Source organism: Oncorhynchus gorbuscha, linkage group LG02, assembly GCF_021184085.1.
Source record: "Oncorhynchus gorbuscha isolate QuinsamMale2020 ecotype Even-year linkage group LG02, OgorEven_v1.0, whole genome shotgun sequence".
NCBI classification, from domain to species: Eukaryota; Metazoa; Chordata; class Actinopteri; order Salmoniformes; family Salmonidae; genus Oncorhynchus; species Oncorhynchus gorbuscha.
The window spans coordinates 18,862,824-19,007,002 of record NC_060174.1 but is presented as its reverse complement, the minus strand read 5'-3'; the positions used below and the strand labels follow the sequence as shown (position 1 = coordinate 19,007,002).

General features: G+C 43.4%; 2 protein-coding genes, 1 long non-coding RNA gene and 1 pseudogene across 9 annotated transcripts; 2 read left to right on the top strand and 2 right to left on the bottom strand.

Annotated features, from left to right (window-relative positions):
• Positions 1-21,151: 21,151 nt before the first annotated feature.
• LOC123991580 (protein FAM43A-like) lies at positions 21,152-23,127 on the bottom strand. Its single transcript, XM_046293211.1, has one exon. It carries the CDS (start codon positions 22,911-22,913, stop codon positions 21,873-21,875), a length of 1,041 nt encoding a protein of 346 aa, XP_046149167.1. The 5' UTR covers positions 22,914-23,127; the 3' UTR covers positions 21,152-21,872.
• Positions 23,128-31,141: 8,014 nt separating this feature from the next.
• Positions 31,142-42,661, top strand: LOC123989609 (annotated as a pseudogene).
• LOC123991573 lies at positions 31,648-34,344 on the bottom strand. Its single transcript, XR_006830820.1, has 3 exons — positions 34,046-34,344; positions 33,692-33,864; positions 31,648-31,818 (listed from the first exon to the last, which is right to left on the bottom strand). It is a non-coding gene; the product is annotated as an uncharacterized LOC123991573 (long non-coding RNA).
• A 42,958-nt stretch (positions 42,662-85,619) lies between the features above and the next one.
• Positions 85,620-137,311, top strand: LOC123998526 (polyamine-transporting ATPase 13A3-like). Of its 7 annotated transcripts, none has more exons than XM_046303516.1 (32): positions 86,217-86,292; positions 86,380-86,435; positions 118,272-118,356; positions 118,841-119,014; positions 119,619-119,798; positions 119,978-120,048; positions 120,254-120,337; positions 120,910-120,979; positions 121,721-121,855; positions 122,484-122,556; positions 122,869-123,000; positions 123,148-123,324; positions 123,473-123,630; positions 123,827-124,015; positions 124,161-124,373; positions 124,648-124,767; positions 125,038-125,055; positions 125,156-125,309; positions 128,299-128,544; positions 129,374-129,546; positions 129,985-130,107; positions 130,201-130,280; positions 130,398-130,440; positions 130,552-130,661; positions 130,837-130,933; positions 131,077-131,149; positions 131,294-131,471; positions 131,776-131,960; positions 132,142-132,230; positions 132,384-132,464; positions 135,346-135,439; positions 136,287-137,311. In XM_046303516.1, exons 3-32 carry the CDS (start codon positions 118,306-118,308, stop codon positions 136,496-136,498), a joined length of 3,783 nt encoding a protein of 1,260 aa, XP_046159472.1. In that variant the 5' UTR covers positions 86,217-86,292; positions 86,380-86,435; positions 118,272-118,305; the 3' UTR covers positions 136,499-137,311. The 7 variants fall into 7 exon arrangements, with proteins under 7 accessions (XP_046159481.1, XP_046159472.1, XP_046159464.1 ...); XM_046303508.1 differs by adding an exon at positions 109,956-110,088 and having other exon boundaries at positions 86,221-86,435; XM_046303525.1 differs by lacking the exons at positions 86,217-86,292; positions 86,380-86,435 and adding an exon at positions 85,620-85,717.
• The last annotated feature ends 6,868 nt before the right edge of the window (positions 137,312-144,179 follow it).

Sequence of the window (144,179 nt, the reverse complement as noted above, 5' to 3'; positions counted from 1 at the left end):
TAAGCAAACCACATGGCTAGATGGATATCTAAGGGCACACTCCAAGACTTTACAAATGAAGCATTTGTGTTTTGTGAGTCTGCCAGAAAAAGGCAGTAGCGATGACCACATGTTATCTTGATAAGTGTGTGAATTAGACCATTTTCCTGTCCTGCAAAGCATTCAAAATGTAACAAGTAGTTTTGGGTGCCAAGGAAAATGTATGGGAGTAAAAAATCTATATTTTATTTAGGAATGTAGCTGAGTAAAAGTATGTTTTCTAAAATACAGTCTAAATAGTAAAGTATAAGTAAAGTATAGATACTTTTTATTTTATTTTATTTATTTCACCTTTATTTAACCAGGTAGGCAAGTTGAGAACAAGTTCTCATTTACAATTGCGACCTGGCCAAGATAAAGCAAAGCAGTTCGACAGATACAACGACACAGAGTTACACATGGAGTAAAACAAACATACAGTCAATAATACTTTTACTTTGTTACTTTATGCCACTGCTACGCAGAAGCACTAACACAGTAGACAAAACATGTTGGTTAACAGTACAGTGAGGCAAAACTGTCAATATGATATAAATACTGGAAATTCTCTGCAATGTGAAATACATTCCAGTTCCTAGTATACATGCATGCTTGTGTGTGTGCTCGTGCATGCGTGTGTGTTTGTTTACTTGCACAGATCAGATTACATTTACATTTACATTTAAGTCATTTAGCAGACGCTCTTATCCAGAGCGACTGTTTGCATTGTGATGGCTGGGGGTCAAGGCTCACCAGTGAATTGAAACAAAGGAAATAGGAAGGAAATGATGGCAGGTTGCACTCTACAACTGCCACTCTCTCTTTGTCATCACCATTTATGGAAAATTACACACACTGTTTCTATTTAATTCTCTATTTTTCTCTCTTACCTTTCTCCTCTCCCTCTTTTGTTTTGCTGTTTTGGTCCCCAAATTGAGAGCTGTCAGTGGTCACTAGCTGGCACAGCCACAAAGTCATCAAATCTGATTTTAAACCTAACCGTAAACAAAAAAAACATGGATTTTACTATATAGACAATTTTGAATTTGCAGCTGGCCCATCTAGCGGAAATCGTTCAATTCTGCCTCCAGGGCAAGATTCATGACAATCAACCTGCTTCCAAAACAGTGACCTCAGCCTCATGCTGAGTACCTTAGGGACTAGTATGAGAGAAAGGGAGTGAGTACCTTAGGGACCAGTGTGAGAGAGAGGGAGAGATGAGAGGAACCCAAATATTGCAGGCTGATAACAGCTGGGGCCGGAAACCACTGGTTAACACAAAAAAACTCAATTGGAATACCACACAGAGGTCAAAGGTCATAGCAACAATAACAATAGTTCTGTTGACCCGTATGTTTGGGGTCAACTCTCTCAAGACTTGCATTCATTCATCCATCCATTTATGCATTACATGAAAGAGAAGGGAAAACAAACTATTCTTATCAGAACAGTGGATCGGTTTTCTCTCACAATTTTTCCTCCTTTTGATTCCGATTGTGAATTAATACTAGAATCCTTAGTTGCAACATAGATTTTTTGACTTATAAATTAATTATATATACCCATTGATTTTTGAAGAATATAACTTATTATAAGCCTCATGAGCTTAGTTCAACTTTCGTACCCAATGTAAATGTAAAGAAACAATGTACAGCCTCAAAACCTGGTTAAAATAATAATTTGATATAATGGATGGTCATTCCTTGAATCCATAGCTCTGTCTATGAATTTGAGAGTGGTTACATTTCTCCAGGCCCATCTCTCAGCTTTTTACCAAAACAGAGGAGGCGGGGTGGCCGCTTTGTTATTGTTTCAACTAAGGATTCTAGCTTTAAGTGGTGTCAATTCAAACCGATTCAATTCCTCGGCGAATGCTAACAAAAAAACTACGTTTGGCAAATATCTGTCATTATTATTGCCATAACTCTCCTTGAGAATAAAGAAAGCTGCGGGAAGTAGTTTGGGGGTGGGGGTGCTGCGATTTTTAGACGTCTATATTGGTCCGCTAATACAGGACTAGTAAAGACCCAGCGCTTTGATTTGATTTATTACAATCTCCATTAGCCGACACCAATGGTGACAGCTAGTCTTACTGGGGTCCGACACATAATGAAAAAGACATTACAGACAATAGACTTCACAATTTACAAACATTTCAAAACATTAACATGGAGTATGTGTGTGCATCTATCAGTTACACATACATGTCAGTACATACACACACCAAGTAGGTCACATGTGAGAGAGGTGTTGTGCGTTGAGGTGTTATGTTATTTGTTTTGTGAAACCAGGTTTGCCGGTCACTTGCATTATATAAGATGGAAGGGAGCCAAGAAAGACTGACATACATAGTCTTAATATTAGCCCCCTGATTACAATGAAGAGCAAGACCTGCCACTCTGTTCTGGGCCAGCTGCAGCTTAACTAGGTCTTTCATTGCAGCACTTAACCATATGACTGGACAATAATCAAGATAAGATAACACTAAAGGCTGCAGGACTTGCTTTGTGGAGTGTGGTGTCAAAAAAGCAGATCCTCTAAAGCTCTGCCAAGTTGGATTGGGAGTGTCGTTTCACAGCTATTTTCAGGTCTCTTCGTTGATGATCGGGTTCAAGTGGCTGGGCCACTCAAGGACATTCAGAGACTTGTTCCAAAGCCACTCCTGTGTTGTCTTGGCTGTGTGCTTAGGGTCGTTGTCCGTTTGGAAGGTGAACCTTCACCCCAGTGTGAGGTCTTAAGCATTCTGGAGCAGGTTTTCATCAATGATCTCTCTGTACTTTGCTCTGTTCATCTTTCCCTCGATCCTGACTAGTCTTCAGTCCCTGCCACTGAATAAACATTCCCACAGCATGATGCTGCCACCACCATGCTGCACCGTAGGGATGGCACCATGTTTCCTCCAGATGTGACACTTGGCATTCAGGCCAAAGAGGACAAATCTTGGTTTCATCAGACAAGAGAATCATGTTTCTCATGGTCTGAGAGTCCTTTATGTTCCTTTTGGCAAACTTCAAGTGGGCTGTCATGTGCCTTTTACTAAGGAGTGCTGCAGAGATGGGTGTCCATCTGGAAGGAGTTCCACAGAGGAACTCTGGACCTCTGTCAGAGTGACCTTTGGGTTTTTGGTCACCTCCATGACCATTGGGTTCTTGGTCACCTCCATGACCAAGGCCCTTCTCCACCGATTGCTCAGTTTGGCCAGAAGGCCAGCTCTAGGAAGAGTCTTGGTGGTTCCAAATGTCTTATATTTAAGAATGACTACTATATTTAAGAATGGCCACCGTGTTCTTGGGGACCTTCAATGCTGCAGAAATGTTTTGGTACCCTTCCCCAGATCTGTGCGTTGACACAATCCTGTCTCGGAGCTCTTCGACCTCATGGCTTGGTTTTTGCTCTGACATGCTCTGTCAACTGTGGGACCTTATATAGACTCAAGGATGATCAATGGCAACAGGATGCACCTGAGCTCAGTTTCAAGTCTCAGTTTCGAATACTTATATAAATAAGGTATTTCTGTTGTTTTTTATACCTTTGCAAACATAAAAAAACTGTTTTCACTTTGTCATTATGGGGTATTATGTGTAGATTGATGAATAAAAACAATAATTTAATCAATTTTAGAATAAGGCTGTAACATAACAAAATGTGGAAAAACGGAAGGGGTCTGAATACTTTCTGAATGTCTTCCAGTCTCTTGAAATACTTTGCAAATGCAACTTATTTCTATGTGAAAACTGTAATGGTCTGTTTGTTCATTTTCTGTAGACACTCTTATCCAGAGCAACTTACAGTAGTGAGTGCATACATTGTCATACTGTTCCCCCGTGGGAATCGAACCCACAACCAAGAATTTAAAGTGTCATGCTCTACCAACTGAGCAACATCATCATCACAAACCACTTGATGTCTCAATGTACTCAATTACAGTATTGGTCATTGTTTTTCTTCATGGTGATGGAAAGTCTACAGGTACAAACCTAGAAGACCAGCATATGTACAATGCAGTAATGTACATTTACATTAAGTGGTTTGTAAGGATGGTAAATTAATATTTAAATATTTAATTTGATGTGGATGTTTTGTGTCTTTGCCCATAATTTTCACCATTTAATGTAAATGTTTGAGGACAGGGTTTTGTTCTTTCTTTTTAATTGTTTATATATATTTTTTGCTTTTTCAGGGGTTGCTGCAGCCCCTCAGCACGCACACCTACTTCCCGCGGCTATGGGAAGTTTTTGTTGTTGTTGATGTGTGTGTGTGTGTGTGTGTGTGTGTGTGTGTGTGTGTGTGTGTGTGTGTGTGTGTGTGTGTGTGTGTGTGTGTGTGTGTGTGTGTGTGTGTGTGTGTGTGTGTGTGTGTGTGTGTGTGTGTGTGTGTGTGTGTGTGTGTGTGTGTGTGCGCATTAATGTAGTGTTAAAGAAAATTGTTGGGTTAACTGAGAGCGCGTAAATCGCAAAGAGCTGCGTAAACTATGTTTACATGTGTTTACCCTCCACTACACCACTGTGTACGGCTATGAGTATGTGTGTCTGCAAGCACCTGCATTCCATATCCTCCACTCTCAGTGTATCACTGCAGCCCTGCAGCAAAGTAGACAGAAGACGGCAGGACATAACCATGTGTCAATACTGCACTGTGGCCTGACTGTACACCATGCAAGATGCATAACTTATTTTTTGTGTGAGCAATTGTTCGTCCTAGAATATATTGTGTAGGGAGGTTCTTGAGACATCACATTAATTAAGAGTCGAGACAGCATGAAGTGGTAAGAGATTACAGTAAATAGTACACCATTAGATAGTATTGGTAGTGTACTATGGTCTTGTTGTGTCCAGAGGATATTGGCCTCAGTCCTAAGAGTCTCTAAGAGGCTTTGAGTGGGTACCGACCAGGCGACCATCTGTCTCAATGTTCTGGACAGGGTCCTTCTGTGTATCTGGGAGATTAGCCCCCGTTCTACTCTGTTCCAGTAAATGCTCATCCCTATATTTGCTGATGCACAATCAAGCAAGACGCGTGATCACTCTCATGGCACTTCTTGTTATTCATGGTGGCTGTTTACATAACTGCTTAGAGTATATCTGTTGTGGAAATCATCCAATTGCACACAATAAAATAACATTAAAAAAATTGTATTTCACCATTATTTATATAGGTAAATCAATTAAGATTAAATTTTTATTTACAATGACGACCTGTCAAAACATCCACTAACTGCTGTGTCATCATCTCCCATAATGCCCTAGGGTAGTAAGGAACCAGCTGAACCAGTTAGCCTAACCAGTGACCAGTCTGCATGTAGCCTTATGATTAACTGGTGTTTCTAAGATTCATGGGTTCAAGTTTTACACACTACTTTAGTTCATAAGGCTATACTATACTTCTCCAACCTTGAGATTGATACATGTCATTGTAAACACAACAGACGTATAGAAGAGGCCTAGAAGACATCAGGTTTGCAGCTGTCTGCTTTTCAGGCAGAGGCTGCAGGCCACAGGATAAACATTGCTGGGATGTCTGTGGACCAAAGGCCTTTTTTTTTACATTCTTGTCTCAGACAATGCATGGAATGGTTCCTTAGGTCTGCCAGCAGCACACAGTCTATCTAGTACTGTGTTATGGTCTCTTATGGCTGTTCAGTGGAATTCAATCAAAACTGCCCTGCATGAAATTACATAGCACTTTTTGCAATTCCTAAAAAATATTTTGAAGTAATGTAAGGTAATTTGTGTGGTGTTTCCTGAGAAAACTCATTATGGTATGAATTTTCTGATGATATATTTAATCCACCTAGACAGTGAGATTCCTGTGAAGGACTGATATGGGGAAGCAGGTGAAAAACAAAATCATTCTCTGATTTGAAGGGGTTATTGTATCCAATCATTCCCATTGAGGAATTGTGAGAACCATGTGAGAACCCATTGTGAGAAACACGTACGTCACTGAAATAGCACAGATCGATGACACCACCCAGACATTGCTCACCAGCCAGCACGGTAGAACATAACCATGTGTCAATACTGCACTGTGGCCTGACTGTACACCATGTCCTCTTGGCTGATCTAAATACAGTGTAGTCACACTGACCTATCAAAAATATGACCTGTCTATTATAAGTTATTGCCCATGGAACAATCAGCTCTAGTTCCATATTATCTCATCAATAATGATAGTTCCTAGAATCCCATAGTTACATAACAGAATCCCATAGTTAGAAAACTGAATCCCATAGTTACAAAACAGAATCCCATAATTACAAAACAGAATCCCATAGTTGCAAAACAGAATCCCATAGCTACGAACACTTGGGGCCAGTTTCCCAAACCCAGATTAAGCCTAGTCCTGGACTAAAATGCACTTTCGATGGAAATTCTCCATTGAGAATGATTTGATTTGATCCTTGCACTTCCGCGGAACCTGCCCATACTGACAGGTATACCCAGAATGCACAGTCCATAAAGATATGGTGGCATGTTTTCATCATCACACAGAAACTGATGAGTGATGGACCAAAGTGTAGAGGCTGGCACCAAACAAGATTCCCATATCTTTCACAACAGTCGTGAGTTTATGATTTCCACTAATGTTAAATAAGAGGGCAGTGTACTGTTTTGTTACATCATGCAGCCAGCCAAAAGATAGACCTCTAAATAGAAACAAAGAAATCTACACTGAGTGTACAAAAACATTAGGAACACATGCTCTTTCCATTACATAGACTGGCCAGGTGAATCCAGTTGAAAGCTATGATCCTTGCACATCCTCATCTGCACATCTATCACCCCAGTGTTAATTGCTAAACTGTAATGACTTCGCCACTATGGCCTATTTATTGCCTTACCTCCTTACTTCATTTGCACACACTGTATACAGATTTTCTATTGTGTTATTGACTGTACGTTTGTTAATCCCATGTGTAACTCTGTGTTGTGGTTTTTGTCGCACTACTTTGCTTTATTTTGGCCAGGTCGCAGTTGTAAATGAGAACTTGTTCTCAACTGGCCTACCTGGATAAAGGTCAAATATTTTTTCAATGTTTAAATCCTTTATTGATGTCAATTGTTAAATCCACTTCAATCAGTGTAGATGAAGGGGAGGAGACAGGTTGAAAATATTTTTAAGCCTTAAAACAATTGAGACATGGATTGTGTATGTGTGCCATTCAGAGGATGAATGAGCAAGACAAAAGATTTAAGTGCCTTTGAACAGGCATGATAGTAGGTGCCAGGCGCAACAGTTTGAGTGTGTCAAGAACTGCAACGCTGCTGGGTATTTTCATGCTCAACAGTTTCCCAGTGGTCCACCACCCAACGGACTTCATGCCAACTTGACATAACTGTGGGAAGCATTGGAGTCAACATGGGCTAGCATCCCTGTGGAACGCTTACGACACCTTGTAGAGTCCATGGCCTGACGAATTGAGTCTGTTCTGAGGGCAAAGGGGGGTTGCAACTCAATATTAAGAAGGTGCTAATGTTTTGTACACTCAGTGTAGATTTGGCTCAGTAGCATACCTCCCAGTCAATCTCCCTCAGTGGTTAGTGTATTCTTTACACATTAACACTATATTCCTGTGTCAGCTTGAGACACCAGTCGCCACTAGTCCTCCAACCTGGTCTCAGAGCATTTCGTATTATTCTGTACGTAAAGCTAGACACTCCGTTTAGAATACCGTTTCATATGGTATCTATTAATATTCTGGATGCCCATCACCCATTTTGTATGATATGTTAAGAAATTTCAAATATATTATATGGTACGAATTTTCAAAACGTACAATATGTTATAAATATAACGCAAATGTCTAACAACCTAAAGGTTGCGAGATCGAATCTCATCACGGACAACTTTAGCATTTTAGCTAATTAGCAACTTTTGAAATATATACTACTTTTTATCCACTTTGCAACTACTTAGCATGTTAGCTAACCCTTCCCCTAACCTTAACCTTTTTAGCCTACTCCTAAAGTTAAACCTAACCTTAACTCTAACCCATAACCCCTAGCCTAGCTAACATTAGCCAACTGGGTAACATTAGCCACTTAGCTAGACTTCGTAACATATTATAAATTTTGCAAATTCGTAACGTATTGTACATTTTGTAAATTTGTAACATATAATAGGAATTGTAATTCGTAACACATCATACAAAATGGGTGATGGATGTCCACAAATCAATACATACCATAAGTAATGTAACATATCATACTAAGTGGACTGTTTCGAAATTATGTACAGAATAATACGGAATGCTCTGAGACGAGGTTGAGTTCTCATCAAACGATGAACTCAGTCCCTCTGGGAGAGCATAGCAGAGAGACTCTAGTCTTGTAACCCCTGCTTCTGTCTCCTGGTCATAAACACACTAAAGCTACTGGAGGAATTAATCTAGAGAGTGCATTAGCACAGTTTCTAAGAATCTAAGAGATTATCTAGAGTTTCGGGGGAAGTACTGTAATACGATAAGATGAAACTGTACATATTGTAATATTCCCACTGAGTCCACTGTTTCCACATGAATGACAAGGTAGTATTTTAGGAAATTAACATAGCCGCCATGTCTTCGCACACAATCACAAAATTACCTCTTATATTTTCAATAATGATAAGTATCCTGTTCTGAAAATGGCCGTAGACAGATTTTGTTTCGATGGGATCTCCCCATCCATACAGAAAGGTAGTCTATCCATCAGCCAGACGCGTGATTTCCCTACTTTCCTCCTGTTATTATTCCATTTTCTAACTGCTAACGGAAGGAATAACCATGGTGAAATCTATGACTCTCCTGGGGGGAACCTTTTGTGTCAGAAACTCTGAAAAACAAGAGCTACTGGCCGCAGAGTGGTGCTCTAGGGGCTCTAGTGTTTCACGGCTCATTACCAGGTGGCCATTATGGGGATAGGACGAGATATGCCTCTCCATGAGAACCTCCCTGTGTCTCAGACTAAAAAGTACTAGTGGAGGGGTCACATTGCCCTAACTACATCTGAGAGCAGAGTGACATATCCATAATGTAGAAGTTGTGTGAGCCTGGTACATTCTCAAGAGGCAATTGACTGAGCAGTGTTTCCCAACCAGTTAAGAATTTGTTCTTAAACCCTGTTACGGATGATGCGAATTTTCGCAGCTTTTCGCAGCTTTTGGTTAAAAATCGCGCAACATTTCAAAGTCCTGCTACTCATGCCAGGAATATAGTATATGCATATGATAAGTATATGTGTATATAAAAAACACTCTGAAGTCTCTAAAACTGGTTAAATCGTGTCTGTGGCTATAACAGAACGTGTTTAGGAGTAAAAATCCCTGGGAAAACTGTTCACCAAAAACACACAAAAAATATTCATCCGCCAGTCAATGTATTGTCTAAGGAGATAGAAAATAGATGAGGATCCGATTACAATGCCTACAGCCTCCACACGATGTCGCCAGTACGTTTCATTTCATGGCTGGTTTATCCTTGGTGAGATGACGTATAGGCACTTCCTGTCTTGGGGCGCACCGGAGGAAGTTATGAAAGTGAAAACATGGACAATGTTTTCAAGACTTGCTGCTATCAAATACAGATCGCCCGTGATCAATTTGATAGATTATTAACGTTTATTAATACCTAAAGTTGGTTTAGAAAAGTAGTTTGAAGTGATTTGTAAAAGTTTATAGGCAATTTTAAAAAGTGACGTTGCTTGTAAAGATGAATTTTCCTGGATCAGACCAGCCTTCATAAAATGACATTTTGGGTATACAATGACGGATTTAATCGGGAAAAAGACCCAATTGTGATGTTTATGGGACATATAGGAGTGCCAACAAAGAAGCTCGTCAAAGGTAATGAATGTTTTATATTTTATTTCTGCGTTTTGTGTAGCGCCGGCTACCGCAAAATATTTTGTTTAGGTCTCGTTCAGGTATTTTGGGGGGTGCATGCTATCAGATAATAGCTTCTCACACTTTCGCCGAAAAGCATTTTACAAATCTGACATGTTGGCTAGATTCACAACGAGTGTAGCTTTAATTGAGTATCTTGCGTGTGTGTTTTAATGAAAGTTTGAGTTTTATCGAATACTATAGATGGCGCTCTGAAATTTCCGCTGATTTGGTTCCTGTGCAGGAACAGCCATCCATAACAAGTTTTAACTGACTTGCCTAGTTAAATAATGCGCATAAGGGAGTACTTCAGGGGTACTCCTGGCAGAGCAAAATTCAGCTGGTGGTACAGTAAGCGAAAAAGGTTAAGCCAATAATATATCTTTCCAGCTGATGCTGAAATCAGATTGGCCTTTCCTGCTGTGTGCTTCTTCAGATTACCTTTATTTAATTAATGTCAATATTTGTCACATCATTGATGTGTCTGTTTTCTTTCGCTACCAGAATAGCATAACAAGTTCTTGTTCCTTTGATGCCAAAATTCCAGAGACACCTCTGAACAAACATTTCTACAAATGTGTCGACATGAAAGTGTCTCAATGCCACAGACGAGCACGCACGGACACACACGCACACAAACGTGTACACTTCTACACTCCTGAAGGTAGGCTGTCACAGCCAAAAAATGAGAATTGTGGCTGGCATTGTGGTGGAGCCTCACACTAATGTCCAGGCTGATGTCTCTCAGAGCTTACTTTCCCTCACACAACCTAGGAATGTAATGGGGAGTGTCAGAAACGATTGTCTTTGTCTTTGACACCTGCCATGTCACCAAACCAGAGCACCCAGATGTATTATGCCACTGCCAGGGAATGGGGCCACGGGCATACAGATAACATTGAGTCAATACAACCTAAGTTTGCCTTGATTTGAATCTAGCCTATACGTACTGGGTACCTTAAAATGCACTATAATAGCAGCCTTGTCTGAGATGCAAGTTGATTACTGTAATTGAAGCTCAGTTTGATTATACTGTACCAGTCAAAAGTTTGGACACACCTACTCATTCCAGGGTTTTTCTTTATTTTGACTATTTTCTACATTATACAATAATAGTGAAGGCATCGAAACTATGAAATAACAGATATGGAATCATGTAGTAACCAAAAAAGTGTTAAACAAATCAAAACACATTTTATAGTTGAGATTCTTCAAAGTAGCCACCCTTTGCCTTGATGACAGCTCTGCACACTCTTGGCATTATATCAACCAGCTTCATGAGGTGGTCACCTGGAATGCATTTCAAGTAACAGGTGTGCCTTGATAAATGTTAATTTGTTGAATTTCTTTCCTTCTTAATGTGTTTGGGCCAATCAGTTGTGTTGTGACAAGGTCGAGATGGTATACAGAAGATAGCCTTTTTGGTAAAAGACCAAGTCCAGAGAACAGCTCAAATAAGCAAAGAGAAACAACAGTCCATCATTACTTTAAGACATTTCAAGAACATTTAAAGTTTCTTCAAGAGTTGTTGCAAAAACCATCAAGCGCTATAATGAAACTGGCTCTCGTGAAGACCGTCACGGGAAAGGAAGACCCAGAGATACCTCTGCTGAAGAGGATAAGTTCATTAGAGTTAATCACACCTCAGATTGCAGCCCAAATAAATGCTTCACAGGGTTCAAGTAACAGAAACATCTCAACATCAACTGTTCAGAGGAGACTGCGTGAATCAGGCTTTCATGGTCGAATTGCTGCAAAGAAACCACTAATAAAGGACATCAATAATAAGAAGAGAGTTGTTTTGGCCAGGAAACACGAGCAATGAACATTAGACTGGTGGAAATCTGTCCTTTGATCTGATGAGTCCAAATTGGAGATTTATGGTTCCAACCGCCATGTCTTTGTGAGACGCAGAGTAGGTGAACGGATGACACTGTCTATGATTTATTTAGTATTCAAGGCACACTTAACCAGCATGGCTACCACAGTATTCTGAAGCGATACACCATCCCATCTGGTTTGCGCTTAGTGGGACTATCATTTGTTTTTTCAACAGGACAATGACCCAAAACACCTCCAGGCTGTGTAAAGGCTATTTGACCAAGAAGGAGAGTGATGGAGTGCTGCATCAGATGTGCCTTGCCTCCACAATCACCCAACCTAAACCCAATTGAGATGGTTTAGAATGAGTTGGAAAGCAAAGTCAGAGAAAAGCAGCCAACAAGTGCTCAGCATATGTGGGAACTCCTTCAAGACTGTTTGGAAAGGCATTCCTTGTGAAGCTGGTTGAGAGAATGCATAGAGTGTGCAAAGCTGTCATCAAGGAAAGGTGTGGCTTCTTTGAAGAATCTCAAATTTTGTCACGACTTCCGCCGAAGTCGGCTCCTCTCCTTGTTCGGGCGGCGTTCGGCGGTCGACGTCACCGGTCTTCTAGCCATTGACGCTCCATTTTTCATTGTTCCATTTGTTTTGTCTTGTTCTCCACACACCTGGTTTACATTCCCTAATCACACTGCATATATATATTCCTCTGTTCCCCCCATGTCTTTGTGTGGAATTGTTTTGTTTTGTGTTTATTGTATCGCGCCAGTCTGGTTTTTTCACCCTGGGCATTGCCTGTACCCTACTGGGAAAATTCTGGTGAAACTTATGGTTGTATTCTTGATGGTATTTTGCGCTTGTCACTTTTGCCAGTTGGCTTGAGTTGTAGCTGTTTGCGCCCGTCTGTTATTGCTCTTGGCAAATAAAGTTGCCTGTTGCTCTCCTGCACTTGACTCGAATGACCAGCAGCGAAAACCCTGACAAATGTAAAATATAATTTGATTTGTTGAACCCTTTTTTGGTCACTACATGATTCCATATGTGTAGTGTATTGTTCCATAGTGTCAATGCATTCATTATTATTCTACAATGTAGAAAATAGTAAAAATAAAGAAAAAACTTTGAATGAGTAGGTGTGTCAAAATTTTAACTGGTACTGTATGTACCCAGATTCTAAATCATACTCAAAAACAACTACAGTTGAAGTTGGAAGTTTAGATACACCTTAACCAAATACATTTAAACTCAGTTTTTCACAATTCCTGACATTTAATCCTAGTAAAAATTCCCTGTCTTAGGTAAGTTAGGATCACCATTTTATTTTAAGAATGTGAAATGTCAGAATAATAGTAGAGAGAATGATTTATTTAAGCTTTTATCTCTTTCATCACATTCCCAGTGGGTCAGTGTAACGGCGTTCTTCGTTTGTAGAAAGAGAGTCGGACCGAAATGCAGCGTGGTGGTTACTCATGACTTTAATGAAAAAAAGCGACACATGAAATAACTAACAAATACAAAACAACAAACGGAACGAGAAACATAATACAGCCTATCTGGTACCATGCTAGCAATTCCCTCATTACTCTCTCCTCCACTTTCCCCATTAACTCCTTCACAGTCTCTGCTTCGCTCACCTCTAACACCGGCTCTGGTTCTGGTCTCCTCCTCGGCTCCTCACGATAAACAAGGAGAGTTGGCTCTGGATAGACCGGACCGTGCAGGCGCACTGGAGCTCTTGAGCACCGAGCCTGCCCAACCTTACCTGGCTCGATGCCCACTCTAGCCCGGCCAATACGAAGGGCTGGTATGTGCCGCACCGGGCTATGCACCCGCACTGGAAACACCGTGTGCTCCATAGCATAACACAGTGCCTGCCCGGTCTCTCTAGCCCCCTGGTAAGCACAGGGAGTTTGCGCAGGTCTCCTACCTGGCATAGCCATACTCTCTTTAAGACCCCCCCCAATAATTTTTGGGGGGCTGCTTTTCGGGCTTCCTTGCCAACCGTGTTCCCTCGTATCGTCGGCTCCTATCTCCGGCTGCCTCTGCTCTCCTTAGTGCCTCCACCTGTTCTCATGGGAGGCGATCTCTTCCGGCCAGTATCTCCTCCCAAGTGTAACAACCTTTACCATCCAACACGTCTTCCCATGTCCATTCTCCGAATAATTCATCCTCCTTTTGCTGCTCCAGCTGTCGCTGCCTGTTTCCACGCCACTCGGTCCGTGTGTGGTGGGTGATTCTGTAATGGCGTTCTTCATTTGTAGAAAGAGAGTCGGACCGAAATGCAGCGTGGTGGTTACTCATGACTTTAATGAAAAAAAGTGACACATGAAATAACTAACAAATACAAAACAACAAACGGAACGAGAAACCTAATACAGCCTATCTGGTGAAACTACACAGAGACAGGAACAATCACCCACGAAATACCAGTGAAACTCAGGCTACCTAAATACGGTTCCCCATCAGAGACAACAAGAATCACCTGACTCTAATTGAGAACCGCCTCAGGCAGCCAAGCCTATACTAGACACACCCCTAATCAACCACAATCCCAATGCCTACAAAAACCCCAATACGACAATACAATAAACCCATGTCACACCCTGGCCTGAACAAATAATTAAAGAAAACACAAAATACTAAGACCAAGGCGTGACAGTCAGAAGTTACCATACACTCAATTAGTATTTGGTAGCATTGCCTTTAAATTGTTTAACTTGTGTCAAACTTTTTGGGTAGCATCCACAAGCTTCCCACAATAAGTTGGGTGAATTTTGGCCCATTCCTCCTGACAGAGCTGGTGTAACTGAGTCAGGTTTGTAGGCCTCCTTGCTCGCACATGCTTTTTCAGTTCTGCCAACAAATATTCTATAGGATTGAGGTCAGGGATTTGTGATGTTCACTCCAGTACCTTGACTTTGTTGTCCTTAAGCCATTTTGCCACAACTTTGGAAGTATGCTTGGGGTCATTGTCCATTTGGAAGACCCATTTGCGACCAAGCTTTAACTTCCTGATTGATGTTTTAGGATTTTGCTTCAATATATCCACATAATTGTCCTGCCTCATGATGCCATCTATTTTGTGAAGCGCACCAGTCCCTCATGCAGCAAAGCACCGCCACAACATGATGCTGCCACCCCCGTGCTTCACGGTCGGGATGGTGTTCTTCGGCTTGCAAGCCTCCCCCTTTTTCCTCCAAACACCATAAGATAACTCAAACAGAACGATACTGGTAACTAACCCTTTTCATGTTCTTTTCATGTTCTGACTTTTAGTTAGCAAACTAGTTACCAGCATGCCGAGAAAGAGCACACTGTGTTGTGACTGGATGCCATAGTGTTAATTTAAAGATTTTCTGAAGAATGAAGAAATCTGACAGCAGTGGCTGCTTTTCAGTTCTGGTGGACAGGCTACACTGAAAATTATTATTTTACTTTCCACCTCCTTTTGTCTTTCCTATCAAGTTGTAATGATGGACATTTAGAAAATTAAACATCTACTCTGTCTGCACAGCTTCCTAGCAAACCACCACAGCAGGAATGCAGTAATACAAAATCAGCTTTCCCAGGACAAAGCAGGGGGGATATGCTGTGAAGCCTGTGGAGACAGACCAAAGAAGGGGGGATATGCTGTGGATCCTGTGAAGACAGACCAAAGAAGGGGGGATATGCTGTGAAGCCTGTGAAGACAGACCAAAGAAGGGGGGATATGCTGTGAAGCCTGTGAAGACAGACCAAAGAAGGGGGATATGCTGTGAAGCCTGTGAAGACAGACCAAAGAAGGGGGATATGCTGTGAAGCCTGTGAAGACAGACCAAAGAAGGGGGATATGCTGTGAAGCCTGTGAAGACAGACCAAAGAAGGGGGATATGCTGTGAAGCCTGTGAAGACAGACCAAAGAATGGGGATATGCTGTGAAGCCTGTGAAGACAGACCAAAGAAGGGGGATATGCTGTGAAGCCTGTGAAGACAGACCAAAGAAGGGGGTGTCACGAATCCCGCTTCCTGAGTCTGTGTTTGCCTGTGTTTCTGTCCTGGAGTGTGTTTCCGGTGTCCTGGAACGCACCCTGTCTGGTTGCCGGGCGAATTAGCTTGTTAGGAGATCGATGTTCACCCGCACCTGTATCCCATCAGTAATCTGCACACCTGTCCTGATCATCTCCTCTCCCCTTCAAAAGCTCTGACCTGACATCCATTCCCTGCCAGATCGTTAGCCATAAACAGTATGATGTGCCATAGTATCAGCCTCAAGTTGGATAGAATTTGTTTTGTTGTTTTTTACGTATTGCTTGCCTTAAACTTACCTCCGTTTGTTCTGTCTTCAGTTACTCACCCGGATCATTTACCCCATTCCCGCCTGGACGTCGGAGGATTCCGCTACCCCATTGGCTCCACCTATTTACTCCCATCAACTCACCACCGCTGCCCGCTACGCCACCTGGATATATCTACCCATTCACATTCACTTGTAAATAAATACTCACCTTCTTCCTACTCTCCTTGTTCTGGTCTGCTTCTGGGTTCGATTTTGAAAGAACGTGACAGGGGGATATGCTGTGAAGCCTGTGAAGACAGACCAAAGAAGGGGGATATGCTGTGGATCCTGTGAAGACAGACCAAAGCAGGGGGGATATGCTGTGAAGCCTGTGAAGACAGACCAAAGAAGGGGGATATGCTGTGGATCCTGTGAAGACAGACCAAAGCAGGGGGGATATGCTGTGGATCCTGTGAAGACAGACCAAAGAAGGGGGATATGCTGTGGATCCTGTGAAGACAGACCAAAGCAGGGGGGATATGCTGTGAAGCCTGTGGAGACAGACCAAAGAAGGGGGGATATGCTGTGGACCCTGTGAAGACAGACCAAAGAAGGGGGGATATGCTGTGAAGCCTGTGAAGACAGACCAAAGAAGAGGGGATATGCTGTGAAGCCTGTGAAGACAGACCAAAGAAGGGGGATATGCTGTGAAGCCTGTGAAGACATACCAAAGAAGGGGGGATATGCTGTGAAGCCTGTGAAGACAGACCAAAGAAGGGGGGATATGCTGTGAAGCCTGTGAAGACAGACCAAAGAAGGGGGATATGCTGTGAAGCCTGTGATGACAGACCAAAGAAGGGGGGATATGCTGTGAAGCCTGTGAAGACAGACCAAAGAAAGGGGGATATGCTGTGAAGCCTGTGAAGACAGACCAAAGAAGGGGAATATGCTGTGAAGCCTGTGAAGACAGACCAAAGAAGGGGGATATGCTGTGAAGCCTGTGAAGACAGACCAAAGAAGGGGGGATATGCTGTGAAGCCTGTGAAGACAGACCAAAGAAGGGGGATATGCTGTGAAGACAGACCAAAGAAGGGGGATATGCTGTGAAGCCTGTGAAGACAGACCAAAGAAGGGGGGATATGCTGTGAAGCCTGTGAAGACAGACCAAAGAAGGGGGATATGCTGTGAAGCCTTTGAAGACAGATCCAACATCCTATAAGTCATAGTTATTCATTTCAAATCAATTGAGCATTTCAGGCACACCAAAATTCAAAATATAAACATTGAAATGTTTCACAAAAAAGTACACAACCAAATATTGCATATTTAAAATTGAATACTTCAAAAACACCGGAAAATATTGTAGAATGAGTAGATCATTTGATAGAATCATAACTCAGAACAGTAAATCAAAGGAAGCAAAATGTACTACCCATTTAACAAACATTTCCCTTTTCAAAATCATCACAGACAACGTAGACAGGCTCCTGGATCTCCTCTCAACGAGGTCACCCTTGATCCAGAGCCGTACGTGGGGAAGCTGTGTGAGCTGTCCATCCCAGGATCCCTGTCTGCCCAGTGTGAGAGGCCATAGCTGGATTTGTCTCCCGTTTCAATCTTGGGGGTGACTGAAGCCACGTGGGTAACTGAAACCTGCTTGATTGATGCCGGGTACATCGGTCCCCCTCCTCTCCCACCCCCCTCCCTGACAATCTCTGTAGTTGGTAATGTAGTCTAAGTAATTCACTTTTACGTGATATGATGTCACATTTTGTCACTTTGTAATGTTGGTTTTCCAAACATTCAGACGGGAGATGATTGGACAAATCAATGGGGTCCATCCAGACTGTAGGGGAGTCTGGTGCCTATATTAGGCTTATTTTATTATTTGTTTTATGTCAAATGACTATTATTTCTCACCTGTATTTCTCAATTGTGTTCATGTTTATTAATATGTCAGCTATGCTGGCCTTTTTGTAAATTATTAAATAAATGTCTGATCAATACACACAATTCTGAACATTTTGTCATTTATAATGCTAATGCAGAGGCACCAATACATTGTCCAATACAGTTAATGTATGCTGTTTTCATGTACATTCCCTTATGTGTAAGGTTCTAAAATGACTCAGGTTAGACTAATTATTGTGAAGAAGTATATCAGCTAATTGTATTCTGCAATTAATTACAAAACAATAGAAATGCAGTTGTGTATTGCTGCTGTTTGTCTGATATCCAACAGTCCATGAACAGCTCTGTTGACCATGAGAGCATTTTGCAGAGAAATGGGTTGAGGCATACTATTTAGGCTCGGAATGACATGTGGCCCATTGTTAACTGGTCATCAATGACATGTGGCCCATTATTTACCTTGTTTCCTGGCAACAACCACAAGGGTGTTTCAAAGAGCTGTCAGTCAAGGCAAGCTCATGAATATAAGCTCCCCACCCGCTCAAAAATATTATGGGTGATGTTTTGGTCATTCATTGGCTAATTTTACTTTGGAAATAGGATGACTCTGCAGGACCTTTAAGAGGAAATTTTACGTAAATTTTGAACATTATAGGGGTTCCCGAGGGTGCAGCGGTCTAAGGCACTGCATATCCGTGCAAGAGGTGTCACTACAGACACCCTGCTTCAATTCCAGGCTGAATCACAATCAGCTGTGATTGGGAGTCACATAGGGCGGCACACAATTGGCTGGGGTAGGCCGTCAATGTAAATAAGAATTTGTTCTTAACTGACTTGCCTAGTTAAATGAAGTTTCAAATTAAAAGCCTGTTTTATTAGAATTATCAACACAGAAGGAGACACAATAAAGTTGGCTCTTTTCCCAGGAGGTTTTAATTACCATATGTTCACATGCACTAAATGTCAACACGTTGTATCCTACTTTTAATCACACGCAGTCAATACACATCGAGAGGATATCCAGGTTACCCTGAGATACAAGAGGGAGAGGAACAACGTGCGATGTTTGGCGGCCTTGTAATAGAGCATCTAAATGGAGCTTGCTTGCAGTGAGTGAAAATATACAGGTCACTGCTGCACTAGGGCCAAACTGTCTAGTGATTGCAAGGGGAGCTTTAAATACTATACCAATGGACAGTTTCACTGCCTTTATGAGAGGTTTATAGCTCTAGTTTGCAGTTGTCCACTAATAGCACATCCTGCTGCTTTATTTTCAGGGTGGGCGTGGGCTGATGATGTCGTACTGTCTGTGGTGTAATTATTGTATGGGAGGCTTCAGTGAGACAGCAGCTGGAGCAGCATCACATCGAGAAGGGAAACTGTGGGAAACTGTGTGGGTTTTGACACGCTTGCTATTTCGGTACAGTTTCATACGCTTCCTGACAGAAAAAAAGGAGAGTGAAGTGAGTGACACAGCCCAGTAGTGGAGTTTTGTGTTACCGTGTTCTATTGAGCACCACTGCATCAATTCAAAATGAGAAGTTTAGCTTTTTATAGGACCCATGAGCAATCGTTGGCCCAAAGCACCAACGTACCATTTTAAGAGCCGTGGTAGGCCATCCAGGCTATACATGAAGTGCTGTAAAAGTCTGGAGACAGCCTAGGTTGATTGAGGCACTGTTCATATAACAAGACACATCCACACATCATCTGGGTACTAAACAGGGAACAAGCTCACCTTTCTCCCCTAATCTCTAATTCAGTTCCTATTCGCTACTGAGCAGCAGCAGCAGAGGTAGAAGTGGCTGCCTCTGAAGCAGCATCTCTGCGTCCAGTAGAGGTCTCTTAGGTAAGCACTGGCAGATAGAATGAGGCTAATGCCGGGCTGGAGCTGCACTGCACTATAGCTGACTAGAATACTAATGTCCACATCAATACAGTAGTCCCCCCAGACAGACAGCCACAGAGAGTAGTGACTCCCCTCAGCTCTTCTCATGAAAAATTCTATGAAAAATGCCATGCTTAGTGTGACAGCCCCAGCCCCTGACAGAACACTGCTGTGACCACAGTGGCACTACTGAGTTATTAATACCACTCAGTGTCAGACAGGAACTGTATACATTTGGTGGAATCCATGTGGGCCTGGTGCTAAGCGGGCTTGGTAGTGCATGGGAGGGAAGTAGCTGTGCCAGTCCTTTCACTTATAGAAAAGCAGCTAAAGTAGAGTGTGGTAGCAGTCTGTGAATGCACATAGCCTAAGACCTTACATAGCCTAAGACCTTACATAGCCTAAGACCTTACATAGCCTAAGACCTTCTTCTGTTCAGACGAGACAACCCAGACTGTAGGCAAGATTTCAAATATCAAACCTGTCAAGATGACATTTGGACTAACATACAAACATGACTCAGAGATGTACTGATACACATAGCTATTGCAGATATACTTAAGGTACTTAAATCTGTACCAAATTATGCAGTAACTAAGTTGTAATAATAGATGAATAACATTTAGTTTAGTAACTACTATAAAAAAGAATCCTTGGTCTTACATGAAGTATTTGTTTGATGTAACACAATGCTCTATCCTTCATGACGTGAGCACCTTGTGTTGTTGTGGTTTAGCTGGGCCTGGCCTGCCCGTAAGGTTCTATGACTGCAACCATAACAATCATGAAGCATTTCTAGTAATTCCATCATTGCCATGGTGACTGCAATACTGTAGGCACACAGAGCAGGAGAGAAAATAGAGGTGTTGGAGAGGTGTGGCTTGTCGACTCAACAAGTAGCCTAATACATCTACTATATGGAACATCTTGAAACAGTGACCAAAATAAACTGAGCAATGCAGAATGTCTGTGAGAGAACTGACAGTTGACTAGAAATCACTAGAACAAAATAGTATTTCTCCTTCCCCTGAAAAAAATTGTCCTTGAGATCTAGGCCCTACATGTCTCTCCTATGCATGCCACCCTGTAGCAAAACAATTTCCCCAAAATGATGTGATTCCCAAGAATGAGGGGTGTCATGTCAGCAAATGGATCAGTTATCAATCAGTTATGCAACAACAAAAAGCAGGCCTTCAAATGTTGAGGTGTGAATGCTGACATTAATGTTTCCATTAATTAATCGCAATTCTAAACCCAGTGATGGATATAATCAGTATCTGGACTTCATTTGGAGGCGGAAAGTTAAGAGCCATCAAATTACAAGGTTTGCTTGATGGAGATGATACCTGATTTTAACAAATAACGTTCCAAATGAGTGCATAAACTATACAACCGCCTGCATGTTATTTTGTTGTTTTTATTTAGATTTTTTTTAGGTTCACATAAACAAACCACATTTTTCTCCTTTAAAAAATAATGGATATTTTTATACACAATGCATTTACTATGTATATCTTAATACATTAGGGTATTGTTCTTTTGCACAGCAAAGATATGACATTTATGTTTCTGATAACATATACGAGAAAACGATATTATACACATAATAAACGTAATACTCGACTGAATTTCACAACAGTGCAAAACCATAATTGTAGAAAAGCGTCCTGAAAGGAGAGTGAGTGACTTCTAATTTAACCCATTGCGAAAAAAAGGAAACGTGCTTTCAAAATGGAATGTTAGGCTACATATTTCTGGACAATGTTGTGCAAGAAAAAATGCATTTCCACGCGGGAAATGGGTTGGGTAAACAAGTTCTAATACAAAGCATCTTATTAAAGTGGGAATCAGCGGTGCATCACTCTCCTGGGACGCACGGTGACATCGGGGTTCAGTCTCAGCATGCAGTCCTGCCCCTTTTCTGTAGGCTATCAATGCTCGCCAAAATATAATTCAATAACTATAACATAGGCTACCCCTCTATATCCTTTCAAGTCGACGAGGGGGTACAATACTACAGGCATAGGCTACACTCACAGCCGACAGCAGAAAATAAACAGAAAAGGAAATTTTTCTCATCCCAGTGGAGGGAATTTTGGCTCCAGGAAAACGTAGACTTCATGATATTTCCTGCATCTTCCCCTCCTCTAATCCGTTTGAGACAGAAATTGGCTCCTGGTTGCTTTCTATTGACGACTCGCTGCCCGTGCTCTCCCCAGAGAGGAGTCGTGTAACCCTAAGGTCAGCTTTTAGTGTTTGTACGTCGTTTCCTATGCTCATCTCTCCAAGGTCACTGATGATCTGGGACAGCTCCTGTTTACCATTGTCCACACAATCGTCATCCGTGTCTAAAATGTCCTCACACTCAAAGTGCATCGCTTTCTCCTCTTCCTCCTCTCCGAGCAAGTCCTCTGTGATAGAGCCCAATTTGGGCGCGCTCCTGCTGCGCTCCACCGGCGGTTTGTAATAACACTGTCCATTTAGAAGCTTCCTGAGGGGCACCAGGGGTATGGTTTGTTCCCCTATCAGCTGCTGTTGCTGGTGCCTTGCATCGTCCCTCCTTTTAAGTCTTTTAAATTCAGAAAGCGCTGTCGCCGAGGTCTGGTACAAAAGCAGTGCCATGGCCTTTGCCTTCTCCGGCTTGGACACCAGCACCGCATGGCACCGCAGCATCACTGCCTTGTGCTTCATCTCATGTCTGTATATCCAAGCGAAAATTTTGGATAGCCTTGGGTCCGCAACGCAATAGGTTATCCGGTGCAATAAATACAAATGTCCCGGTCTCCTCGCTTTGTCGTCCACATGCACCATTCGGATGCCCTGCGAGCTGATGGTCAGTTTCATCTTCGTGCCATTTTTGCCCATTTCGCTCTTGCCCCAAATTTTGCTCACAGCCACGTCCGTACAGCCTTCGCCTTTCGACTGGATGGTGGTGGCATTACCCAGGTAGAGGACCGTGTAGGTGGGGTCCTCACTGGTAATTTTAACCTTTTTCCTTTTTGTCTTGAACATGCTTCCAACCCTGTTCAAAGCACTCTCCGGGCAAGACTTGGCAAAGGAGGTCAGGGCAGAGTAGTTCAAACTCACGGCATAACCCTTCTGCTTCGACTGTTTATCTTCCTCAATCAAGTCGAACTTATTCTTCTTCCAAGGCAGCATTATATGGTCGTGTCACGTCCACAGCAATAACGTACACTATAGCGAACGTTTTACTGCAACTAAATCGTATATATTTTACTGACTTTTATGATTTATTGGAGACTCCAATACAATAAACGTTCAAGTTATCCTGTACTTAATTTGTTTATCCTCTCAAGACTTCTCCATAACCACAATTGCGCTCTCCCATTCTATGGTCGCTGTCTGTTTGACAGGTTGGGTCTGCTGAGAATTGAATGGTCTACATTGGCTATATACTGGGTTGAACCATTACAGTGTCTCTGTAGGGGAACATAGAGGGGGGGATGGATGGAACCATTATGAGAGAGACCAAAGTCAAACAGCTCTACCTTGAGGATGCAATTGGCACTCAGGGTGCTTTTGCCGAGGTTCATTTACTGAACTGAAATAAGAAGAATTTGGAAATAATAGGCTAATGTACAAACTGATATAACCGCTTATATACATCGCCCTGTAAATTCCAACAATACTTCCATTGTACATATACTCACTCAGAGCAGAACTGATAGATTTTTTAAATCATTGGCAACTTTAATAAATAAATCACTAGTTACTTCAATAATGCCACTTTAATAATTCCAATAATACTTCCATTGTACATATACTCACTCAGAGTAGAACTGATAGAACTGATACATATCTCGCATTACTCATCCCATATGTATTTACTGTATTTTTATACCATCTATTGCATCTTGCCTATGCCGCTCAGTCATCGCTCATCCATATATTTATATGTATATATATGTATATATATTCTTATTCCATCCCTTTACTTAGATTTGTGTGTATTAGCTAGTTGTTGTGGAATTGTTAGATTACTTGTTAGATATTACTGCACTGTGGAACTAGAAGCACAAGCATTTCGCTACCCTCGCAATAACATCTGCCAACCATGTGTATGTGACCAATACAATTTGATTTGATATAAAGAGTCTGCATATAGTTAGTTTGAAAACAAAATGAAATACAAGATGGATAACAGTAGAACCTATAAATACCTATAGTTTCCGTATATCAAGCGAATAATACAAAGAAAAGCTGGTTACCTGTCAATCTTTCTATGCATGGCAATGCACCAAAAAATAAATGTCTTGCAGACCATCCTCTGGTTTATGCTGCCATCTGCCGGGGTGGCAGGGTAGCCTAGTGGCTAGAGCGTTGGACCAGTAACCAGAAGGTTGCAAGCTAAAATCCCCGAGCTGACGAGGTACAAATCTGTCAGTCTGCCCCTGAACAGGCAGTTAACCCACTGTTCCTAGGCTGTCATTGAAAATAAGAATTTGTTCTTAACTGACTTGCCTGGTTAAATAAAGGTAAAATATTGTCAAGAAAGAGTTGCCTCCTTTACTAATAACATGCTTCCAAGCCTATTAGTCTGTAGCCTTACCCACCATCAGATGGCACTATTATTCCTTTTACAAACAACTTAAAAGCAATAATAGTGTCATCTGGCGGCCAGTTGGGCTACCTAGTCTGTAACAATTAACAATTAATAATATTCATATTGTTAATAATAACAATAATAAGTAGGCTATGCATATGATTAGGCTATAGTATAATTTTCTCTTCATGAAACACTCCAAATATTAGATTATTTTTAAACAACCTGTAAAAATGGAAAATGGCTTGTTTTCGATTTCGGTTTCTGAATTTGAAATCTACTTGTTTTGTCATTTATTGTGGCAAAATTGGACATGGAATAATGGAAAACAAATTAAGACAAACTGTATTACATTTTTCGACTTGAATGTTAGTCTGTGTGAGTGTGACAGAAGAAAGAAAAACGCCCCCACAGAGTACAGCCCATGTTCTGGTCGCATCAAATCCATTGTACTGAAACACTTGGCTCCCAGGAGCACCCAATGGCAATTACAAGTGTGGCCACTGTGTGTACATCGTGGCAGTTTGGACACACCTACTCATTCCATGTTTTTTCTTTATTTGTACTATTTTCTACATTGTAGAATAATAGTGAATACATAAAAACTATGAAATAAGACATGGAATCATGTACAGTGGTTGCTCCACTAAAAGTTTTGCAATTATGCTGCAGGATTTAGGGGTAATTTGTGGTTTAGTACAGTACCCTGCGTCACTACTTCATTGCTCCAGACCAGGGGGGAGTTAGAGCACTGATTATGCTTTTGGGTGTCACACCCTGACCATAGTTTGCTTTGTATGTTTCTATGTTTTGTTTGGTCAGGGTGTGATCTGAGTGGGCATTCTGTTGGATGTCTAGTTTGTCTGTTTCTGTGTTTGGCCTGATATGGTTCTCAATCAGAGGCAGGTGTTAGTCATTGTCTCTGATTGGAAGCCATATTTAGGTAGCCTGTTTTGTCATTGTGGGTTGTGGGTGATTGTCTATGTTAGTTGCTTATGTCAGCACAGTTCTCATTATAGCTTCACAGTTGTTATTTGTTTATTGTTTTGTATAGTTTGTATTCAGTGTTCAGTGCTTTCTTTAATTAAAATATCATCATGAACACATATACCACGCTGCATTTTGGTCCGCTCCTTACGATGATCGTGACATTGGGTCCCAAGGCGCTACTGTGTCTCTGTAGTACTGTAGCCTACTCCCGACCAGTCATATTGTATAGTGCCTGAGTGGCGCAGCGGTCTAAGACACTGAATCACAGTGCAATAAATATTGCTACAGATGCTGGTTCAATACCCATGCCGGCCTTGACTGGGAGACCCATGAGATGACTGTAGGTTTTTGGTTTCTTATTTATAAATCATTCTAAATAACAAACTAGCTTTATTTACAAATTAGTAACAATGTCTCACCCCATGTTCAATAATGGCCTTTTTCCTCACTCATTTTATGTTATTTGAAAATGAAATCATCTCCAAAATATTGTGGAATACTCAAATCCATGGAAATCAATGACATTCATGTTGTCTTGTATGAGAAATTGAGAAGTGATAGGAGAGTGGGCCAACAGCTGATGTCAGTTGTAGGAAGTGATGTATGTATGAAAGTGAGGAGGAGGAGGAGGGGTGGAGTTCCTAAGAGCTAGAGGTGACTCCTGACCTGTGCAATGGACAAATGTGTTGAAGGGAGACAGAGCGTGAGTAAAAATTGGAGAGAAAGGAAAGACGTGGGTCGACCTGTTCTTTCCCAGCAGTAATGGTTGAGCCAAGGGCCCAGCAGGATGGCTAGGTGGTAGGCAGTGTGGAATTGGATCATACACCCCCCCCCCTCTCCCCAGGATACATTTCCTCTCCACAGGAAGGTGTTGGCACACCTTCATCCAAAATGTAACTCACTCTTGTTCAACTTTTTTGTATTAAATCGATTTAATTCAATATTTAAATGTGCTTCAAGTGTGGTTTTTACTCAAATCTAACAGAGGGATGTCGGCTTGGGGGAGTGTGGGTTTGGGAAGGGAGATGGGATAGACGGGTTTGGTTAAAGAAACTCACTCTACCTCCCCACCTAGTCTTGATGAGTCAAAAAAGTGAATGTAATTGCTTCATTTTACCTGTGATCCTAAATTTTAAACAATGTAATATTTTACGAGTTAAAGGCTAAGACAAAATATTATTTCATGACATTTACTTTGTCTTTACAAATATACTGGCCAACTGCATTAGCCATCCACTTCAGCTAGCATTACCTGCTTTTCGTAAGTGTCAAAATGTGATACAAGCTGTATTATTATGCTTATGTACAGTGCCTTCAGAAAGTCTACCACTTGACTTACTACACAATTTGTTGTGTTACAGCCTGAATAAAAAACATATTACCCATCTACAAACAATACCCCATAATGATAAAGTGATTTTAAAAAAATGGTTATATAATCACCTTTGAAAGCGATTACAGTCTTTCTGGTTAAGTCTCTAAGAGCTTTGCACACCTGGATTGTACAATATTTGCACATTATTATTAAAAAAATATTCTGGTTCTGTCAAGTTGGTTGTTGATCATTGCTAGACAGCCATTTTCATGTCTTGCCATAGATTTTCCAGACAGTTTAAGTCAAAACGGTAACTAGGCCACTCAGGAACATTCAATGTCACACTGGTAAACAACGTCAGTGTATATTTGGCCTTGTGTTTTAGGTTATTGTCCTGCTGAAAGGAGAATTTGTCTCTCAGTGTCTGTTCGCAAGCAGACTGAACCAGGTTTTCCTCTAGGATTTTGCCTGTGCTTAGTTGACCTCGTGGTATCTATCTTTGTAGTGACTGGGTGAATTGATACACCATCCAAAGTGTAATTAATAACTTCACCATGCTACCATGCTATTTTTTTACCCTTCTACCAATAGGTGCCCTTCTTTGCGAGGCATTGGAAAACCTCCATGGACTTTGTGGTTGAATCTGTGTTTGAAATTAATTGTTTGACTGAGGGACCCTACAGATAATTGTATGTGTGGGATGCAGAGGTAGTCATTCAAAAATCATTTGAAACACTATTATTGCATACAGAGTGAGTCCATGAAACTTATTATTTGACTTGTTAAGCAAAAGTGTACTCCTGAACTTTTTTAGGCTTGCCATAAACAAAGGGTTGAACACTTATTGACTCAAAACATTTCAGCTTTTAATTTTTAATTAATTAGTTAAAAATAAAATAAAAAAATAACATAATTCCACTAGAAACATGATGTGGTATTGTGTGTAGGCCTGTGACACATCTTAATTTAATCAATTTTAAATTCAGGCAACAATATTACACTGAGTAGGTGTAGGTAGGGGTAGAGCCATAGTGAGACAAACTATTCTCCAACTTGTCATGACATTCTCATTCATAATGTAATGACCTGACTAGATCATAAAGGAACAATTGTCCAGACAGAGGAGTGAGTTTACGAATTTACGGTTTTATTAACCCAACTTCACACAGGCTACTGTTTGGCCGTAGCCCACACCAAATAAATGAAAGATACCCTATAAAACAACCGTGACCTTCTCTTGTGAAGGCCAGATGTAAGACTTAACTTCCAATACTCCATCCCCCTGCCCAACCCCCCTCCTCCAACCACCAGAATGCCCGGCATCAGAACATTCCAGGCATTCCTGTGATTGGCAGATAGCAGGTTGATTGGCATGGCGGACCCCACGAACACTGGGTATGGGTAAGTACAACACAACCAACTAATAGCCTAACACATAACACACAGCTGTCTGTGCGGGTCGCTACAATTCTTTTATTTTATTGTGGCCATGGAACCTTTCGGCCAGCATAACCCAACAAAGTGATGTCAAACACCACACCAGAGTGTTCAATTGTTGTCTAGTCTGTTCAATTGGCTTGCTTACTTAATGATAAGTTCTGCATCTTAGCAAACATAAGTATTGTTATCTTCATTATCACAGACACAGTATAATTAAAGACCGTACTGTAGAAAGATAGGCAGAAACTGCTTCTAAATCACGTCTCGCGCCGATTTGCCATGTGCAGGCAGTCAAATGAAAGGCACGCCTTCGATATAAAGATTTTTGACAAAATATTTAAACGTGTCAGTTTGTCACTTTCACAAGGTTGGAGTAATAACATGTTCAACTAGTTAATTAGCTCGAATCGGGGTTGGGCCTTTAGATTTCGAAAAAATTTACATCTAAGGAAGAACATTTAACTTCTGTCATTGACATCTCTAACCTCAAACCCAGTCTTGGTCTGCTTCGTAAGTGTCACGTCCTGACCTTGGTCCTCTCATTCTTCCACCTACGACGATCGATACAGAACTACCCACCAAAAAAGGACCAAGCAGCGTGGTAACCTGGAGCAGAGGGTTCCGGACTCCTGGACTTGGGAGGAGATTTTTGACGGTAAGGGACCCTGGGCACAGGCTGGGGAATATCTCCGCCCCAGGGAAGAGCTGGAGGAAGCTAAAGGCAAGTCAGGTAGGAGACCTGAGCCAACTCCCCGTGCTTACTGTGGAGAGAGAGTGACCGGGCAGGCACCGTGTTATGCTGTGAGGCGCATGGTGTCCCCAGTGTATGCATAGCCCTGTGCGCTACATCGCAGCTCCTCGTATAGGCCGGGCTAGAGTGGCCATCGAGCCAGGAGGAATGAAGCAGGCTCAGCGCATCTGGTCTCCAGTGTGTCTCCTCGGCCCGGGTTATATGGCACCAGCCCTACGCACGGTGTCCCCGGTTTGCCAGCACAGCCCAGTGCGGTCTGTTCCGCCGCACTTGCCGGGCTACAGGGGGTATCCAGCCAGGGCAGGTTGTGCAGGCTCGGTTCCTTTTTTTATGTCTCTATTTTAGGTTGGTCAGGGCGTGAGTTGGGGTGGGCATTCTATGTTTGTATTTCTATGTGTTTGGCCTGGTATGGTTCCCAATGAGAGGCAGCTGTCAATCGTTGTCTCTGATTGAGAACCATACTTAGGCCGCCTGGTTTCGCCCTTGAGTTGTGGGTAGTTGTTTCCTGTCTCAGACAGGACTGTTTCGTTTGTTCCGTTTTGTTCTAGTGTTCAGTGTAATTAAAAGATCATGAACACGTACCATGCTGCACCTTAGTCCTCTCCTTCTTCCACCTATGACGATCGTTATAGTAAGCAGTGTTGCCAACTCCTCAGTAAGGAAAGTAGCTATTGTCTGTCCTAAAAGACGCTAAATGTCGTCATCGCCTAATTTGCATAATTGGCCATGTGCATGTAATTGTGATGGACGTTGTGGGAGAGACACAAAGTGAATAAAAAACACCCTAAATATGGTTTAGAACTACAAATGAACTTTTTTCTGTCGATTCTTGTTTTTTTAATGTCACAATTCCAACCCTCCTTTATCCGGGCTTGGGACCGGCAAAAGTGACTCAATAAAGACACTCTGGCGGAGTTACTTATTTTTTATTTTATTTTTTTGCTTTTTGTTTTTTAGTTTATTTTTCTTAATTTGGTTTGGTTTTTAACCTTTTGGTCCACTTAGGAGCCTACAACAAGTCACAGTAAAACATGAACATTTTTAACCGTAACATTTTTTACATTTTTTGTATACAATCTACATTAACAATCTAAATGGACCAAAAAGAGACAATAGAAAAAACTGTCAATGGCAATGTGAGAGAATTATGGTAACTAGTCTGGCCCTAATTCAGGTTAATTGTTTTTTTTATGTAAGCAAGTGCGGGATCAGCTAGCGGCGGCTTCCGGCATGCGTGATTCATTTGCAGTCTGGACACGGAGGGGTGAACATCTCCTGCTCTGACTGCAGCTGGGAGGGACTGCTGCGCGAGGACTGGGCCGCCTGTAAGTGCTTTGTGACAGGGGTGGGGCCCACGGCAGCACTCGCTGCTCATTGGGAAGACTAAGAACGATTCACGTCAGAGTCTCCAAAAGTCTCCAATAACACCAGAAAAAGTCATTAGATTTGTCGCTAGTCGCTTTTTTGAGAATGTGTCGCTTGAGGGGTCTGAATACTCGCTAAATATAGTGGCTAAGTTGGCAACACTGTGTAAGCATTCCCAAAAGTCTCGCAATGTTGCGCCTCTGGGTTTAGAAAATATTTTGTAAAATGATTTACAAACTAAGCTCTGGTCTAAACACACACCTAAGTATTATGAATATTCTATGAGGGGGCGTGACCTTCCGCGTATGAACAAAGTGAAAATCAAAAATGTTTAAACTTTTGTTGTTATTGTTTTCCGTTATTTCATGTCTAATTATGACAAAATAAATGACAAAACAAGTTAATTTCCAATTTTCACCATCGTTTTAATCAAATAACCAATGAAGGGACGAGTATCTTGTGTTGCGCATACATTTCAGAAATGTAATTTGAAATATATGAAGTATTTAGAAATGTGAGAATTGAGAATCGACATGTAGATGATAGCACCTGTCACAAAAAGTGTATATTTTAGAACGTGTCCTTGGCGGAAATGTTATTTGGCGGAGTGTGTTTACTTCAATGCGTATTTGAGTGTTGGACATCTTTTGGAATGTACCACAACCAAAGTCAATGCACAAATCATTACAGTAATTCATAATAAAATTACACTTTAAGCAACAAACAAACATACTGAATCTGATTCAGTTACTTCCAGCGATTTATACACTTGAGATCAATCTCGATAGCTGAATAATTACTAATAATATTAACCAAGTTGGTATGTTCCGTTTCACTTTCTCCTCATGGGACAACAATTCACTTCACATGGGGTCCTGTTTGCTGGGCTGTACTCGATATACCAATGTAATCTAATGAGACTGACAAAGTAATTTGTGGCAACAAGTAAGACTAAACCTAAAATGGGTAAGAAGAAGTCTGCCATGGGGCTCGGGAGATCGTTGATAAAGGAGAGACTCAACGCAGGCCGAGGCAACAAGAGGGGCGATACTTGGGTAACGTTCATTAACGCTACGTTATTTAACTATAGTTATTTAGCTAGCTAGCTTAACCTATAGCTAGACCTACCTCCAAGCCTGTTCGTTAGCAGAGTAAAGTAAAACATTTGGGATAACCAGGATTTGGTGAATACTGCTTCCCTGACAATAAAGTAACACATCTTGTTTTAATGGTCGTCTGTCTTGTTAGCTAGCTACCTTGCTGATGATTTAACGTGATATCACATTGCCAGCTCCACACCAGTGAACTGAACGATGGCTACTGTTGATAAACGGATATGTAGAAGGGTGAGCCGGTCAAGGATCGATTCAGACAAGGTGGTAAAATTGTACGACAAGCGACAGTTTATTCAGAGTAAAGATATCTGGTACAGCGTAATTACGGCCCTTCCGTTAGCCCATGAGGAACCAGCAGACAAAGAGAAAGCTAACCGTTAGCACAAACATTTTATGCAGAACAGAAAGTAGGTTGATTCTAGAAGATCGGTTCTTCGGATTGGTTCAGGCTGGGGGTAGTCTTCTTGCATTGGCTCAGCTGGGCTGTCCGTCACTCCAGAATCCCGCCGTCACACAATGTTCGGCTAGAAAGGAGATTAGGTGTGTGCGCTGTGTGAAAGCTATTCTGTATGGGACCTAACATGTTTCACTGTGCAAATACATTGCTATGTGTTGTCTCAGTTATAGCAATGTAATAGCAGTAAGCTGGTCATTAGCATAAGAAATAGCACTTCCTTACAAATCCCTCTCTTCACATCTCCCCAGAGACGTGACACAACCTAACTAGATCCAGACACAAAAAGAAACTTCTCCCAGAAGGAAAAGTTTTGTGATTCCCTCTCTTCACATCTCCTAAGAGATGTGACATAGTCCAGATACATTACTCCAAGCAAAAACGGAAACATAATCCAAAAAGGAAAAAATAGCCTAAACAAGGTAAGTCTATACGGAAATGGCCCACAAAGACCATAATTGCCCCCTCTTCCCATCCCAGATGGGACACGACATACAATGGAGAAGCTTAATCAATAAAAGCTGCTCCTGGAGCATCTGTTGATGTAACTTGCTTATGAAGAACATCCAGGCTCTCATGCTCCATACCGTTATCTCGCACCGGGCTCCTGTTATCTAACAAAAGACCGCTTGTTCTCGCAACACCCCGCTCTGAATGTTCCCTCCCCTCTGACTTCAAGCTGCTCCCGTTGCCCCCTGCTCCATCTGTGGATGGATTCCTCGTGTGGCCACTGGGGTGGAGCTGTTCTCGCATAGATCGAGGGGCATGCATGTCAGATGGCCCTGGTGTGCACCATTGTGCACCCCCTGGTGTGGAGTAGCCCTGTGGGCCAGGTTCTAATACTTCACACTCCAGGTGGCCCCCTTTGATCAACGTATCCCCTCTGAGTACTCCTTCTTTTACAAGGAACACTTAGTATATTCAGTTCAAGAAAAACGATTGGGTTGGTATAGCTTTTGTGGAGCGCGCAACCAAGGGATCTATTCGACTATTTAGTCTCAATATTAAATATTATATTCAGATCTTATTTCAATTATACATCAGTCATTTTGTTCCTGATTATACATTTAACACAGAAGTCATAGATACATACAACATAGAAGTTTCGGATTCATCAAATAACCCTTATATAGTTCTATCTCTCTCTCCAACTAACCACCAACAATCTTAATGGAAACGATTACAACCACATTGCATTTTAATAGAAACAGTTACAAAATACATGTTATCTCTCTGACCTCTATCAGCCGACCCTATCAGACCGGTCCTACCGGGTTTAATGGATAGAATTCAACCCTATCCTGGATAGAATTCAATTTTAACCCCTACTGACCCCTATAGTGCTGACCCCTATCAGAATTATTACATTTGTCCGACCCCTATCAGTATTCCCCTGACCCCTATCGGAACTAAAATTACACATGTCCGACCCCTATCAGTATTTCACTGACCTCTAGCGGAACAAAAATTACACATGTCCGACCCCTATCAGTATTTCACTGATCCCTATCGGAACTAAAATTACACATGTCCGACCCCTATCAGTATTTCACTGACCCCTATTGGAACTAAAATTACACATGTCCGACCCCTATCAGTATTTCACTGACCCCTATCGGAACTAAAATAGGCCTCAAGTGATCTCTCATCAATTGAAAGCTATCAGACTTGCCTGACCGGGTCGCGGGACAAAATTACAATTTATCCCCTCGGCGCCAGATTTAATGAATAGTAATTAACTATCCCCTTACTGATATCTCATCAATGATTTATATCACCCCGGCCATCGCCGGTTTGTACCACATATGTTCACTTCACTGTTCTTTGACTCATCAGCAAATTATAAATTTACACAAGAATTCATACTTACTCGGAAATACTGATCAAAATTTAGACAGACTATACGACAATATGCAAAGTTTGATTTAACAGGTTTTGCTTACCTTGTTTATGGTGCACCTTTAGATCAGTTTCCCGAGTTGAGCAGAATTGTTGTCCTCCCCCGAATGTCTTCACCCGTCCTCCTAGAATCTTCCTTTCACCACTCGCCCTCTCACACCCAAATCAACTCACTTCGACCGGATCGTTATTCAACCATCCTCCTGCTACCAAGTTTCTATTGATAAAAGGATATGTAGAAGGGTGAGCCGGTCAAGGATCGATTCAGACAAGGTGGTAAAATTGTACGACAAGCGACAGTTTATTCAGAGTAAAGATATCTGGTACAGCGTAATTACGGCCCTTCCGTTAGCCCATAAGACCAGCAGGAAAGAGAGAGAGAGTTAACCGTTACACACATATTTTATGCAGAACAGAAAGTAGGTTGATTCTAGAAGATCGGTTCTTCGGATTGGTTCAGGCTGGGGGTAGTCTTCTTGCATTGGCTCAGCTGGGCCGTCCGTCACTCCAGAATCCCGCCGTCACACAATGTTCGGCTAGAAAGGAGATTAGGTGTGTGCGCTGTGTGAAAGCTATTCTGTATGGGACCTAACATGTTTCACTGTGCAAATACATTGCTATGTGTTGTCTCAGTTATAGCAATGTAATAGCAGTAAGCTGGTCATTAGCATAAGAAATAGCACTTCCTTACAAATCCCTCTCTTCACATCTCCCCAGAGACGTGACACAACCTAACTAGATCCAGACACAAAAAGAAACTTCTCCCAGAAGGAAAAGTTTTGTGATTCCTCTCTTCACATCTCCTAAGAGATGTGACATAGTCCAGATACATTACTCCAAGCAAAAACGGAAACATAATCCAAAAAGGAAAAAATAGCCTAAACAAGGTAAGTCTATACGGAAATGGCCCACAAAGACCATAATTGCCCCCTCTTCCCATCCCAGATGGGACACGACATACAATGGAGAAGCTTAATCAATAAAAGCTGCTCCTGGAGCATCTGTTGATGTAACTTGCTTATGAAGAACATCCAGGCTCTCATGCTCCATACCGTTATCTCGCACCGGGCTCCTGTTATCTAACAAAAGACCGCTTGTTCTCGCAACACCCCGCTCTGAATGTTCCCTCCCCTCTGACTTCAAGCTGCTCCCGTTGCCCCCTGCTCCATCTGTGGATGGATTCCTCGTGTGGCCACTGGGGTGGAGCTGTTCTCGCATAGATCGAGGGGCATGCATGTCAGATGGCCCTGGTGTGCACCATTGTGCACCCCTGGTGTGGAGTAGCCCTGTGGGCCAGGTTCTAATACTTCACACTCCAGGTGGCCCCCTTTGATCAACGTATCCCCTCTGAGTACTCCTTCTTTTACAAGGAACACTTAGTATATTCAGTTCAAGAAAAACGATTGGGTTGGTATAGCTTTTGTGGAGCGCGCAACCAAGGGATCTATTCGACTATTTAGTCTCAATATTAAATATTATATTCAGATCTTATTTCAATTATACATCAGTCATTTTGTTCCTGATTATACATTTAACACAGAAGTCATAGATACATACAACATAGAAGTTTCGGATTCATCAAATAACCCTTATATAGTTCTATCTCTCTCTCCAACTAACCACCAACAATCTTAATGGAAACGATTACAACCACATTGCATTTTAATAGAAACAGTTACAAAATACATGTTATCTCTCTGACCTCTATCAGCCGACCCCTATCAGACCGGTCCTACCGGGTTTAATGGATAGAATTCAACCCTATCCTGGATAGAATTCAATTTTAACCCCTACTGACCCCTATAGTGCTGACCCCTATCAGAATTATTACATTTGTCCGACCCCTATCAGTATTCCCCTGACCCCTATCGGAACTAAAATTACACATGTCCGACCCCTATCAGTATTTCACTGACCTCTAGCGGAACAAAAATTACACATGTCCGACCCCTATCAGTATTTCACTGATCCCTATCGGAACTAAAATTACACATGTCCGACCCCTATCAGTATTTCACTGACCCCTATTGGAACTAAAATTACACATGTCCGACCCCTATCAGTATTTCACTGACCCCTATCGGAACTAAAATAGGCCTCAAGTGATCTCTCATCAATTGAAAGCTATCAGACTGGCCTGACCGGTCGCGGGACAAAATTACAATTTATCCCCTCGGCGCCAGATTTAATGAATAGTAATTAACTATCCCCTTACTGATATCTCATCAATGATTTATATCACCCGGCCATCGCCGGTTTGTACCACATATGTTCACTTCACTGTTCTTTGACTCATCAGCAAATTATAAATTTACACAAGAATTCATACTTACTCGGAAATACTGATCAAAATTTAGACAGACTATACGACAATATGCAAAGTTTGATTTAACAGGTTTTGCTTACCTTGTTTATGGTGCACCTTTAGATCAGTTTCCCGAGTTGAGCAGAATTGTTGTCCTCCCCCGAATGTCTTCACCCGTCCTCCTAGAATCTTCCTTTCACCACTCGCCCTCTCACACCCAAATCAACTCACTTCGACCGGATCGTTATTCAACCATCCTCCTGCTACCAAGTTTCTATTGATAAAAGGATATGTAGAAGGGTGAGCCGGTCAAGGATCGATTCAGACAAGGTGGTAAAATTGTACGACAAGCGACAGTTTATTCAGAGTAAAGATATCTGGTACAGCGTAATTACGGCCCTTCCGTTAGCCCATAAGACCAGCAGGAAAGAGAGAGAGAGTTAACCGTTACACACATATTTTATGCAGAACAGAAAGTAGGTTGATTCTAGAAGATCGGTTCTTCGGATTGGTTCAGGCTGGGGGTAGTCTTCTTGCATTGGCTCAGCTGGGCCGTCCGTCACTCCAGAATCCCGCCGTCACACAATGTTCGGCTAGAAAGGAGATTAGGTGTGTGCGCTGTGTGAAAGCTATCCTGTATTGGACCTAACATGTTTCACTGTGCAAATACGTTGCTATGTGTTGTCTCAGTTATAGCAATGTAATAGCAGTAAGCTGGTCATTAGCATAAGAAATAGCACTTCTTTACACTACGATTGGGGTCGTCTCAACCTGCAGTCAGTGACTGAGCAGAGTTCTATGGATGACTTCCTTGCAACTGCAGAAATGGCAGGGACTGAGTTTGTTGCAGGTAGATACTCTATTGCATTGACCTGACAAGTGATCTTTTAAACTGTCCTCTACCAGGGGTGTATTAAGTTTGCCAATTCTTTTGCAAAACGTTTCTTAAACGGACGCTAAAGTAACGGGGAGGGACCTACTATAATTTGTCCCCAGTGGTGTATTCATTAGTTGGATTCTGTTGCAAAACGTTTGCAACGGAACACCGTTTACTCTTAACGGAAAACATTTTGCAACGAAAACGAGTTTATTGGACAAATTCAGGTAGGTCCTTCCCTGTTTCGTTCTGTTTACTTCTGTTTGGTTCTTAGAGTCTTAGAGTAACAGGTCAAATGTTTTGCAATGGAATCCGACTAATGAATACACCCCAGTACCTGCCTCTTTGTACAGGATTGCCAGGATGCAATTGATGGATGAAGTGTTTCCCCAGAAAAGCTCAACATCAAGTTTGTTCCAGCTGAAGCTCGGGCAGGATTACTGACAGCTGAGGAGATGGCAAAGTTGAAAAAGCTGCACGAAGAGAACAAACAACTTCTTAGAATACCACGAAGGTGCAGTAAGGGTCCTTGCTATCGGGGATCCTTGGAAGTCCCAATTCTGACGTTATCCTATTGAAGTTCACATTTTAAATGATTAGGGTCAGTGTTAAGATTAGGGTTTAGGGTAGGGACGTCCCAAAGATTCCGGATAGCGCTAACCGTGCAGTAGGCACAGTGACTCCAAAGATATTACTTCCAAATGTTATTTCATGTCCTCTTTCTAGTTGTCTTAGTAGTAGAGATTGTGCTGATTGCCTCTGATGTTCCATTACTGTCTCTTCTTTGTCTTGTCATATTACAGGCCTCACTGGGATGGGAGCACCAGTCCAGAGGTCCTCCAGCAGACCGAGAGAGACAGCTTCATGGAGTGGGGACGAGAACTGGCACTGTATGAAACCCACTACAATCACAACACTTACACCCCCCCCCATCAATTGAATAGGATCTCATTGTTTTGATGTTTATAGATTGTGTGCCTTTAGTAACATGGTTTTCTTTCAGCAGTGCCCTAAAGTTGATCTATTTTGTTTCATAGACTTGAAGAGGAGCAGAAAATGATTCCCACCCCTTTTGAAAGGAATTTGGATTTCTGGAGACAGCTCTGGCGAGTGATTGAGAGGAGGTAGGAATTAGAGCTGCTGTGTCTCATGACTAATTGTGTCCTATTTCAGCCTTTCAGTGCCTTGTATGATGATGGAAATGTGAATTTTCCTACGCAGTGACATCGTTGTTCAGATCGTTGATGCCAGAAACCCGTTGCTGTTTCGTTGCCCTGATCTGGTAAGTACAGTGCTGAAGGGCGCAGCCAAACTAGCCCATTGATTTAATCCACCGTTCTAATTAGTGTCCGTTCTCTACGGATCAGTATGGCCAAAGGCTGTCATCAAATAATTTTGGCAAATTTTTCTTGGATTGGGGATGGCATTGCCAGGTGGGGGAATCTGCCAAACCAAACTGATAGGTGGGGAAACACTGTGGCATTTCACCCATTGACCTTCAAGGTTCCTGTAGGAGTGCTATGTCAAGGAAGTGTCCCGGGACAAGGTGAACTTGCTGCTGGTGAACAAGGCTGACCTGCTTACCCGGGAGCAGCGGAGGATCTGGGCCAGATATTTCCAGAGAGAGGGCCTCCATGCTGTTTTCTGGTCTGCACTGGTGGAGAATGAGAGGCTGGAGGCAGAGGAGAAGGTGAGGAGTCATTCACATTTTAATTGGAAGGGCTGGTCTTAGAAGGCCTGGTTAAAGCAGACCGAATGCTATGCTCACCATTGTTGAACTTAGATCTGGTATACTTTTTTGACTGATGAAAGATGAGTTGTTAGGCTTCTCCTCTTCAGACCTCAGTGATACCTTCCCTTGTTCATTCTCCAAAGGGAAAGGGAATGGAAGTGGAGGAGCAGGAAGATGAACAGAGCGACACAGAAAATGAAGATGAGGGAATGACAGACAATGTGAGTCGAAGACAGGAGGTAGAGGATAACAAGGAGAAGGCTGAGGAAGAGAGTGAGGAGGAAGATGAGGAGAGTGATATGGATGAGGAGCAGCAGAGAGGGGAGCAGTTTGAAGACTGTGTAGCAGAGGGAGACTGGCAGACCTGCTCAGAGGGTGAGGAAGCAGACGACGAAGAGAGTATAGACTGCTCCACCCACAACCCCTCCTCCTTCCACAACTCCAGTGGCCTGCTGACCAAAGACGAGCTGCTGGCCATATTTAAGGCTGCTCACGATGGGCCAACATTGAAAGAGGGCGAGCTCACAGTGGGGCTGGTGAGTACCGACACTGTCACGAGAATTTTCAATCCCAATGATAATAACTAACAATCAATAGCTCTGACCAATCCCAGAGGTTTGTAAGACCATGGGTATAATAATAATTAGTCAAAGACTCAGCTTATGCAAAAGGTTAGTACAGTTTATTCAGAGAACGTTCTAAAGTCAAGAATACAAAGACATCCATTTTATAGCTGCGCACATACTTCTACACAAACAGTAGATATCCTACGCACATACATACACACAACAGTAGGTATCCTACGCACATACTGTCCCACTACCCAGCCGACAAAGATTAGGGGTGGCCATGGGAATCATTCCCCGTCCTCCCTCAAGATAGGGAGACCCTGGGAAGTACTCTCAGTGGCCCCCAGCCAAGGTCGGCGCCGAATTCTGCTCAGACAGTCTGTTTTTAAGATACTATAAAGACATAAACATTAGCTATATTGTTTTACCCTAATTCTGACTAGAACTGCACATTTATTGATTATAATTTTATACATTCTAATCAATTCCATACAATTATATGGTTTCAGGGTGGAATATTCTAATCATTCGATTAACAGATACACACACACACACACACACTGGATATCAGTCGGCTTAAATACTAGGTCATGTTTAAGCAATAAGGCACAAGGGGGTGTAGTATATGGCCAATATACCACGGCTAAGAGCTGTTCTTATGCACAACGTAACGTGGAGTGCATGGATACAGTCCTTACCCAAGGTGCCTTATTGCTATTATAAACTGGTTGCCAATGTAATTGGAACATTAATAAATGTTTTGTCATACCTGTGGTATACTGTCTGATATACCACAGTTTTCAGCCAATCAGCAGTGCTTGAACCACCCAGTTTATAATACACTTTATATTACTATAGGAAGTCATTTACGAAGTAGGAGAACAGGTCTTGTGTTTGGAGTGATCTCAATTCTCCTATCTGCTCTCTAAACAGGTGGGGTATCCCAATGTGGGAAAAAGTTCCACCATCAACACTATTCTGAGAAATAAGAAGGTGTCCGTCTCAGTCACGCCTGGGCACACCAAGCACTTTCAGGTAAAGCACTGCTCTCTGATGTAGCCTACTTGACCTCTAAAACTGTGTGCCTTAGTTAGAATAACTTTTTTTTGTAGAGTCAAATAAAGAATTCAAGTGTGTGTGTGTGTTCCAGATGCTGTACGTGGAGCCAGGTCTGTGTCTGTGTGACTGCCCCGGCCTGGTCATGCCCTCCTTTGTGGCCACTAAAGCTGAGATGATCTGCTGTGGGATCCTGCCCATCGACCAGATAAGAGACCACGTGCCTGCCATCTCCCTCATATCCTTCACTTACCAACCCTACAAACGGATTTTGTTAACTTATGGGTGTAGAAGTCATATTTATTGTCCCTAACAGTAGATACTGGAGTTTTTTTCTTTCTTCTAAAATCCATTTTAATTTGTTTTTTTTTCAGTAGGACAAAAGTGGAGCTGCAAACTATGTTATCATTTCATATTACAAACATACAGCTAAATTCAGAGACCTAATCGTTTCACTTGGGTAAAGTATTTTTCAGATGTTTGATTGGGTGTTTATTATGGTTAAGGCCTTAACAGACTGCTCAAGTGTGTCAGACTATTCCTCGGGATGTGCTAGAGGGCACCTATGGCATAAACATCATCCCGCCCGCGAGAGGATGAGGACCCCGACCGCATACCCAACTATGTGGAGCTACTGATGGCCTACGGATGTGAGACCATAAACCCTGTCCTTATATAGTACAGTGTAGAACAATACACAGCACAACATAAGCCATATGGTAGTGATGGAGTCGGAGCAGGCTGTTGACACTGTCCTGTTCTAGGTCAGACATGAGGTGCTTCATGACAACACATGGACAGCCTGACCAGTCGAGATCAGCCCGCTACGTCCTCAAGGACTATGTTGTTGTAAGTTAACCCTCTTCCTTACTCCACCATCCTCTTGATGTAAAGGTATGGGTTATTAGGCAGAATAGTCTAAACATTGTTTTGTCTGTATACCTACACTGAAAATATATAATTTCTAAAAAAAAATGTGCACAAATTTGTTTACATCCCCGTTAGTGAGCATTGTATCCTTTGTAAAGAATCCATCCACCTGACAGGTACAGCATATCAATAAGCTGATTAAACAGCATGATCATTACACAGGTGTACCATGTGCTGGGGACAATAAAAGGCCACTCTAAAATGTGCAGTTTTGTCACAACACAATGCCACAGATGTCAAGTTTTGAGGGAGTGTGCAATTTGCATGCTGACTGAAGGAATGTCCACCAGAGTTGTTGCCAGAGAATAGAAAGTTCACTTCTCTACCATAAGCTGCCTCCAATGTCATTTTAGAGAATTTGGCAGTACGTCCACCTCACAACCGCAGGCCACATGTAACCATGCCAGCCCAGGATCTCCACATCCAGCTTCTTCACATCTGGGATTGTCGGGGGTGGGGTCTGACTCCCAAGTGGATGGGCCGATGCCCTCCCAGGCCCACCCCTGACTGCACCCCTGCCCAGTCATGTGAAATCTGTAGATTAGTGCCTAATACATTTATTTAAATTGACTGATTTCCTTATATCAACTGAAACTCAGTTCAGTAGTAATGGCAGACGAAGCACCACTAAAAGGTTCTTTCTGACCATCCCCAGGGGAAACTGCTTTACTGCCATCCTCCTCCCCACATCAGTGCAGCAGACTTCCAGCACAGCAAGTTCCAATCTGGAGATGCAGATGGTTAAAGGCTCCAAGACGGGCCACAAACAGAGCAAAGTCAATAATTTGCAAATAAATTCATTTAAAATCCTACCATGTGATTTTCTGGATTTTTTTTCTTCTCATTTTGTCTGTCATAGTTGAAGTGTACCTATGATGAAAATTACAAGCCTCATCTTTTTAAGTGGGAGAACTTGCACAATTGGTGGCTGACTAAATACTTTTTTGCCCCACTATATATACTGTACTCTATTATCTACTGCATCTTTATGTAATACATGTATCACTAGCCACTTTAAACTGTGCCACTTTGTTTACATACCCTTCATTACTCATCTCATATGTATATACTGTATTCGATATCATCTACTGCATCTTGCCTATGCCGTTCTGTACCATCACTCATTCATATCTTTATGTAATGTACATATTCTTTATCCCTATACACTTGTGTATAAGGTAGTAGTTTTGGAATTGTTAGGTTAGATCACTCGTTGGTTATTACTGCATTGTTGGAACTAGAAGCACAAGCATTTCGCTACACTCGCATTAACATCTGCTAACCATGTGTATGTGACAAATAAATTTGATTTGAATTTAATTACTATACTAACCACATTGTTGTGCATTTCGTTTCCAGGAGAATGTTCGAGCACTCACCAAGGGGGTCCAGTCTTACATGGGCTACAAGCTAGGCAGCATAGGCCAGCGTGAACAGATAGGGCAACCTGGCACGGAACAGCCTGTGGTCAAACCCTGGAAGAAGCATGGCAATAGAAACAAGAAAGAGAAAGTACGCCGACTCACCAAGCAAAAAAATCGCTGATAGTCTAGAGTGGAATAGAGTGTTAACCCACGAAGGACTTTTCAATGCAATCCACAGGTATTGCTGCTTTCTTGTACGTAGACACTGGTCAACAACAGTAACCTCCATTGCATTTTTGCAATATGGAGAACCAAGGATAGGTTGCCTTTTGATATAAAAACATTCTGAATATTGTGAATTATCATGCATTGCAGTGACGATACATTCCACCATTTGATTATGATTGAGTTGTGCAACAAATCTCACAGAAGTTATGAGTGTAGCAACAAGAGCAGAGTAGGGGGTCAACTAAATTCCAGCATTTTCAGAAATTGAATGGAATTGAGCTTTACTCTGAACCAGATAAGTAATTGCTAAGGAGATCAATCAAGATGTATTTGGTTATATGCGTTTGTTACATATACAGAAAGGTCAGGCTTGAACTTTACAGAGATAATGAACTACAGGTAACTGCCGAAATAAAGGAAACAACAAAGTGTCTTAATAGGGAGTGGGGCCACCACGAGCAAGAACAGCTTCAATGCATTTTGGCATAGATTTGACAAGTGTCTGAAACTATTGGAAGGATGTGATACCATTCTTCCACGAGAAATTACATTGTGGTGTTTGTTGATGGTGGTAGAAAACACTGTCTTAGGTGCTGCTCCAGAATCTCCCATAAGTGTTCAATTGGGTTGAGATCTGGTCATCAAACCATTTAGTGACCACTCAAGTCCTCTCATGTGTATGGGGGCATTGTCATCCAATGGGGCCATGGTAGCCAAAATAATAAATAGCCTGCCCAGCATTTCTATACTTTACCTTAAGCATGATGGGATGTTAATTGCTTAATTAACTCAGGAACCACACCTGTGTGGAAGCACCTGTTTTCAATATACTTTATGTCCATTTACTCAAGTGTTTCCATTATTTTGGCAGTAGTTGGATTCCCTAAGATTTACAACCAAATGCTAACTGCAATAAATGTCTGAAGCAATAACAATTTAGTAATATCCCTGATGATATATTTCAGATGGTTTTCAAACGTTACTTTGTGGTGTTTTGGCTCTCATTAGTTGATAGAGGAATTCTAAATTCCTTTATGTTTTATTGCCAAAACCAATTCGCACTCATTTCTAATTCATTAATGAATTGTAAGTTCATTAATTATGCATGAAGTAGATTGAGACCAGTCTTAAAAGCCAAAAGTAACAGCGTTTATTACAAGAGAGTACTGAAGCATACACATTTTTCCACAGGTTATAAACTGAACATGACATCATCAGTTTCCCACCCTCTTTCCGATTCTCACAAGAGCCCATTGTTTATTAGGTCTGGAACATCTCCCAGACATTTCTTATCTGTCTGAAAAGCCATAGCATCGCTCCCCCTTTAACTGACCAAGAGACACAGAAAATTAATTTGTTCTGCTTATATTTTCAGTAACAGCTTAACCAATAACTTTTACTTTTCATACCATAACATAATAGTATTAGAATAAATGGTTCTAATCAATAATGTATACATAATTAATCATCTCAACCACAATTTCCTCTAACATTAGTGTTTCTAATATTTGCCGTGATTTCGTGCCCAAAGTACCCTCAAACTGCCACCAGAGGCTTCATTGAGCGAGGGCTACCTGAAGCTGACCTACATTTTATCTTTTAGAAATGGCCTTGATCTTTCAGTGTAGGGCAACAGCAGAAATTAGGAAAGGTGTTCTTTGGTTTGTTGCACATGACTGGTGCACTAAATCGGGGCATTATGTCCAAAGAAAAGTACATAAAATGGGACTAATAAATTATTTAAAACGTGACTATCATTAATAAACATTCAATTGGCCCAGCTCGAGTGTCTTTATAACTCAAATTTGGTAAAATAAATAAAGAATTGAGTAAGGGCATCGCCATGCCCTGGCAAAATCATGTCAATCTCATTGTCATTCTCTAATCTACAGGGAAATGTGTTTACGTTTGAATAACCAGGCAGCGCTTTTTGAAGTAAATTTGCATACTATTGGGGCACAATTTCCCACACCTTTTTCATAGGTCCGTGCTCTCCGTGATTATCGGGATGACTCTACCCCCCATTTAAACTGAAATTTGAAATGGTTAGGTAAGGGTTTAGGGCCCAAGTATCCCAAATAGCACTGACCAGATGACAAACCTGTGCTGTGCACTACTGACGCAGCCCCACCCCACTGGGCGTATTTGCCAATGCTATTCCAAATATTTTCTTTAGGACAACGTTGGCACAGTTTAGCGACATGGGAGAGGACGCACAGTGTCACAAATTAACAGAGCAGAAAGCCTTTGATGTGATGTCTTTGTAGTGCCCGATATATAAATCTGTTTTTCAAACCGACAAAGTTTGCATCCCGACCTGACACATCTGTTTGGCGGTGCTTTTGATAATTTCATGTTTTATGTGAGTAGGCCTGTAGGTAAATACGCATTTAAATATGGAGGAATTGCATGTCTAGTGATTTACTTGGACTGAAATAACTGCAGGTACTCATTTCGTATGCCGGTAATGTTTATATTTAAGTGTTGCCCGAAGATTACGATCGTACCATTACGATTGTTTACACTGAGCTGTACTGGGGTCGGAATGCAATCGTGGTTACATTAACGCTTCGAACACACCAATTGTGTCATGGCATCACTGCTGCATAATATTTTGCCCAACTAGGCAACTATACTGATGCAGGTCGTCGCATGCGGTTGGACACATGGAGGAGATAATCATTTTCGCAGTATCCTCAAAACAGTCTTTTTTACATAACTGCTGACAGCTACAGGGACATAAACACAAAAAATGCTGCTTAGTGTCCACGATAGTAGGATTGTCAGTTTAGTAGTGAGCTTGTGCTAGATGTGGCCAGTTAGCTAGTTAGCTAACCTAGCCAATGAGGTGTGTGTGAAAGAAATAGTTAAATAAATTAGGCTAGTTTACTACCCCTGATAGCTACCAAATAATCATGTTTGAAAGAGTGTGAATGTCAGATAAATAGAAATGGTAAATACTACTGTACCCTGATAATTTGGTCAGATAACTGTGTGTGTGTCTATGTGTAGAGTAGGTGACATGTCCATGATAGCTATCTAATGACTATAGTTATGCTAGGTAATGGTTTGGCTTATCATGTTCATGTCTATGTAGAAGAAGACTGTAGGAGGAGGTGGAGAGGACTCAGGGACAGGTATCAGAGAGAGATGTGAGGGCAGAGAAAGAGAAGAAGAGGTCTGGGTCAGCAGCTTCAGGCCAGCAGCCTTGGCGCTTCTGCCACATTCTTTCTTTTCTGGATCCATTTATTGTGCCTAGAGCAACAAGTGGTAATTTTACAGCCAAGACCCTCTACTATGTCTACATCAACCACAAGTATGACCACCACCGGTGCAGCCATGGACGTTGATGAAATGGAGGAAGCACCTTTGGATTTAGGACCACCTGAGATTATTATTGAACCTCACGGAAGTGACCACTGAGGACCTCGTTGAACAGGATGTGGCCGTGGAGAGAAACAGAAACAAAGAGGAACGTCACACCAGGGTCATCGGAGGTACCAGCCCCCAGATCCACTCAACTCATTTCAGCAGAGGCTCCTCCAAGCCGTCGAGAGGGATGCAGCACAACCTGATTCTCACAGAAAGGATGACGAGACCCTCTTTACCATGAGCCTGGTGCCAACACTGAAGAGACTGCCTCAGCAAAGAAAAGCAGCAGTCAAGGATCAAATGTATCAGCTGCTTTCCGAAGCCAAGTTCAATGGTACGTCTTTTTTTCCCTCCACAATGTTGCGACTGAAGTAAAGTAGGTCATTTGTACAGTATAGTCATGCAGGCTAAATGGTATTTCAGATCAAAGTATTAATATGAGGCAAATGTATAGCTGTTGTTTCTGGGTTACAAAATATCCTAAAACAACAGTTTGCTGTCTAAACACACACACACACACCTCTTTCAAAAGTTATATACATTATAAAAATTTAACATTTTTACAACACACATACCTGTCACATTTTTTCCTGTACTTGAATACTTATTAAATTATGTTTTCATAGTTGTTTCAGTTTATTAATATCTAATTTAATCTGCCTATTTCTTCCCTATACCTTTTCAGATCTTAGACAAGATGAAAGTAAAAGCACATTCTCTTCCTAATTTGTTTTTTTTCCACCTGTATTTTGTCAGGCCAGTGAACATGGTGGTAAACTGTACTATTTGTATGGACCCTAGGTTATCCTTTCCCTTTGTTATCATACTAACTGTATGTCATATAACCTTAATTAGTGCTCCCGCTCACCTGATGTACCATGCCAGGTACGTATAATACTGCCGTTAATGGGAAGGGGTTAAGGTGTGGTCTTTACTCCCAAATTTGACTTAAATATAACTTCCAATGAAGAGAGACAATGTTACATAAAGTAATTTGGGGGGAAAAAATCATTTTTTTGGACAACGGTGGATGGTTCTTAAAATAACCTTTGTGTTAGGGGGCTCTTAAAATAGCAGTTTCACTCCACGGCATACTGCTATGGAACTTCACCTGCTGGCGATGAGAAGTAGGTGGTCAGCTGCTCCATCACCTGGAGTGCCTATCTGGGGGCGTTGTTGGAACCTGCCCTGGTGACATCAGGTAGGTGACCATTTCACGTGCCCATCTCCATCCGGAGCGGCTCCTGGATGAACTCCGCAAGTAGTTGTAGAGAACACATGTGGCCTTCACGCAGGCATCGACATTTGAGGGGCTGAGACCAAGCACTCTCCAATACATTCTCCACCGGGCTGCCAGAATCCCAAAGGCGCATTCAACAACTAACCTTGCCCTGGACAGTCGTTTGTTAAAGATCCTTACATGCTTTGGCAATGGCAGCTGGCGTCCAGCGTAGGGCCTCATGAGGTTGGGTCTCAAAGGGAAGGCCTCGTCGCCGACAAAGACGTGGGGAACAGGTCCCATGTCTTCAGCCCCAGGGAGTGATGCAGGTGGTGGAATATCCAGGGTGCCATCCTGAAGTGCCTGACCAAAGGCAGTCGCGGAGGGTCCCGCCATCACTTCCCTTGTCGTAAGCACCAACATCAACAACACAGAAATAGTAGATGGCATCTACTACAGCCAAGAGTACAACTGAATATGTACCCTTGTAGTTGTAGAATTGCGAACCTGAGCACGGTGGAGCCTGGATTTCTACATGTTTCCCGTCAATGGAGCCAAGACAGTTGGGGAAATTCTACCTCTCCAGGAACTCCGCAGCGATGGCCCTCCAGTCTTCCTCCTTGGGGACAGGTGTAACCGATGTGAAATGGCTAGCTAGTTAGCGGTGGTGCGCGCTAATAGCGTTTCAATCGGGTGACGTCACTCGCTCTGAGACCTGAAGTAGTTGTTCCACTTGCTCTGCAAGGGCTGCAGCTTTTGTGGAGCGATGGGTAACGATGATTCTTGGGTGACTGTTGTTGATGTGTGCAGAGGGTCCCTGGTTCGAGCCCAGGTAGAGACGAGGAGAGGGACGGAAGCAATACTGTTACATTGATGCTGTTGACCTGGATCACTGGTTGCTGTGGAAAAGGAGGAGGTCACAAGGGGGGTGAGTGTAACCGATGTGAAATGGCTCGCTAGTTAGCGGTGGTGCGCGCTAATAACGTTTCAATCGGGTGACGTCACTCGTTCTGAGACCTGAAGTAGTTGTTGCCCTTGCTCTGCGGGATGGAAGCTATACTGTTACACAGGCATGTATTCACCAACCAGACAGTCGCAAATGGTTTGTGCCACAGAGGAGACAATGCCTGCCACCGTGGACCGTCCGACTCGGAAGCTGAATCCAATGGTCCTGTAGGAGTCCCCTGTCACCAAGAATCTAAAATATAAATCCAAATAATGATCAATATTGTGTGTAACTATATATATATATATATTTACAACTTTCTTCGCATACCTTTTTATATATATTTTTTATTTTCCATAAACTCATCTTCAAAACACTGTCCTGCAACCCGCCTCACCAATTTATATGATTTTTTAAAAAGTATTATTTACCTCAAATCTGTAATGCTCCATAGAAGCTAACCAGAAGCTAATCCAGAAGCTAATCAGAAGCTAGTTAGCTTCTCTACTGGCTAATCGTTAGTATTCAGCTAACCACAGTTTGTGGTCATCGGCCATCCTTTAGCTCAAATCTATCGCCAGTTTTGTGCGGCTCGGAGCGGAACATACCGGACCTATTTTTCTCTCCATGTCCCCGGATTTCGACCGCTAACTCTGGACATTTATACCTGGATCTCGCAGCTAGCTAGCTGCTATCCATGTGACTATCGGCTTACATCGATTCCGGAGCAAACATCAATTAGCCAGCTGAAGAGTCCCATCAGTCACTCCTGGGCTACAATCACCTATCCGGACCCGTTTTACTGCCAACGCGGAGCCCAACCGGGCCTTCACAACTGGACTACCGACGTTATCTATCTGAGGGAGTTATCCGGCTGGCTCCTCGGTCGCGACGTTACCTGAACGCCCATCTGCGGTCCGCTAATCGTTAAATGTCTTATCGGCTGCTATCTGAATAGACCTATCAGACAATTTATTTTTATTTTTTCTTGGGCCTCTATACCTATATCTATTTATTTTTTTGCTAATGAGATTAATCCTCTCTACCACACGGAACCCCCACTAATCCTACCTACGGAAACGCACAAGGTGGCTAAAAACAGACCTCCATCCTATGCTAGCTTGCTGCCGATGGCCCGGCTAGCTGTCTGAATCGCCGTGACCCCAAACAACCTCACTACTCACTGGACCCTTTTGATCACTCGATGAAGCATGCCTCTCCTTAACCTCTTCAGTCGACCCTCTACTTTTTCAAACATTCTGTTAAAAATCGCGCAACATTTCAGCGCCCTGCTACTCAGGCCAGGAATATAGTATATGCATATGTGTGGATAGAAAACACTCAGACGTTTATAAAACTGGTTAAATCACAGCTGTGACTATAACAGAACGTGCATTTCATCGAAAAGTGCAAGAAAATCTGATCACTGAAAATGGAAATAAATATCCTTGCGCTACTTCCAGGAATTGTTCAAAGTGAACCGAATTATATGAGGCCGAGGTTTCAGTGCCTACAGCTTCCACAAGATGTCTAGAGTCTTGTCATTTGATTCAGCTTTGATTCTTGGTCAAACTGAATCAAGGGAACCGATTCCCTCCGGTCTCCGACCGGATGTTTTGGTCGAGCTCTCTCCAGACATCTTTTCGAGACGGACAGCTATAGAAGTTACATCGCCTCCTGATGAATTGTATCGCTTATTAACGTGTACTAATACCTAAAGTTGCATTACAAAAGTATTTTGAAGTGTTTTGTGAAAGTTTATCGTCGACTTTTTGAATTTTAAAAAGTTACGTTATAAAACGCTATTTTTTTCCGTTTATCACACAGTCTTCATAGATCGATATCTAGGCTATATATGGACCGATTTAATCGGAAAAAAAGACCCAATAGTGATTATGGGACATCTAGGAGTGCCAACAAAGAAGATGGTCAAAGGTAATGAATGTTTTATATTTTATTTGTGCGGTTTGTGTAGCGACGACTATGCTAATTATTTTGTTTACGTCCCCTGCGGGTCTTTTGGGGTGTTACATGCTATCAGATAATAGCTTCTCATGCTTTCGCCGAAAAGCATTTTAAAAATCTGACTTGTTGCCTGGATTCACAACGAGTGTAGCTTTAATTCAATACCCTGCATGTGTATTTTAATGAACGTTTGAGTTTTAACTAATACTATTAGCATTTAGCGTAGTGCATTTGCATTTCCAGAGCTCTAGATGGGACGCCTGCATGCCAGGTAGGAGCAAGAGGTTAATGTCAATATGCCTTGTCCATTGCTGTTCTGGTTAGTGTTTATTGGCTTATGTCACTGTAGAGCCTCTAGTCCTGCTCACTATACCTTATCCAACCTATTAGTTCCACCACCCACACATGCGATGACATCTCCTGATTTCAATGATGTTTCTAGAGACAATATCTCTCTCATCATCACTCCATACCTAGGTTTACCTCCACTGTATTCACATCCTACCATACCTTTGTCTGTACATTATACCTTGAAGCTATTTTATCGCCCCCAGAAACTTCCTTTTACTCTCTGTTCCAGACGTTCTAGACAACCAATTCTTATTACTTTTAGCTGTACCCTTATCCTACTCCTCCTCTGGCGATGTAGAGGTGAATCCAGGCCCTGCAGTGCCTAGCTCCACTCCTATTCCCCAGGTGCTCTCTTTTGATGACTTCTGTAACCGTAATAGCCTTGGTTTCATGCATGTTAACATAAGAAGCCTCCTCCCTAAGTTTGTTTTATTCACTGCTTTAGCACACTCTGCCAACCCGGATGTTCTAGCTGTGTCTGAATCCTTGCTTAGGAAGACCACCAAAAATTTTGAAATGTTCATCCCAAACTACAACATTTTCAGACAAGATAGAACTGCCAAAGGGGGCGGTGTTGCAATCTACTGCAAAGATAGCCTGTAGAGTTCTGTCCTACTATCCAGGTCTGTACCCAAACAATTTGAACTTCTACTTTTAAAAATCCACCTCTCTAAAAACAAGTCTCTCACCGTTGCCGCCTGCTATAAACCACCCTCTGCCCCCAGCTGTGCTCTGGACACCATATGTGAACTGATTGCCCCCATCTATCTTCAGAGCTCGTGCTGCTAGGCGCCCTAAACTGGAACATGCTTAACACCCCAGCCATCCTACAATCTAAGCTTGATGCCCTCAATCTCACACAAATGATCAATGAACCTACCAGGTACCGCCCCAAAGCGTTAAACACTGGCATCCTCATAGATACCATCTTGCCCTCTAAATACACCTCTGCTGTCTTCAACCAACATCTCAGCGATCACTGCCTCATTGCCTGCATCCGTAATGGGTCAGCGGTCAAACGACCTCCACTCATCACTGTCAAACACTTCAGCAAGCAGGCCTTTCTAATCGACCTGGCCGGGGTATCCTGGAAGGATCTCATCCTGTCATGCCTGTTTTTTTTTTTAAATGCCTTCCTAACCATCTTAAATAAGCATGTCCCATTTCAAGAAATTTAGAACCAGGAACAGATATAGCCCTTGGTTCTCCCCAGACCTGACTGCCCTTAACCAACACAAAAACATCCTATGGCGTTCTGCGTTAGCATCGAACAGCCCCCGTGATATGCAGCTGTTCAGTGAAGCTAGAAACCATTATACACAGGCAGATAGAAAAGCCAAGGCTAGCTTTTTCAAGCAGAAATTTGCTTCCTGCAACACTAACTCAAAGTTCTGGGACACTGTAAAGTCCATGGAGAATAAGAACACCTCCCAGCTGCCCACTGCACTGAAGATAGGAAACACTGTCACCACTGATAAATCCACTATAATTGAGAATTTCAATAAGCATTTTTCTACTGGCCATGTTTTCCATCTGGCTACTCCTACCCCGGTCAACAGCACTGCACCTCCCACAGCAACTTGCCCAAGCCTTCCCCATTTCTCCTCCCAAATCCTGTCAGCTGATGTTCTGAAAGAGCTGCAAAATCTGGACCCATACAAATCAGCCGGGCTAGACAATCTGGACCCTTTCGTTCTAAAATTATCTGCCGAAATTGTTGCCACCCCTATTACTAGCCTGTTCAACCTCTCTTTCGTGTCGTCTGGGATTCCCAAAGATTGGAAAGCAGCTGCGGTCATCCCCCTCTTCAAAGGGGGGGGGACACTCTTGACCCAAACTGCTACAGACCTATATCTATCCTACCCTGCCTTTCTAAGGTCTTCGAAAGCCAAGTCAACAAACAGATTACCGACCATTTCGAATCTCACCATACCTTCTTTGCAAAGCAATCTGGTTTCAGAGCTGGTCATGGGTGCACCTCAGCCACGCTCGAGGTCCTAAACGATATCTTAACCTCCATCGATAAGAAACATTACTGTGCAACCGTATTCATTAATCTGGCCAAGGCTTTCGACTGTCAATCACCACATCCTCATCGGCAGACTCGACAGCCTTGGTTTCTCAAATGATTGCCTCGCCTAGTTCACCAACTACTTCTCTGATAGAGTTCAGTGTGTCAAATCGGAGGGTCTGCTGTCCGGACCTCTGGCAGTCTCTATGGGGGTGCCACAGGGTTCAATTCTTGGACTGACTCTCTTCTCTGTATACATCAATGATGTCGCTCTTGCTGCTGGTGAGTCTCTGATCCACCTCTACGCAGACGACACCATTCTGTATACTTCTGGCCCTTTGGACACTGTGTTAACAACCCTCCAGGCAAGCTTCAATGCCATACAACTCTCCTTCCGTGGCCTCCAATTGCTGTTAAATACAAGTACAACTAAATGCATGCTCTTCAACCGATCGCTGCCTGCACCTGCCCGCCTGTCCAACATCACTACTCTGGACGGCTCTGACTTAGAATACGTGGACAACTACAAATACCTAGGTGTCTGGTTAGACTGTAAACTCTCCTTCAAGACTCACATCAAACATCTCCAATCCAAAGTTAAATCTAGAATTGGCTTCCTATTTCGCAACAAAGCATCCTTCACTGTCATGTATTGTCATATTATGTCTTGTTCCTGTTCTTTCTCTTCACTCCGTCTCCCTCTGCTGGTCGTATTAGGTTACCTTCTCTTCCTCTCCTTCCCCCAGCTGTTCCTCATCTTCTCTAACTACCTCGTTCACCCTTTTCCCACCTGTTCCCCTTTTCCCTCTGATTAGGTCTCTATTTCTCTCTCTGTTCCTGCTTCTGTCTTTGTCAGATTCTCATTTGAGTTTCTCATGCCAGAACCAAACTATCGTCTCGTTTGCTTCACCCTTGTCCCGTCCTGTCGGAATCTGCCTGTTCATCTGATGCTACGTGTGATCAGGTACCTCTGTCCTCTACGACCCACGCCTACCCAGAGAGACCAGCAGTCTGTCGCCGCTAACCCAGCTATTCTCCTCTGCTGCTAAGAAGGGGACTCTTCTGAAAATATCAGAAGGACTTTATGATTCATTTGTCGCCCTCTCTGCGGGTTGTCTATTTTGCCATTATATACATCTGAAGAGGATCTATGTCTTCCCTGTGTTTTGACATTAAAGGACTCTTTATTTGTTAAACCGCTTTTGTGTCCTCACTCACGTGCATAACATTCACTCATGCTGCCAAACATATACCCTTGTAAAACTGACCAACCTACCAATCCTCAACTTCGGCGATGTCATTTACAAAATAGCCTACAATACCCTACTCAACAAATTGGATGCAGTCTATCACAGTGCAATCCATTTTGTCACTAAAGCCCCATATACTACCCACCATTGCGACCTGTAAGCTCTCGTTGGCTGGCCCTCGCTTCATACTCGTCGCCAAACCCACTGGGCAGACTAAATAACTTTTTTGCCCGCTTTGAGGACAATACAGTGCCACTGACACGGCCTGCAACGAAAACATGCGGTCTCTACTTCACTGCAGCAGAGGTGAGTAAGACATTTAAACGTGTTAACCCTCGCAAGGCTGCAGGCCCAGACGGCATCCCCAGCCGCGCCCTCAGAGCATGCGCAGACCAGCTGGCCGGTGTGTTTACGGACATATTCAATCAATCCCTATACCAGTCTGCTGTTCCCACATGCTTCAAGAGGGCCACCATTGTTCCTGTTCCCAAGAAAGCTAAGGTAACTGAGCTAAACGACTACCGCCCCGTAGCACTCACTTCCGTCATCATGAAGTGCTTTGAGAGACTAGTCAAGGACCATATCACCTCCACCCTACCTGACACCCTAGACCCACTCCAATTTGCGTACCGCCCAAATAGGTCCACAGACGATGCAATCTCAACCACACTGCACACTGCCCTAACCCACCTGGACAAGAGGAATACCTATGTGAGAATGCTGTTCATCGACAACAGCTCGGCATTCAACACCATAGTACCCTCCAAGCTCGTCATCAAGCTCGAGACCCTGGGTCTCGACCCCGCCCTGTGCAACTGGGTACTGGACTTCCTGACGGGCCGCCCCCCAGGTGGTGAGGGTAGGCAACAACATCTCCTCCCCGCTGATCCTCAACACGGGGGCCCCACAAGGGTGCGTTCTGAGCCCTCTCCTGTACTCCCTGTTCACCCACGACTGCGTGGCCACGCACGCCTCCAACTCAATCATCAAGTTTGCGGACGACACAACAGTGGTAGGCTTGATTACCAACAACGACGAGACGGCCTACAGGGAGGAGGTGAGGGCCCTCGGAGTGTGGTGTCAGGAAAATAACCTCACACTCAACGTCAACAAAACTAAGGAGATGATTGTGGACTTCAGGAAACAGCAGAGGGAACACCCCCCCTATCCACATCGATGGAACAGTAGTGGAGAGGGTTACTAGTTTTAAGTTCCTCAGCATACACATCACAGACAAACTAAATTGGTCCACTCACACTGACAGCGTCGTGAAGAAGGCGCAGCAGCGCCTCTTCAACCTCAGGAGGCTGAAGAAATTCGGCTTGTCACCAAAAGCACTCACAAACTTCTACAGATGCACAATCGAGAGCATCCTGGCGGGCTGTATCACCGCCTGGTACGGCAACTGCTCCGCCCTCAACCGTAAGGCTCTCCAGAGGGTAGTGAGGACTGCACAACGCATCACCGGGGGCAAACTACCTGCCCTCCAGGACACCTACACCACCCGATGTTACAGGAAGGCCATAAAGATCATCAAGGACATCAACCACCCGAACCACTGCCTGTTCACCCCGCTATCATCCAGAAGGCGAGGTCAGTACAGGTGCATCAAAGCTGGGACCGAGAGACTGAAAAACAGCTTCTATCTCAAGGCCATCAGACTGTTAAACAGCCACCACTAACATTGAGTGGCTGCTGCCAACACACTGTCATTGACACTGACCCAACTCCAGCCACTTTAATAATGGGAATTGATGGGAAATGATGTAAATATATCACTAGCCACTTTAAACAATGCTACCTTATATGTTACTTACCCTACATTATTCATCTCATATGCATATGTGTATACTGTACTCTACATCATCGACTGCATCCTTATGTAATACATGTATCACTAGCCACTTTAACTATGCCACTTTGTTTACTTTGTCTACACACTCATCTCATATGTATATACTGTACTCGATACCATCTACTGTATGCTGCTCTGTACCATCACTCATTCATATATCCTTATGTACATATTCCTTATCCCCTTACACTGTGTATAAGACAGTAGTTTTGGAATTGTTAGTTAGATTACTTGTTGGTTATCACTGCATCACTGTACACTCGCATTAACATCTGCTAACCATGTGTATGTGACAAATACAATTTGATTTGATTTGATTTGGCTCCATGTCATCTACAAGACCCTGCTAGGTAAAGTCTCCCCTTATCTCAGCTCGCTGGTCACCATAGCATCACCCACCTGTAGCACGCGCTCCAGCAGGTATATCTTTCTGGTCACCCCCAAAACCAATTCTTTCTTTGGCCGCCTCTCCTTCCAGTTCTCTGCTGCCAATGACTGGAACGAACTACAAAAATCTCTGAAACTGGAAACACTTATCTCCCTCACTAGCTTTAAGCACCAACTGTCAGAGCAGCTCACAGATTACTGCACCTGTACATAGCCCACCTATAATTTAGCCCAAACAACTACCTCTTTCCCTACTGTATTTAGATTATTTATTTATTTAGCTCCTTTGCACCCCATTATTTTTATTTCTACTTTGCACATTCTTCCACTGCAAATCTACCATTCCAGTATTTTACTTGCTATATTGTATTTATTTTGCCACCATGGCCTTTTTTTGGCTTTACTTCCCTTCTCACCTCATTTTCTCACATCTTATATAGACTTGTTTATACTGTATTATGGACTGTATGTTTGTTTGACTCCATGTGTAACTCTGTGTCGTTGTATGTGTCGAACTGCTTTGCTTTATCTTGGCCAGGTCGCAATTGTAAATGAGAACTTGTTCTCAACTTGCCTACCTGGTTAAATAAAGGTGAAATAAAGAAATAAATATATTGGGTTCCATGTATAACCTTTTCCACAAAGGGTTATACCTGGAACCAAAAAGGGTTATTCTATGTGGTAAGCAGGACACTTTTGGAACCTTTTTCTCTAAGAGTGTATGTGAGTCCAATAAGAATGTAATGAATTACTGTAACAGTTTTTAACAACAATGGGTCCTGGAGAAGACTAGCCTACTGTTACGGAGTCTAGTTGATAGGTATTCGACTAGCCGGACTGTTCCCCGGACTCCATGTGTAGGGATTTGTACAATGCACAAACAAGGCTATTGAACTTGACATTGGTATCTTGTCTTTATTCCTTTATCCAACATATCATACTGAAACATGGTATCAGAAGTGGCTCGGTAAACACACGTTATTTTTGTAGCTAAGTACAGTATAGGCACAGTTACGTTCCATATGCGAACACACGCCACTTCCTACTCACAACACTGATCACCTCGTTGTTAGCTGGCTAGCTAGCATCACTACCTACCTCTGACTGAAGGCAAAGAAATCACCTATTCCATTGCTATGGCAGCGAACATTCCACCACCAAATCCCATGGTTCTCACAGGGGACTGGAATACTAATTGGGACAACTTCAGGGATGAATTTGAGGACTATGCGCTGGCGACCGGTCTACATGAGAAACCCAACGAGGTACAAACTGCAACTCTGAGGAGATTAATGGGCAGCGAATGCAGGCATATCTACAGGCACAATCTCACCCTCACAGCAGGACAACAGTGTGATGCAAAGGCTATATTGGATGCATTGGAGAATTACTTCAAACCCGCCAGAAACGTTATTTACGAGCGGTTCGTTTTCGGAAGCTGCAAACAGGAAGAGGGTGAGTCAGTACACAACTTTGTAACCCGTTTGAGAGAGAAATCCACCACTTGTGAATACGGGAATTGAAAGATGAATTGATTCGTGACAAAATAATACTGGGAATTGCAAATGAGGATACGCGCCGGCGTCTACTGAGAGAGAGAGGCTTAACATTAGTAACTGCCATTGAAATGTGCCGCACTGCTAAAGTCACTGACATGAGAATGAGAGCAATAGAAATCTAAACCCTACGCTCCGACGTTGATGCCGTTCACGCTGTTGCTCGGCAGACATTCAGACAAAACCAATCGATGCAGAGTAATTCACCACGAACGGTGAACACAGAGAGCCCCGTAGCATGTAAATACTGTGGGAACACACACACACGTGGCAAAGAGCACTGCCCTGCCTACGGAAAACCATGCAGATCTTGTGAAACTAATAATCACTGTGAAAAAGTGTGTCTCAAAAGCAAAAGAACGGTGAGTGAGGGCAAGATTCACCGTGTTGATGATGTCACTCAATGTTCAGAGCTGAACAGTGAAAGTTCATGCATTAATCCATTGGGGCTGTACACTCGAGGGAAGAAAAGGTTTGTGACACTACGATTACACAACAAGCAACAACAATGTCAACTGGATTCCGGTGCTACATGCAACGTAATGAGCTACAAAGACAAAAATCAATCTGGCACCAGACACACATCTATTGCCCAGCGACACTAGACTAAAGCTGTACTCAGGAGAACTAATGAGCTCTATGGGCACCTTTGAGACCGACTGTGTTATTTGGGGACACAAACACAAGCTGGGGTTTGAGATTGTGAAAACCAGTCAACATCCTCTCCTCTCAGGCTCTACATGCAAACGCCTGGGACTGATGCAGTTCACTGTACCAAATGACCTGCACATTGTGGATCATGTCTAGCATGGACCCCTGTCCAAAGAACAACTACTCAGCAGATATGACGATGTATTCAACAGGCCCGTTGAATCTGTGCCTGGGGAGGTACACTGTTACGGATACAGTTATCCTGTGTGTGTGTATCCTGTGTGTGTGTTTCTTTTCTCTCCTTCTCCCCTCACAGGTGAAAATCATCACTCCCCAATCAATCATCAATCAGAAGACACACCTCCTCCTATTTCCTATCACAGTTCCTTCCCCATGGTTTAAAAACCCCATCATTTGTTTGTTCTAAAACTCAATCTCTCTGTAAATGCCATGTCTATAGGTCTCTGTGTTTCACTCTCGCTCTTTTGTTTAAGCACCTCATAGCACTTTGTCATCACCTGTGAGTATTGTTTTTGGTTATGGTGTTTGTTTGTTGCTGGTGGGAAAAGGGGGAAACCAAGACAAATCGCCCATGGGCATACACTACTCGTAGGTGAACTTTGTTAAATACACTAGTTAGAACTGGGCGGACCACCCACTGTATTTTTGGTTAGTTAGTTAGCTGTTGTTAAAGTAAGCTAGTCTAGCTTAGGAGTGTTTTTGAATACTTATTGTTTCTTTCCTTGGGTCCAGCTCAGCCCCTTTTCCTGCTCCCCCCATTACCGTGTGTTTATAAATAAACCTGGAGTTTGACGGTAGATTTCTGTTGTCGTGGTTATTTCATTCACACTTTTACTGTGTCACAATAATAATTTGCATGAGTTATGTTACGGGTCTCATTACCATCCCCCCTAGACTGTCGGGCCAAAAGGGATTCGTAACATACACTTTGAAGTGGATGAGAGCATCACTCCAGTCCAGTGTGCTCCTCGCAATGTGCCCATTGCAATGAAAGTGGCTGTGAAGGCCCAGTTGGACAAGTATGAGGCTGATGACCACATGACATCTGTGACTGAACCAACTGACTGGATCAGCAATATGGTCATAGTGAAAAAACAGAGAGGCTGAGGGTCTACATCGACCCAAAGCTTCTGAACCAAGCACTGAAACGATCCCACTACATCATGCCGACACGAGAGGATGTCCTCTATAAGCTTCCCAAGGCCAGGATTTTCACCTTGGTGGATGCCCGAGATGCATTCCTTCAATGCAAGCTGGACGAAGAAAGCAGCTTCATGACTACCTTCTGGACCCCCTGGGGTCGGAAACGCTGGCTCAAGCTCCCGTTTGGTGTTTCAGTGGCGCCTGAGATATACCAACGCAAGCAGCACAAGTTACTGGCTGGGCTCAAGGATATTGAACCCATCGCCAAAGATGTCCTGATCGTAGGCTGTGGTGATGTTACGCCCTGAAAACAGGGAAGAAATAATCACACAAGTGATACGGTATTGTTTTCTCAATTCAACTTTTAGTTCAATCTTTACAAAAGTAACACATTACAAAACAACAGAAAAACCATTATACAAATACCACAGCAAAATATCTTATTAACAACGCACATGTTCATTCACAATCGACATAATGTGGCAGCTACTCTCAGTACGATGCTATTCTTCACTACAACCGAGCAGGGCTCATATTACTCACTGCAAACTTAACTCTAACTTCCTCAAGATGACCGAACTAAGACACACCTTAAACACTCTTAACGTTAGCGAGTTATTACATTTAAATTACTCTTTTTTATCATCAATAAAGTACCTGAAAACAGGGGAGAAATAATCACAGACGAAGAAGCAGAACGTGACCACAATGTGAAGCTCCTGGCACTGATGGAGCGCTGCCGATCAGTTAAGCTTCGTCTTGGCCTGAAGAAACTGCAGTTCAAGGTGAAAGACGTCCACTTCCATGGCCACATTCTCTCGGCAAAAGGCCTGAAGCCGGACCCAGACAAGGTCAGAGCGATCCTCAACATGCCAAACCCGTCTGATGCAAAAGAAGTACAGCGTCTCACCGGCTTTGCAAACTATCTTGCGCCTCTGCACCGGTTGCTGGACAAAGACACCCCATGGCACTGGCTACCCAAGCACGAGGCCGCACTGGCTACACAAGCACAAGGTGCAGGAGATGAAATCTCTGGCCAAAGGGGACTTGGATACTGCCTTATGCAGGAAGGCCAGCCAGTTGTGTTTGCCTCGAGAGCGCTCACCCCCACCGAACAAAACTATGCACAAATTGAGAAAGAGTGCCTCAGCATCGTCTTCTCCTGCCAACGAGGCTTCAAAGCATGCTCCTGACTCTGCAAAACTACAGCCTGAAGGTAATTTACAAGCCAGGACCAGATATGTACATCAGCGACACACTGAGCAGTGCAACAACACAATGTACAGGCAGAGGCACTGTCTATCAGCGGCAGGCCATCTGTTCACTACAGCAGGAACAACAAGATGTTCAACAGATCAATCAGGCAGACTACTTAAACGTCACAGATCACCGCCTAGCCCAGATCAAGCAACACACTGACAAGGACGAACACCTAGTCACTGAAGTCCATGGCTCTCGCAGGTTGGCCATACCTGAAAGATGAGACACCTTTCACAATGAGAGAATACTGGACCTTTCGAGATGAGATCAGCGTACAAAATGGCGTCTTGTTCATTATTCCCAAATCACTACGTTCAGAGATGCTTACCCGCATACACTCCAGTCACGTTGGAGGTGACGCATGCTACCACCAGGCTTGTGAAACATTATACTGGCCAAACATGCAAGCAGAAATTAAAGACTTTGTCAGCAATTGTACCACATGCAACGAGTACGCTCATGAACAGCAAAAGGAAACCATGATGTCACACGAACTGCCCACAAGGGCCTGGCAAATCGTCAACATGGACTTAGTCCTTTTGTCTGTGGCTGAATATCTTCTCATCGTTGATCACTACTCTGACTTTTGGGAAATTGAACTGCTCCCTGACAGCCCAGCCCCATAGCTAACAAGTTACTTGAGACCTGCGTCATGGTTGTCGTCACAGACAAACTGCATCACAGAAAGCAGCTTTCTAAAGTGCTTCTATGACCGGACTGCTCGAGACCTACCAGAGCTGGAGGTGGGTGAAACGATAAGGATGAAACCGCTGCCGGGAGACCACACAGGACTTTGAAGCCTGGGCACATGCCTGCAGAGAGTTGCATCACGTTCTTACCTGGTGGATGTTGGTGGCTCCCTCTATCGTCGCAATCGGGTGGATCTGCGCGTAGCAGAGCAGACAAACCAGAACACGCCATACACTCACCTAGATGAGCTGAATCACAGTCCAGGCCTAAGGGTAAGGGGTGCAGAATTGAGACATGAGCCAACTGAAGGTGAGGCTTCTACCCCACCAAGCTCTCCAGCTCGTGCCCCTAATCCTACCCCTGTCAGAGCCAATACTTACTTACGGGTGGGTCGGCTGTGCAAGCCACCGGACAGGCTTACTCTGTAAGCAAGAGACTTAACTTGCCCTCGGGTAATTAAAATATATATATTTTTCTTAAATAATTAAATTTAAAAAAGGAAGATGACAACTGAAGTAAAAAGAAATGTAATGCTTTTTCTATTGTTATGACCTGACTGTTAAGAACTTAATGTTATGCCTTTATGTTTGCACTTTCTATTGAAAGGATGATGTTACGGAGTCTAGTTGATAGGTATTCAACTAGCCGGACTGTTCCCCGGACTCCATGTGTAGGGATTTGTACAATACACAAACAAGACTATTGAACTTGACATTGGTGTCTGTCTTTATTCCTTTATCCAACATATCATACGGAAACACCTACCTTCATCAGGGCAGAAGGCACCTCAACTTTCTTTTCATTTGGTACATTGCATAATTAAAAAAGGATTATAAACCAACTTTGGGAAAAGTTCTAGTCCTAATGAACATTCTGTAAAAGTACATCTGATGTCAAATAGGGACTATTAACTAGAGAGCCCTTTAGCTAGCTAGGTTGCACATAAAAACAATGTATCAAATATCAATCAATTATGGTATTAAAAACGTTAAAATTTTACTTGAATTTAGCTTACTTGAGACAAATCGCCAGGCGTTCAACTGGGCTGGCTGATGGACTCCCGGTAGTTGGTTTCCATCCGGGCGATCCTGGCTCCAACGATCTGGAGCAGGTGATGGAACTGGCTTCGGTCCAGACGAAAGTAAAGTCGGAATTCCTCTCCAAGCAGTCGAAGCTCTTGAATGAGACGGTGGAACTCCCCCTGCCTGCTTTTGGGACTTCAACCATCTCTAGGTCCTGGCCCAACAGCGCGATCAAGACCACCTTCCTCAACGTTGAAACGTAATCTGCTATCTTGACTATTTATTATTGCATTTCGCTCCAAAACTGCATTTTGGAGGGAAATTATATTATATGCTCTCATAATTAATTTGTGGATGTCATCGAATAAATATTTGGCAAATAAATGAAAAAAAAATGTAAAGAAATTTTGGAATGGCAGTGTCAGCCAATCAGCTCCTTTATTGTTCAATGCTATGTGCCATTCTATTATATTATTTAGCATGAGGTCGAAAAGGAGTTTTCCAGGAAAACTAGAAGTATTTAAATACTGAGGGAGCAGTGTAGATAAAGGTCAAATTTGGAGTACAGTGGCCAACTGAGTTTCTAACTATGTATGATATGTACAAATAAGCACAATGTTTTTATGTACTAATAGCACAAACTCAATAGCATCGAACTCAATAATACCCAGTGGCATATTCCATCCCCGCATTGAGACATGTTTTCTAACCCATTTCTCAAGCTGGTGTAACAGGGTTGAAATAGACATCCTTGGTTGTATGTATTTTGCCATAATTAATAAGCCAAGTCATGTATATATATTGTCATGAAACAGACAGGGTGCAGGTCTCGAACCCTCGACCTTCTAGCCCGAGGTCCGGCGCGCTATCGACTGTGCCGCAAAAGTATGTACTAAAAAAAAGTACTATATATAGTTGTGGAGCCATCTGCTGTATTATTTGTGTAACTGTATCTGTGCATTTAAAGTCCTGTGTGGTCACCCGGCAGCATGATCACGCAGAATCCAGCAAGAGTTATTAAACTTTGGAGGTATGTAGTATCATGATCGATTCTACACCCAGTGTTTTCACTTTTAAAATGATATCTAATGTATGTTAGGCTGAAAATGACATTGTTTTATAATCACTTTCGATGTTGACATGTTATGTAACAGAGTTACAGAGTTGTGTCCTGTATGCGATTTTATGGACATTTACAAAGTTAGCATGTTGCTGTACGCTATAGACTAGCTAGCATCCGTCCTGTACTTTCCTTGCTAATGTAACAGTATAATTTTAAACCGTCCCCTCGCCCATACCCGGGCGCGAACCAGGGACCTTCTGCACACATCAACGACAGTCACCCTCGAAGCATCGTTACCCATCGCTCCACAAAAGCTGCGGCCCTTGCAGAGCAAGGGGAACTACTACTTCAAGGTCTCAGAGCAAGTGACGTAACCGATTGAAACGCTAGCTAGCGCGCACCGCTAACTAAGCTAGCGTTTCACATCCGTTACACTAATGAGGTTAGTCACCTTGTGAAGTGTAAATGTTTTTTATTTAATGTCACTCAGATTTTGACTGATTTGCAGTTGCTGTGAAATTTACACATTTTGTGTGTGTGTGTGTGTGTGTGTGTGTGTGTGTGTGTGTGTGTGTGTGTGTGTGTGTGTGTGTGTGTGTGTGTGTGTGTGTGTGTGTGTGTGTGTGTGTGTGTGTGTGTGTGTGTGTGTGTGTGTGTGTGTGTGTGTGTGGTATGCGCTCCCAAACCGTTATTGAACAGTTATAACAACAGTTATTGTTATTGAAACTGTTCTATTATGTTGCTCTACACGTGCTGTGTTATGGCCATCATATAGAGTCAAAAATATCTATATCCACAGTAAAACGAGTCCTATATCGACATAACCTGAAAGGCCGCTCAGCAAGGAAGAAGCCACTGCTCCAAAACCGCCATTAAAAAAAGCCAGACTACGTTGAGTGCCTATCTGTAGTCATGTTGTTATAGATGTAATGATGGATATTGTAAATATACATTTAGCTGTTCTACAACTATTTAAAAAAGTTGTTCAACTTTGATGGAGATTTTATGATGGATTTGCAGTTGCTCTAAAGTTTACACATGTGTGTGTGTGTGTGTCTGCAGAATAAACCGTGAAGGAGAACAGCACTGTCCTTTGTCCGTTACACTGGCTCCACAGTGTCTTAATGTAACCATGATTGCGTTCTGATCCCAGTGCAGCTCGTAGGGTCAGTATCTTCTAGCAAATGTAGGTGCAGGAGCTTCATAATATTTTTAAAGCTAATATTCAATAAAAGGTGCAGGAGCTTAATAGAACAACATTTGAGGTGCCGGTATTCAGCTCCCAAGTCAAGCACTGTCATGTTTAGGCTACTTATAGTTATTTTACTTAACTTTTACTTACCTTTTATTGGAAACACTTATTCTCGGCTGGTATGTCGGCGAGATGCAGAGTGTTGGGCAGGAAGTCAGGGGAGGAGGCAGCCTGTACCCTCTGTTTCCTTGGCCATTTGTGCAGCACCGTTGGGGCCTTTCTCTCCAGTCAGCAGGCTCTTCTGGTGACAAGACAACAATCTATGATGTACACAAATATATATTCAACAATTTCAAATATTTTACTGAGTTACAGTTCATATAAGGAAATCAGTCAATTGAAATAAATTCATTAGGTCCTAATCTATAGATTTCACATGACTGAGAATATAGATCTGTTGGTCACAGATGCCTTAAAAAAAAGGCAATGGCGTGGATTAGAAAACCAGTCAGTTTCTGGTGTGACCACCGTTTGCCTCATGCAGCATGACACATCCCCTTTCGCATAGAGTTGATCAAGCTGTTGATTGTGGCCTGTGGAATGTTGTCCCACTCTTCTTTAATGGCTGTGCGAAGTTGCTGGATATGGGATCCTTTCGATATGGGGCTGTGCATTATCATGCTGAAACATGAGGTGATGGCAACGGATGAATGGCCTCAAGATCAATAGGCCTCAAGATCTTGTCACAGTTTCTCTGTGCTTTCAAATTGCCATTGATAAGATGCAATTGTGTTCATTGACTGTAGCTTATGCCTGCCCATACCATAACCCCACTGCCACCATGGGGCACTCTTCACAATGTTGACATTAGCAAACCGCGCTCCCACACTACGCCATACACGTGTTCTGCGGTTGTGAGGCCAGTTGGACATACTGCCAAATTCTCTAAAATGACTTTGGAGGCAGCTTCTGGTAGAGAAATTAACATTCAATTCTCTGGCAACAGCTCTGTTGGACATTCTTGCAGTCAGCATGCCAATTGCACACTCCCTCAAAACTTGAGACATCTGTGGCATTGTGTATCCTTTTTTTGGCAGAACTGCTCACAGTTACCCTTTAGGCAGAGCATGTTCGTTGTATCCGGTCCTACAATATGTTATCAACACAAACAATACGCTTGCACTGTGTGTATAGGAATAACAAAGTTTGATCTATAAAGCCAATAAATGCTAAATAAATGAGGCTGAAGAGAGGTCCTTGTGAAATACTTTTTTTCAATGTTTCAATGGAAAACATTCAGTTAGCAGAACTGCAATTCTCAACCCTCACCCCTTTACCTTCTCCAGATAATAGCCTGAGGATGATGAAGAGGAGGAGGAGGCAGAACCCCATGGCTGTTTCTCTGCTGTTGGTGGAGGGAGCTACCTGACATCCAGGGCCTGTAGACAGGCCTCTAACTGGGAGGATAATGGGAGAAGAACTTCTCACAGACCTCCTCCATTTAAGTGGGAGATTCTCTTATGAAATCACCTCCACACTAGCACCCTGTTTTCAGTGGCTAACTGACTGCTATGCTGTGTCCTTGGGCAGGACAGCACTGATGTCCTGGGTTATGTTATTGGTTTGCTCTGGACCTACAAGTTCTGCTTTCTCCAGAGCAGTAAGTGACATCCCATTGTAGTTCACTTCTGTTCATGTCTGAGTTGCCGTACTTGGATGTATTGTCACAACAGTCCCTCAAAGTCAAGTGTTATGTAGTGAAAACTTGCAATACAATATGACATAATAATGCTCTTAGCACTTGAACCTCTTCATCTTTTAACGTATACTCCTCAATCATATTGCTCTACGACACTCAGTATGAGTTTGTACTGAGAGCCATGCCATGGCTACTGGCATCAACGTTCAGTGCAACCCTGCATGGACTCAATTCCTGGCAGTGTTGTTTATGTAATTTTATAGCAAGCATTGGAATGAAAGAGCAAATAAAGATCTTTAAGATAGAGAATGAAAGACTAAATGGTAGATGTTTGAGAACTCCTTTTTAAGTTGCTCTTTCATTCCTGTCCTGGCTTTGCCTCATACAGTATTTGATAATCATCTTTAAACACAGCTCTCTTTCCTCATGTGCTTTGGGCTTGGATGGCACTCCTCTCTGTGTTCCCTCCAATAACACAAATCTCAACAAGATGGCTGATATGGGATATTACATGGATGTCAACCAGACTCTGTCCAGGGAAGCAGGTGTGTCAGAGAGATCCCCCTCGGGAGGACCGTAAGAATGGACAAACCCTGCACCTTAGAAACATTCTCTGACTCCTTATCCCTCAACTGTGATGTGGAGGTCAGATCCCAATGGATCCTTACATCTTCCTCACATTATTTATTAACAACCTTACTATCGTGTAAAATCATCTTCTACAGCAAGATTTTGCCCAATATGGTTCAGTTATTCTGAGTTTAGTATGTGATCGTAAAAAATTGTGAACTGTTAAACCATTTTCTGCCACAAGATGGTGATAGTATGTGAAGGATGGTTGAAAACTTGTTGCTTTGGATTCATCTGCACATCAGGGAAACCTATTATTTTCAGTCTTAACACATTGTAGGCCCTGCCTATTACCAAGTAAGGAAGGTCAAATCAAGACCTTTACCCACAAGGTCTTCTGAAGTGCTTTGCTTGCTAACTAAGTATGTTTATTTAACGTTTATTTAACTTTATGCTCAGGCCTTTCCATGTCGACTGATTATTATAGTGCAATGAAAGTCCACTCAAGGGCCATTTCATATGAATTCGATCATTTTCTGACTGCACCCCTTTTGATTTGAACGAAACCTTCCATACATGTTTGCCATGGTAGGAGTGTTCAGAAAAGCAACCTTTTGGACCTGAATGCCAAAACATTCAGGAGATAGAGGTGCTCAAAGTTGACATATTTTGCATACCTACCATTAGACATCTGTGTCTTCATCACTGAAAAATATAATTCAAAATTGAATCAAACTTTATTTGTCGCATGCACCGAATACAACAAGTGTAGACCTTACCGTGAAATGCTTACTTACAAACACTTAACAGTGCAGTTCAAGAAGAGTTAAGAAAATATTTACCAAATAAACTAAAGTAAAAAATAATAAAAAGTAACACAGTAACATAACGATAACGAGGCTATGTACAAGGGGTACCGGTACCGAGTCAGTGTGCGGGGTTACAGGTTAGAGGTCATTTGTACATGTAGGTAGGGGGGGAAGTGACTATGCATGGATAATAAACAGCGAGTAGGTTCAGTGTACAAAACAAATGGGGGGGGGTAATGTAATAATTTTTAACGTTAAAGGTAAAAAAAATTAAGCTGATTTTTGTTATATCAAACTCGTTTATCTAAACATGTAAAGTCAGATTTGTCTCATTTTCGCATAGGTTTTAACTTAAATCTGTGTCTATCTGAAATTCCAGGCATAAGCGACATAAGCAGGTAGCTTAGTGCACCCGGCCCAAAACTCAGTCGGGGTCTTGTTACGTCCTGACCATAGAGAGCCCTTATTTTCTATGGTGGAGTAAGTCAAGGCGTGACTGGGGGTTTAGTCTAGTTTATTATTTCTATGTGGGGTTCTAGTTTTGTTTTTCTATGTTGGTGATTTTGTATGATACCCAATTAAAGGCAGCTGGTAATGGTTGTCTCTAATTGGGGATCATATGTAAGTAGCATTTTTTCCACCTGTGTTTTGTGGGATATTGTTTATGTGTAGTTGCATGTTAGCACTCCATTGTCGTCACATTTCGTTTAGTCTTTATTGTTTGTTGTGTGGTTGACTTATTTCTAATAAAAGATGTGGAACCCAGATCACACTGCATGTTGGTCCGAGTATGCTTCCAATGATCGTGACAGAATATCCCACCACAACAGGACCAAGCAGCGTTCCCAGGAGGAGAGTGTAATATGGACTTGGGAGGAGATTCTGGATGGGAAGGGATCCTGGACTTGGGAGGAAACCCTGGCAGGACAAGATCGCCTTCCTTGGCGGAAGACGCAAGGAGAGAAGGGAGGACAGTGATGACACCGTGGCCACAGAGAAAGCTCAAAAGGCAGCCCGGGGGAAAAAATGGCGGGGGCACATGGGGTAGTCGGCGGAACCGGGGAGTGAGCCAGAGCCTGTGTGGGAGTGATAGAAGAAGGTAATGAGAGATACCGGAGAGAGGTTGTGGAAAGGAGTATGCTACAGCGCAGGCGCATTGAAAAGCTCCTTCTCAGCCCGGCACCATCTGTGCCATCTATACGCACCAAGTCTCCAGTGCGCCTTCACAGCCCAGTACGTCCTGTGCCAGCTCCTCGCACTTGCCGTGCGAGGTGTGTCATCGAACCGGTACCATTGATGCCAGCTATACGCACCAGGTCTCCAGTACGCCTCCACAGCCCAGTACATCCTGTGCCAGCTCCACGCACCAGGCCTCTAGTGCGCCTCCCCAGTCTGGCACGTCCTGTTCCTGCTCCACGCACTCGCCCTGAAGTGCGTGTCACCAGTTCGGTACCACCTGTGCCGGCTCCATGCACCAGGCCTCCAGTGCGCCTCCCCAGTCCGGTACGTTCTGTGCCGGCTCCACGCACTCGCCCTGAAGTGTGTGTCACCAGTCCAGTACCACCTGTGCTGGCTCCACGCATCAGGCCTCCAGTGTGCCTCCCCAGTTCGGTACATCCTGTGCCAGCTCCACGCACTAGGCCTCCAGTGCACCTCCCCAGTCCAGAGCTTCCGGCGACGGTCCCCAGTCCAGAGCTTCCTGCGATGGTCCCCAGTCCAGAGCTTCCTGCGACGGTCCCCAGTCCAGAGCTGCCGTCGATGGTCCCCAGTCCAGAGCTGCCGTCGATGGTCCCCAGTCCAGAGCTTCCGGCGACGGTCCCCAGTCCAGAGCTTCCGGCGACGGTCCCCAGTCCAGAGCTTCCGGCGACGGTCCCCAGTCCAGAGCTTCCGGCGACGGCTCACAGTCCAGAACGTCCGACGACGGTTTACAGCCCAGAGCTTCCGGCGACGTTTCACATTCTGAAACCTCCAACGACGGTCCACAAGTCCGGAACCTCCTGAAACGGTCCACGGTCCAGAATCTTCAGCTCCAGGGCAGGAGCCTTCCTCTGCGCCGATGTCTAGTCCAATCATGGCGTCCAGTCCAGCTCCAGGGCAGGAGTCTTCCTCCGCACCAATGTCCAGGCCAGGGCCGGTGTCCAGTCCCACTCCATGGCAGGAGTCGTCCTCTGCACCGATGTCCAGGCCAGGGACGGTGTCCAGTCCAGCTCCATGACAAGAGCCCTCCTCTGCGCCAATGCCCAGTCCAGACACGACATCCAGTCCCGCTCCATGGCAGGAGCCTTCCTCGGCATCTAGGTCCAGTCCTGGCACAGTGTTCAGCCTGGGTCCATGGCTGGATTTGCGGGATGAGCGGGTTCTTCAGCCCGCACCAGAGCCGCCACTAAAGATGGTGGATCTGCAAGCAGAGCGGGTTCTTCAACCCCTTTGTTAACCCCTTTGTTACCCCCTTTGTTATCAACCCCTTTGTTATGGCAAGCCTAAATAAGTTCAGGGGTAAACATTTGCTTAACAAGTCACATAAATTGCATGGACTCACTCTGTGTGCAATAATAGTGTTTAACATGATGTTTGAATGAATACATTATCTCTGCACCCTTCACACACAATTATCTGTAAGGTCCCTCAGTCGAGCAGTGAGGTCCCTTGTCATCGGCAAGGACTAGGAAGTTCTTAGGATGAAAATAAACTGAAAACAGCTAAGCACAGGCAAAATCCGAGAGCAAAACCTGGTTCAATCTGCTTTCCAACAGACACTGGGAGGAAAAATCACCTTCCATCAGGACAATAACCTAAAACACAAGGTCAAATATACACTGGAATTGCTTACCAAAAGGACATTGAATGTTCCTGAGTGGCCTAGTTACAGTTTTGATTTAAATTGGCTTGAAAAGCTATGGCAAGACTTGAAAATGGCTGTCTGGCATTGATCAACAACCAACCTGACAGAGCTTGAAGGCGATACATACATACATACTCTCTCCTTAACGTAGAGTTGATTGTGATCAGAGAGAGAGAGAGAGATGTTCTGTGTTGGTTGTTGCTCAGACAGTCTTTGTAAAGTATTTTGTAGCCGGTCCTGCGGAGGTATGTTTACATCAAAAGGACTGTTTTAATTATTGAAATTGTTTGTATTATTCTGTTTTTGTTCCCAGGGGGGGAAGGCATCTTGGGAGTGCTTAGGCCTGCAGGCATACATATACCCGTAGTATGTACTCTGTCTATGCACACTAAGTAAGACCTGGGCGGACCATCCCCTGCATTTTGGTTAGTGCGCCAGGTGGTGCTAGTTAGGTAAGTTGTGAGTGGGTAGGTAAAGTAGGAGAGGTACCGGAGAGGTAACTTTAACTTTCTTTGCTTTTGTTCCGTCCAGACCCTTTTTCTCAAAATGATCGTGTGAAGGAATAAATTCCCTGTTAATATTAAAATTCTCTGTCTCAGTCATCCTTACCCGCACCTACAGTCACATAACTCTTTCACTCCACGGGGAGTTGAGTGTAGCAGGGTGTTGTGTTCCCTCCTCCAAGAGGTGTGCGTAACAGACGTCATAGCTGACTTCAGTGTACAAATGATGGCCATTGGCACGCTGGGGAAGTGTGCTCTTCACGGCTGAATCCCGGTTTCAAATGTACCAGGCAGTCGTTGTGTATGGCATTGTGTGGACGAGCAGTTTGCTGATGTCAATGATGTTAACAGATTGCCCCATGTTGGCAGTGGTGTTATGGTATGGGCAGGCATAAGCTATGGACAATGAACACAATTGCATTTTATCTATGGCAATTTGAATGCACAGAGATACCATGATAATGCACGTCCCCATGTTGCAAGGATCTGTACACAATTGCTGGGAGCTGAAAATGTCCCAGTTCTTCCATGGCCTGCAAGGTGTGGATGGAGGACCACCAGATCAAGACCCTGTCATGGCCAGCCCAATCTCCAGACCTGAACCCCATTGAAAACCTCTGGAATGTGATCAAGAGGAAGATGGATGGTCACAAGCCATCAAACAAAGCGAAGCTGCTTGAATTTCTGTGCCAAGAGTAGCATAAAATCACCCAAAATCAATGTGAAAGACTGGTGGAGATCATGCCAAGACACATGAAATCTGCGATTGAAAATCAGGGTTATTCCACCAAATATTGATTTCTGAACTCTTCCTAAGTTAATTAAAACATTAGTATTGCATGGTTTAAAAATGAATATGAACTTATTTTCTTTGCATTATTTGAGGTCTGACAACACTGCAGCTTTTTTGTTATACATTTAACATACATTTAAGTCATTTAGCAGACGCTCTTATCCAGAGCGACTTACAAATTGGTGCATTCACCTTATGACATCCAGTGGAACAGTCACTTTACAATAGTGCATCTAAATCTTAAAGGGGGGGGGTGAGAGGGATTACTTATCCTATCCTAGGTATTCCTTAAAGAGGTGGGGTTTCAGGTGTCTCCGGAAGGTGGTGATTGACTCGCTGTCCTGGCGTCGTGAGGGAGTTTGTTCCACCATTGGGGGGCCAGAGCAGCGAACAGTTTTGACTGGGCTGAGCGGGAGCTGTACTTCCTCAGTGGTAGGGAGGCGAGCAGGCCAGAGGTGGATGAACGCAGTGCCCTTGTTTGGGTGTAGGGCCTGATCAGAGCCTGGAGGTACTGAGGTGCCGTTCCCCTCACAGCTCCGTAGGCAAGCACCATGGTCTTGTAGCGGATGCGAGCTTCAACTGGAAGCCAGTGGAGAGAACGGAGGAGCGGGGTGACGTGAGAGAACTTGGGAAGGTTGAACACCAGACGGCTGCGGCGTTCTGGATGAGTTGAAGGGGTTTAATGGCACAGGCAGGGAGCCCAGCCAACAGCAAGTTGCAGTAATCCAGACGGGAGATGACAAGTGCCTGGATTAGGACCTGCGCCGCTTCCTGTGTGAGGCAGGGTCGTACTCTGAGGATGTTGTAGAGCATGAACCTACAGGAACGGGCCACCGCCTTGATGTTGGTTGAGAACGACAGGATGTTGTCCAGGATCACGCCAAGGTTCTTAGCGCTTTGGGAGGAGGACACAATGGAGTTGTAAACCGTGATGGCGAGATCATGGAACGAGCAGTCCTTCCCCGGGAGGAAGAGCAGCTCCGTCTTGCCGAGGTTCAGCTTGAGGTGGTGATCCGTCATCCACACTGATATGTCTGCCATACATGCAGAGATGCGATTCGCCACCTGGTCATCAGAAGGGGGAAAGGAGAAGATTCATTGTGTGTTGTCTGCATAGCAATGATAGGAGAGACCATGTGAGGTTATGACAGAGCCAAGTGACTTGGTGTATAGCGAGAATAGGAGAGGGCCTAGAACAGAGCCCTGGGGGACACCAGTGGTGAGAGCGCGTGGTGAGGAGACAGATTCTCGCCACGCCACCTGGTAGGAGCGACCTGTCAGGTAGGACGCAATCCAAGCGTGGGCCGCGCCGGAGATGCCCAACTCGGAGAGGGTGGAGAGGAGGATCTGATGGTTCACAGTATCGAAGGCAGCCGATAGATCTAGAAGGATGAGAGCAGAGGAGAGAGAGTTAGCTTTAGCAGTGCGGAGCGCCTCCGTGATACAGAGGAGAGCAGTCTCAGTTGAATGACTAGTCTTGAAACCTGACTGATTTGGATCAAGAAGGTCATTCAGAGAGAGATAGCGGGAGAGCTGGCCAAGGACGGCACGTTCAAGAGTTTTGGAGAGAAAAGAAAGGGATACTGGTCTGTAATTGTTGACATCGGAGGGATCGAGTGTAGGGTTTTTCAGAAGGGGTGCACTCTCGCTCTCTTGAAGACGGAAGGGACGTAGCCAGCGGTCAGGGATGAGTTGATGAGCAAGGTGAGGTAAGGGAGAAGGTCTCCGGAAATGGTCTGGAGAAGAGAGGAGGGGATAGGGTCAAGCGGGCAGGTTGTTGGGCGGCCGGCCGTCACAAGACGCGAGATTTCATCTGGAGAGAGAGGGGAGAAAGAGGTCAGAGCACAGGGTAGGGCAGTGTGAGCAGAACCAGCGGTGTCGTTTGACTTAGCAAACGAGGATCGGATGTCGTCGACCTTCTTTTCAAAATGGTTGACGAAGTCATCTGCAGAGAGGGAGGAGGGGGGGGAGGATTCAGGAGGGAGGAGAAGGTGGCAAAGAGCTTCCTAGGGTTAGAGGCAGATGCTTGGAATTTAGAGTGGTAGAAAGTGGCTTTAGCAGCAGAGACATTTTGACCAGTTGTCATTTTCTCCAAATAAATGCTCTAAATGACTATTTATATTTGGAATTTAGGAGAAATGCTGTCAGTAGTTCATAGAATAAAACAAAAATGTTAATTTAACCCAAGCACATAACTATAAATAGTAAAACCAGAGAAACTGACAATTTTGCAGTGGTCTCTTAATTTTTTCCAGAGCTGTTTATATATATTTTAAATGTCAAGAGGGGGACCCTTAAATGTTTTTCCACGAGGTGGGAGGGTCCCACAACCATCTCGTTTGGAACCACAAAATGCTGGAGCCGACCCTGGGACTTTGCGTTGTGCCAGACACAGCATACTTTTCAATACAGGGTGTCATTTCAATTATAGAAACATAATTCATAGAATGGACTTATCACTTGAGACAACTGCAATTTAGCTGGTACACCATTGGCATTTTTAAAAGATTGAATTTACATTTTACTTCCAATTACAACCAAAAATATGGCTGCTGGTCCACCCACAGTCGAATTTTCAACTTTAATGGGAATGTCTATTCTAGTATTGTCACGAACCGGCTCAAAGCCCGTAACAAAGGGAGACAACGTGGAGATAAGGATTAGCAAAATATATATTTATTAAATAAGTAACTAAGTATAATATACAATGGTGTGTGTAATCAGTAATCAGTAGTGTAAGTGAGTGTTTTGCATGCATGAATGTGATAATGCAGGGTGATGAAAGGTGCCAAAGCAAACAAACAAACAAACGGCCACCAAGAACCACAACAGAATCTACAAAAGGTGTCTGCATGGAGAGAGTCTCCTCCATGAATGTGGAAGAGGTCTATTTATCCTGGGAGACACCTGGCCCAGGTGTTTCCCATGTAGCTGACGACCCTCTCAACTCCGCCCACCGGCATCCTAATAAGGAAACAAGAACAAAGACAGAATACGGCAGACAGAGTGGGAGGGTCGTCACATTCCCCCCCATAAAACCGGGGACCAACAAGGACCCCGGAACAACATACCAGCCTCCCGCGTCCCAAATTGACACAGGCCTCTGCGTCCCAAATTGACACAGGCCTCTGCGTCCCAAATTGACACAGGCCTCTGCGTCCCAAATTGACACAGGCCTCTGCGTCCCAAATTGACACAGGCCTCTGCGTCCCAAATTGACACAGGCCTCTGCGTCCCAAATTGACACAGGCCTCTGCGTCCCAAATTGACACAGGCCTCTGCGTCCCAAATTGACACAGGCCTCTGCGTCCCAAATTGGTGAGGGGTTATGTGTTCACACCACCTGCCCCAACCAACCTCCTCCTCCTCAGACCTCAGCAACCTCTGCGCATAGGAAGCAATATTTAAGAGGAAAGAAGAACACAAGACCAGGAGGGAACAGACAGGAAAGATAGAACATGACAACCCGAAACAATGGTCAGTCATGTAAACATTCAGGAACATGGCACAAAAGACCAACAGCTACAAACTCCAACGAAAAGAACATCAGGGTCCTTAATTTTTACAACTCCCAACGATTCATAGTCACTTCCAACGATTCATAGTCACTTCCAACGATTCATAGTCACTTCCAACGATTCATAGTCACTTCCAACGATTCATAGTCACTTCCAACGATTCATAGTCACTTCCAACGATTCATAGTCACTTCCAACGATTCATAGTCACTTCCAACGAAACAGAATTTCACTAATTTCAATCATTTAAGCTTGTAGTGTTCAGCGATCTTCCACAGCTGTTCTTAAGTACATAATTCTAACAGGTCCTCTGATGGAAAGCAAATGAACTTGTATACATGAGACACCATAGTCATAAGTAAGTAATCTTGCTCAACCCCTCTGCTGAGCACATCAGACCACAACCAGAGAAATGACAATCACCCTGAGCACCACAGGAGATGAGATACGGAGCTTCCCCAAAACCTACAATAACTCAACCCTAGTCTTCGTGCAGATTTGCGGTGGGTATTTACGCACTGTAGCCCGCTGGCAAGGAAATAGAACTCCCCAGCATGCTGGCAAATTCCACCAAGCCACGGACGTGTCCCCGAGACAACTGCTCAGTCCACAGACACCACACAAAAATAACAAACATTTAACCATGCCCAACATGTCCCAAATTGAAACACGTCACTAAGCCTATCAGGGGAAAAAGGCTATAGCTCTGGATAGCAAGTTCCACTACCCTACACAAATCTCCTACCGAGGTACACAGCCGATTTACTCACCTCCTCAGTTCTACTTTCCAACAGAAAGTAGAACAAGAGTTTCCAGGCTAGGCAAGGCCTGGAAACTAACCATTATACTCTCTCCAACGCAGCACACAAACCAAACAACAAAGGCAACCAATACTGGGCCGATCACACTCAAACACCATATTCAAACCAAACACGTACCTCCATGGTCTCCCAAACCAATAGTTCAAAGATCCCGGATGAGCCCCCACTTGTCACGAACCGGCTCAAAGCCCGTAACAAAGGGAGACAACGTGGAGATAAGGATTAGCAAAATATATATTTATTAAATAAGTAACTAAGTATAATATACAATGGTGTATGTAATCAGTAATCAGTAGTGTAAGTGAGTGTTTTGCATGCATGAATGTGATAATGCAGGGTGATGAAAGGTGCCAAAGCAAACAAACAAACGGCCACCAAGAACCACAACAGAATCTACAAAAGGTGTCTGCATGGAGAGAGTCTCCTCCATGAATGTGGAAGAGGTCTATTTATCCTGGGAGACACCTGGCCCAGGTGTTTCCCATGTAGCTGACGACCCTCTCAACTCCGCCCACCGGCATCCTAATAAGGAAACAAGAACAAAGACAGAATACGGCAGACAGAGTGGGAGGTTCGTCACAGTATCTATATTTCTATGATTTCAAAGGTTTCCTGATAAACATTTTCTGATGTGTGAATCTTCAACCATCTTTATGGTACCATTTGAAAGCTGAAGTTGAATTGTCCTCACATTTTAGTACATTTATCAGCCAAAACATGACGTCCACCCTGTATTCAAGAGCATGCTTAGTGTCAACCGATGGTGGGCACAACAAACACCTCTGATGTAAAATAGGTTCTAAGTTCTAAGCTATGAACATGAGAAAAAGTGTATGCATTTTTAGATATTGACATTAAAGGTAAAAATCTGTTTTAAAAAAATGTATGAAATAGTTTAATCAACCCTAGTTTGACAAAGATTTCAAATTATATCAAACTCAACCGTTTCTGTTTTTCAGTGATGAAGACGGATGTCTAATGGTATGGTATGCAAAGTGGATACATTTTGAGCACCTGGATCATGTGAATGTTTTGGCATTCATTCAGGTCAAAAAAGTCACTTTCTGATCATTTCTACCATGGGTAAACATGTATGAAAGTGGTGCTGTCAGAAAGGGATTGAAATCATGTGGAACGACTCATAAGCAACCTGTCAACCTCATAATTAGGAAAAGAGTTTAGAATTGTTGGGGTGGTGATTGTGCGATGTCTTTAGTGCCTTGTGGAAAATACATTTTCTATTGGCACCCTTTTGTCCCTCACATCTTTAGAATAATGGAGCTCTCTGAAAGTAAAGTCATGGAGGACGTCATTTTATCTGAAACAATTGCAAATGGTGTGAGCGAAAACAATTGGAACTTTATACTATTCACCAAACAGGAAAAAGCTAATGATGTGAACCTCCCCTGGTTTAAGTGTGTCAAAGAGCAGTAGGGCCCAAACAGGGGTTCAGAACATATTGTAGTTAACATGTCTTTGAATTGAGTCGTTGTCATTTTGTCAGCAGTGGCATGCAAGTATTTGAGGTCTTTTTCATCCAATTACTTAACATTTCAAATGTTATTCTTTCCCTCTGGTTAGAATTTACCAAGGTCTGACAAAGGTCAGACGTCCAATTACTTAGTAATATGGCGGGGGAACGACTCCCGCTCAGTTCCGTCTACACATATTGCATAATCTTCAATCACTAACACTGACAAATCATCTATAAATGGGGATGGGCTGGCAGCCTGCCAAATGTGTTCCTATAGGTCTGAGAAGTGCTATTCTTATTGCAGTGCCAGCTACACCACCATTCAACAGTTTAGGGTCACTTAGAAGTGTCCTTGTTTTCCATGAAAATATACATGAAATGACTTGCAAAATTAAGAGGAAATATAGTCAAGAAGTTGACAAGGTTATAAATAATGATTTTTAATTGAAATAATAATTGTCCATCAAACTTTTCTTTCGTCAAAGAATCTTCCATTTGCAGCAATTACAGCCTTGCAGACCTTTGGCATTCTAGTTGTCAATTTGTTGAGGTAATCTGAAGAGATTTCACCCCATGCTTCCTGAAGCACCTCCCACAAGTTGGATTGGCTTGATGGGCACTTCTTACGCACCATACGGTCAAGCTGCTCCCACAACAGCTCAATAGGGTTGAGATCCGGTGACTGTGCTGGCCACTTCATTATAGACAGAATACCAGTTGACTGCTTCTTCCCTAAATAGTTCTTGCATAGTTTGGAGCTGTGCTGTGGGTCATTGTCCTGTTGTAGGAAGAATGTCTCCAATTAAACGCCGTCCACAGGGTATGGCATGGTGTTGCAAAATGGAGTGGTAGGCTTCCTTCTTCATTATCCCTTTTAACCTGTATAAATCTCCCACTTAACCAACACCAAAGCAACCCCAGACCATCACATTGTCTCCACAATGCTTGACAGATGGCGTCAAGCACTCCTCCAGCATCTTTTCATTTTTTCTTCATCTCACGAATGACGTTCTTTGTGATCCGAACACCTCAAATTTAGATGAGTCTGTCCATAACACTTTTCTCCAATCTTCCTCTGTCCAGTGTCTGTGTTCTTTTGCCCATCTTAATCTTTTATGTTTTATTGACTAGTCTGAGATAGGGCTTTTTCTATGCAACTCTGCCTAGAAGGCCAGCATCCCGGAGTCGCCTCTTCACTGTTGACATTGAGACTGATGTTTTGCGGGTACTATTTAATGAAGTTGCCAGCTGAGGACTTGTAAGGCGTCTGTTTCTCAAACTAGACACTCTAATGTACTTGTCCTCTTGCTCAGTTGTGCAATGGGGCCTCTCACTCCTCTCTCTACTCTGGTTAGAGACAGTTTGTGCTGTTCTGTGAAGAGAGTAGTACACAGCGTAGAACGAGATCTTCAGTTTGTTGGCAATTTATTGCATGGAATAGCCTTCATTTCTCAGAACAAGAATTACTGACAAGTTTCAGTAGAAACTTATTTCTTTCTGGTCATTTTGAGCCTGTAATCGAACTCACAAATGCTGATGCTCCAGATACTCAACTAGTCTAAATAAGGCCAGTTTTATTGCTTCTTTAATCAAAACAACAGTTTTCAGCTGTGCTAACATAATTGCAAAAGGGTTTTCTAATGATCAATTAGCCTTTTAAAATGATGAGTCTAGATTAGCTAACACAATGTGCCATTGGAACACAGGAGTGATGTTTCCTGATAATGGGCATCTATTCGCCTATGTAGATATTCCATAAAAAATCTGCCGTTTCCAGCTCCAATAGTAATTTACAACATTAACATTGTCTACACTGGCAGGGCCTCCTGGGTGGCGCAGTGGTCTAGGGCACTGCATCGCAGTGCTAGCTGTGCCACCAGAGACCCTGGGTTCGCGCCCAGGCTCTGTCGCAGCCGGCTCCAACGTGGAGGTCCGTGGGGCAACACACAACTGGTTTAGGGAGGGCTTGGCCGGTAGGGATATCCGGCTGGCTTCTGGGTTGGATGCATGCTGTGTTAAGAAGCAGTGCTACTTGGTTGGGTAGTGTTTCGGAGGACGCATGCTTTTGACGAGGCCATATGGGAGTTATAGCGATGAGACAAGATAGTAACTACTAACAATTGGATACCATGAAAAGGGGGGTAAAAAATAAGCTCTGTCAGGAGGACATATTTCTGATCAATTTCATGTTATTTTAATGGGGCTTTTCTTTCAAAAACAAGAAAATGTACAGTTTAATTTACAGATGTCGGAAGTTTACATACAACTTAGCCAAATACATTAAAACTCAGTTTTTCACAATTCCTGTCATTTAACACAAGTAAAGATTCCCTGTCTTAGGTCAGTTAGGATCACCACTTCATTTTAATAATGTCTAATGTCAGAATAATAGTAGAGTGAATTAAATATTTCAGCTTTTATTTCTTTCATCACATTCCCAGTAGGTCAGAAATGTACATACACTCAATTAGTATTTGGTAGCATTGCCTTTAAATTGTTTAACTTGGGTCAAACGTTTTGGGTAGCCTTCCACAAGCTTCCCACAATAAGTTGGGTGAATAGCATTGCCTTTAAATTGTTTAACTTGGGTCAAACGTTTTGGGTAGCCTTCCACAAGCTTCCCACAATAAGTTGGGTGAATTTTGGCTTATTCCTCCTGACAGAGATTGTGTAACTGAGTCAGGTTGTAGGCCTCCTTGCTCACACACACTTTTTCAGTTCTGCCCACAAATTTTCTATAGGATTGAGGTCAGGGCTTTGTTGCCCTTAAGCCATTTTGCCACAACTTTGGAAGTATGCTTGGGGTCATTGTCCATTTGGAAGACCCATTTGCAACCAAGCTTTAACTTCCTGACTGATGTCTTGAGATGTTGCTTCTATATAGCCACATCATTTTCTCCTCATGATGTTATCTATTTTGTGAAGTGCACCAGTCCCCCTTGCAGCAAAGCACCCCCAAAACATGATGCTTCACGGTTGGGAGGGTGTTCTTCGGCTTGCAAGCTTCCCCTTTTTCTCCAAACATAACGATGGTAATTTTGGCCAAACAGTTCTATTTTGGTTTCATCAGACAAGAGGACATTTCTCCCAAAAGTACGATCTTTGTCCCCATGTGCAGTTGCAAACCGTAGTCTGGCTTTTAATGGTGGTTTTGTAGCATTGGCTTCTTCCTTGCTGAGCAACCTTTCAGGTTATGTCGATATAGGACTTGTTTTACTGTGGATATAGATACTTTTGTACCTGTTTCATCCAGCATCTTCACAAGGTCCTTTGCTGTTGTTCTGGGATTGATTTCCACTTTTCGTGCCAAAGTACGTTCATCTCTAGGAGACAAAGCGCGTGTCCTTCCTGAGCGGTATGACGGATGCATGGTCCCATGGTGTTTATACTTGCGTGCTATTGTTTGTACAGATGAACGTGGTACTTTCAGGCCTTTGGAAAATGCTCCCAAGGATGAACCATACTTTTGGAGGTCTACCATTTCTTTTCTGAGGTCTTGGCTGTTTTCCTTTGATTTTCCCATGATATCAAGCAAAGAGGCACAGAGTTTGAAGGTTGGCCTTGAAATACATCCACAGGTACACCTCCAAGTGACTCAAATTATGTCAATTAGTCTATCAAAAGCTTCCAAAGCCACGACATCATTTTCTGTAATTTTCCTAGCTTTATAAAGGCACAGTCAACTTAGTGTATGTAAACTTCTGACCCACTGGAATTGTAATACAGTGAATATAAGTGAAATAATCTGCCTCTGATTGGGAACCACACTAGGCAAAAAACAAAGAAATAGAAAACATAGAAATCAAGAAACTAGAATGCCCAACCTAGTCACACCCTGGCCTAACCAAAATAGAGAATAAAAGCCTCTATGGCCAGGGCGTGACAGTACCCCCACCCAAAGGTGCAGACTCCGACAGCAAAACCTGACTCTAAAGGGTAGGGTCCGGGTGGGCATCTCTTCACGGCGGCGGCTCTGGTGCGGGACGTAGACCCCTCTCCGCCCGCAGATCCCTTAGCTTTGGTGGCGGCCCTGGTGCATGGACCTTCACTGGAGGAACCGGGCCGCAGATCATCGCCAGCGGAACCAGACCACCGATCATTGCCCGGAGGCTCTGGACCGTCGCTGGAGGCTCCTGACTGGGGACCCGTCGCTGGAGGCTTCGTGCCATGGATCATCACTGGAGGCTCTGTGCCATGGATCATCACTGGAGGCTCCGTGCCATGGATCATCACTGGAGGCTCCGTGCCATGGATCATCACTGGAGGCTCCGTGCCATGGATCATCACTGGAGGCTTCATGCCATGGATCATCACTGGAGGCTTTGAACGTGGAGCTGGAACAGGTCTCACCGGACTGAGGAGACGTACTGGCAGCCTAGTGAGTGGAGCTGCCACAACACGTCCTGGCTGGATACCCACTCTAGCTCGGTGAGTGTGGAGAGCTGGCACAGGACGCACTGGGCTATGACGGCGCACTGGAGGCATAGTGCGTAGAGCCAGCGCAGGACACACTGGACCGGGGACGTGCACCGGAGGTCTGGAGCGCAGAGCTGGCATAACTTGTCCTGGCTGGATACCCCCCTTAGCCCGGCAAGTGCAGGGAGCTGGAACAGGCCGCACTGGGTTGTCCTGGCGAACTGGGGATACCGTGCATAGAGCTGGCGCAGGATAACCTGGGATAAAGAGAATCACCTGAGGCCAGGAGCGCTGAGCTGGCACAATCCCTCCTGGCTGAATGCCACACTAGCACGACAACTGCGGGGAGCTTGCAGAGAGCGCACAGGGCTGTGGCTGCGCACCGAAGGCATGGTGCGCAGAACTGGATAACACGGTGCTTGACCAGTCATTCTCTCCCCACGGTAAGCATTGGGAGTTGGCTCAGGTCTACAAACTAACTCCACCAAACTCTCCGTGTGTCCCCCCCAAAAATGTTTTGGGGCTGCCTCTCGTGCTTACTTCGTTGCCGTGACTCCCTCGCTGCTTCCACCTGTTCCCATGGGAGAGGATCCCTTACGGCCAGGATCTCCTCCCACGTCCAGTATCCTTTGCCGTCCAGGATGTCCTCCCATGTCCAGTCCTCCTGACCACACTGCTTGGTCCGTTTGTGGTGGGATTTTCTGTAATATTTGTCGTCTGAAGGAGACCAAGGTGCAGCATTGTAAGTGTTCATGATTCTTTAATTACTCAGAACACCAAACAACAACAAAAAGAATAACGAACTGCAGGCTTCACAGAGCTAACAAAAAACAAGATCCCAACAAACACCAAAAGGAGTGACAGCTTATATGTGATCCACAATCAGAGACAACGATAAACAGCTGCCTCTGATTGGGAATCACACTCGGCAAAAAACAAAGAAATATAAAACATAGAAATAAAGAAACTAGAATGCCCACCCTAGTCACACCCTGGCCTAACCAAAATAGAGAATAAAAGCCTCTCTATGGCCAGGACGTGACAGTCGTGCACAAAGTAGATGTCTTAACTGACTTGCCAAACTGTAGTTTGTTAACAAGAAATGTGTGGAGAGGTTGAAAAACGAGTTTTAATGAGTCAAACCTAAGTGTATGTAAACTTCCGACTTCAACTGTAAGTGACCCCGAACTTTGGAACGGTAGTGTACCTTTATATTTTATCAAACTAAACTCTAGGCTTAGGCCATAGAGCTGTAAAGTTGTTTGATCTTATTTGGAGAACAAATGGGCTAAGGATTTTAAGTATTTTGTTTTACAACTGAATGATATTAAAATAATTTGCATAAATCATGAAGTTAACTGAAATAATTTAGGTTGTTTTGCATTTCACTAATTACTTTTGCATTGAAATCCCATGAGGAAATAAGGCCTTTTGCAATTTGCCAGCTGCATAATCTCACCACAGGACTCTGGCTCTGTTTCTTCATACTCTAAAAACAACCCCAGCCACAAGAAAGCTGTTTGGAATTTGCTTTGTATTGTGTTTCTAGCTCATTTCTGCTGAGTGCTCATTCTAGTGGGGTAGGGGTGAGGCGGAGGGGTTGAATTGTTCAAGATATGCATTGTGGCCCGATTGTTCTGCTGTTAAAGATCTTTGATTAAAGACTGAGGCAGGGCCAGTCTGCCTCGGAAGCAAGCAAATTGGTTGCCTAGTCTATAGGGGATTCGTCACTTGGCTCTGATATTTTGGGAGCTGTTTACAGTCTCCTGTGTGATGCTTGCTGGTCAGGGGCTTGGCTCAACATTTTGTACACTGCCCTCCAATGACTGAGGAGTTGATTGGTTGAACATGTGACATCATTGAGTATCACAGTTTGCAGGTTGGAGTGAAAAAATGAACATTGTTGTGTTTTATTGCAGTGTAGAATATTTCCACAGAGAACAAGAACACAATCATGTGATTAAGATGTAGACATAAACAACATGTCATTCATAGTGAATATGCATAATAGATAAACAGTATCTCTGCCTTATAACAAAACAACGGTGGGATTATGAAAAAGCAAATGCACAGTGGAAAAAACTGCCAAAAGAGCATGAGAAAGTGTAGCAGTTTCCCCTGCAAGAATGACCAAAGAACCGAAGCCCAAAACTCCCACTGTCTGGATCTGTGGCATCATTGGACAGACTATAAAGAGCATATCAAGCAGAGTGGTGACTGGAGTGGCATGATCATTTCAAACACTGGTGAATGACCTGGTAATAGTTCCTCATTATATCACATTGTGTCAGATCTGTGTTTTGTATTGTGACTATATAAGGTAATAAAAGTGCAAATAATGTATCTGTCATCAAACTTTGTGTTTTTATTGTCATGTCTCCTACTTTCATTGGGTGTCATATATGTTACTGGTTTGCCATCATAAGTGTCCTGTGGAGTTTACATAACAATTTGGACATTGATCCAGCAGTTTGTTGTTTCATTAAATATTGAATGACTGGGTTAAATGGCTCATATACACATTATATGGCTGTGTATCTGTCTTGTTATTCTCTTTCTCAGTGTGTCGAATACAAATGCCGTTATCGCTCCTCAGATGCTCAGTTGGCCTTGCAGACAGCTTGCCTGTTATGGGTTTGCACCGCTCATTAAACGGATGACACCCAAACTACTTACCAGCCTGGCTTTTGCATGGCCTGCACTAACTAACAAGACCCATTAGGGATGTGTCACCGTAGACCTCCCCTTATAAAACAGTGTCACTCCCTGGCCGCCTCGCAAGGTCAAGGGTTCACTTCCTGTATTTTACTAGTAAGGTCGGGTTATCAGGGCTGAACTGGAAAAGGCCCAGCAAACCTGATAAGGGCCAGACTAGACGGAATGGGCTCCTCCGTCCTTCCCAGTAGCTCCCACTCCCCTGCCTGTCTGGCCCGTTTCTCGAACTGCGGGCTGGGTAGTACAGTGCCAGAGTCACAGACTTGTTTTAACTGATGGGCATTCAAGTGACTTCCCTGGGTTCTGATAATAGGACAATACATAGATTAGAGCAAAGTTGTGAAGCACATTCTTCTCCACCCCATTACATTTCCTTTGGTGAAATGTCTGCTGAAGACATTGGTCTGTGATAAGAACGAGGGCCAGCCAAGCAATTGCTGATAAACAGTAGAAATTTGCCATTAATTTAAAACCTCTTGACTACATCAACACGAATTCTTGTGACAATGAATTTCAGTGTCCTCATTACATTTTCTTTTATATTGCACATCTATAAAGGCTTATTACCATATTTGTCTCAAGCTCCTTTGACATGCTGAAAATAGAGACAGCATAGCACACATACAGAGTACATGCAGGTCCTGAAGCCCAGTCACTGCCAGTGCCTTGTGTTCTGATGTAGTCTGAATTCAGAGCTTGCATTGCCCAACCTCTGGGCTGTGAGGTGCCAGGGCCTGAGGTTGATTATTTTCCCTTCCGAGACAGGGGAAAATTAAAACAAACTGTCCTTCCATATAAATAGTTGGAATTCTGTTTGCACAACTGACTGGGAGCAAGGATTAAAACATCTGAGGCACCAGTCCTGAATGGGCTTTCTTGTTTTTCTTTAGGATTGGTGAGTACGTCATTGGTCGCTCGCTCTGAGGGAAGAGAGACGTGGGATGTATTATAGCCGGTCTAAAATGTATGAGCTTTTGCTCGTCATATACTATGACAGACTGTTCTCGGTAGTTTCAATAGATCTCATAATGTTCTGCCATCCAGAGTAAAATACAAGAAATTGCCGTGTTAAAGCAATTAAGCTATATTGTCTGGTCTTGAATGAATCCATGTTATTTCTACAATAATATTTCATGCAAGAAGAACACGCCTAGCCAGATGGAATCATGAATGGAAAACACCCTTCCATGCTGTGGGTATGCATGCCAGCGTACAAGTATGTATGACATGTAGATTGTAATGTTTAAATACAACAAATGTGACCCCAGCGAGGTGAATGAAGATATTGTGATGATAATATAAGGCAGAAATATGTGCGCTATTTGACCACGGAGTTTATAATCGCGTATGTTCTTTCGTGATCTCATATCCTGTGCCTCACGCCTTCACTTCCTCTTGGTAAGTGAGGAAGTTTCAGGCAGTTAATCCGACGCCTCATTCGTTCTTTCACTGAGCTGTCAACATTTAATTGTGAGGCGACTACATTCGATATAAAATATATATAGCCAGCTAGCTAGCTATACTTCTCTGCAACAACGTTTTTCTTTTTGAAAACAGCTGCTCTCGTCTTACTATGACTCTCAGGTGATCGTCAAAGAGTCCAGGTGGTTCTGGTAAGTGTCTTTATTTAATTTGAGCTCTCCACATCACCCCATGTGTTGGAGATTGGTTGCTTGCTAGCGAGCTAAAAAGCTGCGTTTAAACAGGCAGGCATTCACTTCTGATATTCTTTCCACTGATTGTTCTTTTGACCAATCACATTCACATCAGCTCTTTTTTCAGAACAGATCTTTTTAGTCTAAAGAGAAATTAGAGAGAAACAAAATCTGAATTGGGCTGCCTGTCTAAACGCAGCCTAAGAAGGCTAACGTTAGCAACTAGCCACAGTTCAGTCATGCTCAGCCATACCATAGTAGTGTAGCCAGTTCTTGTGTATCACGAAATGGGGATTCCTCCAGTCCGATTGCTGTCTCTCCTGTGTTTCACATTGACAGCTAAACTAGAACGAGCGTCTTAAGCTAGCTATTTATCCAGCTCATTTAATTTCTATGAGCGAGCTAGCTTTCTTGCTCTGTCATATTGGTCTCCCTCTAGCTATTATCTGAGAACATTAGCTAGTTAAGGTTACTTGGTTAGCTAGCGAGATAATGTTTTAGCTGCTATTGTGTGCAGTTCATCACTGCGTTGTCTGTCTAAAGTCACTAAGATGACTAACATTAAATAACACAAGCATTTGCTTACGTTACTATCTAGGTAGGTAGTGCATGGGTGCCTAACTTTGTCTGAAAGTGGGGGTGCAAAAGCTTGGGAGGGAGTGTGTGTGTCCCCCCAGAAAATTTGAGTGTTAAAATTTCAACAGTTTCTTAACAGGGGGAATCCATATTTATGAACGGAACACAACTATTTTTCTTAGGTTTAGCCACAAATTATATTGGAAAATAGGCTTTGGTAAACCGTATATACTGTATACCGAGATATTTGGAAAAAGCCACAGGATGGTTTTTCAATACCATTGAAACTATTTACTATTTATTTTATACATTTGAATACTGATATGCACTTTAAGTAAATACCTGCAGTCAACTTGCACAATACGTTAGGAGATAAAGAACATTACGTTCTAAATTTCACTTGTCACAATATTATGAAGCTTACGGTAGTCACATGTCACGTGGTGTTTGTCCGGAGCCTTGTGAGTAACTCACTGTTGTGCAGCATGCTCCAGGTGATCTAATTACAGTAAGGAATTCACAGCTACATTTTTGCCAGCTAGATATCTTATAACTATTATGATAACTGTCTAAAATGTGCTAAATTCTCTGCAGTTGTGTGTTTTGGTGTGCTAATTTAGTAGCTAGTTAGCTATCTAGTTAAGAGGTTAACTATGTCCTAAATCAATTATTTGCTTGGTAACAGTGTAACAGTATAACTTTAGACTGTCCCCTCGCCCATACCCGGGCGCGAACCAGGGACCCTCTGCACACATCAACAACAGTCACCCACGAAGCATCGTTACCCATCGCTCCACAAAAGCCGCGGCCCTTGCAGAGCAAGGGGAACCACTACTTCAAGGTCTCAGAGCAAGTGATGTCACCGATTGAAACGCTATTTAGCGCGCACCGCTAACTAAGCTAGCCGTTTCACATCCGTTACAACAGCATAGAATCCCCTCAGATCAAGAGCCTTGCTGCCTATTTGTTTTGCGCGTGCAGCAAACTGTGAGTAGAATTTGAGTAACATTCTCATTTTTAAAATTTATATTTGGGCAAAACAGTTAAGAACATTCTTATTTACATATACTTGTATAGTTTATATCCGAAGCTCTACAAAATGTTCGCAATGCACTCATCAGCATTTAATTAGCATTCTCTATGGAATTTTACATGTACACTGAACAAAAATATATACGCAACATGTAAATGGTTGGTCTCGTGAGCTGAAATAAAAGATTGCAGAAATGTTCCATACGAACAATGCTTATTTCTCCCAAATTTGGTGACTAAATGTGTTTCCATACCTGTTAATAAGCATTACTCCTTTGCCACACCTGTCAGGTAGGTGGATTATCAAGGAGCTGATTAAACAGCATGATCATTACACAGGTGCACCTAAAAGGCCACTCTAAAATGTGCAGTTTTGTCACGCAACACAATGCCACAGGTGTCTCAAGTTTTGAGGGAGCGTGAAATTGGCATGCTGACTCATGGAATGTCCAACAGAGCTGTTGCCAGAGAATTCAATGTTTATTTCTTGACCATAAGCTGCCTGAAATGTTGTTTTCGAAGAAATTTGTCAGTACATCCAACTTGCCCCACAACCGCAGACCATGTTTATGGTGTTTTGTGGGCGAGAGGTTTGCTGATGTCAATATTGTGGACAGAGTGCCCCATGCTGGCTGTGAGGTTATGGTATGGGCAGGCATGAGCAGGCATGAGCTTTGGACCACGAACAAAATAGCATTTTATCGGTGGCAATTTGAATGCACAAAAATACTGTGACGTGATCCTGAGGCCCATTTTGATCAGATCTGTATTCCCAATCATGTGAAATATGTAGATTGGGGGCTAATGAATTTATTTCAATTGACTGATTTTCTCATAGGAACGGTAACTCAGTAAAATCTTTGAAATTGTTTCATGTTTGTTTTTGTTCAGTATACTTGTAAGCATTGCTAACCTTCGGATTACAGCATATTAGTGGGGTTTGATAGCAGCTCCCCTTGTGTTCAGTGCCAGTATTACCAAATATCCCAGTATGACAGTCTCGTTACCGCCCAAACCTATTGGGGAAAAAGTGTTTAAATGACTAGATTACTAACCTATTCCCTTCCCCTGAAAATCCCACCCCCAATAATTAAATAACAGGTCTGAAACCCTAACAACCCTGGGACTCTAAAACATCCCTTCCCTGAAAATCCCACCGATAGTGATCGATTGATATGTCTGAAATAGAGGTCGACCGATTTAATCGGAATGGAAGATTTAATTAGGGCCGATTTCGAGTTTTCACAACAATCGGTAATCTGCATTTTTGGACACCGATTGTGCCCGATTACATTGCACTCCACGAGAAGACTGCGTGGCAGGCTGTTTCGCGAGAGCCGCAAGAAGCCAAGGTAAGTTGCTAGCTAGCATTAAACTTTCCTGCATTTGCCAGCAGCTCTTTGCTGTGCTTCAAGCATTAGGCTTGAACTCATAAACAGCTCATCAACTCCGTAGATTAGGCTGGTGTAACCGATGTGAAATGGCTAGCTAGTTAGCGGGTTGTGCACTAATAGCTTTTCAATCGGTGACGTCACTCGCTCTGAGACCTTGAAGTAGTTGTTCCCCTTGCTCCGCGGCTTTTGTGGAGTGATGGGTAATGATGCTTCGAGGGTGGCTGTTGTCAATGTGTCCCTGGTTCAAGCCCAAGTAGGGGCAAGGAGAGGGACGGAAGCTATACTGTTAAACTGGCAATACTATAGTGCCTATAAGAACATCCAATAGTCAAAGGTATATGAAATACCAAATGGTATAGAGATAAATAGTCCTATAATTCCTATAATAACTACAACTTCTAACTTCTTACCTGGGAATATTGAAGACTCATGTTACATTTTACATTTACATTTATGTCATTTAGCAGACGCTTGAAAGGAACCACCAGCTTTCATATGTTCTGAGCATGGAACTTAAATGTTAGCTTTTTTACTTGGCACATATTGCACTTTTACTTTCTTCTCCAACACTTTGTTTTTGCGTTATTTAATCCAAATTCGATATGTTTCATTATTTGAGTGTCACGCCTTGGTCTTAGTATTTTGTGTTTTCTTTATTATTTTGTTCAGGCCAGGGTGTGACATGGGTTGTTGTATTTCGTATTGGGGTTTTTGTATTATTGGGATTGCGGCTGAGTAGGGGTGTTGTATGGGCTTGGCTGCCTGAGGCGGTTCTCAATCAGAGTCAGGTGATTCTCGTTGTCTCTGATTGGGAACCGTATTTAGGTAGCCGGGGTTCACTGTGTATTTCGTGGGTGATTGTTCCTGTCTCTGTGTAGTTTCACCAGATAAGCTGTAATAGGTTTCACGTTCCGTTTGTTGTTTTGTATTTTGTAATAGTTATGTTCATGTATCGCGATCCTTCATTAAAGATCATGAGTAACCACCACGCTGCATTTCGGTCCGACTCTTTCGACAAACGAAGAACGCCGTTACAGAATCACCCACCACACACGGACCGAGTGGCGTGGAAACAGGCAGCGACTGCTGGAGCAGCAAAAGGAGGATGAATTATTCGGAGAATGGACATGGGAAGACGTGTTGGATGGTAAAGGTTGTTACACTTGGGAGGAGATACTGGCCGGAAGAGATCGCCTCCCATGGGAACACGTGGAGGCACTAAGGAGAGCAGAGGCAGCCGGAGATAGGAGCCGACGATACGAGGGAACACGGTTGGCAAGGAAGCCCGAAAAGCAGCCCCAAAAAAATTATTGGGGGGGTTCTTAAAGAGAGTATGGCTATGCCAGGTAGGAGACCTGCGCAAACTCCCTGTGCTTACCGGGGGGCTAGAGAGACCGGGCAGGCACCGTGTTATGCTATGGAGCGCACGGTGTTTCCAGTGCGGGTGCATAGCCCGGTGCGGCACATACCAGCCCTTCATATTGGCCGGGCTAGAGTGGGCATCGAGCCAGGTAAGGTTGGGCAGGCTCGGTGCTCAAGAGCTCCAGTGCGCCTGCACGGTCCGGTCTATCCAGAGCCAACTCTCCTTGTTTATCGTGAGGAGCCAAGGAGGAGACCAGAGCCGGTGTTAGAGGTGAGCGAAGCAGAGACTGTGAAGGAGTTAATGGGGAAAGTGGAGGAGAGGGTAATGAGGGAGTTGCTAGCATGGTGCTATAGGTACGATATTCGTCCGACGGAGCGTGTCGGGGATTTAATGGCACCTGGGTCAGCGCTCCATACTCGTCCTGAGGTGCGTGTTACTCGGCTGGTGGAAAATGTGCCAGCCTCACGCACCAGGCCTCCTGTGTACCTACCGAGCCTTGCACATCCTGTGCCAGTCCTGCTCTCAGGCTCTCCAGTACACCTTCACGGTCCAGTCCATCCTGTGCCACCTTCACACACCAGTCCTCCGGTAGCAGCTCCCCGCACCAGGCTTCCTGTGCGTGTCCTCGATCCTGTAGCACCAGTTCCAGCACCACACACCAGGCCGTCAGTGCGCCTCGCCTGTTCAGCACAGCCAGAGCCTTCCTTCCCTCCTGCGCTGCCGGAGCCTCCTGCCTATTCGGAGCAGCCTGAGCTGTCAGTCTGCATGAAGCAGCCAGAGCTGTCAGTCTGCAGGGTGCTGTCAGCCTGCATGGAGCAGTCAGAGCTGTCAGTCTGCATAAAGCAGCCAGAGCTGTCAGTCTGCATGGAGCAGTCAAAGCTGTCAGTCTGCATGGAGCAGTCAAAGCTGTCAGTCTGCATGGAGCAGCCAGAGCTGTCTGTCTGTTCAAAGCAGCCAGAGCTGTCAGTCTGCATGAAGCAGCCAGAACTGTCAGTCTGCATAGAGCAGCTTGATCCGCCAGTCAGCCATGATCTTCTAGATCTGCCAGATCTGCCAGTCAACCAGTCTCTTCCAGATCCGCCAGCCAGCCAGGATCTACCGGAGCCTACTACCTGCTTGGGCTTCCTCTCAGTACTGGGCTTTCTCTCAGTACTGGGCATCCCCTCAGTCCCGGGCTGCCCCTCAGTCCCGGGCTGCCCCTCAGTCCCGAGCTGCCCCTCAGTCCCGAGCTGCTCCTCAGTTCAGTGGGGTTCTGGGTGAGGACTATTAGGCCATGGTCTGTGGCGAGGGTGGATTATCCCAGGACGCGAAGGGGAGGAACTAGGACATTAATGGAGTGGGGTCCACGTCCCGAGCCGGAACCGCCACCATGGACAGACGCCCACCCGGACCCTCCCTATGGTTTTGAGGTGCGTCCGGGAGTCCGCACCTTAGGGGGGGTTCTGTCACGCCTTGGTCTTAGTATTTTGTATTTTCTTTATTATTTTGTTCAGGCCAGGGTGTGACATGGGTTTATGTTGTTGTATTTCGTATTGGGGTTTTTGTATTATTGGGATTGCGGCTGAGTAGGGGTGTTGTATGGGCTTGGCTGCCTGAGGCGGTTCTCAATCAGAGTCAGGTGATTCTCGTTGTCTCTGATTGGGAACCGTATTTAGGTAGCCTGGTTTCGCTTTGTATTTCGTGGGTGATTGTCCCTGTCTCTGTGTAGTTTCACCAGATAGGCTGTAATAGGTTTCACATTCCGTTTGTTGTTTTGTATTTTGTAATAGTTATGTTCATGTATCGTTCCGTTTTCCTTCATTAAAGATAACCACCACGCTGCATTTCGGTCCGACTCTCTTTCGACAAACGAAGAACGACGTTACATTGAGGCTAAATGTATTTTATTGATGTATTATATTAAGTTAAAATAGGTGTTCATTCAGTATTGTTGTACTTGTCATTATTATAAATAAAAATATAAAATTGTCCGATTTTAATCGGTATCTGCTTTTCTTTGATTCTCCAATAATTGGTATCGGTGTTTAAAAAAAATCATAATCGGTCGACCTCTAGTCTGAAACCCTACCAACTCTGTGACTGTCTCAAATACCCTGCTCCACTCTGACAATCCCACCCACAGGGATGGATTGACAGGCCAACCTGCTAACCTCTCTGGGGTAGGGGGCAGTATTTTGACATCCGGATGAAAAGCGTGCCCAAAGTAAACTGCTTGTTGCTCACGCACAGAAGCTAGGATATGCATATAATTGGTTTAGATAGAAAACACACTAAAGTTTCTAAAACTGTTAAAATTTATGTCTGTGAGGACAACAGAACTGATATGGCAGGCGAAACCCAGGACAACCCCCCCCCCAAAAAAACCCAGCTTATCACTATTTTCAATGGCTAGTACTATAATTTATAAGCCCAAATCCTCCCAAATTGCAGTTCCAAGGGCTTCCCCTAGATGTCAACAGTCTTTAGGAGTTTCAGGCTGGTTATTGGAAAAATTACCTGGAAATTGTAGTTTTTCTAGGTGGCTCCCATTTTAGCTGTAGAATTTCCAAGCGTGTGGAGGAAAGCGCGTTCTTTCTTATTTACTTCCAGGAATGAACACACTATTCTCAGTCTTAAATTTGATTGTTTATTTGTGTATTAGGATACCTAAGGTTTGATTATAAACGTTGTTTTGACTTGTTTGGAAAAGTTTATTAGTAACGTTTGGGATTCATTTTGATGGAGGGAAACTGAGTGGATTATTGACTGAAGTGCGCCAGCTAAACTGAGTTTTTATGGATATAAAGAAGGACATTATCGAACAAAAGGACCATTTGTAATGTAACTGGGACATTTTGGAGTGCCAACAGAAGAACATCATCAAAGGTAAGGCATTTTTATATCGCTATTTCTGACATTTGTCGCACCGGCCTGGTTGAAATATAATTTTCATGTGTTTGTATGCGGGGTGCTGTACTCGGGTCATGGTTTGCTTTCGCAAAATAAAGCCTTTTTGAAATCTGACACGGCAGCTGGATTAACAAGAAGTTGAGCTTTATTTTGATGTATAACACATATTTTCAAGAATGTTAAATATTTGAATTTAGTATTTTTGAATTTTGCGCTCTGCAATTTCACTGGATGTTGGCCAGGTGAGACGCTACTGTCCCACGTACCCTAGTGAGGTTAAGAATGTGCCCAGGATAAATAAATAAATGTTATTGGTTGCATACACAAACTCAGCAAAAAAAAAATGTCCTCTGTCAACTGCGTTTATTTTCAGCAAACTTAACATGTGTAAATATTTATATGAACATAAGACTCAACAACTGAGACAAACTGAACAAGTTCCACAGATGTGACTAAATGGAATGATCTGTCCCTGAACAAAGGGGGTGGGGGTCAAAATCAAAAGTAAGTCAGTATCTGGTGTGGCCACCAACTGCATTAAGTACTGCAGTGCATCTCCTCATGGACTGCACCAGATTTGCCAGTTCTTGCTGTGAGACGTTACCCCACTCTTCCACCAAGGCACCTGCAAGTTCCTGGACATTTCTGGGGGGAATGACCCTAGCCCTCACCCTCTAATCCAACAGGTCCCAGACGTGCTCATAGAGATTCGGGCTCTTCACTGGCCATGGCAGAACACGAACAATCCTCTCTTGCAGGAAATCACCCACAGAACGAGCAGTATGACTGGTGGCATTGTCATGTTGGAGGGTCATGTCAGGATGATCCTGCAGGAAGGGTACCACATGAGGGAGAAGGATGTCTTCCCTGTAACGCACAGCGTTGAGATTGCCTGCAATGACAACAAGCTCAGTCCGATGATGCTGTAACACCACTCCAGACCATGACGAACCCTCCACCTCCAAACCGATCCCGCTTCAGAGTACATATCTCAGTGTAACGCTCATTCCTTTCGACAATAAATGAGAATCCAACCATCACCCCCGGTGAGACAAAACTGCAACTCGTCAGTGAAGAGCACTTTTTTCCAGTCCTATCTGGTCCATCTACGGTGGGTTTGTGCCCATAGGTGATGTTGTTGCCAGTGATGTCTGGTGAGGACCTGCCTTACAACAGGCCTACAAGCCCTCATTCCAGCCTCTCAGCCTATTGCGGACAGTCTGAGCACTGATTGAGGGATTGTGCATTCCTGATGTAACACGGGCAGTTGTTGCCATCCTGTACCTGTCCCGCAGGTGTGATGTTCGGATGTACCGATCCTGTACAGGTGTTACATGTTGTCTGCCACTGTGAGGACGATCAGCTGTCCATCCTGTCTCCCTGTAGTGCTGTCTTAGTTGTCTCATAGTACGAACATTGCAATTTATTGCCCTGGCCACATCTGCAGTCCTCATGCCTCCTTGCAGCATGCCTAAGGCATGTTCACGCAGGTGAGCAGGGACACTGGGCATCTTTCTTTTGGTGTCTTTGAGTCAGCAAAAAGGCCTCTAGTGTCCTAAGCTTTCATAACTGTGACCTTAATTGCCTACCGTCTGTCTTAACCTGTTAGTCCTACCCACACCGTATTCGGTAGCGTAATCATAGCCTCAAGCGTTAGCGATTTCTTAGATGTTTCAATGAGGAGACTCTCAGTTACATAGCAGATGTCCAGTTTTTCCTGAAAGATGCTTGTGTAGGTCAGTCAAACTTTTTTCTGAATTAACTCCATAATATCGACTGAAACATGGAAAACGTTGTTTGAATCCATCCTCAAGGTGTTTTGACTGTTCCACAGGTTCATGTTTATGGTTCACTGAACAAGTATGGGAAACAGTGTTTTAAACCCTTTACAATGAAGATCTGTGAAGTTCTTTGGATTTTTACGAAAGACAGGATCCTGAAAAAGGGACGTTTTCTTTTTTTGCTGAGTTTATTTGGCAGATTTTATTGCGGGTGTAGCGAAATACTTGATTCTAGCTGCAAAAGTGCAGTAATATCAAACAATACACACATCTGAAAGTAAAATAATGGAATTAAGAAATGTATAAATATTAGGACGAGCAGTGTGTGTGTAGATGTACAGTGCATTCGGAAAGTGACAGGAAAAAGGGGTCTGAACAACCTACACACTATCCCATAAGGAAAAAACGGGTTAAAAAAATATAATTAAAAAAAAATATTTCATTGACATAAATATTTAGAGCCTTTTGTCATGAGACTTGAAATTGAGCTTGGGTGTTGAGCTTGGGTGTATCCTGTTTCCATTGATCATTCTTGATGTTTCTACAACTTGATTGGTGTCCACCCGTGGTAATTTCAATTGATTGGACATGATCTGGAAAGGCACACCAGTCTATATAAGTTCCGACAATTGACAGTGTATGTCAAGAATGAAAACCAAACCACGAGGTTGAAAGAATTGTCCGTAGAGCTCCGTGACATTTCTGCAGCATTGAATGGCTCTAAGAACACAGTGGCCTCCATCATTCTTAAATGGAAGAAGTTTGGAACCACCAAGATTCTTCCTTAATGTGTCTGCCAGGCCAAACTGAGCAATCGGGAGAAGGACCTTGGTCAGGGAGGTGACCAAGAACAGAGTTCCTCTGTGGAGATGGGAGAACCTTCCAGGAGGAAGGACAATCATCTCTGCAGCACTCCACCAATCAGGCCTTTTATTGTAGAGTGCCAGACGAAGCCACTCAGTAAAAGCTACATGACCGCCAGCTTGGAGTTTGCCAAAAGGCACCTAAAGGACTCTCAGACAATGAGAAACAAGACTCTTTGATCTGATGAAACCAAGTTTGAACTCTTTGGCCTGAATGCCAAGCGTCACATCTGGAAGAAACCAGGAACCGCTCATCTGGCCAATACCTTCCCTACGGTGAAGCGTGGTGGCAGCATCATGCTGTGGGGATGTTTATCTGCGGCAGGGACTGGGAGACTGGTCAGGATCTAGGGAAAGATGAACGGAGCAAAGTACAGAGAGAGCCTTGATGACAACCTGCTCCAGAGCGCTCAGGGCCTCAAACTAGGGCAAGGGTTCACCTTCCAACAGGATAACGACCCTAAATACACAGCCAAGACAATGCAGGAGTGGCTTCGGGACAAGTCTCTGAAGTGGCCAGACCAGAGCCCAGACTTGAACCTGATCGAACATCTCTGGAGAGACCTGAAAATAGCTGTGCGACAACGCTCCCCATCCAACCTGACAGAGCTTGAGGATCTCAAAATCAAATTTTATTTGTCACACGTGCTGAATTCAGCAGGTCTTACAGTGAAATGCTACTTACAAGCCCTTAACCAACAATGCAGTTGTTAGAAATATAAGCAATAAAAGTAACACTAGCGAGGCTATATATAGGGGAAACCGGTTAGTCAAGGTAATTGCGGTAATATGTAGGTGGAGTTATTAAAGGGACTATGCATAGATAATATCAGTAACAGTAGCTTAAAAGGGGGCAAAGCAAATAGTCTGGAAATACTCCTTCCTCTGGCACCCCCTGGTATAGAGGTCCTGGATGGCAGGAAGCTTGGCCCCAGTGATGTACTGGGCCGTACGCACTACCCTCTGTAGTGTCTTGCGGTCGGAGGTTGCCATAACAGGCACTGATTCAACCCGTCAGGATGCTCTCGATGGTGCAGCTGTAGAACCTTTTGTTCTGCAGAGAAGAATGGGATAAACTCCCCAAATACTAGTGTGCCAAGCTTGTAGCGTCATACGCAAAAATAATCAAGGCTGTCATTGCTTCCATAGGTGCTTCAACAAATTACTGATTAACGGTTCTGTGTACTTATATAAATGTAATTTCATTTAAAAATATATTTATATACTTCTGCAAAACTTTCTAAAAACCTGTTTTTGCTTTGTCATTATGGGGTATTGTGTGTAGATTGAGGGGGATCAACTATTTAATCCATTTTAGAATAAGGCTGTAACGTGACAATGTAAGGAGTCTGAATACTTTCCAAATGCACCGTATCGTTGCGGTCTGGTCCACTGCCTGGTCTACATGTGCATTCCATCATCGCAGAATGATTAGGATTTGCCACAAGATGGGTCATACACAGTCAGCAACATCACACGGCCCAGGATGTGAATAAGTGATTTCAAATAATGATTATAAGTAAGTGTGACCAACGTTATTCTCTTTTCCATGTCCTGACTGACTCAGTGGGAGCACTAGAAATCATTCAACAATGTAACTCGAGAGTTGTCCACTGGAGAATGGAGAGGTAAAATTGATTGTTAGATGTCTTCTGGCAGTTTTCTCTCTCAGCTGTGAACTTGCCAGCTCAGCTACCTGTCAAGTCAGTCAGCTAGCTATAGCTTTCACAACTGATGGCCAGCTATTTGAATGACAGTTGACACTACCCAAACACTGAACTAGAGGTCTACCAATTATGATTTTTCAATGCCGATACCGATTTATTGGAGGACAAAAAAGCAGATGCCGCTTAAAAAATAAATAATAATAATTAAGAATACGTTGAAGTGTGTGGTGTGTGTGTGTGTGTGTGTGTATATTTATTTATTTATTTATTTTATATTTATTTATTTATATTTATTTATATTTATTTATATATATATATATTTTTTTCACACACACTCATGTCTGTAATAATGTCAATTGCAACAATAATGAATGAACAATGAACACTTTTATTTTAACTTAATATAATACATATGGGCTTTTGGATGGGTGTTCTTAAGGTGATTCCACAGGTTGGTGGTATTTTTTGATTTAGCCGTTGCTGACCCCATGCTTACATCTTTATCACAAATAAGACACCTTGCTTTCCCTGGTGCCAATTCCATGTAATAGTCCCACACTGGTGCTCTGCTTTTCTCTGCCATCTGTAACACACACACACACACACACACAGCTCTGAAGTGTCAATCATACTGAAAAGTCTGCTTAGGAGACAAATACTCTCAACTGTTTGAATAAAAATAGAGTTTAAGTTACCTGTGAATGTTGAAAACAAAAACTGTAATTTCTATATGCAGGAAATCCTATTTTAATAATGGGCATGAGTCATAATTCCCATGACACCTTCTAGCAAAATCTGAAAAGCGGTTCCTTCATTCATTTATTCCATAGGATATTTTTAGATTCACTTAAAATAAAATCTGTTTCGTGTAGGCTTACACCACCTTGCCAATTTTATAACTGTAGATTTCCATAAGACAAGGTAACTCTGATCAATATTGGCTAAATATAAGCGAAGATCATATTTTTTGTTGAGTGGATTTATGAAAATATGTTGACAAACGTTACCTTATCCTATTGAAATTTACACGGGTATCAAAACGCTGAGGCGGTTTAAGCCTGCACGAAACAGACCTTATTTGAAGAGAATGTCTTGATCTACTACTATCTACTCTAGCTAGCAACTTAGCAACTTACCTTGGCTTACTGCATTCACATAACAGGCAGGCTCCTCATGGAGTTCAATGTAATCAGGTGGTTAGAGCGTTGGTCTGGTTAACTGTAAGGTTGCAAGAATGGATCCCCCGAGCTGACAAGGTAAAGATCTGCCGTTCTGCCCCTGAACGAGGCAGTTAACCCACCGAATGTGTTCTTAACAGACTTGCCTAGTTAATTAAAGATGTAAAAAATAAATAAATGCATTTAAAAAATCGGCGCCCAAAAATACAGATTTCCGATTGTTATAAACTTGAAATCGGCCCTAATTAATCGGTTGACCTCTACACTGAACCCCAATGTTCATTATAGTATTTTGTTTTTGATTGGATGAGGGTCAAAGTGCCAGTTAGTCATATCAATGTTCCCTTCTGTAGTGTATGCTATGCTTTCTCAATTTTTGTTACAGCGATAGTTACTCTGTACTACACACTGGTTTGATGCAGGTTAGACATCATCATTGGTAAATAATTTCTTCCCATGATTTTAAGCTTGATGGTTGAATTGTATTTAGATTTTTAAGACTGCTACAGCTTGGTTTGGAAATTATCTGCATTTTTCTGTCAAATAAATTACTCTCTTTAAAAATTGGTTCACATTTTGTGGGACATTCTTTAATTGTTGAATCTGGATTCTTATTCACATTTAATGATAATGAAAAATCAATTAAAGCCAACAGTTGTTTCTAGTTAAGTAGACTAGCTTATTGTTCCTGTTGGCTAAACCACATTCTACTTCTGTGGAAGTAACTTAGTTGTCATGTTTTGTGACATAAGCATATTTTCTTTTGTCCACTGAAATGCTTTTCAGGGCTTGAGAATAAACATTATCCATGAGTAGAAATTTTCTGGGTTTTAGATATGATCCATGTAAAAGCCATGAATGAAGGTTGAATAGTAAGACCAAGAAGGAAGTGGAGAACTATATGGAACTCTGCACAAATATAATATGTGCAACTTTCTTTCCGGTTCCTTAATTTTTTTTTGCTCTTTGTATTAATAGGCATACAGTATCAATATCATTTGATACTGTATGCCTACATTGCATAACCTTTTTTTGGAACCAGGCTTTCTCCCGGGTGTGAGCCAGGTGGCCTGTCTTAGCCGAGTGTGATGTCTACTCAAAACAAAAGCATGCAGAGTAATGAGTAGGATTCCATTTTCAAAATCAAAAGTGAATGCTTTTGATAGTTTTTATTGGGAAGGCAGATAAAGACTAATTTGACATTTCAAAACATGTTTTATCGAAAAGAGATGTTCTATGTTTCTGAAAATGTATCCTGCTCCGTTGTTGACAACACGACTGAGCAGCGCAGATTTAATGTTAGCTTTAAGAAGGGCGCTCCTCCCGCACTCCTTTTGCCCGTTTCCTAGTTTGTCATTTTAGAAATATGGTAAAGTCTAGCCTAACTATGGCAGATAGTGTTAATGGTATTTCTCCTCTAACAATCCAGAGGTGCTGTCATGCCAATGATTAACCCATTGTTTGTGTGGCTAAGTATGAGTCTGACCTTTCCTGTAGTGGTTCACCGGTCAATGCCAAGACTTGCCAAACTAAATATGATGCTGTAGGTTCTGTTGACCCATAGCTGGTTTTTACTACTGACTGATTCACTATTCCCTTTCAGGGATATGATGATATCATTGTCACAATCAGCCTTCAATTGGGAAGGATGAGTCACTCTTTGAAATTACAAATCATCATGAGACCTCTCTCTCCCCGGAGTGTTTACTCCTTGAGTCATTTCTGGCCTTCACTTGGTGTGCCAACTAGGCCCTTAAGGAAATTAGGGCTTACCCCAAATCAAGGAACTTGAGTGAACCTTGGGATAAAAGTGAACAGGAAATGTGTTTATTTGAAAAAATAACTAAACTGCTTGGGAGAAATAAAATTACTTCTACCATCCTATATTTATTTTTATTTTCTGTGATCAGGAGCATCTTGGAGGTAGGCTAAATCTTTGATAATAGGAGATTAGCCTGGCTGTATCAGCTTTAGTTTAAGTTAAGACTTCACAGTCTCCTCTTGGCCTCAAGTTTTCACCTTAGTTTCCTCATGAATGCTCCAACTGCAGAGAAAATCTTGATGCAAGGCTCTTGAGCATCATTTTTCGCTTTGATTTGTATCCCATTGATCATGTCTATTTCATTCTCAGGATGTAGACCAGTACCTTGTTGCTTTTTCTGCGTCTGGCTGCAGGGTTCAGGATCACGGTTAGAAATGCCTCTTATTGACCTTGCCCAGTTGACCCCTGAACTCCCTGCTTTCTGGAAAGTTCAAATGCATACAGGATGTCCTGGCCAAACTGGAGATTTGGAGGTGGTTAGTGAAGGCTTGGGAAGCGCAGCGCCAATCTCCCCTAGGCCTTTGAGCCGAGGCCTATGTACTTTTCACAGGTGAGCTGAAATGCCGCAGCCTATGACAGAAGGTCTGCCAATGTTGGTCTGGAGTTGGGGTGAGAAATATTCTGACATGATGCAAGTCCCTTCAGCAGCCCGGCACTGTTTGCATTCCGAGCCCCCTGGCCGCGTTGCAGATAAGCAGGCTTTTCTAGTCCCGGCCCTGCGGTTTACCTTCAACAAGCCCAAGACAAAGTAGCAACCCCCATCACTGAAAGCATGATTTAAGAGCTTTTGATTTAAAATAGAAACAACCTTGAAATTTTGCACAGCGGCGTGAACCAGAGACAAGCTTTTCGGCCAAAACGAGGAGTCCAAACTTGTGCCTTCAAGGACTGAACATTGAAGTGAGATGTTATGTCACGCTGAAACTATATCCCAAGGGTTGAGTCCTCACATGTATACTCACTAAACTCAGTGGGATTTATAGCCTCACTGTTGCATGTGGACATAGACTTGTGATATCTGGACCTCCCTCCACTTTGAAGTGCTTATCAAGCATGTCTCTCCTTGAAAGGCACTTTGCTAGAGATCTAGCTAGATAGTTCAGGATCAGAGGGAAGTCATTACCTCTCGTGTTTTTTGTATTACAAAATTCATTCATAAAGAGTTCCTAGGTTTGTTCTGAGGACCTACACTTGCCATGCCAAGAAGCATGTGTCTCTTATATAAAAAATATTGCTTAATCTCTCTGAGGGTGTTATCAGCAGTTTTTCCCAGGCTGTAGGGCCATGCCACGGCTAATCCAGGAGCATGTGGCCTGATTTAGGGCTCCACGGCCATTTTGATGTCTACATTTAGTTTTTGTCTTCTCCTCTGAGTTCCTCTCTCCTGGCCTACACATACCTCCTGGCCTACACACACCTCTAACCAGGGTGTAGATTTTTCTGTGTTTTATATATTTCCACACTTCCACACTGCCCTGTTTTGAGGACTGCCTAAAATTTCTGCCTGGTGGGATGGAGTTTTGACCTGCCTGGTGACACCAGGCGATTCAATGAGTTAATAGTCCAATAAGAAAGAGTTCCAAACCTCTACCAATAACATCTAGTTTTCATTTTTCTCATCTCTACTCATACCACTCCCAGAAATTCTTGCTTGAGAAATTGCTCTTAGCTAAGAAGCTATTTTTGACCATTTTAATTGGAAACAGAGTAAGGTACTTGTTACCCAGAAACGATTTGATATTGAGAACAGCTGCATTAGACCTTTTTTAACCTCACTCCCGATCTCATCTCTTGATTTAAAGAAATGTATTTTACATTTTTCCCCCGTCCTGGTTGGTGTATGAATGTCATCTCTAACATTAGCTACATGGTCTTGTGTGTTCTGAGATATAGAGTTCGAGCGGTCTCCACTTAGGATTACGTGAGTCCCTCATCTTGACACTAATAAGATTGAGTGAGACCTGACTACTACTTTTGGCTATGGCTTAGAGTTAGGGACTCCTACTGCATCTTAAGGTGAGTTTGACTAGGTGAGTCATGTTGTTTTGACAGGTTGGGATTGAGTTCAGCATTGCATATACATTTGCAAAAGGCCGGTGCTCTTTATTTTCTGTTAAAAATAAAAAATTTAATGTTTTTAAGTTGATCTAAATACTCCTGCCATTTGCATTGGTTGTAAAACATGTTTCTACTTTACCTCTACAATCAATCCAGTTCAATTCAACTTTAATTGCGCCCGTTTAACAGAAATTATTGCTCTTTGAATTAATCTCATACCACAAAATGTACAGTCGCGAGAGGGACACAAGAATTGCAACCATAGATTTCACAGTACCTTGTCTGGTACTTGGCTCAGTAGAGGCTCTAACAGGAGGGGGGTTCACACTAGAACAAAAGCCAAGGCAGCGCTGACCTGCGAGTCGAGGCAGGGGGTCCAGGCCAGAGTTGATCTGAGAGCAGGTGACCAAGGCCACTGAATGTTAGCACGGCCGGGAACAAAGCCCAGTGATTAGGAGGGGAAGTGATAAAGAAAGCGTATTGAGTTGAGAGCATGACTGCAACAAAACATTTTTCCTCCAAATGCTTCCATGAATTATGACCTCCGTCATTGGGTCAGGGCTTATTGTTAGCTATTCTCTCCGTGTCCAAGAACAGGAGAGGGAAAACAAGAGAAGGACTGGCGTCTGTCTCTTCTGAGCCATCCAAATTGCTGAGTTACTGGTTTTTGAAGACTTGGTTTCCCTGAAGTCAAGCCTTTCATTCAGGTTGTTTTGAAATGTATGCAGCCGGTGTGGGTGGCTGAATTGTTGCTGCTGACTAAGAAAAGCCTCCTCGATGACAGAGAGTGCTCAACCATAGAGTGGCGTCTACAAATCTGCCCAGCTGCCATCACAACTGTTTTCATCCTGAGAACAAACTCGTGACATTTAGGACAAAAATGTTAAAGAATACAAAACAAACCTTCTGGGTAAAGACTGAACAGAGTCCTTTGATTATTTCTCCTTTTATTTAGAACGTTTGCAACTTTTTAATTCAGCATGTAACAAAATATATTGATGTATTAATCTAAAAAGGTAAACAGAACACTTCAAAATAAATATAGGCCTAAAAAATGTTATTATGCATGTTATTTTGTTACATATCAATTTGCATTTGGTATCTTGGATCTAGTGTTCGCACCAACTCAGGAAACCCCCGTTTCTCGACCGTGTAAATTTGGGGTCATGTTTTTGCAGATGTAAGTTGTAACGGCAGCTGTTATCTCCTTCCATCTTCGTGCCATATGTTGTGCCACAGGCAAAAAACCCTCTTGCCCGACTCAGACGTTGGTTGCGTTTCGTTTTGAGCTCTCAGCTCTACCTTCTTGCGTCTCATCCGTAGACTCTTCGTACCGTTTCACATGATTTTTGCGTAGTTGTTTGAGCCTGTTGTCCGGACCGTTCTGCAGCATATTTTGCAGAGGACGGATTTCTGGTCCGTGTCAGACTTTTCATACCCAAATCACGTCCATACGACCGAAGTAGCCCCTATTTTAGGTACGAGCTCTGTGTCATGTTCACTCTCCTCCATGTTTTTTTTGTGTTGCAAATTTCCTTCCACACGGCACTTGTGTAAGAGCGCAAAGCATCGTCCTATTGACAAAATATTGCCGTAAAGTGTGATTTACAACACAACAATAAACGATGAGCATAATATGAAACAATAGACGTTTTTCTATCATCACACGATATACACTGCTCAAATAAATAAAGGGAACACTAAAATAACACATCCTAGATCTGAATGAATGAAATATTCTTATTAAATACTTTTTTCTTTACATAGTTGAAAGTGCTGACTACAAAATCACACAAATTATCAATGGAAATCAAATGTATCAACCCATGGAGGTCTGGATTTGGAGTCACACTCAAAATTAAAGTGGAAAACCACACTACAGGCTGATCCACCTTAAAAGAAGTCTAAATGAGGCTCAGTAGTCTGTGTGGCCTCCACGTGCCTGTATGGACCTCCCTACAACGCCTGGGCATGCTCCTGATGAGGTGGCGGATGGTCTCCTGAGGAATCTCCTCCCAGACCTGGACTAAAGCATCCGCCAACTCCTGGACAGTCTGGTGCAACGTGGCGTGGCGTTGGTGAATGGAGCGAGCCATGATGTCCCAGATGTGCTCAATTGGATTCAGGTCTGGGGAACGGGCGAGCCAGTCCATAGCATCAATGCCTTCCTCTTGCAGGAACTGCTGACACACTCCAGCCACATGAGGTCTAGCATTGTCTTGCATTAGGAGGAACCCAGGGCCAACCACACCAGCATATGGTCTCACAAGGGGTCTGAGGATCTCATCTCGGTACCTAATGGCAGTCAGGCTACCTCTGGCGAGCACATTTAGGGCTGTGCGGCCCCCCAAAGAACGTTCTCCACGGCGTCTCCAGACTCTATCACGTCTGTCACATGTGCTCAGTGTGAACCTGCTTTCATCTGAAGAGCACAGGGCGCCAGTGGCGAATTTGCCAATCTTGGTGTCCTGTGGACGTTGGGCCCTCATACCACCCTCATGGAGTCTGTTTCTGACCGTTTGAGCAGACACATGCACATTTGTGGCCTGCTGGAGGTCATTTTGCAGGGCTCTGGCAGTGCTCCTCTTTGCACAAAGGCGGATGTAGCGGTCCTGCTGCTGGGTTGTTGCCCTCCTACGGCCTCCTCCACGTCTCCTGATGTACTGGCCTGTCTCCTGGTAGCGCCTCCCTGCTCTGGACACTACGCTGACAGACACAGCAAACCTTCTTGCCATAGCTCGCATTGATGTGCCATCCTGGATGAGGTGCACTGTCTTGTGACCAAAACATCAGCCAGGAAGCATAGGAACTGAGAAGTGGTCTGTGGTCACCACCTGCAGAACCATTCCTTTATTGGGGGTGTCTTGCTAATTGCCTATAATTTCCACCTGTTGTCTATTCCATTTGCAAACAGCATGTTTGATTTCACAAAAGTGTGATTGACTTGGAGTTACATTGTTTAAGTGTTCCCTTTTTTTTTAGCAGTGTATATCGTCATCTCGCCCAGCCCTATTTTGAAAGTATTGAACTGATTTCACTCAGAACGTTGTTAGAAAACCAAGCTTTGTTTGAGTCACTCGTAGAAAAGGCAACATGAAGTACGACTACAAACTGCCTGTGGAACTGTGTGTCCGTTAGCCTGTTGTAAAACATGAGTGGTGGTGCAGGTTTGTCCGTGATGTGCGGAAGTCCCTTTTAGGGTTGCAAAGGATCGGAAACTTTCCCGGTAAATTTCTGGACATTTTCCACAGGAATTTGGGGAATTTTGCTTAAATTCTTCAAAAGTTAGCTGAATAATTTTGGGAGAGAGTGGTAAGCAGCCTGAAACTCCTGAAACCTATAGCAGTAGCCATTGCACAGATTGAGGGAGACAATGCCATCCTGATGTTCAGACTCTGCTTGCAGATGTAGGAGAAGAAATCCGTACTGCTCTGCCCACTTCACTGTTGCTCCAAGCAGAGGAAACTGCAGTTTTGAAATGCATCAAAAAGCGTGAAGACTTCTGCCTGAATCCCATACATGCCGCTACGTACATGTTGTACCCCAAGTATGCTGGCAAGAGCATCCTGTCTGGCGCAGAGATCAACAAGGCCTATGGTGTCATCACTACCGTGAGGGCAAGGTTCTTGGTAGCCTGGCGAAGTACACTTCCATGCAAGGGCTTTGGGATGGAGATGCAATAGGGCAGTCGTGCCAACATATCTCATCAGCCACCTGGTGGAAGGGACTTTGGTTCTGAGTCTCTTTCCACTGTTTCTACTCACACAAGCACGCAACAGGCTGACCAATACAATGGTTCAAAAATTGGTGGCCATCTGGGCAAATTTGATGCTTTTTGAGCCTGACAACGAGCCATCCTCAACAAGGTTGGAAAGTGACAGTGAAGATGAGGTGTCAAGAGTCTGATGTTCAAGGTGGACATTGAGGAGGTCCAGGGAGAAGACATGGAAGCCTGAGAGGAACTATAGGCTTCCATAACTATAAATTTACAGATGCATGTTAAAAATGTTTTTGGGAGATGCAATGGATCATTGGGGATCATTCAATATTCCTTTTCTTTTGTTGTTCAGTGAAATCATCCCATGTGAATAGTCAACTCATTTAATTAAAGTTCAATTTGTAACAAAATATATATTTTTATTTCTTTTGGAAGGATTTAATCATTTCCAATTATGTCTACTTATGATAAACCTTTTACCTTTATGTTTCTGTATAAATATGTCCAATGCAAAAAACATTTTAAATGGTATTATAATATATATTTACATATATTCCTGTTAAAGCCCACGGAAAGTGTCCATCTCTGAATATTTCCCAAAATGTGCAACCCTACATGCAGTCAAAGTATCTATATAACATCATTCAAAATAACATTGGGATACGCAACTATCGATTTCCCCCCCCCCCCCCCCCCCAAGCAAACACACTGTCCTACTCGAGTTTGCCAAATTTTATTGGTCACTGCTTGTGTTTCTAGCTCCGACAGTCTAAGTATCCCTACTGTATGACCGTGGGCTTGCATATGACTGGGCTTGCCTATGCGGGGTCCTACAGGCATAGACAGTCGGTTGACCTGAGAGCACCTGAGTTGCAAAGCTGTGACACCCAGTATGAACACTCTCACAATGACAAGCTCCTTTCCAAACAGCTGGCCTGCCCTGTAGGACAGCTGAGAGGGAGAGAGAAGAGGCATGGGGGACATTGAGTAACACCCATCTGATGACTCAGGAGTCTCTGCGTGTGTTCTGCAATGATCTTGAAGGCTCCCGCCACCTGTATGAGTTGAACCTGACCTAGGCCTCTGTACCAGAGAGGACTGTGTTGAAGGGGAATGTCGGGGTCAACGGGCAGTTGGAATAAACCAGTACAGCCAACGATAAAAGGAGAATCAAAGATGCACCAAGAGACGCTACAGAACGTGCAGCTGGCTAAATAAACATCAATTCAATCAACTATATGTGTAGTGTCTGCAGCAAGTCTGTTTCAAAACAATTAGCTAACCTCCCATGGGCCTGATTCCTCCACTCTAAATCTTCCCCAGTGTTTTGGTCATGAAGTGACTGCATTCCCTTACATCGTCATCTTTCAATCAAAGCGTCCAACATCAGCAACACATCAGCCCTAGACTGAAATCCAACCGAATAACCCATGGAATGTTTTATCACATATCCTGACATGATGCCCAAAGCGATGCCCAAAGCAAGGGACCAGGAAGTCACTACAGAAGGCTTCCGGATGGATGACCGCGTTAGACTTCATGATGCCCACCAGAGTATGGCGGCAAAAGGTTGAAATTCCCCACATTTAAAAAAGCATTGTGCACTGGGTAGCAATGAAAATATAAATAAAACGCTATTAAATTATTTTTTTACAATAGCAAGCCTGGTTGACCCAGAGGGAGGTCCATCCTCTCCTTGTACATGTGCCGGTAGTGTGGTACTGGAATGCCAGATTATTTATCTGGGCTAATTGCTGAGAGGGGGGCTATGGGGGGAAACTGGCTAGCCCGTGCATGTCTGTGATTAGCTGCAGCAAGGGAGATGCACGTTTAAACACACACCCCCAACATAAACAGGGTGTGTTTTACCATGCTGGAGAGAATCGCGATGAGTTCATGTATATCTGCAGCAGGGGCTGTGCGCACCACAGCACTCATAAGGACAAAAGGCTCCAACTCTGTTGCTCTTACAGGATTAAACTTGCCAGTTAACATTGGAAACCAACAAGCTTTTTGCTGCCAGTGGTTATTATAATCATGAAAGCCTAAACTTTTATTAGGTGTGTGTGTGTACTAAAAACACATCAAACAGATTCTGCAGCAACATATAGGTCGAGCCCCATTGAGGCATTGCACACAGCAGGTGCCTCCTGCTTCTGCATACACAGTGTAGATCACTCTATGGTACAGACTAGAGACTTCCTACCCCAACAAGGCCTCTGAGCAGACACTTTGCCTGTGCTCTCAAGGGACTGTCTTTTCTCAAGGCCCAAAGGTGAAGAAAAAAAGACGCATGAGGGAGGCCGGTCGGCAGCATTTTAAAAGACTTTTGGCAGAACATGCCATCGTATAAACAATGGAGCGACGCAAGGGAAAAGAGATGGGGAGAGAGGGAGCAAAGAAGGGGGGCCCAGCAGAGGGACTGACCCTGGCTGACTGTCGGGGCTGGAGCAGTGGGTTGGGCGTTGGGCCGTCCCTTTGCAACGTGCCCCTGCCCTGTGCCACTGGCCCCCGGCCCTGATCTTATCTGCCCCCAGCTCTCTGGCCCTTTCTTCCCCTCGCACACAGCGGGATATTTTTCTTGGGACCAAGCCCTTCCTACTATTTAACAGCAGGTCAGGATCCCGGGCAGGCGGCTGGGAGCTGGGCAGGTCACCCTCTAGTGTGTGGAAATGACATGGGCGGTGTATTTTATTTGCTAATTTTGACCACAAGCAAATATAGCCCATTTGCAGTGCGGCCTTCCGGACCTCATTGAAGACCAAATGCAGCCCCCAGGGCAAAGTTAGTTGGGCACCCCAAGTGTCGACAGTATACCAGTATGGGACTTTTGAGGCCACTCATTGTTAAACATTGCTGGATGGTTTGCACTGAAGTCAATGCACAAAGCAGAGCACTGGGGTGATTTGAGGCAGCATCATCCATTGGATTTGTGTGTGTGTATAGATATAGATATCGTGGGGAGAACAAGTATTTGATACACTGCTGATTTTGCAGGTTTTCCTACTTACAAAGCATGTAGAGGTCTGTAATTTTTATCATAGGTACACTTCAACTGAGAGACAGAATCTAAAGCTAAAATCCAGAAAACCACATTGTATGATTTTTAAGTAATTAATTTACATTTGCATTTGCAGCGACGCTCCCCATCCAACCTGACAGATCTTGAGAGGATCTGCAGAGAATAACAGGAGAAACGCCCCGACTACAGGTGTGACAAGCTTGGAATGTCCTACCCAAGAAGTCTCGCGGCTGTAATCGCTGCCAAAGGTGCAACAGCAAAGTACTAAGGGTCTGAATACTTAATGTAATATTTGTTTATTTTCAATACATTTCTCAATAAGGCACCTGCAAGTTCCCAGACATTTCTGGGGGGAATGGCCCTAGCCCTCACCCTCTGATCCAACAGGTCCCAGACATGCTCAATGGGATTGAGATCCGGAGTCTTTGCTGTCCATGGCAGAACACTGACATTCCTGTCTTGCAGGAAATCACGCACAGAACGAGCAGTATGGCTGGTAGCATTGTCATGCTGGAAGGTCATGTCAGGATGAGCCTGCAGTAAGGGTACCACATGAAGGAGAAGGACGTCTTCCCTGTAACGCACAGCGTTGAGATTGCCTGCAATGACAACAAACTCAGTCCGATGATGCTATGTCACACCGCCCCAGACCATGACGAACCCACCTCCAAATCGATCCCGCTCTAGAGTACAAGCCTCGACGTAACGCTCATTCCTTCGACGATAAATGCAAATCCGACCATCACCCCTGGTGAGACAAAACCGCGACTCGTCAGTGAAGAGCACTTTTTGCCAGTCCTATCTGGTCCAGCAACGGTGGGTTTGTGCCCATAGGCGACGTTGTTGCCAGTGATGTCTGGTGAGGACCTGCCTTACAATAGGCCTACAAGCCCTCATTCCAGCCTCAGCCTATTGCAGACAGTCTGAGCACTGATGGAGGGATTGTGCATTCCTGGTGTAACTTGGGCAGTTGTTGCCATCCTGTACCTGTCCCGCAGGTGTGATTTTCTGATGTACCGATCCTGTGCAGGTGTTACATGTGGTCTGCCACTGCGAGGACGATCAGCTGTCCATCCTGTCTCCATGTAGTGCTGTCTTAGGCATCTCACAGTATGGACATTGCAATTTATTGCCCTGGCCACATCTGCAATCCTCATGTCTCCTTATAGCATGCCTAAGGCACATTCACGCAGGTGAGAAGGGACCCTGGACATCTTTCTTTTGGGGTTTTTCAGAGTCTCTCTCGTGTCCTAAGTTTTCATAAATGTGACCTTAATTGCCTACTGTCTGAAAGGTGTTAGTATCTTAACGACCGTTCCACAGGTGCACAGTCATTAGTTGTTTATGGTTCATTGAACAAGCATGGGAAACAGCATTTAAACCCTTTACAATGAAGATCTGTGAAGTTATTTAGATTTTTACAAATTATCTTTGAAAGACAGGGACTGAAAAGGGACATTTATGTTTTTGCTGAGTTTAGTTTGGAAAAAGAAGAAGAGTGTTCCTGTGCAACACTGCTTCATTTTAGAATGTGATACTAGGGCTGGGCGGTGTACCATATTTTATGATATACAGGTATTGATGCTCGGACCGGTTTTGGTTTTTACTTTATAGCGGTATTTGAATGTTTTGTTTTATTACATGTTATATGCTGTGTGTAACTTCCGTTTTTATAGATTACGTCACTACTTCAAAATCAAATGTTATTGGTCACATACACATGGTTAGGAGATGTTAATGAGAGTGTAGCAAAATGCTTGTGCTTCTAATTCCGACAGTGCAGTAATATCTAACAAGTAATCTAACATTTCCCCAACAACTACCTAATACACACAAATTTAAATGGGTGAATGTGTCACGACTTCCACAAGTCAGCTCCTCTCCTTGTTCGGGTGGCATTCAGCGTCACCGGCCTTCTAGCCATCTCCGCTACATTTTTTCATTTTTTCCATTTGTTTTGTCTTGTTCCCCGCACACCTGGTTCACATTTCCTAATCACATTGTGTGTATATATATATATATTCCTCTGTCAGGCTGGTTATTTCCTCCCTGCGTATTCGTTTGTAACCCCCCCCCATGTCCTTGTGGAATTGTTTTTGTTAAATGTTCAGTGTGCATACGCTGAAGGAATGAGAGTATATATATGGATGAGAGATGGCTGAGCGGTGTAGGCAAGGTGCAGTAGATTGTATAAAATACAGTATATACATTTGATGAGTAATGTAAGATATGTAAACATTATTGAAGTGGCATTATTGAAAGTCGTGTAGTTTAAAGTGACCAGTGATCCATTTATTAAAGTGTCCAGTGATTGGGTCTCAATGTAGGCAGCAGTCTCTTTGGAGTTAGTGATTGCTGTTTAGCAGTCTAATGGCCTTGAGTTTGAAAAACAGCTTCTCTCTCTCGGTCCCAGCTTTGATGCACCTGTACTGACCACGCCTTCTTTGTTAAAATGAGGCTTAGATTGTTTGTCCATATCGTGCAGCCCTACGTGGCAGTGTGGAAATGATCTCAAATGAGTGCAGGAAATGCTGAAATATTATTTGTAAGTTAAAGTTGAACAGTATAAAACAATCAGAATGGAGAAAGGCCCATTTGAAATCACTAAATTGTATGTACAGTTGAAGTCGGAAGTTTACATACACCTTAGCCAAATACATTTAAACTCAGTTTTTCACAATTCCTGACATTTAATCCTAGTAAAAAGTCCCTGTCTTAGGTCCGTTGGAATCACCACTTTATTTTAAGAATGTGAAATGTCAGAATAATAGTAGAGAATGATTTATTTCAGCTTTTATTTCTTTCATCACATTGACTTCTTAGGGCTAGGCCCCTTTTTTTCCAAATTTGTCTGAATGACGTGCCCAAAGTAAACTGCCTGTTGCTCAGGTCCTGAAGCCAAGATATGCATATAATTGGTGCCATTGGAAAGAAAACAAAGACGTTTGTAGAAATTAAAAAATAATGTAGGAGAATATAACACAATAGATATGTTAGAGAATCCTCTTCAAAAGGCAAGCAAAAGTTAATATTGAAAATTTGCTCCCTGGATGCATTTCCTATGGCTTCCACAGGGTGTCAGCATCTATGTTCAGGTTTCAGGCTTGTAACTTGAAAAACAAATATGAAATCAGTTTTAGTACAGGGACACAGTCTTGGAAATTCGTGTTTGCTCACGCCATGACCATACTACTTTCCATAAATATTATAGTTTGATTACATTTTAGGGTATCTGATGCGGAAATAGAAATGTATTTTGACTTGTTGAGACAAAGTTGTAGGGGTAGTTTTTGGATTCCTTTCTCTGCATGTTGTTTGAGTGGATTACTCAAATCGATGGCACCAACTAAAGACTTTTTGGGATATAAAGAAGGATTTTATCTAACATAACATGACGTGTTATAGCTGGGACCCTTTGGATGACAAATCAGTAGAAGATTTTCAAAAAGTAAGTGAATATTTAATCGTTAGTTTTGAATGTATGAAACCTGTGCAGGCGTAAAAATATTTTGACGTGGAGCGCCGTCCTCAAACAATCGCAAAGCATGTTTTCGCTGTAATAGCTACTGTAAATCGGACAGTGCAGTTACATTAACAAGAATTTAAGCTTTCAGCCGATATTACACGTGTGTACCTAAATGTTTAATATCCATAATTGAATGATTATTTGTTTGAATTGCGAGCCCTCCAGTTTCACTGGACTTCTATCCCGAAATTGTGTAACTTGGGTCCAATATTTTAGGTAGCCTTCCACAAGCTTCCCACAATAAGTTGGGTGCATTTTGGTCCATTCCTCCTGACAGAGTTGGTGTAATTGAGTCAGGTTTGTAAGGCCTCCTTGCTCACACATTCCTTTTCAGTTCTGCCCACTAAATGTCCATGGGATTGAGGTCAGGGCTTTGTGATGGCCACTCCAAAACCTTGACTTAATACCTTGATTTAAGCCATTTTGCCACAACTTTGGAAGTATGCTTGGGGTCATTGTCCATTTGGAAGACACATTTGCAACCAAGCTTTAAATTCCTGACTAATGTCTTGAGATTTTGCTTCAATATATCCACAGAATTTGTCTGCCTCATGATATCATCTATTTTTTGGAGTGCACCAGTCCCTCCTGCAGCAAAGCACCCCCACAACATGATGCTGCCACCCCCGTGCTTCACGTTTGGGATGGGGTTCTTTGGCTTGCAAAGCTTCCCCCTTTTTCCTCCAAACATAAGGATGGTCATTATGGTCAAACTGTTCTATTTTTGTTTCATCAGACTAGAGGACATTTCTCCAAAAAGTACTATCTTTGTCCCCATGTGCAGTTGCAAACCGTAGTCTGGCTTTTTTTATGGTGGTTCTGGAGCAGTGGCTTCTTCCTTGCTGAGCGGCCTTTCAGGTTATGTCTCTATAGGACTCGTTTTACTGTGGATATAGATACTTTTGTACCCGTTTTCTCCAGCATCATCACAAGGTCCTTTGCTGCTGTTCTGGGATTGATTTGCACTTTTTGCACCAAAGTACGTTAATCTCTAGCAGACAGAGCACGTCTCCTTCCTGAGCGGTGTGACGGCTACGTGGTCCCATGGTGTTTATACTTGCGTACTATTGTTTGTACAGATGAACGTGGTACCTTCAGGCATTTGGAAATTGCTCCCAAGGATGAACCAGACTTGTGGAGGTCTACAATTTTATTTTCTGAGGTTTTCTTTTGATTTTCCCATTATGTCAAGCAAAGAGGCACAGAGTTTGAAGGTAGGCCTTGAAATACATCCACAGGTACACCTCCAATTGACTCTATCAGAAGCTTCTAAAGCCATGACCTCATTTTCTGGCATTTTCCAAGCTGTTTAAAGGCACAGTGAACTTAGTGTATGTAAACTTCTGACCCACTGGAATGATACAGTGAATTATAAGAAAAATAATCTGTCTGTAAACAATTGTTGGAAATATGTCTTGTGTCATGCACAAAGTAGATGTCATAACCGACTTGTCAATACTATAGCTTGTTAACAACATATTTGTGGAGTGGTTGAAAATGTAGTTTTAATGACTTCAACCTATGTGTATGTAAACTTCTGACTTCAACTGTATGGGTTTCCACCCAAGCGTCATGCACTACTCATAAAAGTAAATTCTGAACTTGTATTATTCAAAAACATTTAAAGTTTACCATGATAACATATTTTGATCATATTGCCCAGCCTTACGTGTGACTAGTAGGTAGCCAGGGTTAGGGACAAGGGAAGGGACTATGGAATATTAAGATGTGGAATCTTTCTGTGGGAATAAATGGGAATATATGCATATTAATACCATTTAAATGTAGATGTTTTTTTTGCATTGATATATTTACCATATCATATGGAGACCGAAACGTAAACCTTTTACCTTATCATAAGTAGACATAATGGCAAATGATTAAATCCTTCCAATTGAAATAAAACAATCTTTTTTTCTTTTTTTTTAACCTTTATTTAACCAGGCAAGTCAGTTAAGAACATATTCTTATTTTCAATGACGGCCTGGGAACAGTGGGTTAACTGCCCGTTCAGGGGCAGAACGACAGATTTGTACCTTGTCAGCTCGGGGGTTTGAACTCGCAACCTTCCGGTTACTAGTCCAACGCTCTAACCACTAGGCTACGCTGCCGAATAGAACTTTAATTAAATGAGTTGACTCTTCACATGGGATGATTTCACTGAACAACAAAAGAAAGGGAATATTGAATGATCCCCAATGATCCATTGCATCTCCCAAAAATGTTTTCAACATGCATCTGTAAAATTATAGTCTAGAAACTAAAGATTTGGTTGTCTTCCTCTCAGGCTTCCATGTCTTCTCCCTGGACCTCCTCAATGTCCACCTCTTGAACATCAGACTCTTGACTCCTCATCTTCACTGTCACTTTTTAAGCTTGTTGAGGATGGCTCGTTGTCAGGCTCAAAAAGCCTCAAATTTGCCCGGATGGCCACCAATTTTTTCGACCCTTGTATTGGTCAGCCTGTTGCGTGCTTTGGTGTGTGTGTTCCCAAACAAGGACCAGTTGCGCTCTGAGGTGGCGGCTGTTGGTGGGATTTGGAGGATGATGGAGGCAACAGGGGAAAGAGCCTCGAATCCACAAAGTCCCCTCCAGCAGGTGGCTGATGAGATATGTTGGAACGACTGCCATATTGTATCTCCATCCCAAAGCCCTTGCTTGGAAGTGTACTTTGCCAGACTGTCAAGAACCTTGCCCTCATCCAGGCCAAGGTGGTGGGACAAGGTAGCGGTGACACCATAGGCCTTGTTGATCTCTGCGCCAGACAGGATGCTCTTGCCAGCATACTTGGGGTACAACATGTACATAGTGGCGTTTATGGGCTTCAGGCAGAAGTCTTCGCTTTTTTTAAGCATTTCAATACTGCCGTTTCCTCTGCTTGGAGCAACAGTGAAGTGGGCAGGGCAGTACGGATTTCTTCTCCTACATCTGCAAGCAGAGCCTGAACATCAGGATGGCATTGTCTCCCTCAATCTGTGCAATGGCTACTGCTATAGGTTTCAGGAGTTTCAGGCTGCTTACCACTCTCTCCCAAAATACATCATCCAGGAGGATCCTGTTGATGGGGCTGTCCATATCGGCAGACTGTGATATGGACATTTCTTGGAGAGAGACTCCTTCCCCTCCAGGAGACTGTCAAACATGATGACAACACCACCCCAACAGGTGTTGCTGGGCAGCTTCAATGTGCTGCTTTTATTCTTCTCACTTTGCTTGGTGAGGTAGATTGCAGCTATAACTTGATGACCATTCACATACCAAACCATTTCCTTGGCTCTCTTGTAGAGTGTATCCATTGTTTTCAGTGCCATGATGTCCTTGAGGAGCAGATTCAATGCATGAGCAGCACAGTCAATGGGTGTGATGTGAGGTAGGACTCCTCCACTTTAGACCAAGCAGCCTTCATGTTCGCAGCATCGTCTGTCACCAGTGCAAATACCTTCTGTGGTCCAAGGTCATTGATGACATCTGCAATGTAGAGTCTGGTGTGTCTGTTGTCCCTTGTGTCTCTACTCTTGTAGAATGCTGGTTTGAGGGGTGGAGATCATGTAGTTAATTATTCCTTGCCCACGAAGACCAGCCATCAGAGATGACTGCAATACATTCTGCTGTCTCTATGATTTCAAGTGAAGGTCAAGCAACTCTGTTGAACTCTGCCTCCAGCAAATAAGTAGATTAAGCATGTCTGGTTGGAGGGGTGTATGCTGGGTGAAGAACATTCAGAAATCTCTTCCAATAGGCCTTGCCTGTGAGCATCAGAGGTGAACCAGTTGCGATACACAGCTTGAGCGAGACAATCATCGGCATTTCTGACTACATTCCTCCATTGAGCCTACAACACTTCTGAATCCAGGCGTGTCATGATCTGTTGCTATCGATAAAGTATCTGATTAATCTTTTTCACCTCGAATAGAAGTAGCGGGACTTTTGTCAGAGGTTGCTTGTTGTGAGCGCTGAGGGAACTTTATACACTTGGCCAGATGATTCCGCATCATTGTTGCATTCTTCACACATGATTTCACATATGATTTGGCACACTATTTGCAAAATGTACACAGCTTTTCCTTCTACATTAGCTGCAGTGAAATGTCTCTACACATCAGATAGTGCCCGTGGCATTTTCCTGCAAAGATTAGAAGAAGAAAAAATGTTTCCCCAAATACAATTCCATCTACAGATAAATAGTTAAGGAATTTTACAGATGTATGTTGAAAACGTTTTTGGGAGATGCAATGGATCATTGGGGATCATTCAGTATTCCCTTTTTTTGTTCAGTGAAATCATCCCATGTGAAGAGTCAACTCATTTAATTAAAGTTCAGTTAGTAACTGTTTTTTGTTTGTTTTTTTCTATTGGAAGGATTTAATCATTTGCAATTGTCTACTTATGATAAGGTAAAATGTTTGTTTCTCTCATATTATATGGTAAATATATCCAATGCAAATAAACATCTACTTTTTAAATGGTATTAATATTAATTCCCATATATTCCCGTTAATTCCCACATAGTTTCCACCTGAATATTCCCCAAAATGTGCAACCCTAATAGTGAGTAATATGTTTGGAACATCAAATCACAATAATATTTCAGTATCAAATACATATTGTATTGGCACCTAAGAATTGTTATTATATCGTATCGTGAGGTCCCTGGCAATTGCCAACCCTAATGTTTGCTCCCAAATATTCAAGCCCTGTCCGGTCTATTCTAGTTCATCATTCATTCATTCATTCAGATGTCTGTGTATATGGTTCTGGTTTCAGTCACTACACTAGTGGTGTGGTTGCTTCATGTTCTGGTATGCACTGGGTTGGACACATACTCTGGGATATACTTTTCCTCTCGTACTGGGGAAGACTCACATTCTCATGTAGTGGTGTCATTGTGTTCTTGTTTCAATGAAGCTGCGCTCTGTGGCCTTGGTGACTTCTCTGCAGAATGGAGAAGGAAGAACTGAAGATTGTGAATAAGGATGAGGAGGATGAGATGGTGTGTTTTCTTATTTTACCTTGAGTTCTTTCCCTCCCGCCCTTCTTTTCCTTCCCGCCCTTCTTTTCCCTCCCGCCCTTCTTTTCCCTCCCGCTCTTCTTTTCCCTCCCGCCCTTCTTTTTCTTTTCCCTTTTCCCCCGCTCTTCTTTTCCCTCCCGCTCTTCTTTTCCCTCCCGCTCTTCTTTTCCCTCCCGCCTTCTTTTCCCTCCCGCTCTTCTTTTCCCTCCCGCTCTTCTTTTCCCTCCCGCTCTTCTTTTCCCTCCCGCTCTTCTTTTCCCTCCCGCTCTTCTTTTCCCTCCCGCTCTTCTTTTCCCTCCCGCCCTTTCTTTCCCGCTCTCTCTCTCGCTCTGAATTGCACATATGCCAATGCCTAATAGTTTATTCAAATCAAATGGGGTACGAACTCATGTTAAAGTTTGACTCAAACTCCCCTGATGACCCCATATGAACTGCCATTTTAACCGTCCCCTCTGGCTCCCGCTAGGAGCTCCAGGGGTACCGCGTGTGTCGGTGGCGTGTGGCAGTGGTGAGCCTGGGGGTGCTGTGTACAGGGGGTTTCCTCCTGCTGCTGCTCTACTGGATGCCAGAATGGTGTGTGAAGGCCACCTGCACCCGGACCACCGTCAGAGAGGCTGAAGTGGTGCTGCTCCAATCAACCGTAAGCCATTCTGAATATTTTCATAAGACTTCATTTTAAAGTAGACAGATCAGCCACAAATTTGTAGTTCGTTAGTGTATTTTTAAGTATCTTATTAGCCATTTATTAGTCCTTAATTAAGTGTTGTCTTATTCAAACATAAGTCATGTGTTATTGGACAATCCTTAATAAGCACACATCTCCACATCCATGAGCAAATGTTTAAGGATTTCCTGACACTGGATTTGTGTAGGTTCATGAAATACATCCAACATTCAACAAAAAATGTGACGTAAACAATTAGCATCGAAACTTCCATGGTAATCACAATGGCCACTTTCAGGACACATGTCACCATTCAATACTTATTGGGAATCTTATCAATCATATTAATGTTCCTTCCATTATAGGATAATACTGGGTGGACTATAGGATATGAGAGAAGTTGACTTAAGGTGTCAATCTGACTTTTTGCACCACCTGTACAAACACATATAATGCATCAAAATCTAAATGTCCTTCACTGAATCGTAGGCTTTTCACATACGAAGGAAATTTAGCTTCAATGTCCAAATACGTGGTTCACAGAGAACCTGTCACCGCTGATGGTATGTGTGTGTCTCAGGATGACTTTAAGCGCTGGTTCCTGGCCAAGGTGCGTGTGATGCTGGCCCCTGGAAGAAACCCCTTTGACAGCCTGGAGACCCAGACCACTCCCCCCATGACCAATGGACACTCCCCCCACCCCTCGGACGGTTTCACCCAGGAGTTAATCAGGAAGTACGCAGAGTACCAACCCACTCAGGTAATACCACGCGATGGCACACACGATAACACACATCTGTCTTTTTGCTTTCTTTACTGGTTTCTTTCTCACATACGCTCACGCTCAAAAGTATACATCTTTATGGTCAATGAAATGGGGAGGGAAAAGTTTCTGCCTTAGTTATTTTTGCTAACATTCTTATTTCTTTCTCCCTTCAGATTCGCTATTTTACACTCCATAGCACAAAGTACTACTGGAACGACGAGGTCCACAATTTTGAAGTATTAACGTAAGCAATTTAACAGACTATTATTATAGCCAGTGACCTGGATACTTTCCAAATGGTTTGTGTAATGCATGTCCAAGCAAATGTTCTAATGGAGGCCTCGTTTCCCTTCTTTCACACACACACACACACACACACACACACACACACACACACACACACACACACACACACACACACACACACACACACACACACATACACACAGGGGCCTGGAGGACCGGGAGGTGACCTGTTCCACCGTCCACTCAGAGCACAGCACGGGGCTCACCAGCAACCAGCAGGAGTACAGGTAACTTATACCAAACACCTTGTACAGAGTGGAAGGCCATGATGGTTTGAGAAATGTGATGTGTTGAGGTTAAATTCACCCCATAGGAATGCTTGGTTTTGGTGCATTAGCTAAGTCACTCAAAGGTGGTACTGATACCTGCAAAATGTATATTGTTACTCTTACACTTAACCCTGGCCTTCCTACGGTAGATTCATTACCCCCATCCCCCACTGCCAGCCTTCATGGTTGAAAGCAGATACTGCAGGTCACAGCAGCCTCTCTGTCACTTTAGACGCCCAGTCACCTCACACAGCCCTGACAACACCTTCTAATAGCCCTGTGTCAGTCTGCTCAGAGCTGGCCTTCTGTTCCCCATGTGTCACTCACCCAGCCTCTAGAGGGAGGGAGAGAGTGTGTTCATGTGTGACTCTGACCTACTTAATGTAGCACTGTCAGTGTCACACCTTATCAATGGTTTTATTAGACACATTGTGTCTGTGTGTGTGAGAGAAACATTTGTTATAAAGTTGAATGAGTTGTTAGTTTGAACTGTAAATGTTAAACCTTTGTTCTCTCGTGCTTTCCCACAGGAGACTGTTTTTCGGAGTGAATGAAATTGCAGTGAAAGTGCCTTCAGTTTTCAAGCTTCTAATCAAAGAGGTATGAGAGGTTTTGGGTGTAAATGTGAATAAGGTGTTCATACCCACTACTTAAAGGATGCTTGATTTTCTTATCAGAGCTCATTTTCTCTGACACCTAATTGATAACATAAGTCTATATGAATGATTTACATCCAAAGGTGCCTATCAAAATCAATAGCTAATTTAGCTGAGATATAACGATCAAGATAATGAACTCCTGTGCCTGGCATTTTAATGGGAAAGTTCTGTTGAATGGAAGCCAACTTGGCTTTAAGCTTTTTTTTCTGACCAGACAGATTTAGATTCTGAGTTGTTGCAGGGAGGTTGTCTTTAGTCTAATGAGTGAACACTGTGAACAGGGGCCAACAATGACAGTAAAAACAGCATTTTCCACCTCCGCAGTTCCGCTCAGCTCCTTATTGTCGTTCTAGTTCTCTGACGTCTCTCTCGCTCTCTTTGACCCCACGGTCTCTGCGACAGTCTCCATGTCTCTGTGCTCTGTCTGTCTCCCTCACTCTGTATGCTGCACTCTCTGTATAAAGAAACACATTGAACCATATGTGTCCAGAGATATTTCACATGTATACCCTTTTCCCACTATTGAGCCAAACATGACATATTATGGTTAGCCTGCTATAGGGCTTAATCAGGCATTATTCTAGTAGATGTCCAAGTGGATGTCTTGTTGCAGCTTGTTGTTTTGAAGAAGTTGTTTGACATGCCTCTTTCTTTCTTTCCCTCCTTTCCTTCCCTCCTGCAGGTCCTCAACCCTTTCTACATCTTCCAGCTCTTCAGTGTGATCCTGTGGAGCGCTGATGAGTACTACTACTATGCCGCAGCCATAGTCTTTATGTCGGTCATTTCCATAGCTACCTCGCTGTACACCATCAAAAAGGTATGTCTGTCCCCGCCCCTTGGTCTCCTCTGATTTCTTTACTTACCTACACACACACATTTTTTTTTCTCTGCACTATTGGTTAGAGCCTGTAAGTAAGCATTTCACTGTAAGGTCTATTCTGCGCACGTGACAAATAACTAAACTTTGATTTTGATCTATCCCTTTTTGTCTGTCCTCTCTTTCTCAACCCCTCTCATCCCCAATCTTATTATTCCTTCCACAATTTGGAAAAATGTATTCAATAATCAAAAGGTGAGTCTGGGGCCTTTCTGAACTGGCTGGAACCAGGCTGAATTAGGCTCATCTGGACTAAAACAGACGTTTAGCCCCCTCCCCACTCTAGGGCCCTGGGTTCAGCCCGTTACAATCACACTGCATAAGTAGAGAGATGGAGGGAGGTGAAGGGGTGGAGGCTTCACCTGGGGCCCTAGGTTTACACAAAGGAGATCGCCCCCTTAGAATCACACAGCATATGGAAGAGGGAGATAAAGAGAGAGAGGTTGGATGGATGGGGAGGGGGCAGCAAAGTCTTCTCTGGGAATTTCAAGGGACATTGAGAATCTATTAACTGTTTTTGTAGCACCTGATGTGTGGTTATGCTTATTGGCTGTTCTCTCCTTTTCAGCAATACGTCACGCTTCATGACATGGTGTCAGCACACAGTATTGTCCGAGTTTCAGTCTGCAGAGCCAGCAACGGTTTGTCTAATATAACTCACTAAGATTTCATGCACTTTGACTAGTGTTCAATTCACCAGTAGAACGGCACACATCTGTGTGTGTGTGCGCTCCCACAGCAGGCTCAGGCTGTGCATGTGATGCTTCAGCATTTTCCCCCTGCTGCCCAGAAGGGCGTGAGTAATGAGAGATGTTCTGAACAAGACTGGGGCTCTGACGCACAGAATACCTCTCTTTTATCCTCCTCCCTTCCTTCCACTCATCTCTCCCTCTGTACTTTCCCTGCATTCTCCTCTCTCCACACCTGCTCTCCCCTCTGTTGAATCCTAATAGACATCGAGGAGGCCCTGTCCACTGACCTGGTGCCCGGCGACGTCATGGTCATCCCTAGCAATGGGACCATTATGCCCTGCGACGCAGTGCTGATCAGCGGCACCTGCATCGTCAACGAGAGCATGCTGACAGGTGAGACTTGGAGATTCTGCCTTCTCGCTCTCTCACTGCTGGTCACTTGCCAAATACAGAATTCTAAAATATATTTATTTGACATTTGTGCAAAGCCTCACACAACACTACACTCTGTAAATACCTAGCTCTTCCCCCTCCCCCAAGGCGAGAGTGTGCCAGTCACCAAGACTAACCTCCCCAACCCGGGCGAAGGGGACAAGGAGGGTGACACAGCTTACAGCATGGAGGAGCACAAGAGACACACCCTCTTCTGTGGCACGCACGTCATACAGACCCGCTTCTACTCAGGGGAGCTGGTCAAGGCAGTGGTGGTCCGCACAGGTTAGCCGTCTGTTTGTCCGTTCGTGTCCTCAGTCACAACACACCCAGTATGCCTTTTCAAATTGTTGTACGATCATGATCTGATTTTGGATAATAAAATGAGTGTTTACCATATTCTGAATGTAGTGCCTCCTCCATCCCCCCCCAGGTTTCAGCACAGCTAAGGGCCAGCTGGTGCGCTCCATCCTGTACCCCAAGCCCACCGACTTCAAGCTGTACCGCGACGCCTACCTCTTCTTGCTGTGCCTGGTGGCTATAGCTGGCATCGGCTTTGTCTACTCCATCGTCCTCAGCATCATGAACAATGTACTGGGCCACACAGTACACTATACTCTGGCTGGGCTGGGGAGGGAGTGGGAGGGAGAGTGACTAGTCCTATAGAGGCTGTAGAAGGTTTCTAGATCACAGTGGACAATTATGGCTAGTTAGCTTCATGACCAATTCAATCCCTACAGTAACCCCTGCTGTATTGTCATTTTTTTCCTTGTCTACTGTACCCCAGGTGCCAGCCAAGACCATCATCATTGAGTCCCTGGACATAATCACCATCACTGTGCCCCCCGCGCTGCCCGCTGCCATGACGGCGGGCATCGTGTACGCCCAGCGCCGCCTCAAACGCATCGGCATCTTCTGCATCAGCCCCCAGAGGATCAACATCTGTGGCCAGCTCAACCTGGTCTGCTTCGACAAGGTGGACACACACACACACACACATTGGTAGAGGAGAGGCTGTGCTGGGGAAACTAGTCATGGTGTGGTGATCCGGTATGGTAGTCACCCTGCTCAACAGTTAGTGCTATATATCTCCCCTATTCACTTTGTGCCTCTGTCTTCAGACAGGTACACTCACAGAGGATGGATTAGACCTGTGGGGAGTCCAGAGAGTGGAGAAGGGGACTTTCCACCTGTCAGAGGAGAATGCCTACAAGGACACTCTGGTTAAGTCCCAGTTTGTAGCCTGCATGGCCACCTGCCACTCTCTTACCAATATCGATGGCAAGCTGTCCGGAGACCCTCTGGATCTGAAGATGTTCGAGGCCACAGGCTGGGTGAGTGACTGAAACTTTACCCTTAATCTCTAACCTGTGTGTCCTTCACTCTTTCTTTACCCAAACAATGTGTTTCATGCTCAGAAATGTTGACTCAAAATATGTTGCTTTGAGAGATTTTCCGGCTTCTATTTTCAGACATATATTTGCTTCTCCCTGACTTTCAATGTTGTTCCGATCATACTTATTGTATCCATTTTGCGATGCTGGTCAGCTGAAATCTTGACTTTCGATGCTGCTTAGATTTTCTAATGTTGACTCCTCTCCCTGTCAGATCCTGGAGGAGGCCACTGAAGAGGAGACCTCCCTCCACAACCGTATCATGCCCACCGTGGTGCGGCCCCCCAAGCAACTGATGCCCCCCGAGCCCGTCATGTCACCTGAACAGGACATGGTGCGAACAGGTTACCCCTCCTGAGAGCAAGGCTCAGTGCTGCCCCCAATGGACACACACCCTCAGCATTGATCATGTCTCCCTCATCACATGTTGATTTGTTCTGTTGCTGTTAACTCTTGGTCATGTGTAAACATTCAAGTTCATGTTAATCATAGAAAACCCAGATACCATTCAGAACTATGTTCACATTCTATGTTCCTCTCGCATTCTTTGAAATGCACTGTTTGACTGTACGTTCACTCTATGTTCTTGTCTTTCACATTGTAGGAGCTGTATGACTTGTCGGTAAGTAGTGCAGTCTCAAGTTTTGAATATTTATTGTACCTTTACGTAGAGGTGAAAGATCTGGAGGTTAAAGGTCATTCTGTGTGTTGTCCTCATGCAGTCGGCCTATGAGATTGGTATCGTGCGTCAGTTCCCCTTCTCCTCGGCGCTGCAGAGGATGTGTGTGGTGGCCCGTCTGCTGGGGGAGAAGCGCATGGATGCCTACCTCAAGGGGGCACCAGAGGTGGTGGCCAGCCTCTGCAAGAAAGACACTGGTTGGTCTCTTAACTGTTTACTCTGAATTTGCCTATGCACTTTGCAGACGCTCCTATTGAGAAAAAGTTACGGTCAGTATAGTAATGAACGAATGCTCTGCTACTGAATTGTTAGTCCCTTGGTCTAACCAAGTGAGATAATTGACCGCTTTGATGTCAACAGTAGTGGCATGATCAAAGACCAGCAGTTTCAAAGGTTTACTGCCTGGAATCTTGTATTTTCCTTCATTTCCAAGAAGTTTCTGAACCCATCTCTCTCCCTCACACACACAAACAATGTCTATTTAAGGGCTATATTGGCATGGGAAACCAATGTTTACTTTGCCAAAGGAAGTGAAATGGATAATAAACTATAAAACATTTACTGGGAACATTACACTTACACAAGTTCCAAAAGAATAGACATTTCAATGTCATGTCTAAACTCAGCAAAAAAAGAAATGTCCCCTGTCAACTGTGTTTATTTTCAGCAAACTTAACATGTGTAAATATTTGTTTGAACATAAGATTCAACAACTGATACAAACTGAACAAGTTCCACAGACATGTGACTAACAGAAATGTAATAATGTGTCCCTGAACAAAGGGGGGGTCAAAATCAAAAGTAACAGTCAGTATCTGGTGCCACCAGCTGCATTAAGTACTGTAGTGCGTCTCCTCCTCATGGACTGCATCAGATTTGCCAGTTCTTGCTGTGAGATGTTACCCCACTCTTCCACCAAGGCACCTGCAAGTTCCCAGACATTGCTGGGGGGAATGGCCCTAGCCCTCACCCTCCAATCCAACAGGTCCCAGACGTGCTCAAAGAGATCCGGGCTCTTCACTGGCCATGGCAGTGGCCACCTCCAAATCGATCCTGCTCCTCTCTTGCAGGAATTCACGCACAGAACGAGCAGTATGACATTGTGGCATTGTCATGCTGGAGGGTCATGTCAGGATGATCCTGCAGGAAGGGTACCACATGAGGGAGAAGGACGTCTTCCCTGTAACGCACAGCGTTGAGATTGCCTGCAATGACAACAAGCTCAGTCCGATGATGCTGTGACACATCGCTCCAGACCATGACGGAACCTCCAAACCGATCCCGCTCCAGAGTACAGGCCTCGGTGTTACGCTCATTCCTTCAACGATAAATGCGAATCCGACCATTACCTCAGGTGAGACAAAACCGCAACTCGTCAGTGAAGAGCACTTTTTGCCAGTCTTGTCTGGTCCAGCAACAGTGGGTTTGTGCCCATAGGCAACGTTGTTGTCGGTGATGTCTGGTGAGGACCTGCCTTACAACAGGCCTACAAAACCCTCAGTCCAGCCTCTCAGCCTATTGTAGACAGTCTGAGCACTGGAGGGATTGTGCGTTCCTGGTGTAACTCGAGCAGTTGTTGCCATCCTGTACCTTTCCGTAGGTGTGATGTTCGGATGTACTGATCCTGTGCTGGTGTTGTTACACGTAATCTGCCACTGCGAGGATGATCAGCTGTCCGTATTGTCTCTCTTAGGCATCTCACAGTACGAACATTGCAATTTATTGCCCTGGCCACATCTGCAGTTCTCATGCCTCCTAGCAGCATGCCTAAGGCATGTTCACGCAGGTGAGCAGAGACCCTGGGCATCTTTCTTTTGGTGTTTTCCTCAGTAGAAAGGCCTCTTTTGTGTCCTAAGTTTTCATAAATGTGACCTTAATTGCCTACCGTCTGTAAGCTGTTAGTGTCTTAATGACCGGTCTACAGGTGCATGTTCATTAATTGTTTATGGTTCATTGAACAAGCATGGGAAACAGTGTTTAAACCCTTTACAATGAAGATCTGGATTTTTACGAATTATCTTTGAAAGACAGGGTCCTGAAAAAGGGACATTTCTGTTTTTGCTGAGTTTGTACAGTGTTGTAATGATGTGCAAAACATAACATGAATAAACATAAATATAGGTTGTGTTTACAATGGTTTTTGTTCTTCACTGGTTGCCCTTTTTCTTGTGGCAGCAGGTCACAAATCTGCGGTGATCGCACACTGGTATTTCACCCAATAGATATGGGAGTTTATCAAAATTGGATTTGTTCTTTAATTCTTTGTGGGTCTGTGTAATCTGAGGGAAATATGTGTCTCTAATATGGTCATACATTGGCAGGAGGTTAGGAAGTGCAGCTCAGTTTCCACCTCATTTTGTGGGCAGTGTGCACATAGCCTGTCTTCTCTTAGGCTATGCTCACTGACTCTGTACATAGTCAAAGCTTTCCTTAAGTTTGGGTCAGTCACAGTGGTCAGGTATTCTGCCACTGTGTACTCTCTGTTTAGGGCCAAATAGCATTCTAGTTTGCTCTGTTTTTCCAATGTGTCAAGTAATTATCTTTTTGTTTTCTCATGATTTGCTTGGGTCTAATTCTCCTGTCTGTGTGTCTCTCTCTGTCTGTGTGTGTCTCTCTCTCTCTGTCTGTGTGTGTCTCTCTCTCTCTGTCTGTGTGTGTGTCTCTCTCTCTCTGTCTGTGTGTGTGTCTCTCTCTCTCTGTCTGTGTGTGTGTCTCTCTCTCTCTGTCTGTGTGTGTCTCTCTCTCTCTCTGTGTGTGTGTCTCTCTCTCTCTCTGTCTGTGTGTCTCTCTCTCTCTCTCTGTCTGTGTGTGTCTCTCTCTCTGTCTGTGTGTGTGTGTCTCTCTCTCTCTGTCTGTGTGTGTGTGTCTCTCTCTCTCTGTCTGTGTGTGTGTCTCTCTCTCTCTCTGTCTGTGTGTGTGTCTCTCTCTCTGTCTGTGTGTGTGTGTCTCTCTCTCTCTGTCTGTGTGTGTGTCTCTCTCTCTCTCTGTCTGTGTGTGTGTCTCTCTCTCTCTCTGTCTGTGTGTGTGTCTCTCTCTCTCTCTGTCTGTGTGTGTGTCTCTCTCTCTCTCTGTCTGTGTGTGTGTCTCTCTCTCTCTGTCTGTCTGTGTGTGTGTCTCTCTCTCTCTGTCTGTGTGTGTGTGTCTGTCTCTCTGTCTGTGTGTGTGTCTCTGTCTCTCTGTGTGTAGTTCCAGAAGACTTTGCAGAGGTTCTGGAGGACTACACCAAGCAGGGCTTCCGTGTCATCGCCCTGGCCCACCGCCGCCTGGAGTCCAAACTCACCTGGCACAGAGTACAGAATGTCAACAGGGATCAGATGGAGGCCAACATGGAGTTCCTGGGGCTGATCATCATGCAGAACAAGCTGAAGGCTGAGACCTCCGGGGTACTGCAGGACCTACGCAGGGCACACATCCGCACCGTCATGGTCACTGGTGAGAAAGCTGGCACAACAACATGTTTAACATATAAACAGACATTCAGTAACACACTACATCTATCCTTCCTCCCTGCAGTAGACTTGACTTTTTGTTGTCGTTTTCAAAGTTTGATGGATGTATTCCTGGAATCCTGACAAATATAGTTCTGGGTCTTGCAGCTTAACGGGCAGAAAGCCCCAAAGTCCAGCCTGTCCCCCCTTTTTTTCTCTCTCTCTTTCTCTCTTTTTGTCGGTCTCTCTCTCTCTGTCTCTCTCTCTCTCTCTCTCTCTCTCTCTCTCTCTCTCTGCTCTCTCTCTCTCTCTCTCTCTCTCTCTCTCTCTCTCTCTCTCTCTCTCTCTCTCTCTGTCTCTGTCTCTGTCTCTCTCTCTGTCTCTCTCTCTGTCTCTCTCTCTGTCTCTCTCTCTGTCTCTCTGTAGCTTTCAGCAGTGTAAATGTAATCAAAATATCAGATAGAAATTCAGGGCCCGCCAAGTCCTTTCATGCAGGTCGCTGGTCCAGAGCCAGTACCAGCAGGCCATCCGATCCCACTCACAACCCCTACCCAGGTTTGGAGTGTCACAATGGGGAGAGCGCCAGGACAATACCCCCGTTAGGAAATTATTTGTTTGGAGTTCCCTCTCATGGTTTTGAATAGGTTTGTGCTTAAGGGCAACATACACGGAGTATACCAAACATTAGGAACACCTTCATAATATTGAGTTGCACCCCTTCCAAATGACATCAATAAGGGATCATAGTTTTCACATGAATTAATCTGGTCAGTCTGTCATGGAAAGTGTGTTTTAATGTTTTGTACACTCAGTGTAAAACATCTCTCCTCCAGGTGACAACATGTTAACGGCCATCTCGGTGGCTAGGGACTGTGGCATGATTCCCCCTCAGGACCAGGTCATCATCGCCGACGCGCTGCCCCCTAAAGATGGCCAGGTGGCCAAGATCATTTGGCGCTACGCAGACAACCCCAGCAAACATGTGGGCAAAGCACCACGCCTGGAGGTGAGGGACCCCTGGTGGTGGGTGTGGCTCATTACAGCTCCGACAGACACACACACACACACAAATGTACACACACACTGATCCCCCTTAGATCCATGCAGGAAAACATCAGAACTCAGAAATTGCCCTGTGTGCACACGCATCAGGAATGGATGAATGAATGTGTGTGTTCTGTGTTCCAGACACTGGCTCACAGAGGTCACACCACCAGCCAGTCATTGTGTCAGATTGTGTCTAGATGCTATCGGGAATATGTATATTTAGTGGCATACCTCGAGGTCTCCACGTCAGTTTATATGGAAACTGAAGTTGTTCGTCTCTATCTTGAACGATTGTTAATCTACAAAGGCCATGTTGTACCTTTCAATCATTTACAAGATGTCATTCTTCCCTTGCTCACCTGCACCTGCTTTTCCCTGCCCCTTCCTGTCCCAACAGGAAGTACAGATCAATCTAGAGGATGTGCATCACACTCACAAGCCTCAGGACCAGTACCACTTTGCTATGAGTGGCAAGTCCTTTGCTGTCATCACTGAGCACTTTCAGGACCTGCTGCAAAAGGTACACCACCCCTCCATTCCCTTATAAACGCATAGCTACTGCTGTTGTGATTTGGTTGTGTCTAATGCATTGTTGTTGACCTATCTGGTGTAGTTGGTGCTGCATGGCACTGTGTTTGCCAGAATGGCCCCCGACCAGAAGACCGAGCTCATTGAGGCACTGCAGAGTGTGGAGTGAGTAGAAACCCTGTTGACTCAGTTCACCCTCTTCATAGATCTTTTCAAATATTTAAACATTTCATTAATTACATTTACAACAGTCAAATGATCTTCTCTTTCACCCATCTGCAGTTATTTTGTGGGCATGTGTGGAGACGGCGCAAACGATTGTGGTGTAAGTACAGACTCTTTGAAAGCATGCAAATAGAAGTAAAGACACCGTCATTCCTTTTAATGTTCTTGTTTCTGACAACTTTCTACCGTCTCCTCCACCCTCGCTCTCCAGGCTTTGAAGAGGGCTCACGGTGGGATCTCTCTCTCTGAGCTGGAGGCCTCTGTAGCCTCTCCCTTCACTTCCAGGACACCCAACATCTCCTGTGTGCCTAGCCTCATCAGGTAGGCATGCCCTGGGCCTCCAGCACCACAATACTACCCTACACCATCAGCTGAACATGGCTAACAAACTAACACCATCCTACTACCAAGCTTCCAGGCTAATCAGTCAGCCTTATGAACTTGCACGCTGACTCACTCGTTTGCACCGCAATAAAAAACTACTCTTTCTCCACAGAGAAGGGCGAGCGGCTCTCATCACCTCCTTCTGTGTGTTCAAGTTCATGGCCCTCTACAGCATCATCCAGTACATCAGTGTCACCCTGCTCTACTCTGTGAGTACAGTACCCCTCCTTTAGACTCTGCACTCCTGTCAGGAGAATACCTCAGAGATCCTATTAAATATGTCATTCTATGGATATTACTCTCTGGTGTATATAGTAGCTGATCTCTGACCTTCTCTCTCTAACCCTGTCAGATCCTCAGTAACCTGGGAGACTTCCAGTTCCTCTTCATCGACATCGCAATCATCCTCCTCGTAGTCTTCACCAGTAAGTAAACAACACCAGTTAGATGGAGCGTTATGTTATTGCAAAATTCCCTTTTTTGATGCTGCAGACATTACTTGTTTGATCTAGTACCAACTTTCTATCTTCTGGTTCCTTTTCTTTTTCTCTCCCACCTTCTCTGTCCAGTGTCTCTGAACCCAGCGTGGAAGGAGCTGGTGTCGAGGCGTCCCCCCTCAGGTCTGATCTCAGGCCCTCTGCTGTTTTCCGTGCTGACTCAGATCCTCATCTGTCTGGGCTTCCAGACCATTGCCTTCCTCTGGGTCCGACACCAGGCCTGGTACCACATCTGGACGCCACAGTCCAAGTGAGTCCAAGTTCAACCCCCACAATAACTATTGGACCTATTCAAAACACACTATTTGGAGGATAGCTGTATCAGTCTAAAATCACCAATAAGACACCTGTAACAAAACACCAATGGACCAATGAGACAACTGTACCAGACTCAAAACAAACCAATAACCAACTGTAAACACAGTAACATTAGCCGTGATTGTCTTCCTGTATGTCATTACCTCAAAGAGTAGGGACGTCGCCAGTAAGCTTTTGACTTGTAAAGCTGCTTCCTGCTAAACATCTGTGTGTGTGCCCGGTGTCTCCTCTCCCAGTGCCTGCAACTCGTCCCTCCGTGCCAACTTGGGGCCAGAACACAACTCCTCAGAGGAGAAGGACGACCACAACATCAAGAACTACGAGAACACCTCCCTGTTCTACGTCTCCTCCTTCCAGTACCTCATCGTGGCCATCGTCTTCTCCAAGGGGAAGCCCTTCAGACAGCCCAGTTACAAAAACTGTGAGGATCACTACTTACACCAATGTTCCCACATACCTACCTGAAAATCAGATAAAGGTTTAAGTGTTGGTTCTAAAATCAGTTGACGGTTTGAGATTTGTTGAAAGTGCAACATTGGGGGGAGTGTCTTTTGCTGTGTGACTGACATGTTGGTTTTATCGTCTCTCTTCCGTCTCTGCAGGGCCTTTTGTGGTGTCATGTATTGGCCTGTACATATTTATGTTCTTCATAATGTTTTACCCTGTGTCTACTATCGATGAATTCCTAGAGGTGAGTGGACGTCAACCATGAGAGACAAGCTTTATACAGATATTAGCCTCAAGTTTTGGTTGAATTGAGTCCTACAATAGTGACATTGTGAATTAACATGGCACTGCTCCACTGTCTTGTGAATCTGTTTCTCTTTTTATATTTTTTATATAGATTGTGTGTGTTCCGTTTGAATGGAGAATCACTCTGTTCTTCATCATCATAGTCAATGCAGCCGTGTCTATATTGGTGGAGGTAAGACACACACACTAACGCATGAACATCAAAGTGAGATGTGCGCTGTCCATTTTGCATTATTCTGAGCTCTCTTTACACCATGTTACATAGGTCATTTTCTCATGTACAATTTGTTTTGTCATGCAATGTTTTCATTAGTGGCACTTAGGTTCAGTCAGGTGGTGCTGGATTGTGTGTTGACTGTGGCCTACTGACCGACTGGAGGTTGACTGTGGCCTACTGACCGACTGGAGAGTGACTGTGGCCTACTGACCGACTGGAGAGTGACTGTGGCCTACTGACCGACTGGAGAGTGACTGTGGCCTACTGACCGACTGGAGAGTGACTGTGGCCTACTGACCGACTGGAGAGTGACTGTGGCCTACTGACCGACTGGAGAGTGACTGTGGCCTACTGACCGACTGGAGAGTGACTGTGGCCTACTGACCGACTGGAGAGTGACTGTGGCCTACTGACCGACTGGAGAGTGACTGTGGCCTACTGACCGACTGGAGAGTGACTGTGGCCTACTGACCGACTGGAGAGTGACTGTGGCCTACTGACCGACTGGAGAGTGACTGTGGCAGAATATTAACAGATGAAGCTGAGGGCTGAGCCAATGTCTGTCTGACATACCATTTGACTACCTTTTCATTATGAAAAAGCCAGACATTTTTCATTGTCTTTCATTGATGTAACTCAATGAAACTCTACCTTTTAGCGGACACATACACACAATTCCTCCCAAAAAACATTCCTTACCCCAGGACTTCAACGGGTGACTATCCAGGAACATAACGAACACTCAATTTCTGCCTAGATTTGACATTCATTGACGGGATATACAAAAACAGGCTTAACGTTTTGGCTTAATCGCCTTCATCACATAATTCCTACCTGTAAATACAACCTGCAATCACCAAAGTGACTGCCATACTGTAGTCCACTCATTCAACCTAATGGGTGGTTGGTTACACACCTAGTTCCTTTTCTCTCTCAATCTCCAGGTGTCAGAAAATGATGACCTAAAGATTTGTGGCCCAATGATAATGGCTTACCAGTGATTTACTATTAGAAAATGTTCCTGGCTTACCCTGCACAGTAGAGCAGTAGCACTACAGTGGCTTCAGGAAGTATTCACGCCCCTTGACCTTTTCCACGTTGTTACAGTCTGAATTTAAAATAGAGAAGAAAACATTTCACTGGCCTACACACTACCCCATATAATTAATACAAAATGAAAAGCTGAAATGTCTTGAGTCAATAAGTATTCAACCTCTTTGTTATGGCAAGCCTAAATAATTTCAGGGATAAAAATGTGCTTAATAAGTGCATGGGCTCACTGTGTGTAGTACTTGTGTTAATATGATTTGTTAATGACTACCCCACACATACAGTTTATCTGTAAGGTCCCTCAGTCGAGCAGTGAATTTCAAACACTGATTCAACCACAGTTTTCCAATGTCTCGCTAAGAAGGGAACCTATTAGTTGATGGGTAAAAATATAAAAAGCAGATATTGAGTATCCGTTTGAGCATGGTGAAGTTATTCATTACACTTTGGATGGTGTATCAATACAACGATACAGGTGTCTTTCCTAACTCAGTTACAGGGGGGGATTAAACTGCTCAGGGATTTCACCATTAGGCCAATGGTCACTTTAAAACAGTTTGCATTTAATGGCTGTGATAGGAGAAAATTGAGGATGGATCAACATTTTATTTACCTCACAATACTAACCTATTTGCAAGAGTGAAAAGGAAGCTTGTACAGAATATTCCAAAACATTCATCCTGTTTGCAACAAGGCACTAAAGTAATACTGCAAAAAATGAGGCAAAGAAATTCACTTTTGGTCCTGAATGCAAAGTGTTGTGTTTGGGGCAAACTAATACACTTTCCATATTTCCAATGCATCTTGTGGGTATACTTGTAATCATTAAGGACTGGAGTAAAATAATATATATTTTTTTTAAACAGACTGGAGCTAAGCACAGGCAACTACCTGGTTGTCTGCTTTCCACCAGACACTGGGATATGAATTCGCCTTTCAGCAGAACAATAACCTAAAACACAAGGCCAAATCTACACTGGGGTTGCTTACCAAGAAGACCTAAATTTGCTTGACAATCTATGGCAAGACTTGAAAATAGATGTCTAGCAATGATCAGCAACAATTTCAGAACTTGAAGAATTTAGAAAATTCTGTGGGCAAATATTGTACAATGCAGGTGTGCACAGCTCTTAGACTTACCCAGAAATACTGGGTAATCACTGCCAAAGGGGATTCTAACATGTATTGACTCGAGGGTGTGAAATAGATATTTCTGTATGTTTTTAGAAAATGTTGCACATTTATTGAAAAAGACATGTTTTTACTTTGGGGAGGGGAAAAACATTTGTAACGCAGGCTGTAATGCAAAACAATGTGGAATAAGTCCAGGGGTATGAATACTTTCAGAAGACACTATATTACTGTGCTGCTCTTATCCCCCCTCTTGAGCCTCACAAGCCCAAGAACAGCTTAGCAGTGACAAGATGGTGCTCTCCCCAAAGCTGCCAACCTCTCACTCCCCAACCAATGACACTCGATGGATAATCACCAGCAACGGATCTGTCACAAAACAAAATCATCACAACAAATTCCAAAAAGCACCGTTCTTCTGTTGTAGATGAAGTTAACACTCTCTCGCTTTATTTGTTTTCATTTATTTTGAGAGTAACTCCTTTTGCCTATCATCACGACTAAGGCAAGCCCTGAAATCACCCTAAATGTCCTTTCAATAGTTTACTATTCAAAAAAACGAATGTACAAAATCTTCTTGAGAGACTCTGTGTGATCAAGTAGCCACTCTACTCTTTGTAATTCTTTCCCGCCCACTGCGCCTATTATTCCATAGACCCTCGTCCTTGACGTCGTCTTATGGAAGCTTGTCTTCAGCCGAGACAAGCAGGGCGGCTATGGCACCACCCATGCCGCTCCAACAACACAGGTTGGGAAATCTGACGCTCCTCCTCTCTTCCACCGTCGCTTTTCACCTCCCCCTGTGCCCCCCTCTTCTTTCTTTCTTTCCTCCTTTCTATATACCCTCCCCAGACCTTGCATGTGCAGACCTGATTGTGCTCTGGCCCCTCTTCTGCCCCCTGGTGGGTCTCCTGTGTTATTACTCTCCTCTGGGAACAAGATTGCCCCAGTCTTCCCTCCTATCTAAAGCTCCAGCAGTAGTACTGATATTGCTCCAGTAAGCTCCCCCTGTTGCATGTACCTCACAGCTTTCCTGTAAGCCGCTAAGAGTGGAAATAGCATGGCCTAGATCAGGTATGTATACACTGCAGGTTAGCTGGTATGTCCCACACATGGTCACTCTTGGCCTCCTTCCATATGTAGCAGGTAAAATGGGCTCCCATTTCCAATTGCAAATAGTCAAAATGACCTTTTTTTCTGAACCGCAGCATCTTAGCTTGTCTGCTTGTTTTGAGGTAATTCTCTGGCAGAAAAACTTCAATCCCCAAAACGTATTGCAATGCTGGACTAAGAACATTTTCTGTTGAGGGGAAAGTTCCCCAGGAAATTATTTCATTGTCTCAGTTATTAACCATTATAAAACAATGTGCATTCTGCAATAAAGTGAACCAATCTGAATCCCATCACTACCTTCTTTTGGTTATATAGTGCATGTGGTGTCATAAGCATGTGATGTCATTCTACTGTCTAAAGGCATGAAAATAAAAATCTGTAATTTAAAGGGATCAATTGGAAAGAGAATGAGTGGGGAATATTCATTGTTTTCTTTGCCGTTTCCTTTGCCCTCTTCTCATCGTTGTTATCGTGCTGTTTCCAGGGGGATCGACCTCTGGGGAGCCAAGTGTCTGTCGTGGCTGTGCTGCCGCCGGAGGAAGGTACCCAAGGCGCGCTACATGCACCTGGCCCAGGAGCTTAGCGTGGACCCTGACTGGCCCCCCAAACCCACCACCACCACCGAGGCCAAGCACCCACTGCCCGGCAACCCCTCTGAAAATGGCTCCTCCTACCAGATAATGGCCGACTCCTAGCACCCCCCCGCCCCACTCTTGGCTAAAGCAAAAACACACACTCCCGACCAAAAGGACAAAAAGAAACAGTGGTCCATGGAAAGAACAAGGCGAAAGATGGGGTGATGGTAGAAAAGGATTTTGGGGTGAAGAAATGGTAGTGTGGATCTCTACATGCTCTTTGCTGCTCAGATCCAGCATACTATTCAGACCCTGGCTGGTCTACGTAACCCTCACCAACCAAACCCCTCAACCTGCCACCACCCCCTGGTATACAATGGTTTGTCTACTACACAAATACACCCCCAGTATGGTCTACTCTATATCCACCCCGCCTTCAGCTGGTCTACCTGCAGTCCAAGAGTCCATGTTGTCCACAGGCTGGGTCCTGTGGCAGAGTCAGACCCCTGTGTCATTATTATGAGTTTAATCATTGCCTCACTGCTTTTTAACCCTTGCAGAACTATGCAGCGAACTGACGAAACTCCAATCTTAGTCTTAAAACGGTAATGATTTTTACAATTGTAATTGGTGTTGCCGTGATTCCTCCATGATCCAGATCTTCTCACATTTTTGCTTTTGTTTGTAAGCAGCCACCAGCCATCTCCACTAACATGGTTATCATACAGTGCACTTGAAGCATGGATGTGCATGAACCCAGCTCCGTTTAGCCATTGTTATATGGTGGCAGCTCCATTTAGCCATTGTTATATGGTGGCAGCTCCGTTTAGCCATTGTTATATGGTGGCAGCTCCGTTTAGCCATTGTTATATGGTGGCAGCTCCGTTTAGCCATTGTTATATGGTGGCAGCTCCGTTTAGCCATTGTTATATGGTGGCAGCAGCATTGTTATATGGTCCGTTTAGCCATTGTTATATTATATTGGTGGCAGCATTGTTATATGGTGGCCGTTTAGCCATTGTTATATGGTGGCAGCTCCGTTTAGCCATTGTTATATGGTGGCAGCTCCGTTTAGCCATTGTTATATGGTGGCAGCTCCATTTAGCCATTGTTATATGGTGGTTGGAATACTACTGCTTACCCAACAGTACTGTAGTATTAATATTGCTGAACAGGGACCAGAACCTTTTTGTATTATGAAACTAGGCATAACAAGAGGCAGCATGCAAATGGCTTGGAATCACGGGTAGCAGCAACCTACCCCCACCCCCCCCTGCATGTAGAAACCATCTAAAGGCGAATAGACTTGCAAAATCATGTCAAACTGGCCTCACATGGGCTAGCGTTGCTCCACGTGGAGAAGGTCTGTCTTTAAAAAAAAAAAAAAATGATATGATAATGGTGAAAGGCGAGGCATTGTAAAATTCATTACCTAGCCGTCTGCGTGCGCTCTCTCCATACAACCATGCAACTGGCAAGATACTGTACTACCAATGTATACTCCACTAAAGCCATGGTAGCATGAATGTATTGTATTAGCATTGTTCACTGCACAGTCAAAAAAGAAATCAAAGGGCTTAAAACTCATTGTCCATCAGAGGAGGCTGCTGTGTAGAGATATGGGATGACGTGCTCATTGTAATGGCTCGAATGGATGAATTAATTTCATTCCAACCATTACAAGTCCGTCCTCCTATATCTCCGCCCACTAGCCACCATTGTTATCCAAATTCGGAAAGATACAATACACACTCTGTCACTGTATATATTTTCTCAACAGTTTATTTCATAACAGAAAATGTACGTTGTGCATTGCTGTCCAGCCTCATGATGTGTTGTACATGTCATTTTCTGCCAGTCAGTCATAAGCCAGTCTTTCTCCTCATAGTAGCAGGTTGTCACATATCGTCAGAGATGCTAGTTTGTGTTCATCTGATGTAAATATTTTATTTGATGACATTCCAAATGTGTGTCAGAATTGCCGGAATCACAATACTGAGAGGTATCGCTAAGAATGCAAGTTCAAATCTTTAAATATGATGTATTTACTTGGTGTTAAAGGTCCAATGCAGCTGTTTTTATCTCTATCAAATCATTTCTGGGTAACAATTAAGTACCTGACTAACCAGGTTTACATCCAATCTTTTTATGCGAGTAAAGTACATGTCGGATAAAAAATGTCATGACAGGCCTGATGGAAACCATTTTTTCCCGGTAAACTTTCCAAATGTCGACAAAACAAAATCCACTAGACAAGGTGGGATCTTTTTGTCAGCAAAAATAATTATGCGGGGGAAATAGTAATGCTTTTATGATATAGTAACTATCATATCGATGTGAACTTGGAGTCACGCAATGATGTGTAGTCCTCCCACTAATACTCATCAGGAAAGCATGCAGTTTGTTACAGATCTAAATAATTGATGATGAACTTCAAAGGGTGGTGAAAGTGCAAGTAGATGCGCTTAATTATTTCCAGTAAATATCGAGGGTCTTATTTTGGTGACATAATAATTCATCCTTGGCTGTTTGCTCTTTTGTCCATAATAATAATCTCATGTAGTCTATATGTGAGCTCTAAGCAAAAATGGCTTCTTAGCAAATAGCAATTTTGCTGGGAGTGGTCCGAGTGGAGCGGGGAAAACTGAGAATGAGCTATTATTGGCAGAGGTTTTGACCTCTTTCTTATTGGTCTATTAACTATTTTACCACCTGGTGGAGTCACCAGACAGGCCAAAACTCCACCCCAACAGCTCTTACACTAAGTGGTTATCATTTTCACAAATTCACAGTATTATTCCACCCCCAGTGTGAAAATATAAAACAGAAAAATCTAGTTTTTGACTTCACTGGGCCATTAAGGCAAAGTGTTAACTCGTTTTATTTCTGCATAAATCACTTGTTTTATTTTTCAGATTCACATTTCAATTTCAGGAATGACAACAACGGATGTCCTAGTTATACATTATTTGCATGATCAAACCTTTCAGAGACTAGACATACACTATCGTTCCAAGGTGTGGGGTCACTTAGAAATGTCCTTGTTTTTGAAGGAAAAACACGTTTTTTTGTCCATTAAAACAACATACAATTGATCAGAAATACAGTGTCGACATAGTTAATGTTGTAAATGACTATTGTTGCTGCAAACAGCGGATTATTTTCAAATGGAATATCTACAGAGGCCCATTTTCAGCAACCATCACTCCTGTGTTCCAATGGCACATTTTTAGCTAATTTAAGTTATCATTTTAGAAGGATAATTGATCAATAAACCCTTTTGCAATTATGTTAGCACAGTTGAAGACTTGTGCTGATTTTAAAGAAGCTTTTAAACTGGCCTTCTTTAGACTAGTTGAGTATCTGGAGCATCAGCATTTGTGGGTTCGATTACAGGCTCAAAATGGCCATAAACAAATATGAGTTTAAAAAAAAAAACTCAGTCTATTCCATGCTAGAAATTGCCAAGAAGATCCCGCACAACGCTGTGTACTACTCCCTTCACAGAACAGCGCAAACTGTCTCTAACCAGAGTGGGAGGCCCCGGTACACAACTGAGCAAGTGGACAAGTACATTAGTGTCTAGTTTGAGAAACAGATGCCTCACAAGTCCTCAACTGGCAGCTTCATTAAATAGTACCCACAAAACACCAGTCTCAACGTCAACAGTGAAGAGGTGACGCCGGGATGCTGGCCTTCTAGGCAGAGTTCCTGTGTTCCTGTGTTCTTTTGCCTATCTTAATCTTTTCTTTTTATTGGCCATTCTGAAGTGGCTTTTTCTTTGCAGCTCTGCCTACAAGGCCAGCATCCAGGAGTCGCCACTTCGCTGTTGACGTTGAGACTGGTGTTTTGCGGATACTATTTTCTTTCAAAACAAGGACATTTCTAAGTGACTCAACTTGAACGGTAGTGTATATTGTTCCTGATTTTTGGAGTGTTGGTAATATGACACAGGTGATTTTGGAGTGTCGGTAATATGACACAGGTGTATAAAGAATGCACAGTAGAGAGCACATTCTCCAGGAATATCCAGCAATTTTGGTCATTGACAATATATGACCAGGAACAAGAGTACATCCTGTGACAATTAACCTGTTTCTGCAAACCAACTCTAGATTGAATCATGACAGTTCTGCTTTTAGTAAAGGTATATTTACTCAATGTTTCTGAAGAATGATTTACATTGGTGTTGGTATTTAATTATGTTGAGGGGATCTTTCCTAAATATCTGTACAAGATGCACATTTTTATTTTCAGAACAAAATGTTCAATTTTACATTTAGTTATTCAAATTAAAAATGTAATTTTTGTTGAATGATTATAGAGTAAAACACATGTTAAATGTTTAAGTGGTTGTAAACAAGTCATGTTTCCAGAAAGTTCAAAAAAGCCCACCTCCAAATCAGACTGGAACATTATGGACTTTTTAATGTTAATACAAAGAAAATTGGACTAGCTGTATTTTTAAAAATGTACATTTACAGTATGTGTTTTTAGATATACCTTCAAAAACATTGTTTAGAGATGTGCTTGAAATATGGATAATGCGCTTTTATCGAAGGGCTGTAGTGGTGCTTTCTACTCTCGGTACTGTTTTGTCACAATCAGTTGTTTGTACACTTTTTGTTGTTGTATTGTTTGGATTTCTTTCCAGTGTTTTGTCACTATCAATGTTATGGAACAAGCGATGCTATGTGTTTATCTTCCTGAATCAGACATGAGTCCATTGGCCATTTCTATAATTATTTAAGTCAATGATGTTGAGGTGCAGTTGTCTGATACTACTAGGGCCCTCAAACTAAACTTTGGACCTCGAAGCCAGTTAGCCTTTTTCTTCTTCTTTCTCTCCATTGTTCCCCACTAATCAGGGACTGATTTTAGGTGTGTGCAATTAATGATCAGGTAGAACAGAACCGGTAGGCCCCGGACCTCGTAGGGAAGAGGTGTCAAACTCAGTCTGTGGAGGGCCTAGTGTCTGCAGGTTTTAGTTTTTTTCCCATTCAATTAAGGCCTAGACAACCAGGTGATGGGGAGTTTTATTAGTTAGTGACCTTAATTCATAAATCGAGTACAAGAGAGGAGCGCAAACCTGCAGACAATGGTCTCTCTGAAAAGAGTTGGACACGTGTCGTAGGGTGAAAGTTAAATACCCCTGCTATAGTGCTTGTGACCTAACCAGGGAAAAACTGGGGCCTAGTTACATCTCTAAAGCAGGGATGTCAAACCCATTCCATGTAGAGCCGAGGGTCTAATGGTTTTTGTTTTTTCCTTTCAATTTGTGTCCAATTAAGACCTAGGCAGTTCCCAACTAATCAATAACCTTAATTTAGCAATCAAGTACAAGGAAGGAGTGAAAACATGCAGACAGTCAGCCCTCCATGAAATTAGTTTTGATGCCTGTGCTCTACGACCAATATCTAGTCGTGAGAAATATCTTCTCAGTGCTTCTCACTTCTCACTGTAAACGGTTACCATGAATCTAATGATTGAAATAAGGGATTCTATTAATATATTGGCACCTCAGCTCGACAAACACTGTTTCTGGGCAGAAATATTCTGACCTTTTAGCTCAATGTTCATTTTCACTAGCACCTGTCACATTAAACGTGTAAACCATGCTTTGAGTTTTATATACGCTGTCTGTTTTTTTTTGTTGTCAAATCTCAATGTTACAGGCTGAATAATGTGCATTGCTGTGGATATTGCAACCAGTATTCTCTCTCTTGTCTAGAAGGGATAATTTTGCTGCTAGGGGAATGATTCAGACTAACCTTAATGCTTCAACTTTCAATCAATGATGATTACCCTAAAACATGCAAATAGTTTGTATGCTTCCTCATTTTCCCCTTCACTTGCAAAGAATCTGCTAAATCAAAGCGATTAAGTGTATGTTGAAATTCTTTTAAGGTACATTATACCACCTGTTGACATCTCTAATCACCTGCTTTTTATTTAAGTGTTTGAAACAAACCATTAAGAGGCATTTAGAACATATCTGACACTGAGTCTGAACTTCCAGTGGAATTGTTTCCTCAGGGAAATGTGTATTTGTAACAAATCAAGAAATACAATGAAGTTAGGTAATTAACTGAATTAAAAACAATCCTGTTGGTAAACATTTTATTACAGTTCTATTGTATGTAGATTGGATTTGGTAGCACAACAAGCAATCTCCCAAACTCTAAGGCTTCTCTGAAAAATAAAAATAAACTTTTGTAAACGTAAATTACTTAGCACATTTTTGTACTTGTAATTTATTTGTATTTATTTGTATTTCTTTACTTAGTATTGTATTTCTAATTTTCTTTCGTTTTCTATTCAATAAATGTGGTTGTCAAATAAACATCTATTTTTTTTGACTACTTTTTCACGTTAAAGTATACTGAACAAAAATATAAAGTAAAGTGTTGGTTCCATGTTTCATGAGCTTAAATAAATGATCCCATACAATTTTGCAAACACACAAAAAGCTTATTTCTCTCAAATTGTGTTAACACATTTGTTTACATCCCTGTTAGTGAGCATTTCTCCTAAACCAAGATAATCCATCCACCTGACAGGTGTGGCATATCAAGAAGCAGATTAAACCGCATTACACAGATGCACCTTGTGCTGGGGACAGTAAAAGGCCACATTAAAATGTGCAGTTTTGTCACACAACACAGTACCACAATTGTCGCAAGTTTTTAGGGTGCATGCAATTGGCATGCTGACTGCAGGAATGTCCACCAGAGCTGTTACAACAGAATTGAATGTACATTTCTCTGTCGTTTTAGAGAATTTGGCAGCATGTCCCAACGGCCTCACAACCACACATGTGTAACCACGCCAGCCCAGGACCTCCACATCCAGCTTCATCACCTGCGGGATCATCTGAGACACGTCACCCGGACAGCTGATGAAATTGTGGGTTTACACAACCGAAGAATTTCTGAACTAACTGTCAGAAACAGTCTCAGGGAAGCTCGCCATCCTCACCAGGGTCTTGACCCGGCTGCAGTTTGGCTTCGTAACCGACTTCAGTGGACAAATGGCCACTGGCATGCCGGAGAAGTGCTCTTCATGGATAAATCCCGGTTTCAACAGACAGCGTGTATGGCATCCTATGGACGAGCGGTTTGCTGATGTCAACATTGTGAACAGAGTGCCCTGTGGTGTTGGGGTTATGGTATGGGCAGGTATAAGCTACGAACACAATTGAATTTTATCGATGGCAATTTGAATACACAGAGATACTGTGATGAGATCCTGAGGCCCATTATCGTGCCGTTCATCCGCCACCATCACCTCATGGTTCAACATGATAATGCATGGCCCCGTGATGCACGGACCTGTACATAATTCCTGGAAGCTGAATATGTCCCAGTTCTTCCATGGCCTGCATACTCACCAGACATATCACCCATTGAGCATGTTTGGGATGCACTGGATCAACATGTAAGACAGTGTGTTCCAGTTCCCGCCAATATCCAGCAGCTTCGCACAGCCATTGAAGAGGAGTGGGACAGAATTCCATTGAAGAGGTCACAATCAACGGCCTGATGAACTTTTTGTGTTGGTCACACCAGACTGACTGGTTTTCTGACCCATGCCCCTACTTAAAATAAAAAGTTGTAACTAACAGATGAATATATGTATTCCCAGTCGTGAAATCCATAGATCAGGGCCTAATGAATTTATTTCCTTAACTGTGTAACTCTGTGTAACCGCTGTGAAATGGCTAGCTAGTTATCGGGTCAATCGGTGATGTCACTCGCTCCTGAAGTAGTTGTTTCCCTTGCTCTGCAAGGGCTGAGGATTT

Excerpts from the sequence above, each read along its gene's own strand:
- LOC123991580 (XM_046293211.1), bottom strand. The coding sequence starts at position 22,913 with ATGCTGCCTTGGAAGAAGAATAAGTTCGACTTGATTGAGGAAGATAAA.
- LOC123998526 (XM_046303525.1), top strand. The coding sequence starts at position 118,306 with ATGGAGAAGGAAGAACTGAAGATTGTGAATAAGGATGAGGAGGATGAG. Across the intron at positions 119,799-119,977 it reads CAGAGTACCAACCCACTCAG|ATTCGCTATTTTACACTCCA; the intron begins GTAATACCACGC and ends TTCTCCCTTCAG. Across the intron at positions 125,310-128,298 it reads CCTCTGCAAGAAAGACACTG|TTCCAGAAGACTTTGCAGAG; the intron begins GTTGGTCTCTTA and ends CTCTGTGTGTAG.